The sequence below is a fragment of the Scomber japonicus genome, chromosome 16, assembly GCF_027409825.1.
Source record: "Scomber japonicus isolate fScoJap1 chromosome 16, fScoJap1.pri, whole genome shotgun sequence".
In the NCBI taxonomy this organism is placed as follows: domain Eukaryota; kingdom Metazoa; phylum Chordata; class Actinopteri; order Scombriformes; family Scombridae; genus Scomber; species Scomber japonicus.
This window is the reverse complement of record NC_070593.1, coordinates 10362087-10506265: the sequence shown is the minus strand read 5'-3', so window position 1 is coordinate 10506265 and position 144179 is coordinate 10362087. Positions and strand designations below refer to the sequence as shown.

Below are 144179 nucleotides of genomic sequence, written 5' to 3'. Positions count from 1 at the left end.
ACTAGCCTGGTTCCATCCAAAGGTAACAAAATCCATCTACCAGCACCTCTAAAGCTCACTTATATTTTGGCCAGGTGCAGTGACTTCCTGAAGTGAATTATTGCCATGAGGTCACTGCTCCCTGCCAAGAAATAGTCCAGCACATAAGCACAAATTGTCATTTTAACACATTTTTTGTACAGATTGATTTTGTGCAAGTTGAAATGTAACATTTCAGAAAGTAAGCTTTAGAGGTTCTTTTAGGTGGATTTTATTAACCTTTGGACATAACCAGGCTATGTGTATCTCTCTGCTTATAGTCTTTATGCTAAGTTTAGTTAAGTGAAGCCAACATGTCCTGGCTCCATGTTATTTAAGGGACAGATATGAGAAATGTACTGATCTTCTCAACTGAAGCAAGAAAATGAATAAGTGTATAGCTGGAAATTTCAAACTTTTCCTTTAATAACCAACTTTAAGATGTATAGGATGAAAATTTGAATATTTTTCCTTTACCACTCTAAACTATAAATTTACTATTGCTGTTGAGTTGAAACTTTTGCTGCAGTTTGTCATTATGCTTTTTAATTACATCCCCACCTTAGGCTCCAAATATCTCGCCGTCCATCTTTTGCTAATGTTGTGTGGCTTCTCTATTCACAGATGTATTTCAATGCCAGCATCAGCAGCACGACCAAGCTGCTGAAGCCTTTGCTGGTGTTTGCTTTTTGCATGGCGGCCGGCCTCGCTGGGCTGACACAGATAACTCAGCACCGCAGTCATCCCATAGATGTCTACGTGGGATACCTCATAGGAGCCGGCGTCGGAGTCTACCTGGTTAGTTAAACAAAGGGTACAAGAGTGTGTATGACAAGTATAGCAAGAGATTTTATCCCCCCAATCAAACGTTTCATGCTCTGTATAATCTGAAGTCTGTAGACCTAATTTATTTAGCTGGTTTCAAGATAATTACTCAATCCACGATAATGTAACAATCTTAAAGACATTTAAGCAAGCGAGATTATTCTAAAATGGATTTCCTATTTCAGGCTTCAGTGTGTGAAATGATTGCTAGCATAAGTTTGTATGCATTAAGGAATTTGTTTTGTCCCCAGGGACTACTTAACAGTCAGCATGGAAAATGTTGGTGGGAATGACAGAATACACATAAATAGATTTTTTTTTTAAATAAAGTCTTATAGTTGTTTTGGTGGGACTGAATTGTACCATTGTATTATTCTAACACTATCACAGCATTTGCTAACAAATGCTCCTTTTTTCATCACCTCTCCTCACTGTGTGGTTTCCATACTTTTCTCTCCCAGCAGTTTTTGGCAGGCTATATATAGCCTTTTCTATTAGGGAAGGGAAGGGAGAGAGAATGAATAATCCGATAAGAATTTTCTGGAACAATTTCACACTTCGTTTTTTAAGAAAACTTGTCGCTGCCATTTTCCACGCTCCCCCCCCCCCCCCTCCTCTCACTCTCTTTCTCTCTTGTCTTTCACTTTTTGAGAGGGAGAGCATTTCCTCCTGTCATTAAAGGATGAATTCAGAGAGAGGGGTGGAGGGGGTGTGATTCATGCTGACCTCAGATTTAACAGGGAGAAGAAGGAGAGATGCCTATTCATGCACTTGCTCCCCACTAATAGGAAAATCTATTTTATCCCCTCCCAAAGATTAAAGAATTTACATTTACACGCTCCAGTCTTTATTTATAACATGCTGAGTACTTCTGTCTCCTCATTTATTTCTCCTCCCAACTCCCTCACTATGTCCCTCTGTCCTCTGTCAGGCGGTGTACGCAGTGGGAAACTTCAAAGCATCAGACGAAGATGCTCCATCTCTACCTAGACTTGCCCCAGCCCACCATAAGGACGGCTTGAGGGTGCTGAGCCAGCGGAGTCATGATTCCCTGTACAGGAAGACTCCCAGGGTGTCAGAGAGCAGGGAGGAGCTGGGGGCAGCATTGGGGTCTGGAGCCCGCAGTAAGGTGAGGAGGGAGAAGGCATCCCTGGCCTCCCTGAAACGTGCGAGTGCAGATGTGGAGCTTCTAGCAACACGGGGTCCCATGGGCAAGGAAACCATGGTGACTTTCAGCAACACCTTGCCTCGAGTCGCAAATGGCAACAGCCCCATCTCTCCCTCAGAAGAGCCGGCTGTCACACAGCGACACATGACCTTCCACGTACCTTTTGACCCCCAAAGATCTAGGCAGCTGGTGACAGAGTGGAAGCAGCGCTCGCTGGAGATTCGCAGCCAGAGCTCACGAGATGAGGACGAGGATATGGACGGAACAGATGGGAGAGATGGAAATGATGAAGGAGGAGCAGCGGGTGAAGGAGGTGACATGGGGATGCCTTCCTCTCTCTATCCCACGGTGCAAGCCAACAAGGGCACCGCCACGCCAACTGGAGCCAGGATGGTTGTGGCACCCCCACTAGTGCACATCCCTGAGGAGGCCACTCGCCCACCTCCTGTCTCTCCCAAGAGTGCCAAGACCAGAGCCAAGTGGCTGTCACTCACCGAGGGAGGGGGGCCGAAAGAGCCGGGACCAGGGCCAATTGCAGTGTCAACTCCCCGTGTGCCCAACACACAGCCCTCTATGCCACCCAGCCAGCAAAGAGTCACTCAGGTGTGGTAAAAATAAGAAAGTGAATTCCTGCAAATCATTATAACTACATTACTTGGAGTAGTAAAATTGTCATACTTTAATATCAAGTGGCAAGCTGCCAATCCTGAAAATATATGGTTTAGACAGAAGAGATTTAAAAGCTGCCAAACAGCATGCGCTACACACCTATGATTTATTGTGTTTGTAAAAGCACAACAGAACAACACTGAAGGAGGCAATTTCCCTGATTAGTTTCCAATATAAAATGTTCTCACGAGTTCAAACACTAATTATAGTTGGAATTAAATCTTAATAAAACCTCAGTGTGGAATAATGTTTACTACCATATAAGTCCCTCGACTCTGGGCTCATATTGCCACACAGAAATTTTGCAACAACGATTTACTGATTTCTGCAGTAGCCATTTCTTGGGATTGAAAACTTGCTCTACCAAAGCTATATCAGCACAGTTGCATGGTGGCATGGGTAATGCTTTTGAAGATACATTCTGAGATTTTCTTTCATCCCGCAGGTCATAGCCATGTCGAAGCAGCAGGGTCATGGCATCATCTCATCCACTAAAACATCAGAGGGTGGCTCCTCTTCTGGTGGTGGGTCCAACTGCTCTGAGTCACCCTATTACCGGATCCCTTCTGATCGAGACAGCTGTACCGGCAGCAACCCAGGGAGCATCGCCGGCAGTGGGAGCATCGTTACCATCGACGCTCACGCCCCTCACCACCCAGTGGTACGTGTGTCGGCCAGTAATGGGAAGCCATGGGAGTGGAGGAACACCATCAGCGGTAACATGATGGGTGGCGACCCAACAGGGGACAAACACCGTGAAAGGCTGCAGCGACAGGAAAATGTTTCTCACTACCGGGACTACCGAACACTCCCAATGAAAACAGACTCGGCCTGCTCCTCTTCAGCCAGCGGTAGTGGCGAAGGTGGACCGGAGCCTCCGCCCCCACCTCTACCCCCCTCCTCCTCCCCTCTCCCTCCCCCACCTCAGCTGTTATCATCCCCTCTTCCGCCACCACCTCCTCACTCATCTTCTTCTCCATTGCCACCCCCTCCACACCCAAGCTCCTCACCGGTGCCTCCTTTTCCTAACTCCTCTCACATGCCTCCTCCTCCTCACCCATCCTCTCAGATGTCCCCACCACCTCTCCCACAGCCCTCGCAAAATTTCCCACCTCCTCACCCATCTTCTTCCCAAATGCCCCTGCCTCCTCACCCATCCTCCTCCCATATGCCCCCACCTCCTCACCCATCTTCCTGTCAAATGCCCCCACCTCCACAGCCATCGTCTTCCCCTTTGCCTCCTCCACCACACCCCTCCTCCATGCTGCCGCCTCCTCACCCATCCTGCTCCAGCATGCTCCCCCCTCCTCCCCATCCAGACTTACTGATGGACAGCCACAACCAGATGCTGTCCCGCTCCTCCACCTTGCCTCGTCGGCCCTCTGTCTCCGCCCGCAGCCATGCTGAGCAGGAGAACTACTACAAGGCCATGCAGAATGAGAGGATGTTATAGTAAAAGGGGCAAGATGACAGACATCATTGTCATATCAATGATTGTACTTCAGAAGACACAACTGAAAGAGACAGTGAGAGGAAGTAGGTTATGGCAGGTGAATAGAGACTTATTACTTTTCAAAAATGACAAAAAAGGTTTAAAGACTCTGAATCCAGAACATCAGCTTCAGTCAAAACGCTGGAGATGAAGAGGCAGCAGGGGTGGAGAACTATGGTGAGGTCTGGCAGCTCACACACACTCAGCAGGGGATCTGTTTTTTTCTCCTGCTCACACATACTGCCCACAGCGCCAGCTCAATGTCCCTGACTGGGAAAAGAACAGACAAGGGAAGAAAGGAGAGTCAAAGAAATAAGGGTGAGGAATTCAAAACCCTTCTGCACCTTTAGTGTCAGCATGCACATCATCTGTGTTTCTCCGGGACACATTAAAAGAAGGGAAGGGAAAAGGCTGCAGCTGAAAGAGAGCTATCACAATGGAAAACCCAGGGATTTGCTCAAACGACTTTCCCTTGAGAGAGGGAACAAGACTGAGAAAACAAAACAACTACAGGCAATACTAGCAATTCTTTAACTAGTGCAGTTGTTTGAGGTTGCCTATCATTACACACAGAGAATTTGTTCCTATAACAAGATGAATAAATCATGTTTCAAAGCACCCAAACGCTAGGAATAAAAGAAAAATGCAGTAATGTTGAGTTCAAGCACAGGTTCAAGCGTATTAGCAACAACTCACAAATGCATGAGAGTCTGTCCCTCTCTGAATAAACAAACCAAATAGGGACTTTTATGTTTGACGGCAAGCAAATCTGTCAGTATCCACCAGAGAGAGACGGCTTAGGAAGCGCTTCTTCTTGTTAGGGTGTGAGAAGGAGGAAGAAGAAGACGGGGGGATGTATAAGGAGGATCACGCACAGTTGGGCACCCCAACATAGACGTCATTGAATGGATTACTGCTGTAAACATGAGAGATGGTGAAAAGGAAAGAGAATTGTTCCTAAAGTGAAGAGGGTGGCTGGGCCGCACAGCACAACGAGTCAGGCAGCCAGCTCGTATTTACTGTGTGCAAAACCTGCCACGGAGCCTGAAGCAGCACTAAAGAGATTAACGTTTGTTTATCAAACCATGCTAGCACACTCTTCCTTCCGTAGCCCGTTGCATTTGGCCCTCTGGCAAATCACAATGGTGATGGGAATGTTAATGGAAAGCTGCTTAGCCAGTAGTGCAGCTCCAACAAGCACATTGGCTCGAGCAGATGCTGTTTTGATGCAGGTAATTGGCTTGTGTTGCCACTGTTAGCATTTCAAAGATATTGGTACCACTCTCTAATAACGCATTTTTAACTTTGTTGGGTTTAACAAATTGCTTCTTTATTACTCATCATTTATATATGCTTTAGAGTTTTTAAAAAAACTTTCATTGGTGTATCTAGCTATTTGATTTATCAAGAAAAACCCTCCGATTTAGCTGTACCTTAGTAATATTTAAAATTCCAGATTTAGACATTTATTTATCTCTCCATCCATTATCTGCACCCAAGGATTACCCTGTGCCTTATTAGAAAGTGGTTCTAAGATTTCTGTTCTTCTTGTTTTCACATGAAAAACTAAATAACCAAATATAAATAACCTGAGATAAGAAAGTTCCAGCTTCTCAAACAGGTTTACTGCTTTTCTCCGTTTTACATGATTGTCAATTGGATATCTTGGATAGTTTGGAGTACTGGTTAGACAAAACGAAATAATTCACAAATTAATTGTAAAAAATTAAGTACTCAAGGGATGAAGTGTCTCAGCTGCTTCTGTTCTTCCTGCTCAGCCCTGCCTCTTTGTGTATTTATACTTTGTTGTATAAAGTTCTTATCCGGTACCTATCATTTCATACATCCATGGTTTTTTTTTTTAACTATCAGAACATATTTCAACTATTAACAAGTGCTTTATTTTATATCATATATTATAACCAAACGGAGACACACAGATGGAAAAGCTGGTTTTCACCAATGCACCACAACATCTGGAGGATACGTTAACTGATTTTGTAAAGTTGTGCTAGGAATGAGGTGGCATTAAATGGAACAAGTTGTGTTTTGTAGTGGAGCTCGTCTAATGAGGAGCTGGTAGATAATGTTGCTCGTCAGTTTTTTGCTGCATGTGTGTACGGGCGTGTGTTTTTAACTTCAGTGCTTCAAGTCTGTGTCAGTACCTTTGACAGACAGACATGCTGCATTTTTTTAGTGCTGGTGATTATCGTACTACTTTCCTCCATTTTAACTGTAAAAATACTTCATAATGCCTAATATTATTAATACTATTATTATTCTGCAGTCCTTTTTAATGGGCTAATGTTTTATATCTGTGGTGATGTGTAACAATAATAACCATATTGAATAAAAAATGACTTCTTAACTGAGGTGTCATCATGTGTTACTTGAAAGCAGTAGGTGTACTATATGGTACGGTCCAAAATAGAGTGGTGGTCCATGCTGGAGCAGCTTTTACTGACACTCTAATGAAAAGGATCCTCTCCATTGATTCTTGGGTTATGAGTACTTTTGTGCTCATTCATACACTCACACAATGACATGCACACTCCTGAACAGAAATACACACAGCCAGATGGATACAGCACATGTACATTTGCAGTGCAACATTTGCTCTTTCCTGTGGGCTAGTGTCGGGTTTCCATAATGAATTCTACTAGAATGTTGGTCAATCCCAAATGACCTGCAGGAAGACAGTATTGGGTGAGGCCTGAATGTGTGTGTGCGTGTGTGTGCATGCGTGTACTTGTGGACACAACAAAGACTACATTACTTCTGTGCACTCCCTATTGGCACCTACATTCTATCAGACTTGAACTTATATATAACATCCTATACCTGTGTTGAGGTGGATGATAGTGGTGCAGATATGAATTGTCATTTGTGTGTATAAAAGTGGTGTGTCATCCAGATGTGGAGTGATACAGTATGTGTCAGTTTTTGGCATATGAGGTCAGATATGTATGCATGTTTGAGTGGTTGTTTCTGCATGTATGCATATGTATGTGTCTATGCGAGTGTGTGTCCAGCGCTGCAGAGCATTGAGCTGTGTGATGAGGCCATAGAGGCGGTGGGGGTGCAGATGGTGTACTGAGGCCTAAGGACAGTCAGCCTGTCCATGACTCACACTTGGCAAGCCAGCAACGCACACTCTCTTTCTCGCTCTCTGTTTCTCTCTCTCTCTCTCTCTTTCTGTCATGTCTCCCCTTGGTGGCCCAGAAAGCACAACACAACAATTGTGTATGTGTGTGTGGAAGAGCAAGAGCCAACAGAATATGCAGACTGAGCTGTATGCATGAGTTTATTTTGTGACAGTGAGCCTATGTATTGTATTTGCTTATATGTCTGTGTGTGTGTGTCAATGAGAGAGAGCGAGAGACAGTGAGAGTGACTGTCCAGGGGAAGCTGGTGACATTCAGGTTTGATTTGCCACCGCAAAACCGCACAAAAGCCTTTTGTCCATAGCTCTGCTTTTATCTTACTCACTTTGTCACTATCATTCTACCTACTGCCATGACACCCGGCTCTTCACAAGCATCTTTACCCAAGAGGATTTGGAGTATATATCCTGATTTTCTCCAGGCTCTCAGTTTCTTGAATGAAGGATTAAGATTCTAAAGGGTTATAGGCATCATTTTACTTTCTCTCTAATATAGGGAGTTTTTTTTCTTCTTACAAATGAAATATTGATCCCTCTTTAGCATGAAAGGGTTCTAATATCAAAAATATTGCTTTCTGGTGAGGATCTACAGAGATCAGCTAAATGCACCCAAGCCCCTAAAGACTTTATTCTTTATCAGGGTTTACTGCTGAAATAGTTGAAGAACCCCTTTTTAACAGCCCTCTTGAAAAACTTCAGCAATTATGAAAAGAGAGGGAAAGTGATGGTTTCATATTCCCATGGCGTAACGGTTGTTAAAATTTTCAGCTTGGGATCCACAGTAAATTAAATTTAGTCTCGAGGGCTTATTAAAGCACGTTAGCATTCCTGTCATTTGTCGACCCACCAGACAGAGACCTTGTAGAGAGCTCTTTTGGATCCTACTACTATAACCAGGCTTAATGTGCCAGTCAGCCGTCTACCACCACAGATGGGGGCTAAGACTGACATTTCTAGAAGGTTTGCTTCACTGAGTCACTAGCTATATTTTCAAAGCTTGTTTCTTACTTGGGGTCCAGAATAGGAAAGTACTCTTTTAAATCTAGATTTCATATACAAAAGGCAACCCTCAAATTAGTAGCATATAAAGAAATATGCCATTCACAACTAGTATTTTTTTGCATTTAGATGGCAGGAATAGTTCATTTCTCTCTAATGGATTTACACTTGGAGTTTAAGATTTATGCTAGTTTGCTGTCTCTTTAACCCACAGGCGGAGAGTGATAAATGTCTCACCAGGCAACCAGACTACCAGTTACACTGTTACGACTGAGCTGGGAGCCTGACATTTTTATTTGGTTGTCTTCACCTTGCAAGGCAACTGCTGCTTTTATAACTATACAGTCATACCAAGTGCACTGTGAAGTTGTACTTTGAGTGAATGCTAATGTTAGCATGTTGATATTCTCACAATGCAGGTATTTATTAGCGTTGGATATGTTTTGGGACCTGCAGTGTGGAGTCTTTTCTCCTGTTTTTCATTTGTTGTTTGGTCTAGCACCTGCTTTATTTGTCTTCTGGATGTGCGCGTCTACCACAAAATTTAATGCATAGGCCTACCATGTTCACCGTCTTTGTTCTGCATGTTAGAATGCATTTGAAAGAGAGAACATTTGCCTATTATTAGCACTAAACACAATGTATAGCTAAAGCTGATGTGAATGTCTTTAGGTTTACTGATATAAACCAAAGTATTGGACAGCCTGAAACATTGACATGATGATGACCTTACATGAAAGGTCAAGGGACCACCAAAAAGATTACAGTTAATTCTGAGAGGAGTAATGTCTGTATCAAATATCACAGAAATTGTTGCAGAGATATTTCACTCCAAACCAAAATTGTGAACCTCATGGTAAAAGTCAGAAGATTACTTAGTCATTATACATCATCTAGGGAGGAATATCTGTAAGATATAAAATTTCTCGAGCCTAGTAAGGTGGTAATATTTCCAGTACAAGTGAAAACTTGGCCCTGCTGATGGTACTAGATGAAACAAAAGGGGTTCAAAGTCCAAAAAACCAACATCAGGAGGATTCATCCTGTGAAGAACATGAATGTCTGTACAAAATTTCAATCTCCATCTGATTGCTGAGAGACCAAAGTGGTGGACTAAATGCCTGCAGCCCATGAATCGGACATGGCCATCCTTAGAGAAAACTTATGAAACTCAACTGTGGTATAGTAATGAAACTAAAAGACGGTATACTTGACAACTGATCTGAAAATAAGACTGTTTCTAAAAATTCCTGGAAAGTTGACTTTGCAAAGATGCAAGGCTTTCATGTGGCAGCTTAAAGATACCCACAGCACACTTTCGTTCCCCCTGTCTCTGCTTCTGCAATTATACTTAATGCCTCTGCTTGGCTGCTTCCTCATACTTTCCTTGGAGAACTGAGGAGATAAAGATGGAGATGGGAATGACTTTGCCCCTTACCTCACATGCATGGAAACACGCAGAAACACATAAATACTCTTGTGCATTCCCATGAACATACATAGCAACACACTCATTAAAACACAGATGTAGAGATTTATGCGCTATGACAAACATCCGTCTATGCATAAACATAGATTCACAAACACAAATACATACTCTCACCTACTTTTGCCCTGCTATTTGTCTACATGGGGAGACAGGAAGGGGGTTGACAGTGCAGTGTATTTGAGCATGAGTGGGCTGATGTGGTTGTGGCCTTACATGCATGAGTAAGGCTGTACAGTACATGGTTTGAAACCCTACAGGCCTAGCAATGGGTGGTAATACACTGACACAGTTATCAGACCAGACTAATTGGGTCTGGGACTTTGTGTGTATATGTGTGCAGGAGGACCTTTCTTAAAAGTGTGTGTGATCCTTTTATATCTGTTTTCCTTCAGTGCCCTATCACCTCTTTATGCATCATATGTGGATGCGCATGTATAAATAATCCATCTGCCTGTATGTGTTTATATCACCCCATGCATAGAGATCGCATGTCACATGAGCACCCATGTCCCTCTCTGCATGTTTCTTACCTCTAATCCCGTACGTCCTCTGAAATTCATAAATATCTGTTCTGCCAGGAAAAAAACTGTCTGATGAGTTTCCTATAGAAGCTCCTGGCACAGGATCACGCTCTCTTACAGTCGTCTGACCCAGTTTTTTCACAACCACACAGTTAAAATACTGGAGGATATTATGCATGTCGGCACACACACAAAAAAATACACACAAACACTTAGCTCTCTCTGCAACTTTGCACATTACAACATCATCGCCTGTGTCACAATCAAATAGCATACTTCACCCAAATCTGCAAATGCACACATTCACTGTAGCCTGCATAAATGTTTCCCCAAATCTACAAATAATCCAGTATGAAATTAAAAAAAAAAAAAAAGACAGCCCCATTGTTAATCCAGTCTAAATCAGTCCGTTTGGGAGCATCATTTTAATGAGTAAATTAGAGCACTGCGGCACCACACTCATCTGTAGACTCATGCCTGTGATCCATCTTATTTCATATCAGCTACAAGCAGGGGACCAGAAACAAAGACTCTGTCTCACTTAGTCTAAATGTAACTGACTATTTTGGCATGTTTTCTAACCTGGTAGTCATCTGCTGTTTTTGTCACTGTGTCATAACAGCGATGATCAGAGGTTAAGGTAATATAAATGGATGAAGCATGCAAGAAGGGAAGGAAAGAAGGAACAAAAATAAACAGGATGAGAGAGGAAGGGAATGATTAAAAAAGGAATAAAGGAAGGGATGGAGAGACAGGGAGGCAGGACAGGAAGAAGGTAGAAGGGCTAGAATACACAGAAGAAACAAATGAAGTGTGATGCAAGGAAAGATAAAATAATGAAGCGGGGAAACTTAAAGGTACGCGAAGGTAAAGGAATTAAATACGTGTTGAAATAGGGTGAAAGGGAGACAATGGAGGAAGGAAGGAAGTAGAAGCAGGATGGAGCAAATGAAGGAATGAACAAACAAGACACAAGGAGAGAGGAAATGAATGACGGGAAGAGTTGAGCTCATGGATGGAGCTCAACTCTTCAATCAAGGATCAATCAAGTTCACGTTTCTTCTGTCAGTGTCATTCAGTCCCTTAATGTGGACTGTAAATCAATTAAAGAATTAAAGAGGGATCAATGAGTGGATGGAAGGAAGAAAGGAACAAATAAATGAAGGAACCTATTAGACAAAGAGGGATATAACACAGATGAGAAACTTGGAAAGGAAGATGAATGACAGAATTCATGAAAAGGAGAAATTGGGAGACAAAAAGAAGGGAATATTACATTAGACACAAAGAAAGAAAGTAAAAGTAAACATGAATGGGAGAGAGTGACTTTATGGGTGAAAGAACGAAATAAAAGAGCTGTCACTCCACTGTGGCTCCCAGTTGAGACCGTGAATGGATCACTGGCTTCACCATGATACTCGCTGACCTGCATAACAGCCTCCGATTAACACATTGTCACATCTGATGCCAACTTGATCCAGCACTTGGTGGGGGAGGGGGGAGGGGGGGTGGACAGACAGAACGACAGACAGATATTGAAATAGAAAATATGAGCTCCAGCGCCGTGAGCCAAACATGAGAGTGTGTGTGTGGGTGGATGCAGTGACGGGACAGTGACAGTAGGTGTGTAACTAATGATACTCCCTTATAATGAGGCCAACACATCTGTTCATATTCACACATGCACATTTCCATTGCATGACCCTCATTATCCCCCTGTGAACACAGATGTGGTGAAAGGCTGATGTGCATGCTTTTGCATGCATATTCAAAGGGACAGCCAAGATTAAGTGAAGAGTATTAAAAAGGATTCAGATGCTCGTTCTGTATTATTCATGTCTGGTTATAGTGTTGGTATTCTGGCACCATGGGGAGAAGTACATAGAGAAGTAGTGGGAAGAATGACAAATCGAAACATGAGAAGAAGAAGCAAATTAGACAGATACGAGGTAAACAGGGTTAGAGAGAAACATTATCTTTTGATGTACTCGCTCATTACAAACCAGCAACAACAAAAAAAAAGTACAAACTCAAGCTCCCACACACACCCACCCACAGTCAGGCACAACTGCATATAACTGAGGGGAATACAAAACAATCCACAGTGCCATTGGCACCACAGAGGCACTGTTGACATTTAAAAACATACAGTAAGAGACAGAGATAGAAGCAGGTAGACAGAGAAAGCAAAAAGAGAAAGATTAAAGAGAAGTGAAGCATTTTGGTGTTTTTCTGGCCCAGTACACTGAGGTTATTCCAAGGAGGAGCAAACTCCTGCAATACTCCAGCCTCTCTCACTCTTTCTCCTTATCCATTCACTTTCTCATCACCCCACCCCTGCTGTGGATTTACACCCGCCTCCTCCAAATTTCTCTCAGTTATTTTCATTTTGGGTAATTTCTATTCCGGCGATGTTTATTCATGACAGAGGTTCTGAGGGAGAGATAAGAAGCCAAGTGCTGAGCTGGCCCTGAGGGCTGTGAGGACTCCAAGATACTAACAAACACATAACTCACACAAACACATAAACAACACTGTGTCTACCCACAGGAACACACAAGAGCACAAGTTTGTGTACGCTTTCATTTACAGGCAAACACACAACCTGACTTGCTCACCCTGCCGAAAACACACACAGATTTCGGTTTCTTGTCACGTAGGCCTACAACAGTTTTATTGTTATCAGACGAGACTGTGTCGGCTGCCTCCCTTTGCTGTTTCTGTTTGTCAGAGAGAAAATCATTTTTTAGGAAATGTCAGTCCCAAAACATGCCTGACCCTCATCTGTCAGCAGTGTTTAGCATGATGTCATGACAGACACACACACACAAGGCAAGGGAGGCTGCGTTTAATTTTGAAAGACCCCCACCCTCCTACGCAGAGTTGTACTTGTATGTTAGCTGCTTGGTATGTGTGTGTATGTGTGTGGAAATGCAGACAGATTTGCAGTTAAAATGGCTAGATGGAGAGAGAGAGAGAGAGAGAGAGAGAGAGAGAGAGAGAGAGAGAGAGAGAGAGAGAGATGATGTGCAGAAAGTGAGCAAGACACACAGAGAAAATTATTCGTTTGCCTCTCAGAGTGGGTTAAAATCCTGCTTACTCTCCCTCACCATTTCCCAAATCTGCTCAGCCACCATCCTGTACCACACCTTTATCTCTGCCCTCACCCCTCCAAGAAAATACACATTAACCTGATCCCCTGCTGTGGCTGTCACCTCCACCTATTCCACCTTTTCAAACTCTGACAAGCCAATGGCAGTCTGAGCTTGTGTCTGGCGTCAATGCTGCCTGCTCCCCAAAATAGCTAGCCACAGATGGTTGGCAATTTATTTAACCTTTTCATTCTTTGTTTGCAGAGGCAAATAGACTGCAGAGTGAATACCTGTTAAATTTCTTTTTTAAAAGATAGTCAGTGTGTGTTTTATCGCATTTTTTATGACTATTACCATTTTAAAAGCTTAGGATACACCATTGAGTTATAATAAGCCAGTGAGCATTTATTTAGTGCTTTTTCAGATCATAAAACATCTGAATTGGATTAAATATGTTTGAAAAGTTAAGTCTTTTAAATCAAGGTTACGTAAAACAATTGTTTTAGTGACTATACTACAAAGAAAATCGGTACTTAACTATAGCTGAATTGAAATATAGTCACTGAAATGTTAAAACATTTATTTTTCTATCAAACAGTCACAACCTTTTTGATCTGTAAATCACCAAATCAATACTCGCCCAACAGCACTTTACAAAATTCCCTGAAAACAGGTCAATTCTACAATGGGATCGACTGTTGAGGTTAACATCCATTATATATGTCAGCTCACACACGTTATAATCATGCTGAATGTTAAAAATTAAAATTAAAACATTTATAGGTCCAATAATCATCACTAAAAGATGACTTCAGAGGGAAACCTGGACTGACAAGGGAACATGTTTGCAACACGATCACCACCTGCTGGTTGTTGTATGCAGGTGCAACATATTTTGGTTGATCTGCAGATGGTAATGTGAAAGAATAATTTAGGTCAGACAATAAAACTGTAATAGCTAATGGGCACCTCCAAAATAGTTTAAATGTTTGTATCCATCACTGTGACTGGTTCTCTGTATTTTTGCTAAATTAAAAACATGTTCCTATGTGGAAAATCACTGCGTCAGCCTGGAACGCCATTCAGCCTCGGAGCCTGAGGTTATTTATGTAACAAAATGAAAAAACATTTTTTAAGACTCTTGACATTGAACCTCAGTGCCACTAGATGGAGAAGTGGCACAGCAGAACTGAAATAAATGCTTCATCCTCCTCACTGTGCAAAACTGGATTTGGTCCCAATTTTAGGTTGCACGTACACAGTTCTTCTACAGCCTTGAAGCAAACAGGCTGGTTCCTCGAACGTCATATGATTAGGCTGGAGGAGATCCAGCAGGGCCCCCGTTAGAAGAGGAGGACCCATATCTCAGTCAACGCGCACAACCAGCTAGGGCCCCCTTTATCTCCACAAGGCAGGGAGGGAGGCGTATCCTTTTCCCCTCTCCTACTCCCCTTCACATATCTCTCTCTCTCTCTCTCTCTCTCTCTCTCTCTCTCTCTCTCTCTCAATCTCTCACCCGTACACTAACTAGACTACAACCTGCTTTTAGACGACGCCCCACAGCCCATGAGATTTCCACCGTGCGGACGCACAGCAGAGCCAAGTCCATCGAGCGTCGTTGCCACCCGAGAGGAAATCATTGGGGTCTTATTATTACCGGGCTGTGCGTGCAGGCTGCCCGCGGCATCACCTCAGCAATAACAAGAGGGGTGCCAGCCAGGAGAAGGAGAACAGGAGGAGGAGGAGAAAGAGGAGGAGGAGAGGAAGGGGTGTTAGAGTATCCCGAAATTGACGCTCAGAAATAAACAAGAAGACACCGTGTTTGGAAGACGTCTGCGGCGGGAAAGGCAATTGAGTAAGTCCTGATTTTACAGTGTGCGCTGGTTGTGTCCGTGTTTTCCTCTGGCTGACCTGCTTTCGGTGATTTGTCCAGAGCTGGCTGTGCAGCGGCGCAATATTTAAGCTTCCAGCCCGGCAGCATCCTTTCCCTCGTTACAGGATGGATGACAGAGCGGGACAGAGGGATGGAGACAAGGAAGAGAGAAAAAAAAGAGAAATATTTGCGGTACCTTTCTGTGCTATTGTCAAATCCCTTACTGTAAACACTGACTGTCGTTGCTTTAGTATGAGGGTACAACTATAATCACGAGAGGCGCAACATCCAACAGGGACACACATTAAAATTAAAAGCCCCAAATCAAGTCAAGCGCAGGTTTGATGGGGAATAATAGGGAGAAAATTAGCTACGTTATTATGTCATGTCAACATCCTTTATGACATGCCTTGGAGGCCCGTTTTACTGTGCTGCACTTTCAAGCCGTGATAGAGCCAGGCCGACAGGTGTAACAGGACGACATGTTTACGCGAATGCTTTTGATGATCCATCATGTAATATCGATCTGCTTTGCGAGGAGAGTGTTTCAGGATGAGGGTCAGGATGTCTTTTTTTTTTGTGAGTGTGTGTGCGCCTCGACGATGAATTTCCAGTGGCGCCAGTAGTGCATGGCCGTCACTGCACTGGGTGAGAGATGCTGACTGGCTACAGGCTGTGGAGGAGAGGAGAGGAGAGGAGAGTAACAGGGTAATCTGTGGTGTGTTGTGATGTGAGCGGTCTGCTCCAACATGGCGCATGAGCTGATAAACCTTGGCCATTACATACTCCTGTCTGGAATTTACACTGTGCAATGGACCAAGCAGTTGGGTTTTATAGCAGAGAATGAGACAGTGCATCCCTAACAGACTGAGTATAGCTCAAATTCATCTCAGCTCGGGTTGCCATTGGTGATACAGTCTGACTCCTCCATCCTCTTTGAATATCACGTAGGCTTGTGTGCCTATGTGTGCCTGTGTGTGTATTCTGGATCTGTTTCTCTTCCTGTCTCTGAATAGAACAATATCAATTGGACCAACTCCATTAATTTTACTCTGTTTTTGTAATTATGTTTGATCACAGCAGGTATAGGCACAGACAGACAAAGAGTGTAGGGACAGTGTGTTTTTGTTTGTTTTTGTGTCCATTGTTTCTTTTGTGGGTTTCTGCCCTGTGAACCAACGTCAACTGTTGCGGACAACATCTTTGTTGACAACACCAGCAAGTGCATGATGATAGCTCAGCCTGTAAACAGAACACACCCATTACATTTCAGAGGGAAATCAGTGAGTCCTCGAAACAGGGAAAGGACATCCACTCTTTGTTTTATTCAGCAAAAATGACACCTGTTTGATTCTTTGACATACATGGAAAAATAAATGCAGTAAAGTGTTGATTCACTCCTCATCATTTTTGTTACCTCAGAGGTCAGTTTAATCATCCTTTTGGCATTTCATCCAAGGCATGAATGTGCTCATGTGAGTGCCAAGAGATGATGCAGAAAAGGGGACATAGAGTCATGACTTGATTCCATTTCTTGAGGGCATGGTTGTAGGGTCAAGACAAGTTCAACAAATGATGTGTTTTAGTGTAACAACTAGATGGCAAAATGTTTAGCAGTGGCAGCATTTTTTGACTTTTCTCTTGTTATATTCTGCCCTGTGTCAAAGTTACACTTGTAGCAGAATAGTACAAGATAGGACCATGTTTTCCATTATGAATTATTAAATGAAACATTTTATGACCCCAGGTTTTTCAGGCAACATAAATGAACAACCACATTCATTTGGTTCCCCGTAGATCACAACTTTTACATTCATAGATTACTTTAGATTAGTTTCATTTTCCTACAGAGTGGAAATTTGTTGTCAGCCCTACAAATACAAACAACAGCACTAAAACTGATCTACTATCAAATGTACAAACAACATGCGCAGAAATGAAATGACTCTAATGGCCTTTTACGTTGTCACCAAAGATGACTGATATGTTCATGCTATGATTAAATCAATTAATGGACAAAAGAAAGTGCCACATTTCCATCTGCTGTTTGTTGTCTCTCCTGTCATTTCATTGTATGAGTGAGACCTGTTAAATCAACCATAGGCCTCAGCCAGGCCCCATGTGAGCTGAGGGTCTATGTCCGGTTGGCTGCTCTGTGTTGTGTCAGCGACTCGCAGTAGAGCTGACAGCACTTGTCTTGTCCAACCAGTCATCATCTGGCATTATGACTCTGGACAGCTACATTTCTGGGTGTGTATGTGTGTGTGTTTTTTATTGTTTTATAACAGTGTGTCTTTGTATGCTAGCTTTGTGTGTGCATTTTTGTCTGTATGTGCATGTATGAGAGAAACAAAAACATGTGTTTGTGCTGGTAAACTGTGTGTGTGTGTGTGTGTGTGTGTGTTGATGAGTCTCTCCTGGCCTGGCAGGCTGGGCACTATGAGGGATCTGCTTTAACCAATTTAGATAGAGGGAATGGGCTGGTAATCGGAAGGTCATTCACTCCTAATCTTAGGCTGTCAGTGAAAAATGAGGTGAAATGTGAACGAGTAACACTCTTTACTTTACAGCCAAAGTGCCATTCAGTAATGTCTGAACCTCTGATTGCTCGAAAAGAGATCCGCAGGGAGCAAGACTGTGAGAAAACTGGTCACATCATCAGCTTAAACAGGCAAAGGATGTCCAAGACGTCCAACAATGCAGTGTTGTCTTGGACAAACACTGCATTGTTGTTGCTGATAAATGCAAAAAAAAGTCACACCAACTTGCAGCCTACACATTATTGATGAAAAGGCTAGTGGGTTAAAGGTAACTTCTACATTTAAAATGACAGCCATAGTCATTTCATTTTTGCATTACTCTACCCTTCCTGTTTGCATGATTGTAGTTTTCTAGCTTTCAGTAGCAGAACTGGTTGGTAAAGCATCATTAGTAGAGGACAGCAGGCATTTCATGGGTTCATATCCTGCCCTGAGCGACTAGCCCCAGAGTGATGGATATTTCTAATTACCTTCATTGACCTTGCCATCATTAAGAAACCATTTATGCAGTGGTTATAAAATCAGATCACTAAGCTAGTCATGGTAAATGAATGACATGCATTATAGAGGCTGTTACTGTTTTGTGGTGAAAGATGGTATTGTGAGGTGAAAGAGGAAGTGGAAGTGAAAGCTTGCTCAGCAAACATATGGGCTGATAAGGAGCAACATCTGGGCAGATAGTAGAGATGTAAGATATTATTAGATAATACAATACACTCCACCTTTCCCTTTTTGTGTCTGTTTTTTCTCTTTCTATTCATCTATGCCCCCTCTTTTACTCTTGGATAGTCACTTTTTCTTTCCTTTTTTTCTGACTTTCTCTCATTACAAACTCCCTCCTTGCTGCTTTGTCATGACAGATAAGGCGAGAGAGGATTTGTTTTTTTCAACCTCTTACCAGAAGATAGTCTGTCTTCTGATAAACTGTCATTTTTAGCCACTAAGTCGTTTTAATCCCAGAAGGAAATGTGCTCACCACTGAATGTTTGTTCATTTGTGTGTGTATGTGTGTGTGTGTGTGTGTGTGTGTGTGTGTGTGTGTCTTATGCACCCCTCCCAAAACATGTGCACACCCACACTCATATGATGATCATCAGTGCTGTTGCAGAGATTGTATCAAAAGCACTATTGATAAGCAGCAGAGAGGGATATTTAATTGTAGATAACCTGAATTTAACACACACAGAGAGACACACACAGAGACAGACACACACACACACACTCACATCTGGTTTAAGGGCAAGGAGAAAAACGAATATATGGTCTTGTAAATGAAACATAGTTTTTATGATTCCAGAAGAGATTGCACTGACTGATATTGGAAATACATCCTTACATAAACAGCGTCTGAGCCTCTTGAGAGCCTTAAGTGGGGATTGGGATCTTGCCATAAGGGAAGGTTCCTATTTGGCCTAATGGTTCCTGTGTTAAGGTTGAGAGGCTGGTCCAATAATCCTTGTCTGTAGACTTCATATTTCCGGATATATACAGTTTGCTGATTGACCAAAGAGGCAGAGAAAGCACACCAGCATACAGGAGACAGTATATGCAATGGAAATGGACTGTCTGTAAACATAAAATCAATGCTGTTTGCAGGTAATGCTGATGAAAACGCTCTAAAATTGTTTTGAGGCAACTGAGGTAACAATTAAGGATTAGAACTACGATCCTCTCATTTACTTATTATTGTTAAACTTGCTTAATTTCTAATTCTTGAAATACCTCGACACAAGAGACACAAGCAGGCATTAGTGTAACATTTTTATCATATTTAATGGACTATCCACAGGTTGTCAATTTGGATATTCACCCAAAATATCTGATTGCAACACCTGATCTAATGTTGGCATTGTATTGCAATTTCTATATGATCAATACATTCAAATTATGGCAAAAATCAGACATCCAGTTTCTTCAGTGCAGCTTTTTGATGTCATGAAAAAAGAGGTTTGTTGAAGTTGAAGACCATGAGCTCCCCGATGAGAATGTGTGCAAGTATTTGAAACAAGCAAAGCAAAACTGTGAAAGCAAGTGAAACAAAAACATGTCGCGGGGAGATTAATCCTTTATCAGGACTATGCAAATTGAGGCACTTGTGCTGTAGAGCAGGACCAGAAGTTGCAGGGTTGCTGTGTTGTTGCTAGTGCAAAGTGTCTTAACATGAAGTTCCTGTAAGGCCCAATAGAAACTGGCTCCAAAATAACTTTTGACTCATTGCATGCTTTGAATAGTAGCCAGTACCACATGCATCCCACTCTCCTGTAGTCTTTATTGTGGTTGTTGACCTTTATATTGTTTTTGTTTTTTTCAGGGCTTGACTGTTTGTTCTCTACTTGTTTGTGGGTGTGGCTGTAGCCTTGTTCAGCTTTGTGATATTGCTACACATAACAAAATCCTCACACATGCTGGGTTAGTTGCCATTTTATCTCCTCTTCTCCTCTAATGGCAAGAAGATTCCAAACCTCTGCATTGGATCATTTCTCAATGTTGTCTTTGTTGTACTTTACTCCTTCTCTTCTACAAAAAACCCAAAAGAAAATAAGGACAGCAGTTTATCAGGGGATTTGTAGTAAGCAGTGGTTATATGATACTTACGCGCCCTGCATTACAAGCAACCACATTCCTGAATGACAATGCACATCCAGGAACCCATTCATGTCACAGCCAACTACACACACACACGTATCCACCTAGGTATCAGAAACTCTTTGTATTACTTTTAGCTGTGGTTGTTGCGGCTCCAGTTTGATTTTCCCACCCTCTAGCAGTGAACCAAAGTCCAGGCTTCAAAACATCCCACCAGAGATCAGTGACATTAAATACACTGTGTATGTGTTTTTTACAGTCTACAAACTGAACCTGTGCTCTGACCTTCATGTAGCAGCAGTAATCTAAACACAGGGATCGATGAATTGGCACAAAAGCTGTAGACTCAGCATGCATTCCCTGGTATATAAAAATTCAACAGATTACGGTGTAAAGGTTTACTGTTACAAAAATAATGAAGGTTGAGGATGGTTGATTAAGAAATTTGGTGGGCATGAGGCGAGTCAATGAGTAGGAATCCTGAAAATAGAGTAAATGATAGGGACATTGTCTCAGCACGGAGTATTCCAGAGACAGGCTTGTGACAACTCTTAGGCAAATTAGTAAAAGTTGCACTTGAAGAGTTGGTTTATGCTCAATCAAAACTAGTTCACACCAACATATTTTCCAACCCCAATGTAAAGGTAGGAGGGAAGGAGGTTTCCAAAGCTATTCGATGGATGAAGTCATTATTTTTTATTTATTCATTAATTGGTCAAACATGATCTAATATACCTAACTCCTTTCCAACCTTTGTACCTTTCCAAAACCTACTTCAACAATTATGCCTACCTCATGTAGTAATTAGCCGAATGTGCAGAGATGAGAAAGTAAGGCTAGATTTGAACTTATCTCACAAGTTCTTCTACCCCCATTACATTTCTTGTGTACGACCAGGTGCAACACTATGAATGTCTTCAAAGAAAGATAATTTAAAAGTGTGCGTTCCATATTTGAGCAAATCAAATCACATCTCACCCTGTCCATTCAGAACAGGCATAATAAACACTTTCACCTTCAGATGTAGTTGAACCATTGGCTGTATATAAATACGAACGTCATGACAGCAATGATAAGTTAATTTTAATGAGTTATTTAACATTATAAAAAGGGGTTGTGAGGTCATGATTGACAGCTGTGACAGCCGTCCTCAATCGTCTGTCAGACAGCGGGATGAGTAAGGGGTCATGTCCCATGGGTCAGTATTCTACTGCACAGACTCTGGCTCTGGCTCTACATCACACAAATAAGATGTCAGCTCCTGGAAAGGAGATATTTTGCATAGCAGTGGGGACTGGAGATGCGTCCATATTTATATACAGTCAGTGGGTTGGACATGTCAAGTAAAGTCATTCTCTTCAAACATAATCTTTAGAGTAACTACCCTTGAAGTGGTAAAAAGCATATAGTAGGGTCTGGCACAAGAGATCAATAAATATAGAAAATAGTGCTCTTACATTGCTACAAAGGTAGCCGCATCTCCAGCCGTGCCGCTGCAACCACATGCCTCTCCTTTGATATACCAAACAATACTTGGTCTTTGTTAACCTGGGTTAAGTTATCTTAAAAATATTTTTTTACCACACCGTGTAATTGCAGTTTAATAGCTTATTGTGTCATACTGACACCGGGTCATGTCAGAGCTAACTCCCTCTCCTTTCTGACCTGATTATCCCATCCCACGTGTCTTGGTCTGTGTGTGGTTTTTTATTTGTCCTCTTGACATGGATGTTACACAGTATTTCACGCTCTTCTGTACTGACAGAGCTGTTATTTATGGCCGACCTCTGAGGGAAAGAAGTGTTACCCTTTGACCCCTAAAATACTAACATAAGTCCTCAGTGGACTTCCTCCAGCTTTTATTGGCACCATACTGTTTATCTTTGGCACAATTTGTGTTGTGCCTCAGATAGACGGATGCAGAGTGCATGTGTGACGACGTAGAGAAGTTGTGTGTGTGTGGCCAGACAGAAAGGCAGGGAGGAGTATTGTTGTTCCTGTGCTCTTCTGGCTTGAAGGAAGGAAGGAAGACATGGAAGTGGGGAGTGGAGAAAAGGAGAAAGAAGTGCCACTCCAACACAGTGAGTGTCAAGGGGATTTGAGATTAGTTTCCTCTTCCAGAGTCTCTCGGTTTTAATGCAGGGCCTGGGTCATTAAGCTCAAGAGTCATTTTCACAATCATCATTCTCTCTGAAGAGGAGACTTTTTGTCCCAGATAGTGTTTTTGTGTGTGTGTGTGTGTGTGTGTGTGTGTGTGTGTGTGTGTGTGTGTGTCTTTACAAGAAGAAGAATATACATTCAGGAATTACTAGAAATTGCTGTCTTGTCTTGAATTTTAGGGTAGTTTCGTAACTAATGAGTAAATTCTATTTCTATTATCTATTTTCTCGTGTTTTTTGTCAGTATGTGTGTGCATGTTGGGGAGTTTCATTGTGTCTACCAGTTGAAAGGTTTTCGCTGTTATGAATTAACACATGAGTGAACACATTTCCCCTTAACAAGGCAAGAAAGTCGAAAAAAAGTTGAAATAGGCTTTTAGAATGTGCACTGGGAAATTCATTTGTTTTAATCACACTTTCAATTTGCAGCAGTGTAAAATTAGTGTGAGCCTTTTTGTTGTTTCTTTGACATGTTTAGCTTTACAACCAACCTGTGAAACATTGTCTTTATGGTTTCTGAGGGTTTAATTGGCCAACGAGCTAATACCAGCCTTTCAAATTGTACAGTATTAAATTAGTTGAAAATTAAAATGGTTCTCATAACTTCCCTTGTAAAAATCATTATTTTCTTCCTTCTTGCATTTTTTGCTAATGGAGAAGAAAAAGTTCATGTGGTTGTTATGTAATACCAGCTCAAGCATTGTGAATTGATGTGTTTACTATCTAATGATTCAAAGATGCTATAAAAACAAGCTTTAAACAAATCAGTGCATCTGAATATGTGTGAGCGTGGGAGGCGAAATCACAATTTGTCAGTATGTTGCGGTGTCCAATTCCAGGTTGCTGTGGTGTTTGTTTAAGATAATCCCAGATTAGTGGTGATGAGACCTGGTGTAATCTGCCACTGCTGCTGACAGATAGACTCATATTGTAGATGGATGTCCCTTGAATATCCCGGAGTCGCACACTGTGACTGGTCTCATGTAAAGATCAGTACAGCATGTACTTGCTGACCTTTTTACTCCAACTGTGCAACGTTAATAATTAATATGATGTTTCTTAATCGACTTTTCAGACCCCATTAGTGCAATTAGCCAAAACAAACTTGGTTCTTTTAGCTAAAAAGTGGTGAAAAGAAAAATTGCAAGTACCAGATGCTAGGATGAACCAAAACTAAAAGGTTTGGTGCAACACACCTTTGAAACAAGACCTTTAATTCCATTTACAGTAGTTGGTCTTTAACACAGCATGATATCCCTGAACAAAGATGCTCAGCAGGCTTAATATTCATTAGGCTCTAGGCATTAAGGTAATCTGTATTTGGGCATTTTAGTGAAGATACTGAGTGTGTAAACTGGCTGCTAGTGCCAGAGGACCATGATCACAATGCTATTAGAAAAGGATGCTGGTGCTCTATGCAGGCAGTTAATGTGTTCCTGGAAATGCTACAGCAGCAGTGCACTCAACGAGGGAATAGGGATAGTCATTAGTCCGTTTCCCTGACTTCTTCTGCCATGCACCTGCCTCGACATATTGACAAAATAACTCTAGCCGTGGTGAATTGCTTGTCTGCAAGTCAGCCTGTTAAGACTACTTTATCTCTCCGTCCTGTCTGACTGATACTGTTGTTCTATTTATTAATTTGTGTCGATTCGTCTCTGCCTGAGCAATGGCCTGCCTCCTTGGATGTCCTTCTTTCTCTGCCGCAAATGTAATTACTGTTCTAACTATGCTGTGAAGACGTCTGTCTGTCTACAGTATGTGTCTGCTTTCCTTTCTCCTTATTTGTCCATAATTTATGAGAGAGGCAGCAGTACAAATACTCCTGATGTTCTGACAAGGTGGCTTGATATTTTTTTCTGGTACGTCTTAAAAATTCATCACAGCAGTAGCCTAGAGGTTAAAAACACGACTATCATTAAAACTGAAGTGTGAATGGTTGGACAAGCTCAAAAAATCAGTCTGTTCATTTAACCCTCTGCTGGATCTGTAGACTGCAGCTGTTATTTTTGGCATGAATTGGCATTGAATGATTGGTCATGTTATTAATTGTTTATTAGACTTTTTTTTTGCGGAAAAGCTCTTGTACAGTTATTGTTAATAACACATACAAGAAGAAGAATAAAATATATATATAGTTAAAACTTGCAAGATTTTTATGTTAAACTGACTTTAACCTCTTAACGTACGCTGTTCCGTCTACGGGACGGGACGGATGTTAGGAGGTAGCCACAAGTTCTTCTGAATGTTTTAAACACCAACCCTTAAACATATATATTCATGCCGTACATCGTTGGAAAGCTTAGATTGTTCTGATTCATTCAAGACCACTCACGACTTATATGGTTGCTCACAGCCGTAATAGTATTAGCGGTTAGCTCGGCTAGCCACTCAGCTAAAGTAAAAACAGCTATAATCTCTACATACCTTCAAAGTCTTCCCTTTATCCACAACGTTCATCTTATGACTCAGGACTTTCTGTACAGTTCGCCAAGTATCCATTCTTGTGAAATATGAAATCCGTTTCCATAAAACCGAAATACTTTCCTCAATATGTCCATGTATTTAGTCCAACACGTAACGTAATAACACAAATAACAAACCGCATACAGTCCGTTTACGTCATTTCCTGACCTGCACGTCCATCTCAGAGTACACGTGACTAGATGTTTACGACCGTGAGCCTCTTCTGCTTCTGACGACACCACACACAAACCAATCGGTGCTTTGGATTAGGCAGTACATGTCTCCAAAGCCAATGAGGACATGTGACCGACGACAATGACGACATGGCTTTGATTGACAGCTGTTCCAACCTCTGGAAATATTCGCTGAAATGAAGTAGATAACCTTTTAGCCAATAGTCTGAGGTTTCCAACGGTGTATGACACTAAGCTATTACGTTTGGCTGTCCATAAACAAACTCCAAGCGTAACCGGCGTGCGCCCTGTGCGTAAAAGAGTTGAACCATATATCATTACGCACTCGGCATTTTGGTACACAGTTGGTTCTTCTTCGACTTGACATATGATTTATACCAAAATAAACAGATAGATAGATAGATAGATAGATAGATAGATAGATAGATAGATAGATAGATAGATAGATAGTCAGTCAGTCAGTCAGTTAGAAAATAAATAAAAGTATAATAAAAGTAAATATGGTTATATATAATAATATAATATTTAATAATAATAATAATAATAATAATATGGTCAGCTTTCATTAGAGACCAAGATTTTGATTGTAGGCAAAGGGGATGTGAAATTATAGGTGCTTGATTGTGGTTATACAGCTTTGGTAACCAAGTGTCCATTTGGAGTCTCCAAAAAGGACCTGAGGAAAACGCATGGACATACCTGTTGAAAAATAACTCTGAAAAATTCATCTTTTGGTCTTTTGACTCCAAATTTGGACTGCATGAAGCCAAGACATGTGGCTGTGGCCTCATTGTGTCTATAACCTGCTGAGAGGTCCCTCAATGTCTGTACACATGTCATTGTAAAGGCAAACCTATGGGTGAGTAAACAACCCCATCATTGTAACCTCTGCCACTCTTTGTCAGTAAGTCACAGAATCACACAGACACTTTTACAAGAATCCTGAGAGTGTTTCCTTTCCAATGATACCAGACACATCTCTGAGTCTCAAACTATGTGGGATCTGTGCTGCTCACAACTTGGGCATGTCGTTTAGGCTAACAACATAAAAAAACAGGGGCGTGTGTTAAGTGGTTAAACATAACCTGATGATTTTATGTCACATAAACCATATATTGATAAATATTTATTAAATGTTAATATGACATAGAATGCTATGTTTAAAAGGAACACTATTTTATTACATGATTTAAAAAAAGGATTTTGACATTCCAGTTAGATGATCATATGATACATTACTCATAACTTTCTTGTTGCTCTGGGAAATTTTGTGTTTAAGACATGAGTCAGACAAAAGATCCACACACTGTACTAATGACTTCAGGTTTAGTTTCATTTTCTTTGGATGTGCAGGGTCTACACCCTTTAAGCTTTGTGTTAAAGCCGTTTCCAAAACAGCTTTGGGTAGAGTAAGAAAATTGACAGTCTATGTTAGTTCATTCATGGCTAAAAGTGTCCATTTTTCACAATCACTATATCCAACAGAAGAAATTGACAAAAGAAAAACATACACTATTACTCGTTCTGTCCGTGCTCTCAATCTCAAAGCAGATCCAGCGTGTCAGAGCCAAGCTGTGGGTGTGTCCTGCTTTGTCTCTGCTGATGCTCGCAGTGACCTCACTTATGGCAGGACGGTCAGTCATCTAATAAAGACAGAGCTCTGCCGGTGCTTCTAGGCCTCCTTCATACCACTGATGAACTGATCCAGATGACTTCCCAGATGCACAGTCAGCTAGCTGCCATGCTTCCACTATAACCTGAGGGCTGGGAAGGGAAGGAGATTTAGGGGGGAAAATAGATCATGAAACACTGTCAATATACAACATACAGTAAACAGAAACAGTTCCTGAATTAAGATCTTGATGACTTTTTTGAAGTTGGTGTAATTAGTTGAGGCGTATATTATTTTTGACAGTCTCTGCTTTTCATATCTATCTCCAGATGTCTTTTCATCCTGTTTGTGCTGGATCAGTGGGAAAAATTAGAAAGAATGCATTTAGACTGTATGTTTGTACTTGGGGAGTTGATCAGATGATTGTGGTTTTACTTGTTGTCCAGAGGATCTTCATGTGATGGTGATGTGGTTTGTTGGCACATCAGCAGAGAACAGTGGGGTATGCATTGGTGGACACGTGCTGTAAAGCCAATACTGAGTGCTTGAACCCTGCCTGTTACAGATTGTCCTTCCATAATAAGTCCCTGTGGTTTTTGTGGGTCCCAGAGCTACAGTCATTGGATAATAAACTAACAAGCATGGGAAAAAAATGCTTCTTTATGTTTTTGAGAATGTTGTTGCACTGCATGCCTTTGAATAGGGAATAAGAAATGTAGCAATCAGATCATCCCTACACCAAGGGGAAGATATCTGACGTATTGATATGCAGCATTTTTTTTTTCTCACAATCCAAGCTTTGTGAACGTTCATTTGGGAGATGATGCAAGTAAATTCAATCTGTGACAGTGGGTGTCTTGTTCACTTCTCAGGAGAAGTGACGCGATCAAATGGTTTTAACACATTTTACTGGCGCTGGCGAGGGGTGGGTTGGGAATGACGTAGAGACATTTTGACACAGCTGTTTTATAAGAGTATGGTTTGGATCGGCATTAACATGAAATGAGGATCACATTTCTTGGGAAAAGGCACACTGCTGCTAAGATGTTATTCATTCATGTTGTTTCTTACTCCACTTCTAATATGCAGAAAACACAGTGGGGTTTTTTACACACCCACAAAATAGCATTAGTTGCTGAGTATGTAGTCAGAGTCAAACAGGTCTATTTCCTTTCTGGGAACTCCACAACTACGACCATTTAACACCTACTTACTGTCACATTCCAGTCACACTGTAAGGATTCCTGAGGTTCTTGCTTACCACCGCAAACTAATTATATCTTTGTTACGGTGTAATTTTCTGTGGAGACAGGAACTCATCACCTAATAATTGTTAATGAATCTTTTGTCTCAAGAGGCTGAGGCAATCTCAGGCATCTTTGAAAGTATCAGCATAATTCATTGGACATAAATTCAAATTTACAAACCTCTGTGAATACATAATATATTGATTTCGACACACACAAAATAAAGAGAATAATCAATAAAGAGAAAATTAAGTGAAGGCATAGAAAATAATCATCAGTGATATAATGTGTTTTTAAGCATCAGATAGTCAAAACACAATTTATCTTCAACTTTGGCTTATCTAAACTATGGCTAAACAGATTCTTTGTTTAGTGGGAATGGGTTAAATAGAGTGCATGCCGTGTACAGTAATTGATAACATTCCTAATAGATGTCCCCTTCCAAATTGAAATGAAATATTTTATTACTAAAAAATAAACTATGTTCCCACACCACCTAAGGCAATATTGGTGGACATTCCTCTAGAATGAAGTAATGTTAATTCAGAAAATAAGCTGATCCCTATAGTACATAGCTTCACTTTCTATAACTTATGTCTGACTTGCTACATGGGTCAAGGACGATTTGTTTGCTAAAATGAAACTTTAAGATTTTTGAGGGAGATACGGAACGTTGATAGCTTTCTCCCAACAGTCACAGTCCTTCCCCTCTGGTTTTAGCGCTGCTGCCGTCCATCCTGGAGCCCTTGTCTGGAATCTATTAAAGCAGGAATCTCCAGCAGCGACCTGCTAGCACATTAGCATGCCTTCACTGGCTCTCCCTGACAGGAAAGACACACTGATTTAGTGCAAGCAGACAGATATTTAACCTCAGTCAGAGGGAAGTCGTTGGAAGGTAAATGGTTGGTGAGCGAATGCTACGGTCAAGGAATGTTGTTTGTCACTGTGTGTAATGTCAGATGTTGGTGGTCATATCTGATTATAACTCTGTCTTTCCCTCTCAATCTTTCTCCCCATCAGGATGGATGAGGTGTCACAAGAGGAGAGACTCCAGGCCATCGCTGTAAGTTAGACACATACACTCAACACACTATCTTCCTTTGCTCTTATACATGCACTTATGTACACTAATTGAATGCCTAACCCCAATCCTAACCTTAACCTTAAGTCTTTTGAAGTAGTGAGCACAGGACCAAATGTCCTCACAAGGCAGAAATGTCCTCATTACAATGGTTTCAATGGTCCTCACAAAGATACCAATACCATCATACACATACACACACAGTGCACATCATGACACACGGTTGTAGTAAGAGAAAATCATTCCTGCTTGTCAAAATCCATCCACCTGTCTTAATGACTCAACCTTTTAGATCCCATCTCCTTCACCCATTAGAGGACATTGAAAGCTAATGCAGTAGCTACAGCTCTGTCTGTCTCTGTCTGTCCTGCCTCTCAGTGTCTCTCTTCCCTTTGCTCTCTCCATGTATTTCATCCTTTCTGTCTGTTTTAACCGCTGCTTCCTCCCTCTGTCCTTATACAATATCTAGACACACAATATCTAGGTTTCATATGTATATTTTTAAAAACATGCAAATTTTGGTGGACGCAGTGGCTGAAACATATTTAAATTTGGTTTGTTGTGGCTAGCTAACAACCCAATAAATCTGTTATTAAAAAACCTGTCAACATGACCTTTGCAGGAGGTACTTAATGTAGTTGAGTGATTGTTTGTTGATTTAATCAGAATGTTAGTTCAATTTACAAAAGCTGTCATTGAATCAACAGCACTATTAGTCAAGACTGGGGCTGAATATTATTAATATAATCGCCTTATTAATGACATGGTGTAGTGTTCATTCGTGGCATATTATTCATAATATTTATGTGTGGTAACAGGAGAAAAGGAAGAAGCAGACAGAGATTGAAAACAAGAGGAGGCAGCTGGATGATGACCGACGGCAACTCCAGCATCTCAAGGTATACACAAACACACACCCACACACACACACATTTTACACATGTCCTATTTGTAGTACTGTTCCTTTGAAAATATTCAAGATGTAATTAGGCTATCTTGAAATAATGTGATATTTTTTGCTGCTGCTTTAGGACACTGAGTTAGTTGTGAGACATGTAGTGGACTGTGATGCAGCCTTATATGATGATATATGATTTAAGCAGGCAATATACAACAGACAAAATCAGTCATGGGTGTTTTCTCACAGGCAATATTACAGGTTTCAAGTAGCCCCATATTTAACTTTGATCACCACAATGTCCAGACGACACGGCCCCAGAGCTTTTACAAATCTTTGCACTGTCTCGTTCCCTGTTGTCCAATGCGCCGACACCTTCACCTACTAAAACCCCTTTATGAGCTTAGTAGTGGGCTTTGGAAACATGTTTCCAGTTTACCAGTTGCCTGTTATTTCTACCTTAGGTAAGCAGATGCTGACACCGAGATGAATCAGTTCCAGGAAAGTTATGTCCAAGGTCCAAGTTATTTCCTTCATTGTGCATATTCAGTCACTTTCACAACACTGCAAGTACTTAGGTGCTGAAAGATAATCATACTATATGTACTGTATTGATCTCATTCATTATGACTGTACTTATAAACAAGCTGAGTCAGTAAAGAATGATAGGAGACAGCTGGAAAGTAGATGTACTTAGCAGCTTTCACGTAATTGAGGAAGGAAGACTGAAGGGTGTGATGGATTGCTATTTGAACATGATAGAAAGTACAAATAACATCTGCCCGTCCCATTTATGCAAAAAATGTACTATGCTGTCTCTTTTTCCCCTATGTTTCTGTAAAAACAGTGCCAGGGTTCTAATCGTTTTGGCTCTAATTTTGCAGCAACTCTAGCTTGTGCATACATTGTTTTTGATTCGCTTTTCTTTTCATCCTTAGCCTCACCTTGACTCACAAATTCCACCATCTGGCGTCAACAGACAGAGACTGAAATGTCAGATTTGCCTGTATTTGACACCTTTTGAGAACAGGCCAATTCCACTTTATTTGAAAGGGACTTGAGCCCTTAGGCCGATAAGATAAATGTATTTATGGATCAAATGATTGCGAAGTGTAACCTGAACTATTTCTTCTACTTCTCCCTAACTCTTACAAGAACTTGAAACACGATAACAGAAATACTGCTGTTCAGTCTTGTGGGTATTCGGCAATCATTCTCTACGCATGAGCATCGTGAAACACCCACCTAACAATACTGAACCTTTTAAATCTATCAGTCCCACATAGTGAGATACTCCCTTACTGCTGCTGTCACGGAATGTTCAGAATGGACAGCAGATAACACCGGCAGCTCCTCCACATGCTGTTTATACACACACACACTCCCTAAAACACACACACGTTTAAATCTGTATGCATGCGGACACACACACTCATTATATCAGAGCCAAGGCTTTTGTCAGCGTATGTGTCAGCACTATCAAAGCTATTTCAGCCACGGACAATTCAGCAGGTCACAGATAAGAGCAAAGGTTGTGGTGTGTATGCGCCTACGAGCCAAGCGCATACACACCGTGCCCTTGCATGCTCCCACTTTTTCTATTTTCAGAGCAAACCTTTGTATGTTTTGTATCTGTATTGTGCGTGTACGTGTGTTCGTTTTTTGTGCGTGTTGCTGTATAAAAGAACACAGAAGCCTCAGACAATGCAGAGGGCTTTGGCAGAGGAAACAGATTTTTGTCCCACTCCCACCAACAGGAAACAGCTCTTACACCCATAGCACCCTGCTTTGGTCTCACAAGCATACACACACACACACACACACAGAGTAAGTGTAATCATGCAGTACAGGAGCAAGAGAAGGCCCTTTGTGCAAACCACAGTAAGTGTTCTTTTTCCAGAGGCGGTGTTCATGTGGAAAACCCAATAAATGTCTCCATTTACACACCACATTTTTATAAGGGTGTACCTGCCCCGCCATTAAATCACATTGATACATGATCGCACACACACATACTCACACTGTCACAGCACTGAGGAAAATGGTGAGGGGAGGTAATATGACGCTGTTAACACAGAAAATGTTAATAGGAGTTCTGTTTTTAATTAGCAAACCATGACGGATATGATTATGCAAGCAGCAGCCTAGCTATCTCTTTAATTAAAACATCTTAATGACAACATCTTATGTTATCTCAATATGGGAAACACCCATTCTATGTGAAGCATATGAAGAGTAATGCTCTCAAATTAACTTAGCATTGTCATACTTTATCAAAGTTATCAAAATGTTTTGAATTATTACCAGGAGGTAAGAAGCTACAGCTGGTCAGCTTGGCGTAAAAGACTGTGACAGTGGGAAACAGCTGGCCTCAGTGTGTCCAAAGATAACAAAATTTGACTACCAGCACTTCTAAAGCTCACTAATTAACATGTTATATATTGTTTGTTCTATATGTACAAAAAAACAGTTGTGGTGGGGGGTTAAGTAGCCAAACTAGTTCTTAGTCAAGTGCAGTAACGTCCTGGGGGCGAGTTATGTTACCTCCGGAAAGCTTGCCGCTAAAAAGTTCTGAGTGTCACATTGTAGAAGAATGCAAAATATACATTAAAGTAAAGCTCTTCTCCCTACAGCTGCTCAATGCATTTGGATGTGTGCGTAAATGTGTGTGTGTATGTGTGTGTCTGTATCACAGTTCCGCCCTTTGTCTGCTACGTTAGCAGCTTTTACTCCAAAGAACAATGGAGAGAGACATAACTGCAGCTCCAGCTTTACGACTGTTCGTGCCAGACTGGTGTGTGTGCGCGTGTTTGCGTACGCATGAGTGAGTACATTAAATGATGTCAGGCGTTGGGGTAGTAGGGTGTGGCGAGAGAGCGAGCAAGATTGAGACAGTAGAGAGAGAGGGAGAGAGGGAGGGAGAGAGAGAGAGAGAGAGAGAGAGAGAGAGAGAGAGAGAGAGAGAGAGAGAGAGAGAGGGAGAGAGAGAGAGGGAAGCAGGGGTTTTAGATTCAATGCCCAGGAGACCAGGCAGGTCTGGGGTATGAAGAGTGTTGAATTACACTGTGTGTGTATGTGTATGCACTGTAAAGGTCTGTGCAGCTGTCTAGAGCTGAACTACTCAATGGTGAAAGTTAGAAAAAACATCACTATTACTGATTTAAAAAAATAAACACTAATAGGAAATGATGGAGATACACCCTGGGAGATATAACTTTATTCATAATACCATGCACCAAATGAAAAAGTTCATGAACTTTTATGATGGATAGAGATGCATACAAGAGAGAGGAAGGGGCGGGGGTCGAGTAAAAGAAGAAAAAAAAAAGGGGGGTTTTGCTGTAGAAATTCTTGTTGCATCACTGGAGAGGAATTCACATCAAGCACAGGTCCAGATTTTCAGTCCAACTCGTGAAAACAAGAGCTTTTTTTCTTCCACATTTCCATATGGCCACTCAGAGTTGCCTTTTGCTGCATGGTCTAACAGCTGCGAGTCAGAGAGGTACTGTTATATTTACCTCAAAGCATGCCAAGTATTTTCTTTGATATTAGCTTATCTAAAGAACAGGAGAGATTTAGGATCGGGAGTCAAGATAAGAATACAGGATCATTTTCACCTTGATAAGAGAAATAAACACTGATTGAAAAAGAGAAAAGGAAGTGGAAGGTAATCGAACAAGTGAAAATTCCCCCTTAGAATAACCATTTTATTCCCATGTTGTTTATTTCAGTTAATATTTTGAATTATTCAATGATTTGTCCTAGAATTAAAGTCTATGCGCTGAAAGTCATTTGATGTTTCATGTGGTTTAAGATTAGAACTATCTTGTTTTTCTTTTCAGTGACTTGTCTAGATTTCAGTCCCATCCTCAGCTGAGTATAATAGGAGAATTATGTCTTAGTTTGGATTTTTCTGTTGAATGCCAAAAGCCCTGATACTTTGGCTTGGTGCCATAGTCCACTTGGCAAACGAGTTGGCAGCAGCTAAAGTGTGTGACTGAATCAGTGAGTGGCAGCAGACAGAGGAAAAGTGCTGGACGCAGTCACTGGTAGATTTTTGTTTTAGATTAGCCAAAGGGCTTGTCATTCTGCCTCAGTGAAAGTGTCACTAATCTCTCCTGAATTCAATTACATTGTTGTCCAAGTGTGAAAGGGTGATAACAATCTTTATTTTGGTAGATTGAAGTTCTGTTAATGAATTAATTACCTGATCCTGATGAAAGACAATCAAACGTCCCCCACCTGCTTAAGCTCCTTTATTCAGCATGTGTACACACACATCCACTGAACAAACTGAGGTGTCAGGGGCAGTTAGAGTGAAATATAATCGGTTTTACTAGATTTAATAGAATATGGAAATAAATAATCTGCTTTATCTCGTCACTTGTCCCTGTATTTATTCTCAACATGCAAAACACATTCATTGTTTGCTTTGTCTCCTTGCAGTCGAAGGCACTGAGGGAGCGCTGGTTGTTAGATGGAGCTCCAGCAGAAGAGGAGACTCAGAAACGTCTGCATGAGGAGGAAGTGAAGACCAAACTCCTGGAGCAGGTCATCCTCAGGTCAGCATCTTAAAACCCCTATATGCCTATGACTATGGAGAATAGTGTTTTATTTGCAAGTAAACAAGTCAGAGTCTGGCATAGACTCAATCTCGGGTGGTGCTTATTTTTCCCAGTGCTTTAAACTGCAGGAAGGATGACACCATATCCTCTCATTCTTCTAGCCACTGCAGTATGATTGTGGAGCAGAACTTCTCCGTTGCATTAGATTACTTGAGCAACAAAGGTTTGGCGCAGCTATGTTTTGAACTGCAACCACAGCCAACTAACAGCACTGGTGATGCGTTTACTGTCATATGACAGTTGTGTGTTGCATTACAAGTGACATAATCCAATTTGAGTAGCCAGACCGAGACAAATCTGAAGAAATACGATTCCAAACTGACAATAAAACAGTAATCATAATCATAAATCATAATATTGCATTATGGCTTATGAAGACAGCTTGAAAAAATATAATAATATTGGTAGAACTAGTCATATATACTATGACATGACTTTGCTGATAAATATACAATATGTTATATTCTTTGTGGTATGAAAGTTACACATTAACATTCTGTGTGTGTGTGTGTGTGTGTGTGTGTGTGTATGTGTGTGTGTGTGTGTGTGTGTGTGTGTGTGTGTGTGTGTGTGTGTGTGTGTGTGTGTGTGTGTGTGTGTGTGTGTGTGTGTGAACCAGGCTGGAGCAAGAGATTGAAGAACTGGAGACAGGGGAGCCAGCCAATAAGGGTGTGGCCAAAGAAAATGGGGGTAAGTTCAGTACCCATGGCAACATATGATCACACAGGAAACCATAGCAACTTGGCCTAGACACCTGTGTCAGAAAGAGAAAGCGAGCTATTAACAGCCTCTTCATTTGCTCTATTAAATTGTTCCCCTCTGCCGGAGGTTATTAAAACAATATTTCCTTTCTTTCTTTGTCTCCTTGACTTACCCTGACCACCCTCTACCTTCTGCACTTCCTAACCTCTCCATGGTACTCTGCTGCTCCCTATAGGTGAGAATGGAGTAGTGCAGACCTCTGGCCAGACCCCCAAGAGAGAGGTGACAGGCATTGAGGCCAAGCTGCTGGGTCCCAGTCCTGACCAAGCTAGTGCAGACAACCCCGTCACCCTGGTGTTCATGGGCTACAAGACCGTTGAGGAGGAGCAGGAGACCCACACAGCTCTGGGAATGGAAGGGGTGGACGGCAATGTTAAGGCTGAGTTTGTTGTGATCGAGGATGGGGAGGGTAAAGCGGCAGGAGAGGCAGCCACAGAAGAGCAGGCTCCGCCCAATGGGAGCATGGCAGAGAAAGAAAAGGCTAATGGTGGCGGGGAGGAAGGAGAAAAGGAAAAGGAGAAGAAACAGACCTGCAAATGCTGCACGGTCATGTGAGCTGCATGTGTGTATGTGTGGTTGTTTGTGTGTGTGGCTGAGTATGCACATGCACCTCTGCAGGCATGTGTGCCATTGCATGTGTCTGTATTTGCAGATGTGTGTACATTTCCGTCTGTGTCGGAGAGTGTGGTGGTGTGTGTGTGTGTGTCTGTGTGTGTGAATGTCAGGACTGGAGAAAACAAAAACCGAAGTACAGCCGATATACCAACAATGAGAGCCAATACAAGCTCCAGCTACAACAACAAGAACCACAAAGACTCATAAGTACACTTTACTCTGTATACTTTCTCTGATATGTATTTGACTTTTGATTTCTATTGATATTTTTCTATTTTTCTGTCTTGACATTTATATTGTATTCAGTATGTATATCTTTATTATGGGACTGTGTACTGTAAGTTCATTGTTATTATTGTTGGAAAAAAAGAAGAAAATGTATTAGCTCTCTGGATTGTACTGCTACCCACTGGGGAAAATCTGGAAACTTAAAATCATTGTACTTAAGTCAAAACGGCATACTATGAAGGACACAGATACTTAAATATATATATTTCTCTGTGTAGGCCTATCAACTATTTATCAGTCAATTTCATATTGCAATATTGTCTAAGATATTATTTTAAATAGTATTTTAATATATTGATATGGAATTATGTTTTATACAATGTATTTATTGTTTTTGGTTCTCTATATCATCTCCAACCATTAACTGCATGTAAGCTTGTAAGCACTACCAGATTTGCGTTACAATCATAACAAGTGTCTGTGCTTTCTTAGACTCATATGTGCTCACATCTTAAGTCACGCAGGTCTTTCTATCAGTAACAGTAAATATAATTGGCAGTGTTAGAGGTATGCATTCAATTTAAAAAAAGAAACAGCACGGATACAAAAAACCAAATTAGAACACTGACCTTACTGCAAATCACATTGGTTTCTCATAAATATGGTATGCAACACATGTAACACGAAGATCACAGCTTTTGTATTTTTTAAATAGGACAAACACATTTACTTTATGGTCGATAGTGTCATGACAAATCATTGTGCAATGATAAGAATTGCTTTTGTTCTCTCAACAGTAGAATCAATGTAAATCTTATGAGGTAGCACTGCATGAAGCCTTGCAACTTTTTTGACTGTCTTGTCACTGTTAGATCTTTATATAGGCTATCACGTTCACATGAATGTAAATCCAGGGGTTAAATTGGGATCCGTTCTACCCTTATGACGAGAGGCGGGTTTGCTCAACTCGCCGTTAAAAAAAAAGAAGAAAAAAAAAGCTTTTCTGTCTCTTTATGAACCAAATAAAAATCTGTTGATACTGTAATTTCACTGTGTGTTGGTCGGCTGCTGGTTTCTGTCCTGCTCGCTCCCAGTTTAACCCCTGACACTTTATTTGTAGACCTGGGCCCAAAAGTACTTGAATAGATTAACAGAATAAGAAAATGATTTGGGACATTTGAAAAAGCTTGTCTTACAAATTCCATCTGAGGATCTTGAATCTTTTCAGCCTAATGAAACAATATAAAGAATCTGGTTGTGCTTTTTAGTGATAATTGCATTGGTAGGGTTAGGAACTATTTGGACCATAAGAAAAGCCAGTGTAACCATTCAAAATGGATCAGGTTGCTAGCAAGACAAACCATGCATGTATCCTATGGCAATTCAAAGCCCTGAAAGCCTATTGAAATACATTTTAGCCCATGTCTCCGTATTTGTTTGGCAAACGGGAGGCTATAGATGGTCTGGGTCAGTGATTCAAAGCCACAAATGTGTTTGTTCCCTCCCAGGTTCATCCATGTCTTTCATTCACGTACACATCATCACCATTATCTCATTATCACACTGTTTCATCATCATTGTCAAAACCACATGTCCACCTTCTATGCTCGGAGACACACAATTTAAAAACCTCTGAAGTTTGGTGCTAATCCTGAGTCTCATCTAACTCTCCATCCACCAACTATTGTTTAACTTGTTCTTTGTCAAATCGCTGGTGAGGGGGGGGGGGATGTGAGAACCTACTGCCTCTTGCGTACACTTGTTGAATAAGAGAGTCTTTTGCAACCTTCAGTGCCAGATGCATTTTCTCTCAAGTCCTGCCTACATTTACCACCAGAGAAATGATCCCTTCTTACATTCCAAGGGAGGCCAACAAGAGGTGTGGACGGATGAAATATAGTCTATGCTTTCCATATGTACAGTACAGTTCCACTCTAATTGTACAACTTTGTTTCTTATATTGACTCTCATGTTTTTTCTTTCCTATGGCCTCTTTGCAAGGCAGTATATTGTATTTGATGTGTGTATTTTTAAAAGAAAAAAGTTGACTACATCTGTGTATTGTTGGTGCCTTTGTCAGGTTCAGTTGGTTGGACTTGTCTGTCTGCCGCCATTTTAGATGGGGTTTTTTCTTGCTCTGCTCCTGGTCAGGACGACCCACTGGAAACACTGCCTTCTTCTCTGGAGGGTCACCTCACATAATTGGTAGAATATTATTATCATTTTTCACACAAACCATAAATAAATACAGCTCGGACAATAGGTAATATACAGACCACTGTTGGTGTCTTGAAAAAACTTTGTATCCTCTACCCTATTTTTCACTTTTTTAAACTGATTGATTTTACTTTGACTGGCAGAACGCCTTTTTTTATTCATCACATACATCAAAGTCTTTTTATTTTCCTTACCTCCTGTAAAGTTTTAACATTTTGTTGATACAAAGTTTATGCAAGAGACTGACAGTCTATTTATGTATAGTATATGCACAAGTACCTATGTGCATATCTATACATATAGTATGTACGTAGAAATACATGTACAACTGGTGAGATAAAACTTTGCTGAATAGTGCATCTCGGGACAGCAGCAGAAAAAGCAACCTTGTGTTAGACCAATGCCTGTTCATCTATTCTGTGGTCGTCTAAATGTTTAATCTTGAATAAAACTACTGTTTGTTTACAGCAAGTCAAATAAGTGTGTATGTATTTAACCAAATTGTACACATCCTATAGATACACACATAAGCATGCACATAATCCATGATTAATTATGCTTGTGGTTTTGGCATCTTAGCTTATTCGAGTCGCAGATGGGCACAGAATAACTGTCTGGAAGAAGTACACACAATTATACGCAGATAAACCATCCATTTCTCATAGAACTAACACAATGGGATTTTTTAAAATGAGAAAAATTATAAACCCATTTATGGGGAATGAATAAAGTAGTGAGGTCAGTGGTGTGATTTGAGAGAGGATATTAAAGACAGGATGGAAAGATTAAACTGGGTAGAATATTGAACATGAATGGGGTTTCAGCCTCATTAGAACTGTGGATGAAAGATGGCCTCAGTATTTTGTAAATTGCATTACCTAAAACATACCACTAGAGAGCATACGTCTACTGGTTTGGAAGTTGATCCCTTACAATATTGTCAAATATAGCAACAGCAAGGCTGTGTGTGTGTCTGTGCCAGGCAGACTGTACGGAGGCAAAGAGGAAGAGACATTTAAACAGGGCATTCATAACAGGGGGATCAGGTATGAACTATTCAACAGTGCAGCTATAATTATATGGCTATATGCTGCAACAGCACCACCTCTGATAAATAGCAATTTAGCCCAGTATGAATGTGGCATATTCAGTTTACATATTCTATGATTGAACAGATTCTTCCATTTAACAGAAGGAGCATAACTCTTCCACATCAGGGGACAGGGAATACATTGTGCTGTTTTTAGGTCACACCACTGACAATGCTTTTCCACACACAGGCACATGACACGCACACACATAAACACAGATGAATGTCCTGGATTTGAACAGTGGAATATCAAAAGTAATGGAATATGAAAAGGACATGGAAGATTTCATTTAAAATTAATTTGAAAGGTAAAAAAAATCCCATTTAGGGGATAAGGAGTCCCAACACAGAAATTGGTTGAAGTATGACACACATAAATCTTCCAAATCAGCCCTGTGAGGAAAAGGCAAAATCTAATTGCTGCTACGGTAACAGCAGCAATTGCCGCTCTGTGATTAGTTTGTTAAATGTAAGTCCAGATACAAATAAGTAGAAGCACGTGAGCATAATGTAATGTAATGAAACACTAAAACAAATTTCCCTTTAAAATCCACCACATTTACTCCAAAATACCTGTGGGAAACAGTGACATCAACATGTAATCATTGGTGGCGTGTCAGCTGTGGTTGTAATATTTTCCAGGAAGAAAATACTGTACACACACTTCCTCATCTGTGACAATTTAAAACGTTGTACAGCTGTCGTCTGCAACTTTATCTGTGTTACTGCTACCTCTGCTCTACTTCTTATTTTCATGAAAACTTGTCACTCAGTTATTTCATCCGATTTCCCAAAATAATTATCCAAACTGTTTAACAAGTATGAAGTAAACATTAAAGAAATGTAGGTTTCTTTCTAGTGTAGTACCTCCCGCTTCTTCATCATTTTAATTAGCAGATGGCAAGCCAGCATATTGGTACATCAATGCCACATACTGTACTGGGCTGGATTGTAAATCTCTAGATAATGAGCAAAATAAAATCTTTGAGAAAAACTGGGATCAAATAAATAAATACAATTTCTACGCCATATAATCTTTCATGATGCTTTCCGTATGAACATTTTAAATTAACAATATGTTTTGCTTTCTACAATGATAACACCAGTTTACTTTTCAATATCACATGTTCAGCTGATTTTTGGTTATGTAAGGTAAGTGCAATTGTTGACCTCCTTAGTTCTTCTTCCTTAATACATTTGGATTATAGATGTCTCCTTGTTTCATTTTCATTTTGTTATGCTCTTGATTTTGCAATTTGAAACTGCATTTGTTGTCTTCAGGATCTTTTCCTACTTTGATCCTTTTGTTGTCATTTCCATTTACGATGCTGATTTATCTAGATTGGCATTGTGGATAAATACAAATTCTGGGACTGTACTGTACAAGTGCTTTCTGCCTTTCCATCTGCTACGAGGGGATTTGTCAAGCTCCCAACATTTGGGCCACCAGTGCTGGATGATAGTTAACTATAGCCTATGGTAAACTGTTTTAATCCTTAGTGACTTTCCTCTCATTTACAGAAACTAAGTATATTTAAGCTACTCAAAATGATTACAGAAGTTTACCATTTGGATGTAGCCTACTTATCCCTGACTTGAGTATTTTCATTTCATGCAATTTTATTCTTGAATCACATTCAGAGGCAAGTAATTTTGTACAAGGTTATATTACTGTACTGTTCTGCAGCCCATTAAATACTTATATGTAACACTCGTGGGAATCATTCTGCATTAGTAGCACTCTGTTGCTTGTGATAGGCTATTTCAGGTGCATTTTGATCAAAGTTTATACTATAATTAAGTGAGATTTTGTATGTAGGACTTGCAATGCAGTTACTAGAGTATTTATACTTTTACTCAAGTAAACAAGCTCAGTAAATCTTCCAGCTGTAGGCTATTCTTTTCAACCTGCATTGAGAACATACTTAACCCTTACATAGTGTTCATTTGAGAGCTGCAAAACTGCCTATACACATTTCTAATGAGACCCTGAAATAAAATAGGCTACATATTTGTACATCTGGTAGCTACACATTAAAAGGCCATCGCCATTCATACATGTTGCCGTATTCTTCATATTGTATAAAAATGTTCTCCTGAATCATAAAATAGGCCTAGTGATGTGTGTATGTCTTTTCCCCCCGAAAATATAACTCTTCGTTAAGGACTAATCAACCATTTACCGACTGATGGAATATTATGAATATGAATTGGTGCGGAGACTAATTTTAAGTCAGAATATGAACAGTATGTGAGGGTTAAACAATACACGTAGTATTCACCTTTTTACGTTTATTAATGCTTCTAAGATATATTAAGATCCTGAGTAACCCGTATATGCACTGCAGGCTGACCTAATCTTTTTTTTTTTATCTTATCAATGTGCTTGATGACTCAAAGTAAGCTTTTGATCAGCCCCCAACAAAACAAACTCCTACAAACCTTTCCCCCCACTTTGATATGATTTAACTGTTACTGGAAATTTGCCGCGGCCTCCTTTTTTTCACAAAATGATAGCCGTCTTGCCCAATCGCGACCCGAGCAGAGGCTTGTCCCCGCCTGTTTTTGGCTCTTGGAAGCGCCTGGACTAATCAGCGCTCGCCTCCGTCCGTTCAGCCATTTTGTAAGAAAATCAAGCAAGTCTGCCGCCCTACCTTCGCTTCAGACCTGCAGTTTTTTTCTTGTGCAATGGACGGGTAAGTGAAAAAGAACCACACTTAAGACTTATTTTTTTAAAGACAAAAACCACCGCGGTGCCACTTCTTTACACGAATCTGTCGTTAATTAACACGTTGTGATTATGGTGGGTGTTTCACTTCACCGCTAGACCGGGAAAGTTTACTTGAAACTGTTTTTTTCATTCTTCTTCATCAAAACATGCAACAGTTAGCTGGGAGCGAAAAAGCTAACCAGCGTTAGCAAGCAGCTAGCCACCGCTAACCTGCTAGCAAAATGTTACTTACGTTCACCACTCGGGCGAACATACTTTATCGTGTTATGTTTAATTAAACTAACAATTAGCAGACAACAACTTTATTAGAGTTAAGTTATAGAAGAATTGAGTCATTTTGAGTAACATACGGGTTATCCCCACCGTGTGCTATCGCAGACGGTGGTTAACGAGAACATTGGCTAACGCTACCTTGGTAACTTGGTTTGACGGTAACTCGAGAGCTAGCTAAAGCAACGTGTCTCATTTCCGCATTCATTTGTCTGCGGAGTGCCAGGGCCATGTTGAAGATGTCTGGCCTGAACATTTTCATGTTGATTTGAATCAGAGACTTCTTTTTTTAAAACCGGGGATACCTTAAAAACAAAGGGGTATGATATATAATACGAGTATATCGCTTTAATCAAGCTTATCCCTACTCTTTTTTGATCATCTTTTAAATATTTAGATTACTTCAAATGTATCGTTAGCTTTTAATGTGAATGCTGCTTTTTGAAACTCGACTAGCAAAACGCTCACAAAGCAATTTTCTTTGTAAATTAACGATTTGGGTGATTTAGTTTTTTGTATATATTTTTTGCCAAGTACCTACATTGAAGTTTGCTCTTGTGTTTTTCTTTTTTTTTTCTCCAACCCACCACAGCCGCCTAGACGCTGACTTGTACCCTCTGGGATCCGGCTACGTCCCTGAAATTGAGTAAGTATCTTGAAAAAATATGTTTTTTTTTTGCACGGCTGACTAATTTTCCTGTGGCCTTTTGGAGTACCCATTTCAGAATGAGGAAGTCCGTTTTAGCTTTGTTGAACAATGCTATGTCAATACGTTTTTTCATGTATAGTATGTTTCCTCAGTGTGTAATGCACACATGTTGTGTTAAATAGTTAAACAGGATCTCATGACAGATAAAGCTTAATTTTCTTTGGTTGCCTGCCTAATTGAACTTGGTTTCTCTTTCACAGCAGTGTCCATGACATATCAGTTGGCACAAAGGTAGGCAATGTTTGAGTTATCTTCTCTTTGCAGCACTGCTTCTGCTCACATCCCCTCATTTCATTAACGAGATTACAGAAGGATGCTAATTTTTTATATATATATGTGTATATGTGTGTAGTTCTTTAAAACCCTAACCCTTGTATTACATAGTTGTATGTTTGTAAGTTGTGTGGTTTTTTGATACTCATTGAACATTTTCTAGTGTCAAGTTACAGTATGTTTTGTATGTTCAAATTGGCTTCTTTTTTTGGCATTTATTACATTATTATGTACAGACTTGGTTAATAAGAATTCCCTTTTTCTAATGGGCTTTCTTGCTATTTGCATAATGTAGGCAGCTAAAACTATTTGCAGGAAACAGGTTTGACAAACCTTTTCACTAGTTGGAGTGGAAATAAAGATGATGTGTGCCGGCAGTGGGGGACGAGAGACACATAGTCTTGTCAGTTTACAAGAGCTTCCTCTATAATTACAGAACTGCTGTCCAAAGCCATTTCTCATGTGTAATGAATTTGCAGTTGCAGGCAGGGCTCTGCTTTTTAAAGATTTATGAAAAACAACTGTGAATGGTTAGCACATACTTTGCAGCAACTCTTAAAAGACTGGACATGCAATAGTCGATAAATCGATGTAGAAAAGATTATCTTAGGTGGGGCCTGGTGATTTTCCTGTTCTGTTCTACTGTTTGGTTGTGTGGCTGTTTAGAAAAGAAACTTCCTGTTGTTTATTTGCTGTGTTCCTTAATAGCCTCTTGGCCTCGTTGGAATGTTAAGAAAGCACTGAATCCTACCCCGTACCGCCGCTTGATATTTATCCACTCTCGCTTCTATCACAAGACCTACAGTAAAACGTTTTAAAAATGTTAAAACATCTTTTCTGCATGAATGGCCTTATGAGGGGCAGTGTTATAAGCTTATGTAACTTCTTCTCTACATGTTTGTGTGTGCAGACTTGTCGAAGAAGAAACACATTTTGGTGGGGGTTTTTTTTTTTTTTTGGGTGCACGGCTGGTTGTTAAACTTGCGTACCCAATAAAAATGCCTGCTTAAGTAGTAATCCATGGTAACAGGGCCTGGGGGCAGTTATGTGTAGGTGGAGTAATTGAACTCAGCAATAGGGCTGTAACCATCCTCCGCACACCAGTCCTTGTCCTCCTGGCCAAAGGTCTTCACACTGTTTAAACAAGCACTTTGATATACACACACACACATACGCCCTTAACTGGGACACACCCCACCCCCTCTATTCTTTTCAATTCAGCCTGTTGTTTTTTAAACCATGATTAACAATGGATCGTTTTAATGGCTGCAGATCGATACTCAAGATTCGACCTCTTCATAGATCTTTGTCTCTCTCTCTCTCTTTGTCCTATTTTGTTAACCCTTATTGTCTTCCTGGTTTGATGTACTGTGGTAATGATGGTGATACCGAGGTATGGAGCGCTGCCTTGCTGGAATCTGTAATTATTCCGTCTGGGCAGAGCGTCTGGCATTCCGCGGTCACATTCCAATCTCCCCCCTCTCTCCAGCCCCCCGGTGAGGCACAGCTCCCTGTATACCCTCCCTCCACCTCCACCACCCCCCCCCTCCATTGGCAAAGGCTGATCACAGTGAACAAACATGTCTGTACCTGTAGCTGTGCTGGGCTGTTCCCCCTTTATGCTTTTTTTGTTTCCTTTAGGGCCAATACTGGGTTTTTGGGGGTGATACCGATAATAGGGACTTAGAAAAAATTCTGATATTGATATATTAGCTGATAATCTCATATATACATGAACACACTTGAATGTGGGAAAGAAAGGGCAGTCACGGAGAGATTGATATCCCAATATGAAACCTGTACAGATTTTGTTTCATTGTAAAGGGTTTTTTTCTGTAAAAGGCTGCAAAAGAGTTGAGGAGCATATGTTACTTTTCCCTTTCTTTGATGCAATGCGAACCAGTTTCCTTTTAACTTTTACCTCCCAACAACCCCCCCTCCGAGTCCAAACTGCAGTTCCTTGCAGAAGCCGACATAGGTACACCCTTACAGATTTTGTTTCCTTGTCTTTTATTTCCTCCCCCAAAAAGTGCTGCAAAAGAGTTGGTGAACATATGTTACTTTTCCCTCTCTTTGATGCAATGCAAACCAGGTGTGATGTGGAGAATATGGAGCACAGAAATCGCCTCCAGTCACTGTTCCCTTTTATAAAAAAAAAATTTAAAAAAAAGAAGTTCAATGTAGGCCACTTCCATTGTCAGCGAAAGGAACTCTTCCCAAGAGATTCAGTATGTAGGGCCAGCGATGTGTCATCATTTACTGAAGGTTGCTATTATACTGTCAGCGTCTTGAGCAAACAAAGGATGTGGACATGTCGATACCCGTTTAGTGAGTTTGTGTTGGAAAAATGGGTTTGGCACCGCTTCGGAGTCGGCTAACAAACTCTTTACAAGCTCTGTTTTTCTTCCACACTTCCAGCAATTTAACTTTTGCCTTTTGTGCCGCTCAGCACTCCAACCACATTCCCTTTCAAAAAGCCAATCAGTGTATTTTTCCAGCCAGTTGTAGCACAATCCTCCTATTTTTTTTATCTGAATTGATGCATTTGCGCTGCACTGTAGGGCTGTCCTAGGTCTGAGACTATTATTAGATTGAGGAAGTAGGGGAGGAGAGAAAAGGTCCGGCCATGGAACAGTAACCATCAGTCCCTAGGAGGAAGTTTAGCAAAACTCTGGAAGCAGGCCTGCTCTCGCTGCTCTTCCTGTTTGGAGTTGGTCTGCTGACTGATAATGTGACACCGCCCACCCACCCACGACCATTGAGTCAGGCTGGAGCCACTTCCTTCAGTTCTCATGGCTTGCTTCTGCCCTCAGCCCATTTATCAAATAATAAAATTATTTTTACTTTTTTTTTTTCTTTACCACTAACTAGAACACGCAACTCCTTCATGCATTGTAATCTGTGTTGCGAGTGTCAGTGGTTGCTGTTTTAGACCGTTTTTTAATGTTAGCTGTGAGGTCTAGACACTATCATGGGAACTTCTTTTCACATGCTTTTCTAATTACATCTGAAGATTATTAAACTATTCATCCTGTCATTTCTAGTCCATCTAGAGACTGACTTGCCCTCTATTCTGCATCCTTACCTGTGGTGAAACCAGTGCTTTTGTAATCTTAGCTCAGTGATTGCATAAAATATATGCACATGTAAAGACTTGAACATTGGCCAAAGGAGGAGGCCCCAGATCCCAGAGCCACAGTGAAAAGGCGCAGGAATGTTCATTAATTGAGATAGCACATGCTGGAAGTCAAAGGGACTACTGCTTATGGTGTTGTGCTCTCATAGCAACTGTACTATGTCCCACACCATTCCTGTTACAAAGTTCAGAGGCACCACCAGATGCTCTCTCACAGATCACTTTTATTCCTGCCTTTTGTGAACAGGCTCTGCAGCTCGACTGGAAATCCCCCCACCTTGCGTATTTGAAGTCCAGGACTCAATAGGTTGGAGTAGAATGCCAGCAAACCTGCATGACTGGTTGTTGTTAAAACGCTCCGGGGCTCTTCAACTCCCAGAGAGTCCTTGGGGCTCCATATGTGTGTGCTGTGTGCGCTGCCGTGTAACAATGCCCCTAGTCTCATCCTGAACAGTACCTTCATTGTAGAGTGTTGTAGAGCTTAGGCTGCTGAGCCACTTCTTGTGACTGCTATACTTCATCTCACACAACCAGCGACGCACACACAGCTATGAGAACAGCCCTGAAACAGCACTTTATATCTACTGAAGAGAGTGAGGCCAGACAAGACAGTAAACCAGTGTGGGCAGGGAGTATCCTCTACTTGTCTTCCGTTCCAGAGAGCTACAGTGTGTTATTCTTCCTGTTAATAGCACGCGGATGAGAAGATGGTTTGTAACGACTTACAGCTGCTGTTAAATGTAGACTTCTGTGTTTCAAGCTTGAATAGTAGCTGTTCCTCCTTGAGTGTGATTGGTGTAAAAAACGTGACAGTTTGGCACATTTCCCAGAGTCAGATACAGCAGCCCATGACAACTGACTTTTATACTAGGCTGTACTGTAGGAGAAGAGTGTGATTATTATGATTGAATATCCTTTCTGACAAGCTTTGTAACTATTGTAGCTCTTCTTCCTGGTAAAGGAAGGTGCAGTTCCTTCTCAAGCGTGTTTGCTCGATCCTCTTTTGGCTATCAGATTACTTCCTGCTTTATCAAACAATGGCTCAGTAATATGAGAGCCGTGCTCTCCACCTGCCATGCTGTGCCTTCATTGGTGAATGCACTGAAGTGAGCCTTTGTTTTCTCTCTGTCTGCAGAGGGGATCCGACGAACTCTTTTCTTCCTGCATATCCAACGGGCCCTATATCATGAACTCAGGTAGGGGGGTTGCCATGGAGGGGTGAATCCTTTTTATTGAAGTGCTTTTTGTGTCTGTGTTTGTGTTACCATGACGATCAATCCATTATTCAAGAAGAACCGGAGCCTTCTGTTCACTCGCTGGTTGTATCTGCTTCTGTTTTCTCTTGCAGCCAATGGCAACGACAGCAAAAAATTCAAAGGTGACGTCCGCAGCCCTGGTGTTCCGTCACGCGTGGTCCATGTACGCAAGCTGCCCAACGACATAAATGAGGCTGAGGTTATTGGCCTGGGGCTGCCCTTTGGAAAGGTCACTAATTTGCTGATGCTGAAAGGGAAAAACCAGGTAAGGACTGATACATGCAGGTCTGCTCACCAAACCTGTAAGGCTTGTACTCCTGGGTGAAATTTCTCCTGAGGCCTGTGGCAAGGGATCAGCTTTCCTGGCCCTCTATCCTGACCTGAAAATGATGACAATGACCCTTTTGTCACATCCTTGTGATTTAGTGGGTAGAGAGACTATTCTATGTGCTGACATTTAATCCTCCTTTGGACACCTTGATCTTTTTTTCTTTTATATCCAGCATTTGTAAAATACTTTTTTATTAGAAAACTTTACAGAAGATGTGAAAATGAAAAATGAATAAAACGCTTCATAAACATTGCCTCAGAATGGCACTTTTATTACATGTGATGGGAGGAAGAAATGTAATGCTCTGGTCCTCCTCCACAGGCATTCTTGGAGCTGAACAGTGAGGAGTGTGCTCAGACGATGGTGAGCTACTACTCCTCTGTCACCCCTGTCATCAGAAACCATCCCATTTACATGCAATACTCAACCCACAAAGAGCTCAAGACGGACAACTCCCCGAACCAAGTGGTAAGGGCCTCTCTTGCTTTTCATATTGACTGTTTGATTTGAGGCTTATATTAATATTGTAGTTAAAGTGTTTGCTAAATGCTGAAAATTTACAATACATCCATGCTTCTTCCCCACACTATTTCAGAAGTTATTGGTGTGAGCTTCCTCTTAAAGACTAAACAGTAGTCAAATAATCAAATGTGTCAAGGTTGTAGGCTAGATAGAATATCAAAGTTATTCCACCCAGTTTGGTGTCAATGTTGTATGGAAGTTTGCAGGATTATGGAAAACGGCATGTTAAAAAAAACAAAAATACAGTAGCTGTCTTGTTCAAAATTATGTCATACACGCCCTCATTAATTTGTTACTGCACACTTTCCTCTACCGATACTAAGTTTTTCTGTCTTTTCCTCTCAGCGTGCCCAGGCAGCTCTGCAGGCAGTCAATGCGCTGCATGGAGGTGGCATGGGAAGCATGGCCATTTCTGCAGAAGCAGGTAGCATGGGAGGAGCCACAAGCCAAAGCCCTGTACTCCGAGTCATTGTGGAAAATCTCTTCTACCCTGTCACCCTGGATGTACTACACCAGGTACACACAGCTTTTTAGTATTGAGTAAAGCTACATTTGCCAGCTTCTTTTAAATCTTTAAACAGACCACCTCTAGATTTTTTCCCCCTTAAGTGTGTTGTCATGTTGACAAAGCTTATCATGTCGTCTCCACTCCCCAGATTTTCTCAAAGTTCGGCACCGTGCTGAAGATCATCACCTTCACTAAGAACAACCAGTTCCAGGCTCTGATCCAGTATGCTGATGGCATGACGGCTCAGCATGCCAAACTGGTAAGACTTGTACAACTAAGGCTGTGTCAGTTTGTTATCACTGGCTCACAAACCATTGGGTACTTTGCCACTTTCACTGTTAGGTTGAGGTTGGCATGACAAATGAACACATTTAAAATCAAGCTAGGGTCCAATCTGGGAAACATGAAACTGTTGTTTAAGTTTCCAGTTTAAGAGAAACCAGATGTTATCTTAAGCCTAATGCGCCCACATCTGTCTCAGTCTCTGGATGGACAGAACATCTACAATGCCTGCTGTACCCTGAGAATCAGCTTCTCCAAGCTCACCAGCCTGAATGTCAAGTACAACAATGACAAGAGTAGGGACTACACCCGACCAGACCTCCCTACTGCAGATTCACAGCCCTCTCTTGACCACCAGACCATGGCAGCTGCTGCATTTGGTAAGAACTTTTTTTGTTCTATACATCCTTTTTTGTTTTACCCTGATCAGTATTGCAAGTACACATTTGATTGATTTGTTGTCTTTCATTGTAGCTGCGCCAGGCATAATTTCTGCCTCTCCCTATGGTGGAGCTCATGCTTTCCCCCCAACCTTTGCCATCCAACAGGCAGGTCAGTACAAAGTTTTTCTCCTTGGTGTTCAATTTTATAATGACACATATGTCCCTCCTCCAAACATCTGCATGTACAGTATCTAATTGGTCTTGACACCAGCACACATAATGTATTCCCCAGGTATTCTGTTCACCTTGCCAGACCTCTTCAGTAATAAAGAGACAAAGTTCAATAAGTTGAGAGTAATTCATATTTTGTTCCTCGTAGGTCTGTCGGTGCCTGGTATTCCCAGTGCCCTGGCGTCCCTGGGCATGGGGCATGGAGGCATGGCGGCTGCAGCAGCGGCTGCCAGCCGGCTTGGCCTATCAGGCCTAACTGCCTCTGGGGGACACAATGTCTTGTTGGTCAGCAATCTGAACCCTGAGGTCAGTACTCTCACTAGGATTTAGTAACAGTTCTACATCCTGCCTCTGTCAGTGCAGTGCTGAGCAGCTTTAAAATATTACAGTATTTGTTTACACTGTGGTTCATGGACTTGGATCCATCTGTTCAAGAGGTCCAGTGTTCACCCCCCCCGTCCACCTCCCACCACCTCCATGCGATCAAACTAGTCACCACTGTGTTAAAATGAAAGGTGGTCATCTAGTCAAGCCTCTTCTCTTTCAGGACCTCTCTGTGTTTGACCAAACCTGCTGCATTTCTGACCTGCCACTTTGCTCACTGTGAATTTTAAGTTTATTCAAAACACTAACTTCTTTTTTTTAAAACTTACCATTTCATATCTTCATTTTTTGTCCATTAGTTGAAATCATTCTTGAGTTGTTGGAGAGACAATATTACTTTTTCTTTGTATATTTAGAAAAATACATGTTCATTATGTAGGTCTCTTTTTTAAATAGTATGTAGAATGTGTAAGTAGCTTGCCACACTCATTAATTTTATTGTAGTTGTGTAGTCATTACATGAAGCATATTAATTTTAAGATCAGCTCTTGAGTTGGGACAGGATTCATGAAATTCAGATGGGTGACTATTTGTAATGTAACTTTTAAATAATCAAAAACGTAGCATGTAATTTAAAAGTACATATTGTCTCTGCCTTTTTCTGTATTTCATTGTTAATCTTTTTTTTCTCTTCTTTTTCTCCTAGTGTTCCCATAGTGACAGTGCATTTTAATTTAGCCAGTTCTACTGTCTGAAGCACTACATTTCTTTGTGTATACTGACCTTGTTTTTTACTTCCTTTTTTCTCTCTCTCTTTCTCTGTCTCCCTCTCCTTTTTCGTTTTAAAACCCCCTCACCTGTACTCTTGCCAACTGACTGCACGCCCCATGACCAATTGTTCCCTCTGTCCTCCTCTCCCTTTTTGTTACTACTACAACTACTTCCTCCATCCCTCCCTCCCACCCACCCCCTTTCTACCCCATCCATTGTCCCCAATTTGGTCACCACCCCTAAAAAATGAAAACACAACAACAACAAAAAACACAACATTGGCACCTCTTTTGTCCCCCTGATTTGCCATCATCTCTCCTTCCACCATCTTTCTCTCTGTCCTTCCACCTCATCTTCGTCTTTCTCTTCTCTCTCCTCTCACGCTGTTTGAATCCTCTCCTCCTCTTGTCCTCTCCTCATTCTCTTCGTCCCTCATGCCTCTCCTTCCTCCATGGTACTGTGGCCTTCCTGTGGACCTCGCTGCCTGTGGCCTGCGGACATGTCCCGACTCCACTCCACTGTCCTCCACTCCGCTCCGTCTCTTTTCCCCTGTCCCCTGTTCCCTCTCCCCTTTTGGCCCCCTGCCCCGCTGCTCCCCCTGCTGTCTCTAAAGAGCGTTACGCCACACTGCCTCTTTATTCTTTTCGGTACGTTATCATCCTTTCATCTCCTTTTTTATTACTACTGTTACCTGGCAAGGTGGGCATGTCTTGTCTCATGTTGTTGGCTTTGTTTTTTTAACCACTGATGGCTTGTCATCAGGCTACAGGGCTATGAAGGGTCGGGGTTGTCTGTTTGTTTTTGGGGTTTGTATGACCTGTTTTGGTTGTTGTGGGTTTGTGTGAGAAAAGTAAGGTGAGAACACCACACAAAGCAGCAGCATTTCATTTAATTTTGAGCAGCTGTGGATTGTTGTCCACGGGCAAAAACATTTGCAGTTTTTCATCTTCAAAGAGAACAGCCCCTCAATGGAAATATTGCCCCACTAAATAGAAATATGTGTGCAGCATTTTGTTTTGGAAATGAGGCGGGAAGCCGATCTAAATTCTAAAGCATCACCCTCAGGAAGAGGATAAACGTCAACACTTTATTTGGTTCCGCACAGCCCAATTTTATGCCATGAAAGTCATCAATATTCATTTTTGTCGAGTTGATTTTTTATTTAATTTTTTTTTGTAGTTGCCTTGAGTCACTCAGCAACAGTACATAGGAAGATGAAATGCTGCTGCTTTCTTAGTGATTGTGAGTTGACATATCCTTTGGATTATGTCACCATATTCTTTTGCAGTTTCTCTAATGTAGGTATGTGCATGTTTAGTTTATTCCTGCATGACTCTATTAGGTCCTCAAGTTGTTCAAGAAATCAACTTTTTCTTCACTAGATCAATCAAACTGATTTAAAACCCACTCATTTTTTATTTCTCTGATTTTTGCCTTCAAATCACTATATCCCCCTCGTCAAACATAACCATTTTAGCTGTCGACTTCTGTGTAATTTTTTAACTAAGAGGACGTATGTAGGATTAGTGTTAGAGATTTCATGCTGAAATGAACTGAAAATGAGTAGAATAGCCTGATAATGACTTATTAATTAGCCCGTGTTTATTTGTTAGCAGAATTAACATTAATGTCTCTGATGTGACGGTTTAAATTGTTTTTTTGTTGCTGTGTTTGGCTGTGTGGATCCTGTTCAGGCTGTGTTGCACTTGTATTGTGACACCTTCTTCTTCCTCCCTAGGCGTGTATGGCGATGTGATGAGAGTGAAGATCCTGTTCAATAAAAAGGAGAATGCTCTGATCCAGATGTCTGATGGCACACAGGCTCAGCTAGGTACTTACACACAGCGCAGCCAAACTCTTATTTGCTTTCTTTGATCTAGGTTTTTCTTTGATCTTGCTTTTTTTTTCTTCTTCCTCACATCATTATAGCATACATTGTTTTGAGCTTTTACTTACTGAGTCTCAGCTAAGCAAACAGGACAGGTCTTCCTTTGCTAAAAAGCTGACTACCCTTCTGTTAAATGTACTTGTTTCATTCTTTTGACCATATGTAATTACTCTAAAAGCATTTATCTAAAGAATTTGAAATATATATTAATGACAGCATACAGTCAGTTTAGGGGAAAAAGCCCCTTGTTAAGCTTATGATACATAATAGAAATTAAACACTGAACAATATGAATGAACTCCATGTCTAGTGGTTTAAGTCCTGAACTAGTTATGTGTATGTGTGGTGTTTTTAAAAAAATGAGTGTTGACTGTCTTAATCAATGTTGTTCCTCAGCTATGAGCCACCTGAACGGCCAGCGGCTTCACGGCAGGGCCATGCGTGTGACATTGTCAAAACACACCACTGTGCAACTGCCCAGAGAAGGCCACGAGGACCAGGGTCTCACAAAGGACTACGGCAATTCACCCCTGCACCGCTTCAAGAAGCCTGGCTCCAAAAATTACTCCAACATCTTCCCACCCTCTGCAACACTCCATCTCTCCAACATACCGTGAGTTCAGCTGCAAGAGCCTCATTTTCATTCTCATGCTCTCGCCTTGGTGCTCTAAGCTTTTTCCTTTGTAGTCATGACTCGTTTTTTTCTATATTTGGTGCTCGGGATTAAGGAGTTATGACAGTATTTTCTAAACATGCTACTCTAGTTTAATTCTTAGATTTTTAGATGCCTCTTGGGTCTTATTTCACTAACATAAACAAAGTAAAACTTAGCACAAAAATGCAAATAAGTGAAGGGAATGTAAACCCACAAATGTTTGTTTGTTCTGTGTTTTTCTCTCTACATTCAGGCCTTCTGTGGTGGAGGATGACCTCAGGAGGCTTTTTGCCAGCTCAGGAGCCACAGTCAAGGCCTTCAAATTCTTTCAGTAAGTCTGTCCAGTCACAACCAGTTTTCTTGACCTTTTTTTATCAGCTGTGGTTTAGTCAGAGTTAAGGAAGAGTTACTATGAAACTGTTATTTATGGGTTATAGTGTGAATAAGGTTTAATGTAGAGCACAGAGAGAATTCAGTCTTCATAGTAAAACATAACAAATAGAATACACATTGAGAACACATTTCTCTCTTTTTATTTAACAGAAAAGACCGTAAGATGGCTCTGATCCAGATGGGCTCAGTCGAGGAGGCAATTGAGTCCCTCATCGAGTTCCACAACCACGATTTGGGAGAGAACCACCACCTTCGAGTGTCCTTCTCAAAGTCCACAATCTGAGTGCCTTTGCTCCCTCTAAGTTTATTACCATCTGAAAGCGACCTTCCTCTAGGTTGCCTTCAGTGGAAATTACATATTTATGGCTGTGTTTCTTTGTAGAACGTTGCTCCCTTCAACACCTCCCAAGTTTTTCCCCATCATTAACAGGTTTGGGTATCAGATTTGATTGATTCTGCTTATTGATTCCAGATCTTGAGAAGTCCTGGTTCCAGTTCTTATGTTTATAACAAAAAACACAATAACCATTTAATTTAGAGTGTTTAGAAAAGATTGTATTTTAAATTTAAAAAAATAAAACTAAGCAAATATGAATATTCCCTCTTGCCATTCACAAATTGAATGGTTGCTGTTGAGTTATACATGCCAGCATTAGTTTGAGGCGCTATGACTTCAACTAAGGACATGACATACCATGCAGCAGTAAGCATGAAAGACTTCCTTCCCTGTATGAAATTATTTTTTAGCGCAATTATTAAGTTTCTTTTTAGAGTACGGTCTGATTTGTGAAGCTTTGCTACACTTGTAAATGCCTATGTCCATCATATTGGAAATGTACATGTGCTTTTGATGCTAGCGTAACTAGCCAAGTAAATGAAGGCAAAGTAACTTCAAAACTCGTCTCTGGAATCAGTAAGTCTAATCAAAGCTTGTCTGATCAAGTCTTTCGTTCTCAGAACTCATCTGAAGTACCCAAACCTGAGCATGTATTGTTCCATTAGTTAAGTTTTATGTGGGTTCGTGGGAAACGGGCAACATTCTGCAATGAAACGTGTTATGTTGGAGGTAACGTAGGGGCAGCTGATGGACTGTCACTTTAGACCAAATTGCTTAAAAAAAAAAAGAAAAAAAAGAGACACCTCCACCACAGATGTATGTTTATGTGGATGAATCGTATCCACACCAGACACACTTCAGCATTCCTTTTACCATGATAGTTGTGTGGGTTATATCTATGTGTGTGTGTGCCTTTTTTGAAATGCCACTTTGAACCTGTTTGGCCAGTCAGAAACGGTTAGAGACAAATGATTTTGTTTTGGCTCACAGATCACCAAACCATTTATTTCCCAGTATCCAGTTTTATTTTACCTTTTTCTAAGTAGCCACCTGTTTGCTTCGGGGGATCCATACCACTATCTGTACTAATTCAATAAGGAAATATTTTTCTGTCAGTACCTTATCTACAGTCTTGTGCCTTACTTTGCCCCAACCAGATTGCCTTAAGCATTTGCTCTGGCTTCATTTTGGAAAAGACGTGGCTCTCAGAATACCTTCTTTTTTTTTTTTTTTTTCTTTTTTTTTTAAATGCCTTTTGGTATGTACCAGCATCGTTAAAATGGGGGAAAGTGGCTAATTCAATTTCCTGTTTTCTTCTTTAAAAACGTTTATCTAAGGATTTGTATGCATATATCCCCATTATATGTATGTAGAAACTTTGAATGTAAGTCAGATAGATGCTTAATATTCTTGCTAGATGTAGCTCTGTTAGGTGTTTTGTTGCAGGAGTAGAGCTGTATCCAGCCATCCTGTCTTACAGTCCCCATTCACCTCCATTTAGTCCTTTCTCATTAGGGGCAATGGTGTATGGGGCCTCATTTAACCATATTATGTTCATCTATATGTGGACATCTATATATTCATTTATCTTTTTATTTTTAGCATTTACATGTGTATCACTTCTAAGCTTATCTGATACTATATGTAGTGGCTGGGTTTAATCATTATCACAGTGCCTTGACTCATTGAATTTTTAGTCTGAGGCCGAAACCATTTCTCGCCGGGTCAGTTGACTTTGTTTACCTCTCGTTCAGGTGTTTTATCTTACCTGTCTGCTAAGATGCCTTTATCACATTTTTTCAAGTAATCTTACCTGTGAGAGGGCAGTTAGGAGGCATTTGTCAATTGACAGTAACGACAGTCTTGGACTGTGTCTAAAAACCCAGTAAATTTTTTTCCTTAAATTCAGGATAACAGAAATACAGGGTGGGATAGCCCTCACCCATTCCCTTTCTGTGTCCACTTACGCCACAGTCGGGTTCTTTAGTGCACTTTTCCTCAATGATAGGTCCAAGTTGGCACCATCACGCTAAAGTCTTAAACGTCGTCACATTCCTGAGTGCCTCAAGCACCAGTTTTCACAGCCTCGACCACTGTAGTCTTGGACCAGATACAGATGCGCTCTGTCTCTATTTTTGTAAAAGAATATTATGCATGGTTTAACGAAGCTTCATGTAGCTACAGACGGTTATTGCTGTTAAGGACCAAAGTATCTTCTACCCCTGCTGTTTTGTAGTGTTGTGATTTCTTAAAGGTTCTTTTTTTTCACATTCCTGCTATTCCACAAAAACACAAGGCTCCAATTACCCTATTTTCCATTTCTCCGATGCCTTGGACAAAAGTCACATGAAGAAAAATCTGTTTTTGGGTAACAACTTTTACTGTATATTGTACCCCTTTTGTTTGATGTTTCAATGAGCCTACTTTGGTAGAGATGGCTTTAGAATGGATACGTAATTGATCCGCAGTCCTAGCTGTGATGTTGAGTGTAGATTATATGCCTTTCAGTTTTTGTTCAAAGCTTTTATTTTTCTCTCCTTTTTTATATGGGGGCGGGTGGGGTTATTGTATGAAGCAGGGTTGATGGTTGTATATATTCATGTTTTTGTACCACAAAATCATTTGGATTATATCAACTTTACGTTCAAAACATGTATATTTTGATAAAACAATACAGACCTATTAAGCTCTCCGGAGCTATACAAACAAAACTTTTGTAACACAAAGACATTAAACCTATCTGAACACAGAAGTGTCTCTGTATATGCCCCACTCACCCCTTGCCATTCTGTTCTTGTCTCTTGCATCTTCTGCTGCCTTCAATAAATCTTTAGTTTGTTCCTTCTTTCATCTGGCCTCATTTGGTTCCTGTCTCTTCCCTTCTGTCCTGTGGAGCTGCTGCTCTGTTATTGGTTAACATCTCGTAACATTTTCCACGTTTCCCATCCTGTTTACTACTGGTGGGGTTTTTAAAATCTTTTACTGTACTTCCAACTTTGTACTCATCCCATCTGAAACTTGACTGACTGCTCATCTGGGCTCAGCCCAATCCTGTTGCAATCCCTTGATGAAACAGCTGTGATGGTGGTGGCAGAGTGGAGAGTTAATTTGCTATGCAACACTGGATACTTGCTGTTCTCTATGATTCTTAATAATCCTCCTGTGCTTAGCTTTGACCTTTGGGTTTAACAGGTCTGCCTGACTCTTAGATGTACCAGGTTGCTGTGGTAACCAAGTTGCTCTATCTTCATAAAATGAATAATTAAGATAACGCACCAGGATTGGGCATATCTGGCATCCATGTTCATCACAAAGTTCCTTGGCATTGCGAGGGCGATAAAGGTGCACAGACAAAATATGTGACACATTGGTTATGTACTTTCTGCACCACTAGGGGGAGATCTTGCTCTCTGCTGGTAATAAAGTCTACTGCACAGAGGTGACTTTACCTGCCACTCACACAATGTCAAAATGTGCCTCCTTGGGTTTTCTGGCATTATACCTTTTTTCTTTTTTCCCCCCCTGACTTCCTTACAGAGCGGTAGAGAGGATTAACCTCAGATCTTTGCTGCCTTTTGAGAAGGGGACAAATGAGAGAAAGGGAGAATTGAGTCCAGTGGTGTCTGTATTTGTGGCTGAGAGCAGCTGGATTTGTCATATAATCCCAGCATCATGTGGAGTGTGGTCTTAAGTACAGTGAGCTCCAACTTACTGTGAATTTCACAGCAATGGGTTTTTTTTGTTGCAGTTATTACTTTGCATAAGAAAGCATGCTTGAAGGTCAAAGTAAAGACTGATCCCAGTCTGAAGATACTTTGCTTGGCGTCACAAACATGACATGAAATATTAGCAGCATGATTAAGGATGCAAAAAGAAGGTGGTACCCTTGCTTCATCTGCCAAGACTTGCAACCAGTCTCATGGCAACTTATGTTCAGGTACCTTTTTTTTAAAAAACATCTTTGCAATTCAGTGCATCCCTGCCACTCAGGAAACTCCATGGTAACTTAACTTATTGCTTTGATGATGCTTTGATACCACAGACCCTTGTTTACTTGCAGCATCTTTAGTATATTCACTCTGCACGAAGAGTAATTTGGAGCAAAGAGCAGTCTACACAGAATCCTCTTTGGAATATATTGAAATGCAAAGAGATTGCATAATTGGGTGGAAGGGTAACTCAAAGTAAGATGATCCAAACATAGATTTGTGATGTTTTTTAGGTTATCAAATTCCAGAAGTGGCTCACAAAATATGGTACTTAATGTAATTTTAATCTGTCAAAACAGATTTGAAAAACTGAAACTGGCAAGTACTACAGTATGTGTACAGAGGGCAAACATTTATTTTTCCAAAATCTCTCTGATCCAAAAGTTATTTGATACTAAAGAAAGAAGCCATACTGTATGTATTATAAGATCTGTTACATCAAAAATGTCGCTGCACTTGTACTTTTAACTAGTTCAGTGTGTGATCCATGTAACCGTACTCCATCCTCATCTCGATTTGTTTGCTGAATTGAGACCCTTGGGATGTTCCTGGCGCTGTGTGGACGGGACTAAGTGAAACCATGTGGGGCAGTGATCCCACCACATCTGGCAACATTTATTTACATTAGAACTGCGGTCTCTAATCAAGCCACCACCAAGGCCACACACAAATGCAAGCCCGCTGGTGAGTGAATTTGGGGAAGGGGGGGGGCAGGATTGGCCAAATGGTTGGACAGACTGTCCTGTTTATAATTTGTGACATTTTCAATCCCAGGAACAGCCCATTGGTCTTCCAGAAAGATGTTCAACGTCTGATGTTGGCTCAGTGTGAATGGGTGCTTTGTTAGTCAACAGCTTTAAAATACACGTGTTCTCTATTTAACTTTTGTAGATGCAGATAATGTCTATAATTTATGTCTCTTAAGCGTTCACAGACTTAACCAACTATATATTCCAGGATTAAACTGCCCCTTTTTAAGGAGGCATGTATCCACACAATGACTCTGTGGTCCACATTCATGTAGATTTAGGATCACTTAAGATGCCTCCATATCTGAATCCACCAAATACTGTTTAGTCTGCTCAGCTTATGCTCACTTTCTGTGTGACACAGCAGAGGAGGAAAGGCCTAATGTTGAGGTGAAGGATGTCTTTAGTCTATAGTGGCTTCCCTTAAAAAAAAAAAAAGCCATCAGGAGACTATCCACCTGTTTACATATGCACGCCTCAGACAGATGTTGAATAATTCATCCACAGAGGCGGACAACACGCAGCTGTATTTGGGTTATGGGGGTGCAACGGTTCCTCTCCCTGTCTGAATTCATGCAGCCCAAATTATAGGCATTACTTTGCAGGCAGAGCAGGGCAAAGCAAAACTAGGACACTTTGCATAGAGGATCCAACCGAGAGGCACAATAAGATGTGAAAGATGGAGCTGCAGAAAGGTTCAGTTATAATTATAACACGGGCCTGTTAGGATCGGGGGGGGGGGGGGGGGGGGGGGAGAACGGTGGGACAAGTCAGTCGGATTGATTTAGGAAAACTGTCTTTTGTAGCAGAGTGGGGGGAGTTTGTACACTGCAGAAAATCCTCTACTTTGGTCTTCTGTCGCGTCTGTAAACTCTCTTTCTCTCAACACAAGCGTCACAGTTTGTAGACGCACGCGCTGATGCCATTTGAAAGAATGCAAATAATATTTTTTCCCCCCCTGAATTTTCGTCTTGCTCGTAGATGATCCTCACTGGATTCTGCACAAGACATCGACACGTTAGAATAATCATGGAGCACCTTTTGAGGAAACAATTTAGTTACCATATTTCAACCCTATGGGAGTGAGACTAAAAAGCCTAAGATTGATATGTTTTTGCATTGTAGTCTACGCACACACTAGCAGGGCAGAGGCAAGGGTGGCATCGCTCTGTCAGACAGCTATCTGGAGGTTTATGGCTCACAGGTTTCAGACTGGGTGCCCTTTGGGCCTAATGGACACTGATGGAAAATGACTCCACTGTTCCAGCGATCCATCAGACGCCCTCTTTCTCTCTCTCTCAGAGCCCATCCATCAGGCCAATGCTTTCAAACATAGTGAACTTTATGGGTGCTTTACATGCGCAGCTGCGATGAAAATAAACCGCCTTAAGTTAAACAGATGGTTGTAGCAGTGATTAATAATACCCATAACCAGTAAACTATCGGAAATTGAAACAACTTGAGTAACAATTCAAGTTCTCCCTGGGAAAATGACATAAAAATGTTCTCTTCATCTGTTTACGTTTACATTTATAGACTTATGCTATGTTAAAATGCTGTTAACTTTCTTTTTTTTTTTATAAATCAAATAAATCCTAACAGTTTACTCTGAACATCCCCAACTGGGCAGCATATAGCCAGGACGCAGTGAGTCAGCCAGCCCCAAATCCCTAGGGAGAGCGCGGCTCGGCACGGCTACAGACCCCGCCCGCGCAGAAAGAGAAAGACCGAGAGCAGGAGGAGGAGTGGTGGTGGGGGTTACTTACACCGAATCAGGGTGCCGGTGAGTGTTGTTGCCGCCATAGGTGGAGGTTGTATATGGGAGCATGTTCGGATTACAGCTGTGATCATCAACGGCTCCCTGGCTGCGCCGGTCAGCGTGACGCACAGAAGTGAAGGCACACCAAGACCGGAGTCACATTGGATTAGAGCCAGTGACAGCGGAGGGATCACCAAGTTGAGATGCTGCGAGAGCCCGTTGCTGTGTGAGGAAGGATGCTCTCGTCTGGCAGTTCTTACAGTGTGATAAGTTTGGACAGAAAATAACGGGAGAGGAGCGCATGTTTGGTCCTTTTTTTTTGGATGTATTTCCTTGAACTGCTTCAAGAGAAAAAAAGTCAATTGCGTGCAGTTTTAGGCTCTTGGTTAGCCTGTGAATAGATTTGCGTTGTGAGAGCAGCGGAACAAAGCACACGCCAGGCTGAATGCCCAACACAGATAAACAAATATGACGGCCGGTGTTATGTCTGCTTTTGTGCAACGATATCACTGATCATATTACAAACCTCGGATGAATTCTGGAGTCTAAATAATCGTTTTGTTTTTTGGAGACAGAGAGGATCTAATCCCGTTGGCGCATCCATCTCCCCCCGGCTGCGCGTAATGGGAGAAAAGTTTCGGACCTTGCAGACGAGACGCACTCGCAGCATCCCGCCGACGACGCGCTTGTAAATAACATGTGAATTCCGTTGTTCTGTCTGCGGCCGACCAAGTTTGAAAGTGAATTTCAGCCATTCAGTATGACTTGAAACACCCTTTGGGTTATCTGAACTCGCGCCAAGCCAGTTAACGATCCATGAGCCGCCGATCCGATTTGTCCAAAGACGCGCGCACGGACATTAATGATCTAGAGGGGATTTCTGCAGCAGCAGCGCAGTGAAAGCCTGATCCCACTTAGAAAGAGAGAGGTAGAGAAAGAGAGAGAGAGAGAGATTCCCCCTGGATGTCTATGATGTTGTACCAGCTCGGGCAAAGGTGTGTGATGGAGGTGGTGGTGCTGACCATACTGTCCTGGGTGTCCGTGTGGGCAGAAGAGAAGATCATATTTGACAGACATGCTGTCTACTGGAACAGCTCCAACCCCAAGTGAGTTTTAGTAGGAGTTATTCTTAAAGGTGTGTGTGTGTGTGTGTGTGTGTGTGTGTGTGTGTGTGTGTGTGTGTGTGTGTGTGTGTGTGTGTGTGTGTGTGTGTGTGTGTGTGTGTCTTTTTGAAACACTGTTTGCTGTCTACGTCCCTGACGTGTATGGCTCTTAAAATAATTATAAACATTCCCAGCATGCAGCGGAACCTTGATATCTTAAAGGAACACTTGTTTTTTTGTTTTTTTAACACATGCTGTCTGACCACATCAGTGTTTTTTTTTACATTTTAACCAATTTCTCACAGTTTCAGCAAAGTGTTGGTCAAATATTTTACTATTGATGTTTTTTACAATGAGAAAGCGCACACCAACAGACACATATAGGGGGCAAGTGGAAGTGTGTGTGCATGTGCAAGCGCACTGGATATTTTGTTCTGTGGCACAAGAAGCTCCTTTTGTCTTAGACAATGAGGGCATCCTGCCTCCTCTTCTCATCAGTGTCTGTAGATTTACTCCCTCTCTCGTTGTTCCCCTCTCACACACATTCACACATTGACACACAAAGACTTTACCTTTCTTTCTGCCACTTTCAGCGACTTGTGCCAGTAAACACAAGCACACATTATTTCTCTCTCAATTGCAAGCACTTGTGCAAAAACCACATCAATAAATAAACAAACACATAAACACACGAGCACTTTAGATGCGCACATTAAAACACACACAGACACACACACACACACACACACACACACACACACACACACTTGTCTTTAGCCTGGCCTTTCTCATTGATATGGGGCAGAGCACACTGGGTCCGTCTGTCTAATAGTTTGTGACAACTTGGCCAGCCTTCTCCTCTCTCTCTCTTTCTCACCACTTCCTCTTCTTCTTGCTCTCTCTCTCTCTCTCTCTCTTCCTTTTGGCCTCCCTATCTCTCTCCCAGGTAGATAAATAAACAGTGAAAGTGCTCCCTCTTGCTCTCTCACAGCTGAATTAGTACAAACTAACGGCACTGTCTCTCTCTCTGCATCAACCAAACACACACACACACACACACACACTGAGCTAACAGGCCTGTCCCTGACTGCATCACTTTTCCACAGAAGGCTTCTCAAATATTTAACAGGCAAAGGGGAACATTTTCTCCCTTTCTCGCTGTCTCCCTCTCTCTCTTTCTGTCTTACTTTTCTCGTCTCTGTGCTCCTTTTTCAACACACACACACACACACACGAACACCTACACATTGCAAACGTCACAGGGTAAATTTAAGTTGTATGGACGGTTGCTGGGGGCGCTGTTATTCCGCCAGGGTCGTACGGGGAAGCTGAAGCAGAAAAGGGGGCACATCAAAAATGCATTGCTACTAAAGCAATGAATCTAGACTCTGGAGCCCTGGCGAGGTTGGTTCCCCCTGTTAGACCCTGGCACTGTCATTGCTCATGCTGCGCCCTTTTTCCGCACACACACAAAATCCTGTCCCGCTGTACTTGTGAGGACCTTCCACTGACAATATTGATTCCTCAACTTTAATATGAAGATAATTCTATTTCTAAACTTTGACGATTACTACACGTTTTTGAGAGACTAGGCCACTGGCGAAGAGACGAGGGCTCAAACACCAAAATCTAGCCAGTTTGTGGGATAGTTCCAGTTTATTACAAGCTGGGTCTATTTTCCTAGCTTTGGCTGTATTTCTTTTTGGGTATAATAGGACTATACTCACCATGCCAGTGGTGGCTGAGATTTGAAAATTCAACTGCATCTCTGAAAAGAACTCCAGTGGGGTAAGAAACACAAGCAATCAGACATTTGGACAGGTATTATTACCCAAACTGTGCGTTATAAACATCCATCACCATATATAGGCTACCATACTTAGGTGTAGTCGTGCACATAGTTTTCCACAGTTTGCAATGAGGGATTATTTCTGACATTTTGTGCACTCATTTGTGGTTTAACCTCCCAATTAAGTGGTTTCGATAATGTGTCTGAACACTTTAGATTGTTTATAACCTGTCTGATCGTCTGACTGCTCATTTCCTGCCCAGTCTGACTCGTAGAAATGCTGCAAGGTTTCGAGATATCAGCAACAACTTTAGTGAAAACAGCTTTATCTTAACTGATACACATGACGGCCAAAACTACCAAATGAAGGAAAGTTAATTAATGCAGTAGGTTGGCATATGAAAGGTATATTTATGGTGTTAACAACATTACAGTTTGTCCAGGTTTACTGCTAGATTATTCAGCGATCACATTAATTTCAGTGTAACTGTAGATTTTCCTTAAAAATACCTACATATTACTTTCCTAACTTGTGAATAGATTGAGAGAAAGGGATGTGATGAAGGTTGGGGATCAGTAAATGCTGTTGAAATGATATGTGTCTCCATCCAGCTTGTTTTTCCAAGATAAGAGTGGTCCAAACACCATAATTAAGCCATAATTAGCTAAACATGAAGTTGAACTGCGGTATGTTGAGTGATTTAGTATTCCCGAGGTGAAATTTAATGAAGGAGAAAAAAAAGAAACTAGAATGTAAAATTAACTTTCTCAATGCAGTCTCATGTCTTCCATGACATGTTTAATGTAGGATAATATCTGACAGATGAAGTATAATTCCTGCACAAATATTTCTAAAACATCTTACTTGTCACCTGGTTAATACACTGGATAAGAGATTTATTCAATGAGAACTGATGAGTGGCTCACAGACTAAATGCAGGAATAATGCATCACGTCCAAACAGAAGCTACTGTCTGAGGCACGGAAATGACACAAACAGCTGGTAAAATGAACAGCTGTGCATCTTAATTGATCACACAACACCAAGCACACAGCTTGTATTGAGTTATCACGATGTGTTGTTTCTTGTGTTCATCAAAAGTTTGCTCTCACAAAAAACAACATGAGTAGAGCGGTTCTCTAAAAAGGTCACAAGTACTGACATGGAATTTGTTGGATTGATAATCACATTATGACTTTTTTGTTTAGCATCAGCATACATTTTCTGTTTCCAAAGAAGAAAGATGCATGAAAGGACATGTCATAACACAGTGGATAACTTATTTGAAGTACTGCCAAAAATAGTGCTGGCTACTTCAGCTACACTATGTCCCTAAGCTTAATGAGGCACCTGTTGGTGTATTATATTGAACATTTACAGGATCTATTATTGGATCCGTTTACTAATTGTAACTACACTGTAGCATGTGACGAATGACCTATGTGACATTAATTTGCTTTGCAATCTGCTTAGTAGCTGTACAAATGTGTTATACTTGCTGCCAGGTATCATCACTAAAGTTCTTTTAAAAGATCATTTCATCTCAATTACAATAGTTTATTTTTATTTTGACATGGCTCTAGACATATAGATAGTAGTTACATGCTGAGATGTTGAGTTAGGTTTCTGCTACCACCCAAATACAACAGTGGTGCAGTGCTCAGTGCATTGAAAACACTACATTTAAAAGTTGCAGTATCAACTTGTCTTTGCAACGATGATGCCCCAGATACTTCAAACAAGTTGTCCCCATGTAAACTTCTTTCCAAATTTAATTTCCAATGTTTTGAGCAGCAGAAATGAAATTCTATTCGGCCCCATTTTATTGGCGGGGTGGTAGAAGTTTCAAAAGCACATATTTCAAAATCGCAAAAAACCTGAGACTATCTTTGTGTTTTTCCTCTGTTGCTATGGACACTGCTGCCCCATATTTCTCAATACTGATGATATTTTTCAATTGCTTCCATTAATGTTTGTCTACTTCCTCTCTGTCTACCACAGTCTTGCTTGCTCTACTTTTCTCTCGTGTGCTTCTCTGGGATTCATCACCCTCCACACTGACACGTTTTAATTGTTTTTTTAACTTGTTAATGAATTGTACTGGCAATTTGTTGGCCAGGTCTGTTTAGGAGTGCCTTTATCTCAAAGAGACTCACCCAGGCAAGTAAATAAAACGAGTTAACCAAATGCTCCTAGTTACGAGAGGAGGCATAGCACAAATTGGCTCAACCCTTTATATCGAGGGCTCTGGCTCTCAGCAGGCCTATATCTTTCAAGGTCTTGCTGGATAATAGAAAATGTATCAGATAATCCAATTCAAACAGCTCCAGCCACTTTTGGTCACGGTGGGGAGCAGCACTCGCACACTCTCAGTGTTGAGTGTTGTCCATCCTCCTGTTGTGATGAGATATGTGATGCTGCACAGTAACAAAGTACCATAACACACATTATCACAACAATACTGCAACACTAGAACAGGATCTGGAAATCTCCCAGACCCACATAAAGGGATTTATGCCACATGCAGGAAGGAACATGCAAGGAACACACACATTCATACATGTATGCACGGCCACACCAATGGCAGCTATATGTAGGTCACAAACTCACACGCACGCACACACACACACACAAACGCGCACACACACAACTATAACCAGAATTGCTGTCCCTTGAATACAATGGTTAGGCAGCTTCTATTTTTTCTATTTACTCGTCCATCGTGCATACACACACACACACACACACACACACACACACACACAAACACACACACACACACACACACTGAGTCCCCTTCTGGCTCCTAGGCCCATATTATAAAGCTTGCAGGTGAGGGGGCTTTGTTCACCCCGAGCAGCTAATGTGCTCAGAGCAATGGGCTCTCGTCCACACACATACACACCCTCACGCACACACACACATACACTGGCTCAATGGTCCAGAAGGAGCACCTTATCTAATCCCATGGTTTATCCTTCAAAAGACTTTCTTTTCCTTTTCTTCTTTGTTCCTCCTCTCTCCTCTCTCTTCATCTCTGCGTCTTTGAGGAACTCCGTGTCAGTGAGAAGCACTGATGGTTGACGACACACTCATACTATGGGACAGAATCTATCTCCTTGGAGACACACACACACACATGAACTCATACAGCCTTTGACGAAGAAGTGTTTTATGCACAGAGAACCCCCCGCACCCACACACACACACATATACATACATATGCCAGTGCACATAGAAAGTTTTAAACGCACGCACACATGCATCCACACACACACACATGTAACAAACACACTGTCCATACACACATAAACCCACACACGCTGTCTTTTTGTCGTGTCCCCTGTGGCGCCCAGTGATATGTGTAGTCACTCTCACTTCCTCAGCTCTACCACACACATACAGACACACACACTCACATAGATTTGCATCCAATTTACATGTAGACTTGTAGTCACCCCCACTCGGTTACTGACAGTTTGTCGGAGTGAAAACCTGCCCCTGGGTTAAATCCATCTTCAACTACCGCCACCACCACTACTAACACCACCCACTCCATCACCATCAATCTCTCTTTCTCTCCATCTTTCTTCCTCTCTGTCTTACTGTCTTTGTGTCTTTCTATCAAGCTCTCATCTTTCACTCTTTCTTATCTCCTCTCTCTTGTATCACGACTACTCTCACTACCACCACCCCCCCTCCCCTCCCCCCCTTTCCTCTCTTGTCCCATTGGGATGCGGTTACAGTGTTTTTCTTGCACAAGACCTTGCACTGTCCACACCGCCTCAGGCAACGTTTCTTTCTATACATACACACAGAAAGCTGCACTAACATCAGGTTACATGTTCTTACTATGACCTACATGATTGGACCATGTATGTGTTTGATTCAGATGTCAGCACTACTGTGTTTCATATAGGGAGCCTCAAGAGTTATCAGTGGAATCCAGCAGAGCCTCTCACATCGAGCTAAAAATGATACTTCAAGTAATTAAAGTCAGGGCTCCTACCTCGCAAATTATTTCTCCCTTGTCAGCAGGAGACACAGTTACATAACAAGATCCAGTGAGGCTGATCTTAGTCATCAGCAGATTTAATACGGTGATTGGCAGGAGGAGGTCATCTAAATATTCAGGGGAATTAAAATGAAAGAGTTTGGCAGTTGATGTAAAATAAACTACCATATCAGGTAATTATGGTATGAAACTCAAAGACTTGATTGTCGAAACCTGTCTGTGATTTTTGGCCATATGGATTTTTTATTATATTTGTTATTTGAACTATCTCAGCTGAAAGAAAGGAAACATACAGTGTAATTGTATGGATCTTCTAAACAAACAAAAGCTAAGACTTATCACAACAGTGCCATGTATGATTAAACACTTACTACCTCCTGACTTTTAGATTGAAGGAGTCACCCAAACAAGAATTAATATTAGTATGTTCTTTCAAGTCTCACAATCAACAATTACCATTTTGATAAAAAAAAACGTATTGGTTATGTTGCCAAAAAAGGATTATGCCTCAATATATTCCCACCAAACAGGACCTGAGGACATATTAAAGTCCAACTGAAATTGCATTTAATGGTCCCTCTTTGTAGTCAAAAATAATGACTTTTTAATTTTATTTTATCCAATTAAGAAAAAAATGTCTTTGGAAAAATATAAGAAATGCTCCTTTTTATCTTAGCAAATTGGTGGGCATGTTGGAAATGTGTTTGATTGACATTAGCTGGCAGGCTACTGGTGTTACTCCCAAGTAGATAGCTGCGGGTCTGAAAAGTGAAGCCAATGCAGAAGTGCCTTAAATCCACATTCTCTCTAACTAGCTCCAAAAAGAAGTCAGTTTCTATAGAAGTCTAAGGGAAAATGACCCTACTTTAAATTTGATTTATTACCTCGGTAAATACTTTAATTATGAGTTTATATCCTCATTCATTGTTCCAAGTCTTCAATACAGCATGATGTTCATTTTGTAAACTATGGCCCAATTTGGAGTAAAATAGGCGGTAAAGCAGGGTATGCTTTAAGGCATAGCTACCTTGTGATTGACAAGTCACTACCACAGCAGTACCTGAGGTGCTTTAGTTGGACCCTGGGGAGCTCCTGCACAGCTCCATGCTCTCATCCAAATATGGTCACCTCTCATCACTTCTGGCCAAAAAACCTAGATGAGTCGGTCCAAACTTGGCCAAACTCAAGGCTTCAAAATGGTAGTCCACAAAGCAATGGGTGACGTCACGGTGGCTACGTCCATTACTTTCTTATACAGCCTACGCTTAGTCTGTATATAGAACTGAGACAAAGAAAACAAACTTAAAGATATAGACAGACAGTCACTAACAGGGATTTTGAAGAGAATTCATCAAACCAGCATGTAACAGGTCTGAAGTGACATTTTAAGGTATGCGAACATGCTGTTTAAAGGTAGAATATGTAGAATGAGCAGAACAACGCCATCTAATGTCTCGAGATCGTAGTCGCAACAACCAAAAAGTAATTCCAGCAGTCGGGTTGCCAGGTCCGGTGCCGTATTTTATTTTAGCTCTAACTCTGTAAATATACCACTTTATCCACATGTCTAACCTTTTTAGGTGAGAAAGTAGCCCTTTAGATCCACAATGTGACGCTAATTTGTCCAAATAACATCTGCTTAAAGTTTTGTTCCTGCGAATTCGGAGCCACTCAAGTTAGCCGTAGCGAGTAACGCACTTCCGGTCATTTTCACAAAATAAAACACCCGTTGCCTTTTATTATTAAGAAAACCATAACGATAGAGTTGGTGCTTTTATTTTGAAAACAGGAAGCGAACATACCCTCGCTGTAACTGACTTGAAACCACCGAGGTACATTACATTGTAAACGCCAGTGGGAGTAGCAGCAATGTCTCTGCATGTACTGCCTAATCCTAAACACCGATTGGCTTGTGTGTGGTGTCGTCAGAAGCAGGAGAGGCTCACGGTCGTAAACATCTAGTCACGTGTACTCTGAGATGGACGTGCAGGTCAGGAAATGACGTAAACGGACCGTTTGTGGTTTGTTATTTGTGTTATTACATTACGTGTTGGACTAAATACATGGACATGTTGAGGAAAGTATTCCGGTTTTATGAAAACGGATTTCATATTTCACAAGAATGGATACTTGGCGAGCTGTACAGAAAGTCCTGTGTCATAAGATGATCGTTGTGGATAAAGGGAAGACTTTGAAGGTATGTAGGCATTATAGCTTTTCTCACTTAGCTGAGTGGCTAGCCGAGCTAATCGCTAATACCATTACGGCTGTGAGCAACCATATAAGTCGTGAGTGGTCTTGAATGAATCAGAACAATCTAAGCTTTCCAACAATGTACGGCATGAGTATATATGTTTAAGGGTTGGTGTTTAAAACATTCAGAAGAACGTGTGGCTACCTCCTAACATCCGTCCCGTCCCGTGAGCGGAACAGCGTGCGTTAAGAGGTTAATGATCAAATATCAAAATCCGCATAGCGTCAGAAAGTCAACCCACTCTCCACATTTCCATTGCTACCGTTTTGATACTTCATGGTACACAAACAAATAGCATCTCATATGAAAGCTAAGACCCTGGTGAGTTCAACAGTACCACTATTATTGCGCTAAAAACTCAGTGAACCAGCAGCATACAAAGGTAAACAACCACTTATTTACAGCTACTAACAGATATTCTGTCTTACCTTCGAAGTTTTGTGATGAAAAGTTGTACTTGAGAGCAAAAAACGCTGGTTTTAGTAAGTCCAACAGGGCTCTGCTTGTTTACAACTCCATTTCACCCAGTGCCAGCCTACAGTAGCTGCACCGGAACAACAGGCAACCCTGGCAACCCGCAATTCCGGCCGCTAATTGGCTGGTACAATGTACACAGAACGTCATTGTCGAACCCGTCAAAAAATTTTAAAAATATTAATTCAGACTAATTTTTTTTTTTTTTTTTTTTATAGAAAAGCAATACTTTCATTCTGTACCCCTCAAAACGCCCCGTGGCTGTATTATTATTTTTTTAAATATAGCTTTTAATAAATATTCTACATATTCAACCTTTAATGTTTAATGTGCTAATTAGCTACCGAGCCTGCTAACTGACATTAGTGGCAAACTTTTGTGAATGCTTTTTCTTTTTTTTGGTGGCTCACTCAACAAGCCAAGGAGCAGGACAGGATGTATTTTCATGTTTTTAAATGTAGATAAAAAAGAAGACTTTTGAAAGCTAATGTGGGTTGTTGTTCAGCATTTGTGTCTATTGGGTTGTGTAGCTGGATGCTATCAGGCTCAGTGTGATCATCTGCTCTGCTTCATATGATATGAAAAAAGGAGACCAGCTCAGTAAGTGGATGACAGAATGGTATTTTATCAATCCAATGTAAGACTAGGAGACACATCATAAATAAATATGTCCCTTTGATTTTTGAGGTTTTCTTACGGTGAACACATGACAGAGCAGATATGTATGCTGTAGTAGACAGAAAAAGACAATTTAAATTCAGTTGGATAATAGTATATCTATAGTATCAAGGGCTATCAAGGATAATCCCTTTATGTTAGAGTAATTTATCAAGATAAAATGTCAAATATTGATCAGATTCAGCCTCTCAAAAATATTTGATGTGTTTCTTTATATTACATCATTCTAATTTGATTATAGCTATACTGTTCTTAAAGCAGACAATTTGACTTATAGCTACTAATATTAATGATGCCTTAATTCCATTTATGTGTTGTGGAACCATGCTCACTGTGCATGCTGACTCGCAGGCACAGTATTGTTAATGTGATTAATTACACCTGTGCCTCTCCTGCTGTGAGAAAGCCAAAATCTTTGCAAAATGTTTGCTTTGAAAAGATGTATTTGAAGTCATCAGCTTGGGTTCTAGGTAAGAGTCATGTGCATTTGTATTACTATTTTCTGTCATTTTTTTATACCAAACAATTACTTAAGTAATGGAAAATGTAAACAACTGATTGCTAATGAAAATAATCACTAGCTCTAGACTTTGTCACCCTTGACAAACTAGCTGAGATGAAAATATTGCTTTGTCAGCCACCATGAAATAAACTAAAGTTTGCTAATGAAATCACAGCAAACATTCTCATTCAATCCTTATTCAGGGTATGCTGTTGGTTGTTTTTTGTATTTTAATAACAAAATTTGGTGCATGGAGGAAAATCACGCCTAGTAAACTGGTAATATATTCTGCAACTTTTGGGGGAAAATATTTTTGGGTTGTTTTTTTCCTCTTCTATTTCTACCATGTATGACACTTGATCTGCCATTGAACACCTCTCCATGACAAGCCGGTGGCAACCCGGCTCCATGTGCTAATTTGCACTGCCAGTCATGTGTCATGTGTCTTCTGTCAGTGCATGTAACAATTAGAACAGGAAATCAATGCGAGATGGAGAAAAATCTCGAGCCGCATGATTTCATTTCACTGTTGCAACAATATCTTCCTTTCACTTTAGGATTAAGAATTTTATTCTTTCTGTTATGAAGGTATGAAGGTAGTGGCTTAGAATCATAATCCTTGTCTTAGAAATGGTTTCTTTTTCAAAGTAGGCCCCCCACCTCCCAAAAAAATCTTCCCCCAGAGCACATGAAACCAGACCTCTGCCATGCATTTTTTAGAGAAAGGTGCCCTTTTTCTGATTTTCAATCCTGCCCCAAAGTGTCTGCGCATGCTGAAAATATCACTGTCACTTGATCTGCCCATAGGAGTGTAATGATTTGTTTAGTATGTCAGCAGCATGGCTCCGTATCTCTAATGCAATATGAACTGTTTACTTATCTTCCCACCACGTTTGATTGTTCATGCAGAGGAGCAGGTTGAAAGAATAAGTAAAGATATTACGCTGCAGTGCTTGCCGCTTCTGTTGCTACCTTCCGCTAATGAGGTTTGTTGATGATAATGACTATGGCAGTGATGGTGATGATGATGATGATGTAAGCACTCCGAAACAACCTGGGGAGATCCCAGGAGTTGTTGTTTTTAATGAAGACAGAGAGAGAAACAGTTCGAGCCAGGAGATAGAGAGCTGGGGGTTTTAAGAAGAGACGGAGAGGCCAACAGACAGGATGAAAGAATGAAAGCATGAATAAGAGAGGACAAAATAGGGAGATACAAGCTCAGAATATGAAACACGCCAGACTGCACTCAATACATAGTGAACAATGCGCATTGTCATTCGTGCTCCATCCTTGTTTCCACTCCCCTCTAATACTTTTCCTCAGGTCCCGGCTGGTTGTGCTGATTGTGTTAGCCGAGTGAAAGAATAGGACCGTTTCAGTTCTGTCTGACTGATACTCTGATGGGACCCTGGCCGCTCACTCTTCATATAGACCAGCTGGAGACTGATAATAACACATAGACTGTGTCTGGCTACGCCTCAGACTAGCCCTGAGAGACAAAAAAGACAAAAACGTGAAAGGGAAATAGAGAGATCTACTTGAAGGATTAGGGACACTCAGAGCATGAATATGAAGAAGGACAAAAAGTTGAATATATAACAAAGAGAAAACCACTTGAATTTCTTAAAATCTTCTTTTCAAAGAAGAAGCACCATGAATTTAGGGATAGTTTGTGGTGTAAGAATAAGAATCAAAGCATAGGTGGAGAGATGCAGAGGAAAGGGAAATTAGGTGGAAAAAGAGAGGGAAAGTGGCGGAAATCGAGGGTGATGAAAAATATGGAAGAAGAGGAAGATTACTTCTAGAAGTATGATTCAGGCAGACATACAGCAGCATAGTTGGAGAGAAAGCAACTATAAACGCACGGTTGGATGATCCCAGCAGGTGAATGTCGAGGGGCTGGTTTTACATGGGGATACACTGGCCTTTAGCATGGAGCCTCGCCCAGTGTTAAAGATGCCCTCCGGTGCGCACAGCTTTTAGAATGATAAAGTTGGCATTTAAAATGGAGGAAAAGAAGATGTGCTTTGGAAATGGAAGGATAAGGTAAAAGCTGGATTTTAGTCATGTGAATACTGCCCCTCCCCGTTTTCCACTTGGCATCATCACAGGTAAAACTAAACTCAGTGACCCCAGTAACTTTCACACTGATAATCACCTTTTTTCTCTTTCTTTTTTTTATACAAAACAATTTGGCAATCGAGTTCGTCCTAAAAAATGTTTTGGATCATGTATTTATGAACAGCAGGGTTATTTTCTTCTTGTCAGACTGCACAATGGCATCACACGTGCACTCATACACCATGTGCGTGTTCTGGAGCAATAATGAAAACCAGTTTTTCATCTTCATCCAAAAAATGAAAAAAAAATCCCCAGTAGATTTTCAAACAGTAGGAGTGGAGAGTCAAACAAAAGAAAGAGCAAGTGAATCATTTGCATTGTAATCCATCAGACAAGGCAGGGAAAAATCGTCTATCTGCAAGCCAGCTATGGACACCCCACTACCTTTGGTTTGATTCAGAATGGGGGCACTATAAACAAACCCCTCATTTTACACTATGCTAATGGGACATAATAAGGCAGAACCAACAGATGTTACAGTGCTCTCCTGATTTTGTCGCTACATAATTTTGCTTCGTTCCGAGGCTGCTAATAAACTCAGCCCTCTGATTCCTCTACGACTCTCCAAGGTGTCCATTTGTATGCGACCTTCTGGTTCAGTGGATGTGTAATTTTGTCTGAACTGCAATTTTCCCTCTGACCTACAGAATAATCCTCACCTCCAGTCTAATCCTGGGCTAATTCTACGCAAGACTCTGAGGGCCTTATATAGGAAAACTGCCCACTAATCTTATATGCCTCCAGACAGAGAGGGTGAGAGGAGGTGATGATGACGACGGTGATGATATTGATCATTCTGATAGGATGACAGTGATACTGATAGGACGAGTGATGATGAACACATGGATGAGGGTGACAGCAGAGGTGTGATGATAACGATGATGATATAATCTATCATCATTGTCCAATCCTGGCTGGATATTTGTCCTCGGCCTCAGCGTAGTAAACACAATAAACACACGGATTAAAACTGTGCACATAATAAAGCATTACACATTCAGGACAGGTAGGGATCCATTCAATACAATGCAGTTGCAATAGTTCATCTGGTGTTGTTGAGGATGCTGACAGCCTCAGGGACAAAAGACCTTTTTTACAACGGCTGTTTTGGGCTATTTGCATTTTAACCAGACCAGACTGAGGAGATGATCTGGACCTCATGTGCGGTCAACATAGTCTCTCTGCACCTAAACTGTACTCTTGTTTGTCTGTCTGTTCATTTTTTCCCCCTCAAGATTAATTAAAAGTACTTCTTGATGAGTTTCTGCTTTTAGAAGTTCAGTTTACCAACCAGCTCTCTCCATCAGGCTGATAAACTGTCCTCAAACTGAAATTCTCAGCAAGCCAACTGACAAAAAACAACAACTATTTGCCTTTTATTTAAAATCAGCATTGATCATCACGATAATGCTAATGATGTCTGTGAAGATTCCCAGTCACCCAGGTCATGGTTATCCAGAATGGGGACTTGGTTGTAGATCTACAACCAAGTCCAGCTGATTCACCCCTCCTTGGATAATGCTAATGATGTTTACGAAGATGATGAAAGGAGAATGAAAACAGCAGGGAACGTAACGATAGTGATTAAAATTTTGATGAGGAAAACGAGGGTGGTGACTGTGATGGTGATAGGGACAATCACAGCCATGTTTTCATTTGATGTTGATTATGATAATGGAAATGATGATGATGATGATGATGTAATGATGACAGTCGCAGTAGTGATCAGGAGGATGAGGGAATAGATTAGAACATAGATAATAAACACAGATAAAAGTAAATACAGCACAATACAAATAACATGCATCACAAATCAGCAATACAAAACTACACTGTATGTGCTTTTTGTTCATTACATTGATTGTACATATATTTTTATTTCCAGAGGTGTCTGTTGCATCTGCAGCAGCAGAAAGTATGTTGTACTTGTAATATTTAAAATGGTAAAGAATTGTAAATTTGACTCTCATGGCATGATGGCGATGATGGTGATGAGAAGGAAACTTGAAAATGACAAATGACTATGAATTGGAGCAAATAGAAATTACATTGATGATCATAGTGATCACACTGGTGTGATGAGGAAAAGGAAGTGGTAGAAAGGTCAGGTGAGAAAGGTAGTGATAAAAATAAGTAGAAATTATGAAGGTGATGTCTGTGTTGTTGACAGCAGCAATGATGGGGATGACACTGATGCTTATAGGGATAAATTGATTATCATTATAATCACCACCGGTGTGATGAAGATAACGATGATGACAGAGGTGGTGGCAGTAATGATAAGGTGGACAGAGGTTAAATTATTTTCAGAAAATGTATAAAAATTATGAAAGTGATCATCGTGTTGAAGTTGATAGAAAATGAATCACCAAACGTTTTGATCTTTCTTGTTCCAGCTCCTTAAATGTGAGTATTTCTCTGATAGAGGACGACCTCTATCAGAGGAAAGTGAGTGTCTTTGGGTTGTGGACTGTTGGTCAGGACAAAACGAGACATTTGGGTTATCTTGGGCTTTGGGAAATAGTGATTGACATTTTTCACCATCTTCTGACATTTTACAGACCAAAACCCCTAATCAGTTAGTCAAGAATAAAAATAACAAATTAATTGGTAATGCAAATAATTGTTAGTTGTAGCTCTAATGGCATGATGACAATGACTGTGTTGTTGATAATAACAGTAATGATGATGGTATAATTGGTGTAAATACACTGGAATGATGAAGATGATGAAGAAGAAGAAGGTGGTGGTGGTGGTGGTGGTTATTGTGTTAGTGGTAGCAGTAGTGACATGTGTAAAAGTGAAAATGATACTAATTATGAAAATAAGTATTGTGGTCTAATGATGATGATGATGATGATGATGATAATTGCAGTGGTATTTTTCAAATAATAACGAAGAAAATTATTTTTTTAAATCCTGAAACTGATTTTCATGGTAGGATGGTGGTCAAGAAAAGTCGCTGATAAATGATTACAATGATGATGATGATGATGATGAAGACATATGTTGTTGACTAGTATAGTAATGATGATACTGATACTTATAGAGATTATTTTAATGATGATGATGATGATGATTTTAAAGACAGTATGATTAGACAATGATAACCATGAAAAGCCCATGATGAGTCACCCACTCTATTCCAAATTTTTACACCCCCTCCCTTCCTACATACACACCCACCAACTCCCCCACCTCACTCTCCATCAAGAAGGTTTTTGAGAATCAGAGCACTCCATTAAGATTCTTATTTTCTCCCTTCTGTTGCCTCTCTGTAGAAAATAAAGAAGGACAGAAGACATCTGAGAACATTATTAATTTTTTTTTTTTTTGGCAGCTCTGTCCTTTCTTCCATTAGAAATAGAAAGAGAGGAGATTCTGAGGAGATTCTCCACTGATTGCTCCATTCTTTGAGGTGTCACCCCTAACTCACTCACACAGTTGCAGTGAGATGTTGTGTCAAAAAAGAGTGGATTTGTCCATTCATTCTTTTTTGTCCATCTCTTCTTTTTTATATATATATTTTTTTGGCGTCTGTATGTGTGACTGCAAGCACCTGCATGCCATCATGTTCGTATGTGAGCGTGTGGATACATGTGCACCTCTTTATTTCTTTGCCTATTTTATGTGGGTGTTTAGGGAGTGTGTAAAAGTGTTGGCTTCAGTGGTAAAAAAAAAAAAAAAGATCTTTACACCGGTTTGAAGAGCCCAATCAAAGCCTGGCAAATTTTCCTCGCCTCTTGTGTAGTTCTGAGGCGACTGCTGGGCTCCTCTTTTCTCGGCTTCCCCCTTTTTGCTCCCTCCTCTCCCACCTCCTCTCATCCCTGATTACTGAAGGGGCTGCAGGAGGGCTCTGTTCTTTACCAGGCTTTGTGTTGACATCCTCCATAGCTGTTGCACTAGAAGAGCGTGCTTCCTTACAGGAGGTATCAGCTTCTGAACAAACAGAGCCGCTGCAGAAACTTCGACTGTCTGCATTTTTTCATTTCCCACTGTGGATGTATGTACACATGTGGGTGAAGAGAGGCTCACAGTGGCACCAATCATCCAAAGCCTGAGGTGAAGCCAGGGAAAGGAGGGAAGGAAGGAAGAGATAGTAATGGATATATTTTTAGTTTATGCACAGTGGTGAATTGTATTTGACTAACAAGGAATATGGCTCTGAGGAGCTTCCTCATATTTTTTTTTCTTTTTTCTTTTTTTTGAGATAAGGATGTGATATGAAATAGGAGGAGAAAAGAACTGGTCCAAATGATATCACGTTTTTAATGAGATTAGAGTCTGAAGCAATTACTATGTGCTTTGTTAAGGAAATGAGCACAAAAATGTTTTTGAACCGATTGAAAATTTAAATAGGATGGAAGAAAAAAAAGGGATTAGATGGACATAGGACTTTTGGGAGAGATGGAGGGGGAAAAAAAGAGAGGAAAAGATGAGATGAGGATGGAGGGAAGAGTGTGAGAGATGGAGAGAAGGAGAGAAAATTGACAGGAGGCGTGTATTGCTGTCTCTGGGTGCAGTGAGGAGTATAGGCTGTGGCATCCGCTAGTGGTGCTGCATACTCTCTGTTTGATCAAACACACTTCAAACACCCTCGCTGACTTCCGCTTGCAGAGAGTTGGGAGACGCACGACTTCGTGTGTGTGTGTGTGTGTGTGTGTGTGTATGTGCACGCACAACTGTGTGTTTGCTGAGAAAAGCGTTATTGATGTTTTGTTTATCTAAAATGGGTCAACCCCAAACAACACAAGCACAGTGTCTACAATGGCTGCGATGTCGACTGCTGTAAACTGCAGCTTCTTTACGGCTCCTAAATCGGTGAATAATGTTGATGAATGACTATGACTGTGTGTGTGTGTGTGTGTGTGTGTGTGTATTAGTCGTGCAACTGTGTGTGTGGTTGAGCCGGTGTGAGCCTTATGCATGTGCGTTACTTTCGCTATTATCACTCCCCTGCCACTCTTTTCACCTCTATTAATTTACTCGCCATTAATCGCTCTCTACATCTACTTCATTTCATGTCTTCATTCTCTCCGTTTGCCCTCATTGTGGATCTCCTCCGGATTTCTGCGTCTTAAAGAGCCGCGACTCCAGAGAGCTCATTAAAGCCATTAGCAGAGAGGAGTCACAGAATAGTTAGACTCTCTGTCTTCGTTGTCTGCTTGCATATCGCTAACAGCTCCATACAAGAAAACCAACCTTTGACTCTTCCGGTTCTATCTGCTTGCCCTTCAACCTCCTATAGGTCCCCTCTTCATGCATGTTACATTATGTGCATACTGCGGCTCTCTCTGTAAGACAACTTAAATTTTTCTCCATTAAAATCATTCCAACACAGTCATCCTGTCACATGAATCTTTGATTAAGAACATTATTGAAGATTAGATTGATGAATTATTGATCAATAAGGTGGGAAGTCTATGGGGAGCAGATTAGACACGGGTGCAGAAGTGTGTGGGCATGTGGTCCGTATATGCATGTGCGGTTGAGCATGTGTGTGTCAGATCATGTGATTGTGTGTATGTGCTTTTGATTTTGTGATCAAGGGTATGTATGGATATGTGGTCACGTGTTTTATTGAGAGCGAACTGTATATGTGTGTGTATGTGTGTGTGTGTGTGTGATGAGAAACAGACACACTGAGCACGTTCATGAACATGACAGTATGCGATAAGTCAGCCCGGAGCTGATGGTTAGTCAGTAATGATTCTGTTTAAAAAGATAATTTAAAATGCTCTCTGATGTTACAAAAGACACTTCAACCTCACGTCAACACGTCAACAGCTCTGCGTAGGCAAAAATAAAAACTGCTGACCCTTTTATTCATCCACTGAACTAAACAATAGCGAGGTGAGAGAGGTCCTGGGTTCAAATTTCAGATGAGTCTCTCAACTTTTGACAAGAACACACATTTGTAAAGGATGACAGACAAATGCTAATAGAACACACTCAATGTAGCTGTGTAGTGGTCAGTCAATTTAGTCAACTGTGGGTGGAGGTGTGAATAATGCTGTTTTGGATGGGTGTTAAATGATGTGGAAATAAAATGACGCACAGGCAGAGAGAGAGAGAGAGAGAGAGAGTGAATTTTTTATATATATTTTTTTTGCCTTGGGCACTCAGTTGCATGATGACCTGCAAAGGCAAAGCATCTGTCCTGGTAGAGCTAAATGGCCTTCAAGACTGTAGAGAAACATGGATGTTGTGCCTATGAGGTTGCAAACACTGTATAGGTCTCTGGTGGGACTTTTCAAAGCCAGGTTTATGCTCACTTATGCTCACATCTCACAAGTTGTCACGGCACTTGGTCTTGCACCTTTTGAATTTCTGTAACTAGGCAGGATGCAGATATGCCGAAGTAGCTCAAGTGCATTTCCTCGTACATAGGATCCACACATCACCAGCCTCACAATACAGCTATATTCTCCAACGAGATGTCTGTCTGCATGTAAGGCATGGACAGACCATCTCCTCTTGTGTTGCATTTGTAGTTTTAATACCCATAAACAGATCAATTTTTCAGCAACAATGAAAGCCAGGATAATGTGTGTAGCCATGTTGAGTAATAATATTATTTTGGTAACACTTGTTGACTTATTGCTTATTTACAGAATATCTTGTTTGTACGCCCCCTGGTGTTTTAGAGAATAATGCAATGAACATGATTTAGTGTAAATGTCTGTGCAGGCTTGTAGCTCACACCACAGTGTCTCGCACAAGTACTAGTAAGACTTGTATTGGCCCATCATCACTATTTTAGTAAAGGGTAAAAAAGGGCAGAACATTGGTGGAGCAATTGAGCAGTATAGCCTGCAACACCAGTGAGTTATCATAGGCATCATATTTCTAACCACACGGTACGTCTTTGATGTAGAAGTTCAGATCTCACTGCACACACCAGATTTCCAGAGGTTATTCTTTATTTTTGCATGAGTTCAATTTTAGAGCAAACAATGAATTTTGTACCAAACATCTTCAGCTACCAACGAAGACACCATTCATTTAAAGTCACAATTAGATTATATTACATCATATTACGCAAGGTTTGTGACAATATGTGTACAATATTAGCTGAAAAAGACTCACTATAACAAACAGCCTTCTCAATTGTGCAGGAATAAATGACATTTTTATAATGGCTACACATACAATAACCATGTATGAATCATTTGCTTTCCCAGATGTAATAGCTTTGGAGATCTCACCTCTTTGAAAGACTTCGAACATCAGTGGTGTTACATATGAAACTCCTCAGTTTTACTGTCTGTTCTGTGTTTAACTGCCTCACCCTTTTTTTTTTTTATCAAATTTTTCATTCATTTTCATTCAAACACAAAACAAATAATAATGTACAGCCACTGAACATACTATTACATCAATCTCACTGCAACTGTTCATTTCATCACGGTTTACTCCACATGCACACTGTGTCAAACTTGCTTGAGAGGTCACTCAATTGTAGTCAGCTGTGGGTGGTGTGAGAGGCTCTAATCGTGTGTTGGTTGGCTTGCCAGGTAGCAATCAATTTGCATTTGCCCTCATGAAAAATCCATGTGTAAATTAATTTAATGTGTCAGCAGTGAAAAGGCTAATTATGCTTTTCGTTTTCAAAGTGTTTTCCTGCTGCACTGCACTATTGTACAGTTTTTGGACTGCTATCAAGGAAAGTTAATATAACCCATAAAAAAAAACATTTTATTTCAACGCAAAATAAAATAAATTTCAGTTAGCAAGAGGAAGTGGAAGGTTTTTATTTAGCTGTGACAGGATAATAAATACAAAGACACTGCTGTTCACCTCATCCTTTTGTAAGGAGGAAACAAATAGGCCATGAGTGTCAGTTTCCGGTCTTTTATTTAGAAGCGCCCTTTGTCGCCTTGCCCTAACAGACTCTTACTAAAGCATCTTTTGGAGCTACTTAGCAAACAACTCTGAGTCAGTAATGAGGAAGGTGGTTTCACTCTCAGCAGATCATCTCTTTTTTTTCTCTTGTTTGTTGATGGCCTTGTTGTGGCTTGCCGTGGCTCTGGGCTGTGACACCAACTGCCGCCGTCTGCATCCCAATTATTTGCCCAGAGAGAAGTCTGAAATCTCGCATTCTGAGCAGAATATGAACTTGTACGCCTACCAGGAAAGTTCTAGCATATAATCCAATTTAAATAGCTCTGGGCAACAACTGCAGATCAAATTCTTCCCAGGTAGGTCTTGCTTGCCGGGCGTGCGCCCTTAGGCCACGCTTGTGGGTGCGGTTTAAGTTCCCTCCAGAAGACAGATACGATGAAAGGGAAGAACATGCACATGGAAACCGGCTGTGCTTTCGTCACTTTGTATTGACATGAGCCAGGTGTGCAGGAGGCAATGTTTATGCACCCATGCTTAGGTGCAAATTGGCTCCATGATATGTGTATGCTTTGATGATGATGATGATGTCTGTTTTGATGACGCAAGCTATCACGGGTTTTTGTTCAGAGCTCATTCTTATCTGCAATACTCAACTTCCGTTTTTTAAATTCTCTAATGAGGACTGCTTCCCACTGCCATTGATCAGTGTTTTCTGTGATTCCCTCTTCACTTCAGAGCACATTCAGTCTCTCAAAACACTTCCATCTGCAATAAAAGCGCTCTCATTCCATGTGAAAATAAAGAAATTACTCAAATGTGAACATTTGTTTTTATGTATACATGGATAAATGAGTTGGCAGACTGAGCATGAGATCTGCTGGCATACGATAAACGCATGACAATTATATTATAGCTGCTGATTTATAAATAAAACTCTATTTACTGCAGAATCCAAACCTCCGTACCAACCCTCACCTTGACACTTCACCATGCAGATGCAGGAAGCAGTTATATAGCAGCAGGGTCGATGTCCTAAAGCCCAAGCTAGAAGATTTACAAAGGCTGTCAAAAAAACAAAACAAAGACACCAAAGCCTCCACAGCATAGTGAGAATCTGTTTTGGTCATCTTCCCCTCTGTGTCACTGATTTATTCAGCTCCTTGCCCAATTCCCATGAAACACATTTAAGCTTTATCTTTTCGCTTTTAAAGGTCGCTGATTTTTGTCCCTGAGGTGATATGTGGGGGTGATGGCAGCATTAAAATAAAAAAAAAGAGAAAGGAAAATCATCTTTTAAAATGCAATAACAGAAAACAAGTAAAGACATGACTAAATTTGATATCAGAAGCTGAAACCAAACAAATCACCTCATGGATAAAAATGTTAGATGAAATACAGCAGATCGAAATAAAACCACCGTGAAGGGAATTAGTCACTGGGAAATTTGAATATGCTAAATTTGAAGTAGTATTTAATAAAAACCTACTTTAAAATGCATGGTGCCTTCGTGGAAGCATAGTCGCCTGTCTTCCATATTCTACTTTATGTAGGAAGTGAATTTCGAGGCCCTGATGAAACATTGATGTAAGAAAAGAGAATAACCAATTTGGTCAGTTGAAACAAAAGAAGCTGATAAAAGACATCCTCCTCACAGAACAAGCCAATGAGACAAACATTAACCGAACAAAAAATGACATCAAAATGCAACTAAATCAGAAAACGCAGATCTAAACCTTAAAAGAAAAAAACTCACAGTAACTGCCAGCAAAAACTGGACAGCTCTCAATCTGAAAATACGTGCATGTATTTTTATTCCCAAGAAGCTGACTCTTCAGAGATGTGAGGAATTTCTCTTGACAGCAGTGACAGGCAGGAAGTCCTTCCTGCATTTTCACTGCTGTTGATTTGGTTGGCATCTTCAGAAAGAGACACAGGTTTCTCTCTTATATCCCTGCAGCACTTGAGCTTTGAACTGTTTATTTTTTTTCTCCAGCAAATGGACAAATCTGTACCGAGGTTCGTGCATTGGAGAAAAAAAATCTGCCCAAATAAATTGTGTGTGTGTGTGTGTGTGTGTGTGTGTGTGTGTGTGTGTGTGTGTGTGTGTGTGTGTGTGTGTGTGTGTGTGTGTGTGTGTCTGTGTGTCTGTGTGCATGCATGCATGTGTGCATTTCCCTCTGCCGCATCCCTCCATCTGCAGAGTAAAGAACTCTTTGAACTGTGAACCAATGAGCATCACAGCAGCAGAAAGATGTAGCTAGGAGCAATTCCTACATCCAGCTGTGGACCTGTGCATAACACACATGAAACACACACTTAGTACACACCCAAAACAAACGCAACTGTCTGTCTTAAGGCCATACTGTTGAGATGACAGACGGTTTGTAGATGCAACCTCCTTCTCGTCCACCTCCACCCCCTCTGTTCTCCTCCTCATCACAAGATAACATGTTATGTATCAGGAACACGTTACCTCCTACTTACAGTGCTGCCACTTCTTTTCCTCTCTCCCTCCATCTCTCTTTCTCTCCCTCCATCGCTCCTTTTTTCTATCTAATGCATAGAGACAAGGTGGATGTATAATTCATACCCCCTCTGCCAGTCGTGCTTCTCTTGGTGTGTGTGTGTGCTGCCACCATTACTCGTCAGGCCAAAGAGACAGACCTCACCCAAAGAAGCAAAGCGGAAAGAACAGGTCATCTGAGTACGTGTGTGTTCATGTGCACATGTGTGTTTACCTCTGTGCCTTTTAGATGTGTATAAATCATGTATAGGCGTGGGAACGCTCGCTCGCTGACTTCTATATACGTTTCATTACGTAGTTAGGGGTTAAAGGAAGTGACCGTGGGCAAAGTGTTTGACATCTGTTTTCCTTCAATGTATTTATTGGTTTTTGGACTCGTATTTATCTCCACATGGCGTGCGCTCCCGAGCTGCTTATGAAACTGTAAAAGCAGGCCAGCGTTTGCTCTCTGAAGGCAGACATGCTTCTCTGAGCTCGAGTTTTTCTGAAATAGAATTTGGGAGGGCAAGACCCACCTCTCTTCTCCACTCAACCATAAACTTACTCATTCCCTCTGGGGAGGAGAGAGGGAGAGAGAACGAGGTACTGGAGTGGGAGGAGAGAGAGAGAGAGAGAGAGAGAGAGAGAGAGAGAGAGAGAGAGAGAGAGAGAGAGAGAGAGAGAGAGAGAGAGAGAGAGAGAGAGAGAGAGAGAGAGAGAGAGAGAGAGAGAGAGAGAGAGAGAGAGAGAGAGAGAGAGAGAGAGAGAGAGAGAGAGAGAGAGAGATGGCGGAAGAGAGAGAGAGAGAGATGGCGGAAGAGAGAGAGAGAAGGGCTGGAGTAAAGTGCAAAGGAGGGATGAAGGGGGGGGGGAAGGGAAATGGCCAGAGAAAGAAGGCAAAATGGAAGGCGAGAAAAAAAGAGAGGGTGGGTGGGGAAGGGTCACTGCTGTACAATTGTGGCAAGCCTTCATTTACTTAAGTATTTATGTTTTTAAGGCCATATAAAACATCAACCACATTTCAGAAGGAAATATTCTACTTTTAATTGCAATAATCTGACTGTTAGAGTAACCAGTTACTTAACAGATTAAAGGATAAGTCTTTCAACATTTATTTTTCTGTCAACAAATCCCATGAAGAGACCAAAACCAAACATGGATTTATCCTAACAAGTGTCTGTGTAGCCAAAGCTTGATTTAGCTTATTCCTCTGCACCATAGACCTCCCCACACAAGTGACATGTTTCCTTCATAGCAAGAAAAAGATGGAAGTTGTAGTTTATTTTGAGTCAACCCAACATACACCGTCCTGCTGCTGTACTGTAAATACTCATCAGAGCGCTTAATGTCTCTCAGTCCATGGCAGATGGCAGAAAATAGTGCACTCTGCTCCTCTTTGAGTAACATTTGCTGAAACATGACTGTACCCCGCTGTTTGGGGAAGTTATTAGCCATTAGCCTTTTTCTTTTTTTTTTTGAATGAAACTATACATTTGTGACTGGGTTTTAAAGATCTATAGCGAACAGACTTGAGTCCACAGGCAATTTAGGCAACCTGGACAGTATTAAACACATGTTTATGGTGTTTGGATGGCATTAGTTGGGAAATGGAAGAATATCATCTCAAACATCCTTTCAAAACATGTTGAGAGCCAATGATGCTTATATATGATTATATCAATTTGTCAGGTTTATTATAAATTTACTTCACCCTGACCTGCCACAATATCAATATGTTGCTTATGTTAACACATATTGCAGGTTTTACATGTTACTGATCAAAAATGATAATCCAATAATAGATACTGTATAAGAGTTTAAAAGTGGCCATGCTGATAATCAGTAAAAAGCAGCAGAGTTGTGTTACATTATAGTATTTTTACCAAAGTTAAGGGTCTTGAGTATATCTTCCACCCCAGCTCATGCAGAAAGAGGAGAGAGAGAGAGGGGAGGGAGGGTGGGGGAGGGAGAGAACACAGGGGAGCTATAGGTGCAGAGAGCAAAGTAATGGAGAGGACATGTAGAGCAACAAAAAAAGATGGAGATGGAAAAGAGAAGAGCTATAAGCCACCGAAAGCGTGTCATGAAAACAAGATAAGAGCAGGAGAGAGTGAGGCTGAAAGCGTAAGAATACATGTACCAGTGAGGTTAAAAAAAAGGGCAAAAGGGAAACAGTATAGGCACAAGCCAAGAACAGAACATGTAGAGACAAAAAGAGAATGAGAGAGGGAGAGTGAGGGTGAGGAATGGATGGAGAGAGGGAGAATCAACTCCTCTCCCTCTAATGGGTGAGTGAGCATTGGGAACAGTCAGCTGAGTCCGTGTCAAGAGGAAAAGAACCTAAACGAGATCTGAGCTTTACATGCACAGTTTAGCCTGCCGCCACACCGCTGTAGACATCCGTGCACTAATGGACAGCAAGCAGAGCAACGATGAAAGAGGAGGTAGAAAAGAGACTTGGGGGAGATGTTTCAATTGAACAGGAGAAAAAAAAGTGCCTTCATGCTCTTTACTGTATGTCTTAGTGTAGCTGGATTTAGCGATGAAGTTGGCTGCCTCGCTATCTGATAAATTGCAAACAGAGGAGGAAGGAGAAATGCACATGGGAGATGCTTTGATTAAAAAAAAAAAGTCTCAAAACTCATTTAGGGTAACTTACTGCTGCTGCTGTAGCTTTGTTTAATAGATGGCAGGCACGGAGGAGAGGAGAGGGAAAGTTACATCAAAGTAATGCTGGTGATAGAAATGCATTAGATATAAGCTCTGCCCTGATGTTCTGAATTTCAAAGCTCCAACATGTTTGCTTCCTATCCTGGGATCTTCGTGTTTTTATTACTTTGAGGGAGTTTTTTTTTTTTTTTTTCCTTGCCAAAGACAGCGAGTGACCGTGGGTGATACTATTCAATAAGGCTTATAACATGTGCTGTACAAGTGCCTAGTTTTTCTATTTAATGGGCAGAAAAGTGAGGAGAGTCTCAGAGCTAATTTAGGGTTTCCACTGGATGTGGCTTGTTAGTACTCACTTCAATGGACAGGAGGCAGAGGAGGACAGAGGGACAGGGTTGAAGCAACGATTTAAAAAGTGTGGGGGCTCTAGGGGTGGAGCATGTGTACCGCAACCTCCTGCCTTCAGCTCTCATTAAAGTCTCCACAACATGCCAAATCAAAAAAAGTGTCTACATTTTCTTCACCATATGCAAATAGCACCACAGCTTTCACCCCTAGATACTATTTTCACCAGCGTTGATATACCATAGTATTAAGCCATGACTTTAGACTTTTTAGTATCTGGTCAAAAACACTCTTTAATTCTCTTTTTTCTTCATTCAACAAGATTGTTAAAGGTGACTCTACACACAAAACCAGTCAGTGGGTGAACTTGGCAAGAACACAGCAGCTTTCCCATTATAAAAACATTCTATTCAAAATCTATGTTAAAAATAACAAAGGACAACACTATCCTTCTTGACCACCATTGTTGGCCCTGAAAAACACAATTACAGGGGAAAATGTCTGAGTATGAACATGCCCGTGATTTTTTTGTAAGCAAAGGCAAAGGCAAAAAAAAAAAGACCAAATTGCCTGCATCTGCTCAAAACATCTAAAGGTGCTCCTTCTGTTGTCTTTACAAGAAACAAATTCTTTGGCAACTGCCTTCCTGTCTATCATGTCAAGCTGTTCCTTGTAAATATGGCACACAGCCACAGTGTTCAGACATGCTTGTGTCATAGTGCTCTGTCTTCAGCCTCCAGAGCCCACTGAATCCTCTCTCTGCTTCAGCTGATGACACTGGGACAACAGTAAGTAATTTCACAAGTGTTTCAACTTGATCAAAGAGGCCACAGACCTCTGGCTACATACCCTGGAGAACACCAACAATGTCAGTGCTGTACTGGAAATCATGCTCGTATTTGAACATTGCTAGTTGTGTCTTCAGGCAATCTGGATTGAGCACTTGGTACTTTTGCATAACATCTTGTAGATACCTCTCCAGTTGAGAGGACTTGCTCCAGATTTCTGATCATTCTTATTCCTTCCAGCTCACATTGTTGTCTAATCTGCATATCCATGACATCAAGGACTTTGTGGAACTCCGCTTTGCAGTACTCAGAGGGGAATGCATGTATATGTGCGGGAGTGCAGCCGGTAAAACACTGAGGTGGCTTATGTACACATGGAGAAGCAGTTGGAGTTAGAGTAAGCGTTTCACACAGCTGTGATGCTTTGGTGTGAACAGTTTGGAATCGACTTAGATTTCTTTTCTAAGTGTCTTTCACACAGGCAACAACATAAAGCATACCATATATAGTCTGTGTTCTGCGCTGGAGGGAAACATAGAGAGTATCTAACTCCTCTGTAGTCTCCAACACAAGCAAATGACTAAGAACAACATTTCCCTGCAGAAATGTGTCATACCAGCCCTGTGTCCTGCCCGCTGCATCTGCATAACCTGTTGTCATCTCACTCAAAGCATGCACTATATGCTCATTGGTTCAGCACAGCACATATGGCACTTGTGCGAACTGTCCACCTTGTGGGACAAAAAGGTCTAATAGCCTGCTGTGGCCCCTTCACAGCTTTCATGATTCCCTTAAAGATATACTTCAGCTTTACTGACTGGCCAAATAAAATTCCCAACTCATGAACCCATTTCATGGAGCTGCAAATAGCAGCTGAGGTAGTACAGGCTTGCTGGGTGATAAGGTTCATACAGTGTGCACCATGGCCTATGCCCCTGAATACTTGCCAGCCATGTTTGCTGCTCCATCATACACCCAGCCACGTAAGCCTGTGATGGGCAATTTGAGGCGTAGCAATACATCCTTCACCATCCTCAACAGATTTTCTCCAATGGCCAATGAAACCTAATAGAGGCTAGTAAACTCCTCATGCACAACCAAATCATGGTTAACAAACCTTACACAATGCTTCCTGCTCTTTTCCTGAGTGATCTCTAGTGGAATCCATCATTATGGAGAACTGCATGCATTGAATCTTGTCAGCAATGTCCCTAACAATGCAGGTGCTGACCAAGTTAAGGAACTCAAATTGAGCCTCCTGGAACTCCACAGATGAATTTGTTCATTGTGAAACCTTTGACTGCTCCCCTGTGCAGTGTTAACTTCATCCTGTCTCATTGAGGTTGATACCTGATGTGATTACCATCCTAAACAAGCAGAACACAGCAGTATGAGTTGATGAGCTGGAAAAAACAAATAGTCCATGTCACTATAACTTGCTATATTGCTGTGAAAATGCTATCTAGTTAAATAATGTCAGCCACCATTAGCTTGTATTAAGTTTGCTTGGATTTATATTTAGAATGACTGAGGTGGCTGGTTAACACAATAACCAGGATATCCTATTTCATTTTATGTTCAGTGACTAATGTTTGCAAACACATAACATAAAACAAAGTCACAAAAGAGAATTCTAACTAACTAGTTAAATAGCCATTTTCTACCTCTGATCAGTTATTCTCTTATCACAGCCAGCACACATGTAACCTTACTGTACTTCAACTGTTGGCTCTTATCCAGTTCAAATGGCCAGTTGGCTGTTCAATCAATCAAACAATGACACCTGAAACCCGTAAAGTGGAATGAACTTACCCAAATGCTGGAACATTCCTAAATGCCAGGTTTTAAAGCAAAGCTGTAAGGTATTATAATTTAAAATGGAGTAATTAATCCCAGTAACGCTCCATTACTTCGACAGTTTGGGTTCGTTGATCTTTGTCTTAATGTGAGTTTGGTGAAGGGTTGATATGATAAGACACCTGTCTGGAAAACATTAGTGCAAGAAGCTGGAAGTGTGGAGAGGTAGCCAGCTGCTACCAAAACAGAAGAAATACAACATCTGGTAATGAGAACTGCCTATAGGCTATGTTGTGTGTTCTTAACTGGCTTGCTAATGTTAGCCACCTGTACACCTATATTCTGTAAGGTAATAACAAGTATGAAACTAATTACCTTTGTTGTTAAATTACTTGCACAGTAATGTAATAATGTTTCAGTGAGTGATATGCCATGTATGACTGACTGCATTTTTCGAGTTATCTGCCTTACGCTAGTGGACTTGGAAATGTTTGTCTCCAAGTCTTCAATTAGTTCATTCCATAGTAATTCTTGGGGTTTGAAGTCACCAGCTAGATGAGAGGGTAGACAATAGCTGTGTCCCAATTCAGGCGCTGCATCCTTCGTAGGACGCATTTGAAGGCCGATTACGTCACAATGCTGCTTGAAGGCTGTCCCAATTCAAAGGCTTCTTCGAATGCAGCCTTCAAATGTGGCCTTCTTTTCCCTCTTTTTGGAGGATACATCGCTACTATCCTTCGCGGCCTCCAATATCCCAAGATCATTTGCGCGCCACTGCTCAGTCCTGGAAAAAAAAATCGTCGCACTGCATTGGGACACAGCTTATGTGTCTACTAGGTCAACATGCTAGGACACTAGGATGTGCCAAGTCTCATATAATTCAAATCTCAAAGCAGCAGACACATTTAAAGGATCAGACTGGTGATATTGTATATTTTTCTTATTGTCAACAAATATGTGACAATATGTGCAGAGCCAAACCAACAATGAACTTGTTAAAATGTACTAGTATTGTGTGTTTTGAAAGCCTGTAATATCGTATTCCTCTGTGCTGTTCTTGTTTAAGAACACGTCACAGAACTCACTATTACACTGGGGGACATGTTTGCCTCGAAGATTATGGTCATGGTAGTTTGTTTAGGAACAGCTCTAAAAAAGTAGCAACAACTATCATGTTCAGTCTCAGGAGAGTAGTTCTGTGTTAGGCTGACACCGCTGTGCATACACGGGAACATGGTTCTGTTTACAAAGCCTTGATAGCTTGTGCAGCATATCACAACCTTTTGACTTTGTTCTACATTGTAAATTCCTTTTAAAAAAAACCTAAAAAAAAAACCTTAAGCCTTAAAAAAAAACCTTAACCTGCCATGTTTTAACCCTTACATACTGTTCAGGGTCACATTTCACCCATTTTTACATTTGAGAGCTGTAAAAACACCATACACACATTTCTTTTAATCAGACCTTTCCTAATGTAACTCATCGTACACAAAAATGAAAATAAAATCATAGTCATTTTTAAATTTTTGTGCAGCTGATACACATTTTTATGTATGCAAATATTCAAATTGAACCTGTTTAGTAAAAAAAAAAATCAAAAATCATCATTCAAATTTATGCCCGGTCTATGCCACAGATGATTTAAGCAATATTCAACCAAGTTTCATGACCATTCGTGAAATAGCTAGGAAATTTAATCTGTAGATTCATGTACATTGACACGAATTTTGCAATTTTTTTTGTAGTTGGGTAGATGGCTAGGACTGAAATACATTGGTGTGAAAGTTGAAACACAAAAAAATATTTATATATCAGGCTATACAAACAATACGTGTTAGTAGGGCAGTTCATTGTTGGTTTGGCTCTGCACATAAGATTTGTTGACAGAAAGAGAAATAAAAGAGTTTTAAGTCTATCCCTCAGGTAGTATATCAGAAAATAAACTTGTAGACTATTAATTAACTTACCAGCCATTCTTGGTAGAGTCCAAGGTGTAAATTAAAGCTTGAGCATCTTTACAAACACTTCCTCCTGGGAGCAAGAATGCAGCCAAAAAACGTGATGTCAGCAACAACAAACATCTGTACTCATATCTTAGCTCTCTGTCTACCTAGCAGGAAGTAGAGGGGAGAAAAGAGAGAAATATCTATGGGGAAATGTATCAAAGGGAGGGAAAAAAAGTGTCCCCCTGCCAGTTTAGAGTTTCCTTGTCAATGTAACTAAATAGCTCTCTATTTAATGGACAGCAAAACAGAGGGGAGAGGGAAGAAAAAGATACATCGAAATAGGGCTGGATATTGAAAAATGATATCTTCTACTGAGCTGCTCGCTCTACAGCAGCTCTTTAAATCACGGAAAGTAAGCAGACAATGTGTGAGAGAGAGACAGAGAGGGATACAGACAGCAGATGCTTAAAAAGTGTCTCCAAGTCAATTTAGTGTTCCCATGCCACTGTAACTAAATAGCTCTCTATTTTATTGACAAAAAGTATAGAAGAGAAGAAAGACAGAGAAAAAGATGCAAGAGTGATGAGTTGAATGAAAAATGAGTCGCTGGAGACGTAGGAATCCTCTCAACCTCATTTGTGAGCTCTTGTATTTACTGCTGCTATCAGATGTGGATTAGAGGAAGATCACAGAGGGAAGTCGTTTTATCTCATTCATTCACTGTGTATTATTAAATCATCACTGTCCTGGAGAAAGCTTTTACAGTATGTCTCCAGTTTGACATTCTTCCATCGACTAATTAGGTTGTTTAAGAGCGTGTCATGTCCAATATATCTTCTTGTCTTGTTTGCAAGAAGAGCACATTTTTTTTAACGTATGCATTAGCGATATATTTCAATTAAATGTCGGTTATGTGGGCAGCTCGTTGATGTCTCAGTGATGACAGTGTTGGAAGTGTGATGTTTTATGAGTGTGGATGTTCAATTAGTAATCTGAGAAGAAATATGTGGGAGTTGCAACAAGGTTTTTAACACTTGTCTCCCATTAACAACTGAAATGTGTCATTCTGTTTGTCTTTTCTACTGCGATTAACACACATTGATTATGATTTTTCCAAGTCTGTAATTTACTAGGAAGGTCTCATTTCAAAGGCAGTTTAAAGATCTATGCAATATTCTTCTAGTTATAGAGAAAATATTAATTTATTTGCATTTATTATTAATGTATAACTGGAAACATCATTATTCTTATGTTGAATTATTTGTTTGCCTGGCAGGAGATTTAAAATGTTCAGCTGCCCTTACTGTATGTGCACTGACTCTAGGTTGTGCTGGCATTTCAAGGACTAGTGTGTAAGATTTAGTGGTATCAAGCAGCAGACTTAGCATAATATTCATAAATATGCTCTGATTAGTGTATAATCCCATGAAAATAATCATTGTTGTATTTTCATTAGCTTAGAATGATCTCTTTATATCTACATTGGGAGTGGTGATTCATTTGGTTACATTCTGCAACCTCACCGCTAGATGCCACTAAATCTTACACACTCGCCCTTTAATTGGAATGTATCAATTGAAAGTCCATCAATTTATTTCCTCTCTACTATTACAAGTTCTTTCCTAGGATATATATTTTGTTAAAATGAAATGTTATGGACATATTTACTATATGATTGCAGAGGTGGCTGTTTGGGTGTGGTTTTGACTGGTACTGTACATCCATAAAATTAACATTTAATTACCTTGAAATTGAATGAGGTGTACTTTTGAGTACTTCTTGAGTGGAAATGTGTAAAACACAGGACTGTGACACTGAGACCAGGGGTCCCACCCACATGTGGTTACATTGTTTAGGCAACAAAAATGCACTTTGGATATCATTGAAGAAAGATTGTGTTTAATAAAGTAAACACATCCTTTCTCGTGCTTAAAACATTTTATTAAATCAAGACCACTATCTTTACCTTATTCTTTTAACCAAGTGATGTTCTGCATAAACACAACTATTAAAAAGTTGTATCCTGTTTTAATTGTTGTAATGTACTGCAAGAATAGAAATTGTAGGAGAAAACGCAAATTACATAGTCAGTGAGTACTGTGCAGATGCATTCAGTACACAAGTTTTGTGACTTGCAGATACTATAAGTCAATATAAAACCTCCTTATTGTGCTGATAGAAAACATCATTTCTTGTATTTTTTTTCTGTGCCAAATTTTGTAGTGCATGATTCATTGGCGACAGTGTGAACTCTGTAATATAAAGCAACATATATATAGGCGGTTTCAGGGTTGTAATTAAGACTTCAACATTGGACAAGTTCCAAGTTGGAAAGTGGCCATTACAGTAACTCCCACATGATATGAACTTGACATTAGTAGTCATAATGAGGTGGATACACTGGTGTAGGAGTTAATGTGGGATTGGTCTGTTTCCCTCAAAAGAGTTAGTTTTTTTAGGAAGAATTTGGGCTCTGCGGGATTGTATGATGTATTTACTTGAGTATGGAATCAATACAGCAAAACAAACATTCACTGTATATCTGTGACTGTATTAGAAACTACTAGAGCACATCTGCAGTGCAGCAAGGTTACCAAGTTCAAACCAGCCTGATCTGTCAGTCTTTGTTCCTCTCTAACACACACACATACACACAAAGAGAAGGGTATAGGGAAAATTAGTCAATGAAAACGCTCACAGGAGAGCAGAACATGTTCGTTTGGGAGTGATATGGTGAGAGATAAATGGAAGAGGTGTTAGTATGGCGTGGGGGTGGAGGGTACAAGGTAGCAGAGTGAAGGGAAGACAACAGAAAGAAGGAAGAAGGAAATGAATCCATGCATCACTCCGCTGGGAGACACAGCTCCAGCGTTCCTCAAGACCTTCAAGTCAGAGCCGTCTACCACTTCAGAGAAAACACTGCCACACACACAACACACACACACTACCCCCACCTCTCAACACCCAGAACAGCTGTCAGCTACCTCTGGACCCCTCTGGAGGGAGTGTGTGTGTGTGTGTATGTATGTGTGTGTGTGTGTGTGTGTGTGTGTGTGTGTGTGTGTGTGCGTGTGTGTATGTACTGTAACTACATGTCATGCATTTGCAGTGTGTGTATGTTTGCATGCTTGAGCATTTGTGAGTCTGTGTGCGTTTATGTGTATGTTAAATAAGATGACTAAAGGATTTTTTTTTTTATTAAAAAAACAAAACATGTATTTATAATATTAAAAACTTGACTAAAGAAATTGATTTTTAAAAAAGCAATCCAGGTGAAAATAGGTTTCTAAAAATACGTCTTTTTTCAGTGCAAACATTCTCTAGTTTAACCATTTCTAATCTTTTTTACTCACTTGGAGAGATGCTGGTGCATAATCAGCAGCAGCTTATTTGCATTTTCTTCCCATCTTCCTCTTCACTTTTGAAAAGTAAATGTTTCCTGAGCTGTATTTGTCAAAGAAGGACCTTTCTTCTGAGAACAACGTCTTCTTGCAGCAGGAAAAGCACAACAACTGCAGATGCCTGAAGACATCTGGGTGAAAAGAAAATCTAAAAAAATCAGGTTTTCATTTTTTGGTGAAAATTGAGAAATTGAAAGGAGGGGAAAATGAGCTTTTGATAATGCAAGTGTGAATTTGCCTGCTTCTAGCATGTATTGCTGTAAATCTGTTTGCATGTGCCTGTCTGTATTATATGGTTACATTACATTTCCACAGCAGAGCACAAGCCTCTCTACTGCAGAACGTGTGTGTGCGTGTGTATACGCATCATATAAGTAAGACGGCTGGTTAACAAGGCATTAGCGGTCTTACTGTGCTTTCTGTCACTTTGAGTCTTGTTAGACGCTGTTTTAGCTCTGCTAAACTCAATCAATACACAACCGCTATTGCTTTACAACAAATGCATGAGACACACACACACACACACACACACACACACACACACACACACACACACACACACACACTGATGCTGCGAGAGAAATCGCCCGGTCAGCAACAACGTCAAATCAAGAGCTGTTTAGGAAGATAGAGAGAGCTGTTCAGAAGATGTGCGTGTGTGTGTACGTGCTGCTTAAGAGAACGAGAAAGGCATTTAAAGAGGTGTTACTCCTATTAGAGAATGGTGCTGCTTGAATTAACAAGCTGCTAATTCATCAATAACCTTTTAGTTTAGCTGCCAATATGTGTGCGTGTGTGTGTGTGGATGTTTTAGATGTTCAATAGCTACAAATGGCAGTCAAAGTATTTTCTCATTCCAAATATACATATACTGCTTATATGCTATATATATATGGTATATACAGGTATAAAGCTTTTGGTCAAAAATCATTACTTCAAAAATACACTGTGTGGTTTCACCTTGTCAAAGCTTTTAGACAAACATAGACAACCTGCAACACAAGATTTCATATTATTTCTCCAATCATTATGAAATAGGTTGTGTGTAAAAAGCTAAGACCAGGCTTACATATTGTTGTCATGTAGTGTTCATGGGGCGGCCCTGCAGAGGGCAATTAAAAATGCATACTTTGCTATTTATGGAGCTGAAATTTTACTGTTATGCGAGGGCGGACCACATGGTTCTTTATGACCTGTCCCATAATACCCTAGTGTGTTTGTGTGTTTGTGTGTGTAGGAAGGGAAGGTTGAATATGTGTGCAGCAGTACAGCAGAATGTGTGTGTGCATTTTTGTGTGTGTGTCACGAGCATTTGACTGCTAAAGACCTGAAAAGCCGTGAATCAATACTTCTAATGAGAGTCTTAGAGCTGGGAGAGGAGGGATAGAAAACCTCTCACCCTGTTCTTTCAATTTGTCTTTCCCTCCTCCTTTCCCACCTTTTTACCTCCCCTTTTCCCCTCCTCTTCTCCCTCATTCTGTCTCTCCTCTCCCTGTCTCCACTTCCCTCTCAGTCTGTATGTTTCCTTGCTCTCATTCCACCTCCTATTTGTGGTTCTCATCATTTTGTTGCACTCTCCCCTCCTCCCTTACTTTCCCCTCCATTTCTTAGACCCACAAGTAGGCGTCAGGTGAAGGTAAACTGTACCATCATCTCCTCCTCTCAAATGCACTTTGCTCCACTCCTCCACTCTGACAAATTGAATATTCCCTCTAAACACTTTTTTCCAGGAGCAGAGGCATCTCATGTTCGGATTCCACGGCTCCGCAAACTTAACATGAGGACCTCTAGAATCACAAACAGCATGTTATTCAAAGAGATGTCTCCTGCGACGTCAAAATCTTAATGTCTTAAGGGACTTTTTCAACAGTGTGTTTTGAAGTTACCTCCCCAAATAGAAATCATGTAGACTTTACACTTTTGCTGTACATTTTAAATGCAGACTATATAGTTTAAACTGGTTACCATTCAAATCTGCACTATATGGAAATGAAGTAACTCTTGAATCTTACTTATATTGTGTTATCCATCACAGTGAACATCAGGTCTGCATACATTTTTGTCAGTGTCACATTAGCAGTGTGTAGCAGTGTGTTTTTTAGGCACAGATTGAGTTAAATAGTCTGCATTGCACCACAACAGTAATGAAACAAGTATTTAGGGGCTGATTACCAAATTTGCAACTCAAGATAATTTCTTCCCTCTAATTTTGACATTTTGTCACTAATGAAAACAAACAGCACACTTCTGCAACACATGCATGAACATTTGAGAGCCCTCTAAGACTTGCAAATGTATCTGCAATTTGCGAGTGACAGTCATTTATGAAGCGGGACGTTGCCAACATTTGCAATCTGCATTGAAGTAGATGGTTTATGTGAAATGGGTCTGTATGGTCATAATTGGCTCAGCAAATGCCAAAACATCCTAAGTGTTATACCCTAATGTGGGTCAAGTTACAAAAACACTGGAATCCTATACTTCCCAAAATGCAGCTAGACAGCATCTTTCATTACAACCTCCCTGCCTGGTGTTGCCCTGTGTATGAAAGGTGCTACATAAATAAAGTTTGACTTCTTTAGAACTCCACACACACCCTCAGAGTTGTTAAGATTACATTAATTATGTTATTTGTAACTCTTTTAACAAGTATGTAGTCCCTCTCATTAATTAAATCCATTAGTTGTATTCCAATATCAATTTAGTACATTGACAGGCCAGTTGATGCAATATCGGAGGAGTGCCCCTTAACTACTTTGTATTCTGTTTAGTGGTTAAATATTTATTGTGGCCTTATATTTTATGGATGTGTTATATGTTTTGCATTCAGATCTATACAGAAACCAGTCACTATGGTATTCAAATAATAAGTAATTAAATATAGTTCAGTATAAGTACATAAAGTAGTGGCAATACAAAATAAAAGGCAGAAGGTGTTATTTATAAGCGGGTCGACAGGCAGGAATATGTGCAATACAAAGGTGATGTTTATTAACTTAAATATTAATGAAACAGAGGCAAAAATGGACCTTGGAAAATTCAACAACAATAATTCAAGCCAAATCAAAGAACAAACAAATAAAAATCAGCAGCCTCGTTGCACGCTGCCATGTTCACTCTTCCATACTCAATCTCACTATCACTGATTCAGCTCTACCATCTGCCCTAGTACCGTCACAAAACTGTCACAAACATCACATCAGGACTGAAGCCCTTCAACAAAATATAATACTGTGAAACACAACCAAACTGAAATCCTGATAAATAAAACATGAACATTGGACTCAAATTGGTGACTTAATACACAAAAACACTAATAATATTGGTAACCAGGGACAAGTGAAAAAGGGAGAGGAGCAAGACAAATGGAAATTATCATGTAAAATACCCCATAATTGTACACAGGTATGTGAGCAAATCTACTTCATTTATTCCCACCACTGCATGATAGTAATGTAACTTTAATGTAGACCTAATGTTTACTCTAATAGTCAACATGCAACCATGAAAGTCTAATCGTAGAATGGAAATAATTGTAAACCAATGGAAACCAAATGTCTAATCACATCAGCATGTGTGTGCGACTGTTCCTTTAAGAAAGAACACCACTTGACTAATAAAGAAGTTGAAGAGTTGCTTATTAACACAGTCAGAGGAAAACGGGGGTGGAGAAATGATAGTTTAGAGACTGGGTTGCACAGAGGTGAGGTGCGTTTGATAAATGGCTGACTGGGCACAGCATCGTTTAGAGTTATTAATAAAACACAGACGCTGTATCGATCCATGACACAGGCGGGGCTCAGCGCCGGCAGATATGCTCTCTCTGATATAGATTTACATATGGCCCCTGTTCTCCCATATGGATTAAGTGGCAAAGCTCAGAGTGTTTCCAAGGGTTTGAGTGATTAGGGCTGTCCAACCTGCTAAAGGTGCGAGAAGAGATTGAAATGAAAAAGTGGATGAGAGAAAGATATTTACTTTACATGAAGAAGGGGAGGGCAGAAGGGAGATGCCCCCCATTCCCAAATCAACTGTGTACATGTGGAGTGCTAAGCGGAGCGGACAGGTGTCAGCGGTACGATGAAGTCTCCCTCCCAGAGAAGCTATCAAGGGGTAGAGCTGTCTGCATTCAGTTAAAACTCCTAATCATTTCCTGCAACTTACAGCCCATCGTCGCCATTCATCAACTTCCACAAGACATCTCAGAAAGAAGTTCTTAATTTACTGTGATTATGACACTGTTTGCATATAAATTGCAGGTAACGATCAGAGCCTTAATTTGGAGGGAGAAGAAAATGAGGAGGGAGGGTTTTCTTGTTTTTTCCATCTTTGTCTTGGCAAAGAAGAAAAAGAAGCAGATCCCACGGCTTAAGTTCCATGCTGCTTCCACACACACCAACACACATGCACGGCCCATCTTCTTTTCCCCCATGAAGGCACGTGCAGGGGTCCAGGGATCACCCAGAATGCTTTGCCCTGCATTGTTGAGCTGTTCCTTTCAGTGCATTAGAGGGGGGTGAGAGGCTCCGCTTTGCCAAAAGATGGGTCAGGCCCTTTCACTGCCAGCATCCTTCTTTCACCCAGGCCTCTGTCTCCCAGGGCAACTCTCTTTCTTGTCCCCTGCATGTGTGTATCTCTGAATGTGTGTGTGTACATATGTATGTGTGTGTGTGTGAGGAAGGGTGCAAGTGAAAGAGGAACATGAAAGGGAAAAGCAAGCTCGATGGACTCGCTGCCAAACCTTCTCCAATTTCCTCTCCACGACTAATCTGATTGGCTCCTCTGATGCTCCGACGGTGAAAGGAGAGCAGGATTGGATGATGCCGGCAGGAATTGAGCAGGCAGTGGGCCGGACTTGGCTGGGAATGTTTGGGATGAGGCAGGAATTTGGGCAAATTTCCCCCTATAGAACTCTTTCGGGGGAATCATTATGTGTATGTTGATGCTTCTGTGTAGTGTGTATGTTTAGAGCATCCCTTCAAGTGCCTAATTTGTGTTAGTGTGTACGTGCATGCGTTTGCAGTTTCACATTAGCGTTCTGTCGGATTGAAGGGCAGAGGAAGCTTTAGATTTGAGGGGGAATAAAAGACAGAGAGGCCAAGGGAGAGAATGAGAAAACTCTATCTCCGTTCACCCGATTTAGGATTACCAAGAAAAGCAGGGGGCTGTCTGAAAGAGGGGGATGTGGAGGATGAAAGAGAGAGGGAAAGAAAGAGAGAAATACGGGGAATTAGAGATGTACAGAGAAACAATGAGACCTAAATGAATCAGGCTGAGCAAACCAAACCTAGGGGGCTGCTGGGAATTTGAATCAGGTTAATCGGCAGGTACAAATTTGCAAATGTGTGATCAGACAGAAATGCTGAAGCACCCACTTTATTCCCACCTTGGTCATCCATGCTGACACCCATGTAAGCCCTTTTTAGACATTTTTGGCTTCGTCCCACCTTTAAAGTGATGGCTTTTTGCCATTCATGCATAGGTAAATGATCATTACAGCTTTATTCCGACTTGACTTTTTCTGAAAAGCTGCATGATATTTGGCAGCTGGCATCACTCACTGCTGGAGACAAGTTTTGATTTGAAGGAAGGAGAATGTTCTCAGATCTCAGGCTCCATCACTGATGGATATTATATACTCAGACCTCTGTGCTCTGAGTATGAACTGCTACCATCAGGGAGAAGATACAGAGCTCAGAGGTGTAAGCTGAATCATTTTTAAAAACTCGTTTGTTCCTTTATCAGTTGGAATATGGCATTATAGCCTAAAATAAATAGAGGTTACAGCAAGGGTAGATGACAGTTCAATGTTGTTTGTAGCCTTTCAGGCGGAATCGTGCCATGATGTTTTTGTTTTGTGACACGCATTTCTGTAGTCTTTTGTGTAAACTGATGATGACAGACAGGTTTTATCTGATAACCCTCGTTCTTTTGGCATTTCCGTTTTGACTGTACTGTAGGCCTAGTACAAATCTATCTGACTGATGCCTTGGTAGATATTTTTTCTGTACTGTAGCCTGCACTATTTTTACTATACTGTTTTGTTTTGTACCTTTGTATATTTATTGTCTTATGTGTGCTGTTGTTGTGCCCATATTTGTTGGCGGGTCTAACTTTTTAAGAGTTAAATTTCCCCATGGGGACAATATTATATTATATATTATTATTATTTTGCTCTTGAAGCCTCAATTAATGACGTTGTGAGTGTGAGGGGCACTTGCTCTGTCTCTCAGTCACTTAACATTGTTAGTTTGACTGTACACAAGCATAATCCCTGTTTCTCACATGCTGTATGTAAACAGTTTTATTGGATATTCATTTATTCGTCCATGTAGTTGGCGAAAGTAAACAGTCATTAACTGTGGCGCTCTGCACTACACAGAATAAGCAACAAGACATTTTACAACACAAACAGTCCAAATCCAAACAGTGATACAATACAAGACACAGATTAACTGACAGAGTGAGTGGGAGAAAGAGGGAGAGGGGTGGGGAATAAAGCGACAGAAAGGTGAGAAAAAAAAGAGAGAGGATAAAGGAAAAAGGAGGTGAGAAGCAAATGAATAAATAAAAGAGACACACTCGCCAATTCGGCGGAAGAAAGGAGTAAGGATTAGGAGGTGTACAGATGCGGAAAAAGAGAGTGGGAGAGAAGGAGAGATGGAGAGAGAAGTGGGGGGAAGGAAATGAGAGAAACAAAGACCTCACAGTGTTAGGAGTGCTGCTGGGCATCCTCAGAGGAAAACAGAGCAGACTCCTTTGTAGTTGGAGAGGAAGCTCCAGGTCTTCATGGATGTGTGCATTAGCTGGTCGTTGAATTAGTGGCTCCCAAAGGTCCCTCTTCCTCTCTCTCTGTCTATCACTTTCTCCATCTTTCCAGCTCTCTAAACCCTCCCATCTACCATCAGTTTATCTCTCTGGCTTTTCACCTTTCTCTATCTTCATCTCTTTCTTTCAATTTCTCTTTCACAATCTCCCAAACAAACTTTATCTCTGTGTCTCTCTCTCTCTCTCTCTCTCTCTCTCTCTCTCTCTCTCTCTCTCTCTCTCTCTCTCTCTCTTACACACACACAGCAGACATACCAAAATAGAAACATTTCAGTGCACACAGTAATGCACAAGTTACACAAGTATATGTGCGCACACACATAAAAAAATAACAGTGTTTTTCTCTCACAGGCTTTCTCTCACACTCAAACAGGCTTTCCAAACCTGGCTTCTTTAGCGGGTCCCCAGGTGCAGAACTCGGCATCAAGACAGATTCCTTCTTCTTTTCTTTTACTTCTCTCCTTGTCTTTGTCTGGAAGAAGCTAAAACAAAAAAGTATCCACAAACTTGAACTTGACAAATTACCCACACCTTGCTCTACTCGTGCTCTTTCTCTTCTCTTTTTCAATTCTTAATGGTCTTACTCTTCACTCATTTCTCCTGTATTTAACTCTCTCATGTTGTGTTAATTTTTCAGTTCTTCCTCTTTCTGTTTCCCCTTTTCATTCGGTAAAGGTGAAACATCAATGGTATGTGCAACCAAAATTGCTTTATTAGGAAATTGTCACTTGTGGGTATTGTGTGTTTTCAGGTAAAAGCTTCAGAGAAAGTTCTTGAGTCCTTTTAACACAGTTTGTCAAAGGAGACCTACTTTTTTGGTGTTCATATTTTGTTTTGCTTAAATATGAATCTTAAATATAAGCTAATTTGTTTTTTTGGCTTCATTATGGTAGCTTTTTCAGCTAAGCCCCAAGATTCCAGACATTAGAAGTAAAAACTTGCAGATTGATTCAACTTTTTCTTCTTTATTTTAAGCCAAGCAGGTCACATTGCCATTCAAAGTGCCAACGATGAACACCATTTAGAACACCTTGACCTTAAAGGAATAGTTTGACATTTTGCTTCTCACTGAGAGTTAAATGAGGAAATCAATACCACTCTCATGTCTATGCATTACGAATGGAGCCGGAGCCAGGGGGCGGTTAGCCTAGCTTAGCGTGAAGACGGGAAGGATGGGGAAACTCCCTCTAAAACTACAAATTGTCATTTTTACATTTCTGTTAGTGTACAGATTAAACAATCAGTGAGCGATTAGTGAGCCTAATCTGTACTTGTAGACCATTTTAAACTTTGGACACAACCATGCTAACTGTACCTACCCCTTCTTGAAATTTTGATGCAAAGTTAAGGTAATGGCCTCCTGACTGTAGCTCCATACTTGATGCAGAGACATGAGATGTATCTCTGTCCTTTCATCTAAGAAAGAGAATAAGCAAATTTCCTCAAATGTCAAAGTATTTCTTTAATGTGCTGCTTCTGGTATTTCTATCCTTATTTAGGTACTTTTTGATCAGCCTCATAGCATAGCAGCCACCTAACAACAGTAACACAGTTATTGCACCATGATTGCTTCTGTGGTTTGCAGGGTCTTTCAGTAAGCTTTTAACTAGGGAGTGACTTACTGTACATGGTTGCTTAGCTGACAGTGGAAATTTTAGTCACTAGTGAGGGGAGCTCTGAGGCTGAGAGAAAGGGATTTAATTAGTGACAGTGATGCAGTCAATTCAGTTCAGCTTGAGGATTTGGTTTGAAAAAAATTGTGACACCTCAACCACACACGAGCATATCAGACGAGTTACAGTCAGACACTGTAAATTAATTAGGCAATCTCTTGTAATGTTGAGATCAGTGGTCTCCAGCTTGTTTTTAGTGCTCATGCATAATACCAACCTTTTTCATCTTTCCCTGTTATGTCGCTTACAACTGCCCAGCCTATATTAATTTTCAATAAATGTAGGTCAACTGTTAACTCGTAAATTTCTGATCGCCCACAGACAGGTAACACCAAGATGGTGGATATAAAAGACACTCTTTCAGGGAGGAAAATGTTCCACCAGTCAGCGCTGTGTGTATTTTTCTCAGGACAGCTGGCATATTGAACGGAGCCCTCTTCACAAACCTCCAGCCCCCTCTCAACCCTCACATGCCTCCTGCTCCCTTTCGTTCCTTTGGCTGCATCCTTCACCCCCTACCATTCAGCAGGGTTGGCACGGAGACAAGAAGTGGGAAGAGATGGGGGAGAAGAGTGGGAAGGCGAGGGGGGTAGAGGGGGCGCTGGTGGAGGAATTTAGAGAAAGAAAGCGTATTGGTTGCACCTACAGAGAGTGCCGAGGGGCAGCAGGCAGAAATAGGGATGTTAGTGAGGGGTTACAGTTGGAAAGTGTGCAGGGGCCACTGAGCTGGAACAGTAGACGATAAGGGCAAACTCGTTCTGATGAAGAGCTCCCCGTTGAGTTGTCAGTCCATGAGGATTTTGTGGTTGGTTTATTTGTTTGTGTGCACATCGGATTTTTATGTGCACATGTCATGTGAGTGTTGCCTCTTTTGGTTTTGTGAGTGTGTTGGGTACCATTGTGGAACTTGTGTACTTTTATGCACATGTGAATTGACTGTGCCTAAGCCTCTCCAAAGTCTGTGCGCGCGCCTCTCAAAAGTCCCTGCGCGTGTGTGATTGTCAAACGTCTCAGTGCGTGTCTGTCAAATGTCTGTATGTGTGTGTGTGTGTGGCCTCCCCCACATCTGTTTATCTCATTGTATCAGTCCCAGCAGTAAGGGCATGTCTTCAGTGAGTCCCAGTCTGCCCATATGTCTGCCGTGATCCGTGAATAACTCTGCCTACCAGTCTCAGGCAGGGTCGGCCCTCTGCTCCACACTGCACTGCTCTCTGATGCACAAACACATACTCACAAACACACTCACACACAGATGCTAATGGTTCCCCACGCTTAGTTATGCACACAGGTATTCACGCATCTTCTGATGCATGCACTCATACACCCACATAAGTATAGACACAGACATGTGCAGGCACAAATTCTGCTCAGGTAGATAATTGCAGCTGGAACACAAGTGCACACTCACAAAGATACACACCTACTACACACACCTGTCCACACACACTAAAAAACCCTCCAATCACTCACAGATGGGTAATTGATGCAGGGAACACAGGCAAATGTACACATAAAAGCTCTCTCTCTCTCACATGCACACACACACACACACACACACACACACACACACACACACACTTTATGCATGGTGACCCCCTTCAGCATCACACTAATTTCCTCCAGGTTAGAGGACATTGAGGTTTTTGACATTGAACGCAGAAGAGGGAAGTAGTTTATATGCTTTAATAAAGTCAGATAATAAGGGGTAAGGTAAATAAGGGTAAGGTTAATAAGCTCTGGGCCAGAAGTTGTGTTAGAACATAGAGCTGAAAAAGCGGAGGGACCCAGGTTCAGACAGATCAAAGTCTTACATCAAGATTACTCCTCTTGGAAAATAAACCACAACAAATTGGCGGCAGCCGAAAAAGTCTCTCTGATTCTAACTATGATAGCATCAATTAGCACTTCAAAGCAGCATAAGGGTTTTCTCCAGCTATCTTTAGATGCCAGTAGGCGTCTTTTTGCCTTTCTGTCAATAACATTCAAAGTTACTGTAGAGAGAGAAGGAGAGGGCGAGTTTGTTGGAGAATCAGATGTTGTAAAATGTTTCCAGCAGAATCTGTTGAGGCCGGTATCACCTTCATAATTGGCATCATTATATAAATGAACAGTCATGCTTTTAAGCTATCAAGACAGACATATGGAAGAAAGAAAGACGGACTAAAAGTTGGCAGAATGAATTGATGCAAAGATGAAATTGTGTGCGTGGGACTGTTTTTTATCTGTTGTATATTCAGCCTCCTCCCAGCACTGTTGTCAGGAGGAAGTTATAATGATGTGCATGAATTCATCAAGGATTTACACTATTCAGATTCACAGCACCACACTCAGCATTTTGGAGTCTTAGAGACAAAAAAAAATCATCATCAAACAGCACCGTAAATTATCTCAGTCATCAGCGTTGTTACATTTAACTCCAGACTGGAGCTGTGCACTCTGGATTGCTGTGTGTCTCGTACAGTAGGAGGGCAGCGTGACCCTAATATTTCGGCCTAGACGGTCTGATTGCTGCTGATTGAGTTGAGATTGCAATAAAGCGGGGCGCGCTATGGAAGCCTTATGATTTCCTCCTGCGCTTTGTCAGCTGTACAGATTGAGCTGCTGTTCATTATCATGGAGAGGCTGTCGACTGTTTGGGGAATCCAGGGGGAGGCTGGAGGGAGGAGACAAGGAGAGGGAGGAAGAGGAAGGAAGGGGAACAGAGGGGGTAAATCAAAGCAAAGTTTGGTAAACTTTCCTGAAGGTCGTCCGAGAGCGTGGCAGGGACGGGCCCGGGGGAGGGCCAATCAAAAGACAGCTTTGTCAACCAATCAAACGGCAGGCACCGTATCATCTTCAATCGACAAAATGCGCCTGCGGAATAAAAGAAAGGAAATGCGAGCAACCGTGCTTCGCTCTCTCAGAAGGTGGGTACAGAGAGATCCTAACCTTTATCTGTGTACTTTATTAGCAACTTGAGCGACTTTGACCTCCACAACAGGCATTTCTGTCACACGCACCCAATGCAACACACATACAAATGCACTCTGTCCCCGTCTTCTTCACAAGCACACATAGTAGGAAATGTAACACTTTTTCTCACACACACATGCACGCACACAGACACACACACACACACACACACACTGCTCGGTGCTATGGGGCTGTTTACATAAGGCCTTGCCCTGGGAAAGCACTGTCATGCTGCCAATGCTGCCAGCAGCGAGAGAGCGAGTGAAAGAGATGGAGAGTAGAGAGGGGAGGGAGATGGCGGGTGATGGAAGATAGAGCTTTGCCAGTCTGATGTGCTCACAGCCTGGGGGACCAGCGGTCACTCAGAATGAGGGATGAGGATGGACGGAAGGAGGGATGCAGAAAAGGAATGGGAGATGAAAAGAGAAGTGTAGTCGAAGAAAATCTAAGCAAGAGAAGGACGGATTTGGATGGATAAGGAGATACATGGGGCAAGGGCGGGGTGGGGGGTGTGGGGATAAATTTAAGCAGAGCAAAGCAGGCCAAACTAAGCAGGGCAGAAGAATGGACCGACAACCACAGAACAAAGGAGGTTAGGGAGAGATTGGCAGGAGGGGAGGATGGAGAGACAAAAGAAAGTAGCAAAAGAGAGGAAAAAAGAGGAGGAAAAGATGGAGAGGGAGAGGGAGGGGAGGGAGAATCCCATAGTCCCCTTGGTTTGATGCTGTTTCTCTTTGAGGCTCTTAATCTATATGAACAAACGCATCAGCTCCATGTTCATACACGCACACACAAGTCAAACCCTCATGTCCACATCCAGGCTTGAAATAAAGTTTATTTATTTAGGCTGTAGAAGGGGGGGTGAACTGGTGTGGGATGGGGGGGCAGCAGGAGGGATGTACCCAAGGTCAAAACCACTTAAGTGTGTCCCTCTTTATTCTTATGTAACCTCTCTCTCTCTCTCTCTCTCTCTCTCTCTCTCTCTCTCTCTCTCTCTCTCTCTCTCTCTCTCTCTCTCTCTCTCTCTCTCTCTCTGTATCTGAGCTGCATACTAAGACACACACACAGGCACACACACACACACACACACACACACACACACACACACACAGAGGCATACTAAAGCAGGCGGGAGTGTATCGATTTAGCATGGTGTGCAGATTCCCACCACTGCCCCTATACGCAGATTAAAGGGAGAGGGGAAGAACACACACACAGTCTTGCATCCTCACACACACACACATACACATTCACCTGCACACACTCACACACACTCGGCATGGCAGCTTTTGCTCTCCAAGCTTTTTCCTTTATCAGTGCAAGTGGGGTTCAGTCATTATGCATATTCATTTTACGCATATTTATAATTAGTTCTCAGCCGTTAAGTGGTTGTGACAGTATTTTCTAAACATGCAAGTTTAGAGTTGCAGCTTTTTAAATTTAATTTAACAGGGATGTGTGTGTGTGTGTGTGTGTGTGTGTGTGTGTGTGTGTGTGTGTGTGTGTGTGTGTGCAGGTGAGCATGTGTGTTTGTATAATGATCATTCCCCCACACTGTGGCTTCTCGGGGCTCTCAGCTTGCCAGCTGTTATCTCCTGCTGAGGGGCCGCACACACAAAATGCTACACCTACACACTCACATGTCACACCCTCTCTGATTCAACATTATCAGGCAGCAGTGCACTTCTGTGTCTTCCTCCAGGATCGCCTCAGTGTGATTGGTGTGGGCCTCGAGAAATGTGTGTGTGTGTGTGTGTGGTGTGAGCCCTGTGTGATCTCTGTGTTCTCTGTGTTCGCTCTCCTCTGATACACTCTGTTCCCAAGCCACACCATTAGTGGCCCACTGGACCCTCAGAGATACTCCGACAGCAAACCCAAAAGGAGCTTTTACTGGCATGCACCAAAGGGATATGGCACGCTCTGCTCCATTAAAAGCATTTAAACGTATTTTTGTGAGCCTGACAGCTTTTTTTTTTTTTTTCCTTGGCTTCTGCACGCATGCTTCCACATACAGTTTGGGTTATTTCCCACTCTTGCTGTGCGTTTAAAAGCATTAAAGTCATGGTTTCCTGCAAATTGTGGGTTAGGACCCAAACATGGCTCACTGGCCCATTTCTTGTTGAACTACAAGAATAGCAGTAACATTTCATGACCTTTTCAGGGCAGGAGGTATCCATTATCAAGAGCAATTTGAGACTTTCTAAGCAAATAATCATGTTGTGGAGTTGTGGTCTAACCAAAATATTGAGTTTGGAAATAGTTACTTGATTCAGTTGAATTTTTTTATTTTATTTTATTTTTTTATACATATAACTTTGCATTTCTTTTCATTCTAATGTTGAATATTTAAGAGACCTAAAAACGTTTTAGGTGAGTGACGGTAAGAGCAGCACAACACAATACAACGCTGACAGACACAATGGTGTAACAAGAGTAAAACAAAAAAAACCCTGACAAAACTAATTTAGGGATTTACTGTGGTGGATTATCCGGCTCAGGCAAGTTTCAAGTCTGTAAATGTCGTTTTTAATACTGTACAAGAATGACTGCCGGCAAACAGCTTTTTTTTTGTGAGGTAAGAATACAAGTTCTGACATCTGCAACATCATTGACTGACTATGTGCTTAAAACACAGTATAGTATTTCTTTAACATAGTTGAACTAATCATTTATATAAGGGATAACACTCCATATATTGAATGGTCCATAGTTAGAATGGATTATGGGGGACTAAGACCCACCTGGTGCAAAACAGCCACTACTAGCTACTCAATTTCAATACAATTAGAATGCATAAATACTCAATAGGTGAACTCCAGTCTGGATCAGGACAAAGTAATACTATCATGTCACCTCAGCTGCCCACTAGTTGCCTCATTTACCAATATTTTTGGTTGCCAGCAGCGGTGTCAGAATTAGTTTTGATGTTGCAGCTTTAGATGACGTAATGAGCTAGTGACCTTTTTCACACCCACTTCCTTTCAATCTCAGCCTAGCCTTCCATTTTTGTGCTACTAAAAGAAATGCATTCCCTCTTCTCATCAGAGTATCCCCAGATCAAAACAGTAGCAGCTTTTTTTTTAAAGAATCGACTTAAAAGGAGCATCCTGGCTCCTGTTTTTCACTCTTACACTGTACACTGTAACCAATCAACCAGTTAATTTTTTTTTACTAAGGTTTGAAAGAGAATCAAAAGTAATGCCTTATTAAAACAGAGGCTTTACATCCAATATACCTACTATCAATACATACATACAATGGATTGCACCACAGCAGAGCAAGGTTTAGTCCCCTAGGCTTATTTTCCAAAGTACTGAGTGCGCCCATTACTCCCAAAGCAAAAGCTATTCAACACTTTGTTCATGTTCAAGTCATCAGTCAGGTCTTTGTGGAAGTGCAGGAAAAGCAGGTTGTTAAGCCGTTTCTCTGTCACTGTAGATTGGATGCAGGTCTTCAAATGACAGAGACTTGAGAAACTCCAGTCAGCTGTGGAATTGGACATCGGCACAGTGAGGTAGAGATGCAGTAGTTTCTCCACTTGAATAAAAAACACCCGCTGCATCTCCCGCTGCTGCTAGAACATCAACAAGGGTGGTGATTTCAGTAACTTTTGAGATGTGTGTAGAGTTGACCACAGAGTTGTGGAATGTCAAAAGGCTTAGGAGCATCTCCAGAGATGTTACTATTTTATTGCAGTAACACCTGAAAGTGGAGAAACAAAAAGTCTTACTGTCCCCCCTATTCTTGCACTAGTAGTTGACAGAAACGGTGCATTTAGGGATGACTAGGCTGAGAAATACGCATTAATTTTGCCTGAGGGAGGTGTGAGACCATTGTGCTTGATTTGCAATGAAACAGTGGCCATAACGAAGAGTGGAAACATGAAACACCACTACGACACAGAACTATCCAGTTGAAGTCATGCATAATTGTAAAATCAAGCCTTTTCCACAACAAATACAATACATACAAGTACATAATGGTTAACATCTAAAAAGTATTAGAAATAAGTTTGAATCCAAATTAAAAAATATTGTCATTTAAGTTTTTGGCTTCCTTTTCTCCCTCTCCCTCTCCTGCTCTCTCTTGCTTGGTGTGTCTTATATTTAGCTATTCCCCTGCCTCCTCTAATGATAATGATACATGTAATAAATGGAGTATATTTACAATGCTGGAAGTGAGGTTCAGTAAGTTAGAAATGCAGCTCTGCCTCATGGAAACCCAGTTGTTAGCTACTGTAGTTAGTCAGATCCCAATAGTCCATGCCAATCCAAATGGGTGTCAGTCCAAATGTGATCTGGCATGTCTGGATAAATGTTGTCTCCTCTCCTCCTCTTGTAGCTAAAACTGCATTGATGTGCCAACAAAAAGTTGCTAACCTTGGTAGCTAGATCCTTGACCACTTATAGCTGCTTCACAATAACAGCAAAAGTGGTTTGGCATTGGAAGGCAGTGAATGTGAAACAGTATTTGATAATAGCACAGTACAATGCATGTACAATGCACTAGGACACAAAAGCTATAGTATACCTTTTATTGTTTTAATGTGACATTTTAATATTGAATTGTGTCAATACAGGTCTGCGGAGAAAATGCGTATTGTTAACAATGCTGTCATATCTTCCATGAGGGTTACAGAGGTGAGGCAAACCACATTGCAAATTGAAGTTAAGGTATTCTGAACACAAGCCACAAACAAGCCATTTGCACTGAACAGCAATGCAGACATGGATTTAAATAAACACTGTACATCCACAAGAGATGCTCAGAAGACATTTTCAGGCCAAATACGTGATCTCGTGAGGTTTGGGCTTTAGAAACCTAATCTCAGATTCAAAATAAACAAGTGTAAGTATAAACAATAGCAGTCATCTGACAAAGCCTCCACTCTGGCAAAAAAAAAAAAAGAAAAGGAAAAAAAATAGCTGGTTGTCATTTTTGTCAGGTTGACAAATGGTTGCAATTGTAGCTCTTTCACACATATAGCGTGAGGCTGGATGGACCGTTTGGATTGCTTTAACTGATACAAATGATGAGAGCTGAGCTTACTTGATGCATTTGCAGTCCCTTGTTGGATTAACTACAGTTAATGGTTGCGGTGATGCAGCTCTACTTTAGGCTTGGAATAGGTGCTGTTTAGTATTCTGTCCTACTTTGTGTCTTGCCTTTATACTTTCTTTTATGTCGTGTGCTCATGCCTTGGAAAAAATATATATGATTTAACCTTCTGCAACTGGTTTTCTGCCTATTTGATGAATTTGTATCTGTTGTCATGAGTATGTTCCTTAATGTTTCTTTTAAAACACCTTAATGCTTCCAAACACCACATTAGGCATGAGTGCTCACTAGAAAGAAGATGAGTGGATATACTGTACCTTAGGCAGCCTGATCTAGATAAGACTAATGCTGAATTCGTCTCCAACAAAATGAATTGTTTCCCTCATGATGTATTTACTACCAGTGCACTTGTTAGAGAAGCTTCAGTTTGGACTGTGCCAAGATTTCTTTCTTTTTTCCCCCCTTCTTCCCTACCTGCTTTCTTCCTTTCTCCACCTGCACTCAGGAGATAATTATTGGCGAAGATAAATGAGACCTTCGCTGTGAGACCTTTACTTTTTGGCAAATGCAAAAACCAGGGGTAAAAGATAGCTCATACAGTAGTCTTCTCTATGTCTTTCTTTCTTCTTTCACTCTTTCATTCTTCCCTTTGCTTTTTTCTTTCTCTGTCTCCATCCCTTATTAAAGCACTGAGGGGTGTGTAACAGGGATACTGATGGAATCAGGAAGGCTCATACCATCATGCTAAGATCAATGTAACATGACAGGGAGCTTTTTGGCCAGGTATTTATAGACTCCACCATTATGGCCTCTCGCTCTCTCTCTCTTTCACACACACAGAGAGACACTTCATTATCAGGAGCAAATCAAATCGCTCTTGCTGGTGTGTGTGTTCAGTGATGTAGAGGGGCCAGTCAAGAAAAGTGCAAAAGAATGTCAGTGTCTTTCACTTGCTTTTCCAGCTGGTCCTTAATCACACTGGTCGGATGCATTAAGGTGTGTGTGTGTGTGCGTGCATGCGAGACATGTGGTCTCCCATTGACATCTTCCTATAATGCTGTGAATACTTCTACTTGTAAATTTTTCACCAGTACTAAGCCATCTCTGCACAAAAAGAACCTCCCTCCCACATTCCTCTTAAATTTGCACTTTGATTTAGCGAGAACTTGTCATCGCTATTAAGTGTCATTTGAGAACAAGATTGCTGGAAGAACAAGTAAGAATCCAGTCAGCTAAACTCTATTTATAAACCTCAGGCTGCTGATTGGACGGTGCTTAGTTGCTCCTGTCTTCATTGGCTAAAAACACATGAAAGAGTCAGAGAGCATGCACACTTCGCTCGTGCGTGCACTCACAGTCGAACACGCACAAACACATGCACACGCGTACCCGAACATGCACAGATACCACCACCAGCTTAGGCATGCATGTCTTCTAATTAACATCCAACCCCCAAGCTGTAACGTACAGTACAGACTGTAACAATAAATTCATCCTCCTCTCTCTCTCTCTCGTGCTCTCGCTCTCCCTCTCTCGCACTCACACACACACGCGCACACACACACACACACACACACACACACATACACCTCTGCTAATCCGCTATGTGTTTGCTTAGAGGCATTCCCCTTTCCTTTACTTCCCCCCTTCCTCTCTTGCTCACATCTCTTCTTCCCTTCATCACTCCCCCTCCACACACACACACACACACACACACACACACACACATCCTCCTCCCCAAACTGCCTTAAAAGAAAAGACTTTTAAGACTTACGGATCTTAACACTTTTTTTGGGTTGGCTTAGGGGTGTTAAAGGTTGTGTGTGTGTGTGTGTGTGTGTGTGTGTGTGTGTGTGTGTGCATGTGAAACACTGTAAATGTGTGTGGTAGTTTGTGTGCATACGCCTGTGTTTGTGGGGCTGGGATGCTTGTGTGCACTACAGTGTATATGTATGAGAGTGTGTGAATATGTGTGAGAGTGGAGATTGGGGGGAAGGGAGGGAGGGAGTGTTAAGGCTTTAGGGTTTAGAGGGATAGAGGCGAGGGAGAAGAGGAAAAGAAGGAGAAGCAGCCATGTGTTTGTGTGTACGTGCGCAGCGTGCATGTGAGAGGCAGCGACGGCGGAGAAACAGCAGCGCAAGCACTGCTTAATTAATCAACATCAAAAGACAGCATTAAAAATGAATGGAACCCGAAGCAACAGTTTGGCTAAAGTGAATTATTCAGGCGTGGAGCTTACCCCGCTGCCCAACATTCTATTAAGAACTAAAATCTTGATTTTTTTTTTTCTCCTCGTGCCCCCATTTAGTCTCTGTTTGTAACAGGGCTGCAAAGTTTGCTGCTGAAGATCAATGCCTGCTATGCCAAGGGAATTTTTAGGCAAACAACTCTCAGTCCAGTTTTCAGGCGCCTCTGTTTGAGCAGAATGCCATTAGTCTCACTGCTGACCACAGTTACGGGCCCTTAGTTCCAAATTAAGGCTCTATTCCTTTTTCAATTAATTGTATTCAAGGAAGTGGTTTTCAATTAAATGAAAAAGTCACTGAACTCTGAGATGAGGAGATCTTTAACCTACAGTAAGTGAAAATCCATTCTCCTGTCCATTATTTAACTGTAATTTGAATATCTGCCCCGATCACAATGAATTAAAACTGAGATAATACACATATTAATCATTTAAAAAGCAATGTGTATGTGTCCATCATGAGTCAGGATTGTTAAGGCTGGTCTGGCTGCTATCGAGGAAGATTGCCATCAGGCATCTATCCAGCCTCTCTATTAATTTATATCAGCGCTTTAAATTAATGCAGATACTTCATTCATTATTTAACAGTGTTATAAAATAGAACCGAACAGACATGCTGCAACTGAGAATCTCTATTTACTTGTTGCCAAATCATACTTAAAGTATACTTTCAGACAGCTAAAAACAGCTAAATTCTAATTTTACTTCCGTTGTTGTATTTCACTGTGGCATGAAATAAGGGCAGCAGAAAGTTGGAACCTCTGTGCAGGCTACATCTTTTAAGTAGCTAGTAAAAAACGGATGTCACAAGCATCCCAGTGTGCAGCTGTTCATGCAGCTACAGCCACCGAGCCACACAGGAGCCACAAACTCCGTCGACCAGCCACAGGCAGTCTGTCGCATTGTGGACTCACTTCCTGCTACGCCAGCCTGAAGCAGTGGGTGCGTGTGTGATGGCGTCAAGGGGATAGCTAAGGAGAAGGCAAGATGGAGAAGTGGGGGTTGAAAAGGAGATTTGGGGAGATGGAAGCTGAAGGGGAGGGAAATGAAGAAAGAATTGGGAGCTAAAGCAGCAGGACTTTGTTTGCATACATTTAGAAGTCTGGGTGCCATTGTCATCAAAACCAGACTGTTGCATGAATTATGTTTCATGGAACTGGCTCACTGCCTGTATTTGAGGCAGTATTTGTGAAGTTTGATTTCATTTTCAAGTTGAGGACACACTGAAACATCTCTGCTATGCAGCATTTTTACTTTTTAATGTTTTATTAACCCAAACTTCAGCGTGGAGTTGCTGCAGGAAAGAAGCCACATCAATGGGTGACATTTCAACCAAAGTGAGAGGGTTTGAAAAGCTCCTTACAGATTCCTCATATCAATTTATGTTGTTGTTGTATCTATTGTGATGGGTTTTTAACACAAAGACACTAAACAAAGGTACCAGCTTACACATTTTATCTTATTTTTTAGCTTCTGATCTGGATCTGAAAATAGAATTCATACTGCTCTATAAACCACAGCACTATATTAGAACAGACATATAGCAAAATGGTGAGTAAAAGAAAGTGAAGTACACACACACACACACACACACACACACACACACACACATGCAATTTCTTTTGGAAATCCGTGCCCCCTTGGAACCAATCTTCTGGGACACTCTTTGGGTTAAAAAAAGGAAAAGGAGACATCTGGAACAACAGTCTGGGTCTGTGTCTACGGGGTCTGTCTATGTGTGCACGTACATGCATGTGTGTGTGAGTATTTTGCTGTGTTTTACTCAGCAGTCGACAATATGAGTTCACCTTCTCCCCAGAGTGAAAAAGTGGAAAACCATGCCTATTTGTGTGTGTGTGTGTGTGTGTGTGTGTGTGTGTGTGTGTCCGTGCACATCCACGGTACACACAGGCAGTGGGAAATGTATGTGTGTGTGGTGAAAGGAAAAGCTGGAGGCTTTATGTGTGTGAGTGTGTTTCTTTCTTTTTCTCCCTTAGCGAATGCCTATTTCTAGATCAGTTTGAGGGTCAAGGTTTGGCCACCGGTGGAGAAAAGCTGTGTTCCCATTTAAAAGGGAAAAAAAAGCTCTCACTCTCTCTTCACAATGAAAAGAAGACTGAACACACATCATCCTCTTAAAGCCTTAACCCTTGCTCTGCCATATAGCTCCTTGCAGCAAAGATCCTCCCAAGACGGACAGATGATAACGCTAAAGGATTCAGGATAAAATAAAGATAAAAAACATCAAATCAACATCAAATTCTGACATTTTGCTAACCATGAAGTCAAATTGTTAAAATTCAATTCAAATGCTTCTTGTTTGCCAGAGGCAACTGAGCAAATGTAATTGGTGTCACTGTGATTTCATCAAAGGCTTTTACCCCTGCCTCATAGCTCGTTATACAGCAAAAGGCTTCTCAGTGCCACATTATGCTTTCTACAACGCCATTAAAACTGCTTTATTGGTGGAATTTTATAATATTTCTGCTTCATTAGTGGAATACCATTAAACACTAAATTATTTCAGAGGCATTTCAATGTGAGTAATTTTAATGAAATACACAACTTAAAGAGAGATGAGAATTTTTCTCTAAGATCAGCATGCTTTATTCAACCTCATATATATGTTGCTGGGATTAGGAGTTCCTTTGAGGTCTTGTGAACTTAGAGTCGTGATGACAGTGACTCAGACTCTGACTCACAGGTTAACAAAGTCTTTAAATCCATTAGGCTGTAGAAATACATGGATATAGCAACCGTGACGTCACTTCTGGGTTTCTTCGGGGAATTCTGGAAGTCTGGAGTCTAATTAACTGCTGCTGGTGAACTTGTTATCTGTTTTAGTACCAGATAAAACTAATTTGGCAACATGGTGGAGTCTGATTAGAGCCTGTAGGTGAGGTAAGCAAGCTATGAATAGGTTGAGATGCCTCTTAACCAAGCTAACACATCTCAAAAATTACACTTCTATATACCCAAATATGTTAAAAAATTTACAAATAGAGGTGTAATCTGCATCTTTAGGCACTTTGTATTGGGTTTGACTTTCAGCTATGATGTTTGTCTCTTAGTTTGTTTTGAGAATATAATGTTTAATTCTGCAGAGCAAAAGAACCTTTGACCAGAGACAGGTGTGTTGAATTTCACCTTTATTTCAGGTGGAAAACAGGGTTTAGTTGAACAAAAAACTGCTTCTGACTGTCTGTCAGATGGACTTCAACATTTTTCAATATATAACAAGTGGGAAAGGACCTCAAATTATAGCTGTTAAAATGCTAAACAAATCACAAACCAAGTAGAATTTAGATGACGGATAGTGTCAGCTTGCCAACCCTGTTTACAGCACTGTGCAGAGTTTGCAAAGTAAGTGCATCCAGCCTTCCCCAGCATCACCTGGCAGATATTTTCCACACAAATAATTATAGGTGGCATGTCGAAAAGTGCTTAAAATCCTAAAAATGGAAATCTCAAATTATGTGCATCTTAATGTATCCTAATAATAAACAGAGCTGGTTTGTACTGGTTTTACTGGGATGTTTTTCCTGCATCAGCCCAGATAGAGTAAGGAATGTATTTCAGCTACAACCTCTAAGCCCTCGCTTTTTTACTTACCAGTGTATTTTAGTGATCTGTTAATTATTTGTATTTGATTTTCTTTTATTATAAAACTTGATACTAACAATATTGATAATAGTTTAATCTTAAATAGACCAGTAACAAAAATAAAAATGTGGGACAATACAACTCTGACTGCAGACATAATACATCACTTTCTCACTCACAATACATCAGTCCACCAACCTGTCTATGATTAAAACTACAGGCAATTGGCGAAGTAACATAAAAATTATGATAAATTTTAAATATCTAACACTAATAAATATTTTTTTAATCCTGTTATTGAAAAGCAATTCTAATAATCTCTTGACAAGCTTGATTGTAATAAACATTTATTACAAACATATCCTGTTGCATACTTCCCTACCGTAATGCAATGCCCTTTTGATCACAGCCGTGCCATAAAATGGCAACATCCTCATCAACAAGCCCGTAACTGTTGCTGAAAGAGCACAACCATGTTTGCAGAATGTCAGGGGAATCACAACATCCAGATGTGATCCCAGCTGTGAATTTTAATGGCGTAGCTGAAGCCGAAGCTCCCATAGCGGCCGTGTGCCTGCTGCAAGCAAGAAAAGACTGAGAGCCCATTTGATAATGTAAATCATCAACTCAGCTAGTGATTTGCATTGACTCAGCGGTGATGGATGGACTCGAAAACAAGTGTATGAAAAACATCACTGCAGGACATCTTTGCACAATTTTTCCATCCATTTTTTTTGAGTGTACACTGTGAAAATCAGCTCTCTGCACACAACACTAAGTTTTCAGATGGATGAAAGAGTTCTACCATCAACCAAAGTAGCTTCAGGCCAGGTTGAAATCATAACCATGATTGACTAATGTTTATGGATTTCTTGTGTGTGTGTGTGTGTGTGTGTGTGTGTGTGTGTGTGTGTGTGTGTGTGTGTGTGTGTGTGTGTGTGTGTGTGTAGTTGGGTGGGGGCTATCTGTGACTGTTTTTCTTAAAAAAAAGGAACGAGACTGGGGAACAGAGACTCAGAGAGAGAAGCAGCGAGTCTCTGTGGAGTTGTTTTGGTCATGGTGCTTGAGCACTCTGATTAATGCTCATAGAGAGACACCAGATGGAGAGAGAGAGAAAGAGAGAGAGAATGAAAGGGTAGAGGAGGAAATTTGGGGAGAAGAGTACCGTGGAAGAAGATGATCACAGGGAGGGAGAGAGAAAAGGGCGGACAGAGGCAGGAGGTGGAGAGAAAAAAAAAAGATTAGACTTAACACATGGAGATGATGAAAAGAAAGAATGAGAAACTGAAATTACACACTGAAAAAAGAGGATTCTTCTCTGGGTTTTGGTCATGACATTGTCTCTTAACAGTAATAACTCAGGTTTGTTGAAGTCCAAATAAAATCACAAATAGAGGCAAAGAATCATATATTTGAATGTATTTTTATTATTATTTTATTTTTATGATTGAAAGACACAAAAACAGAGATATCAGAAATGCTCCTTTAGCCTCCAAGCCTGAGAGTGGGTGGACATAAAGCGTTTCATTATCACTGGTATTTAGGAATAAGGATCACAACATTTAGATAAGGTTTCTTTAAGATGTTTAATGTGTTGACAATCTAATTAGCTATTTAGCCTGCAAGTTTGATTAATCACTCATGCAACAATCCAAAGTGCAGGAAAAGGCATCTGTCTTTTGGTGGCACAGATATTGGTTAGAAAGCTAACATGGATTGCAGTTCAAAGTCATGTCCTCAAAATATAAATCTGCATCAACTTCTTTCAAGAATGTAATGCTACGTCATCGGTCGTCAAGACCATGTCAATTGCACATTTCTGGTAGACTTCTTTATGGCATCAATTCTGTATTTCTGCTAATTACCCGCCAATTGTAAAATGAGAGTTAGTAATAGAACTCCTTCAATAAATCATATTCTTATCATGAAAACTGACCTTCCTGCATTATATTTTGTCATCTCACCCATGCCTGAAGCAACATTTTGTATTTAATTTTTTTTAGAAAGGGCTGGTTTCAGTCTTTCATTTTTTTAAATGCATTTTTTTAAATCAGCTATATGCAAAGAAGTTATCAATTTTTTTTTAAGAGGAAGTATGTTTGCTGTATCAGAACCAAAACATCAGTTCAATCTTAGTTGGACTTTAAAATAACAAAACAGCAAAGGGAAAATAGAAGTGCTTTAACAGTGTTGGCTTTGAAGCTTTTCATTTTTAAAAAAAGACTTTTGTAAAGGGTGTATGCAAACTATTTGAGCATGATTCAACAAAGAGCATCTGCAAAAAGGTTCATTATTGCACCAAGATAGGGTACAAACCCAAAGAATTGTTTTTTTCAGTCAAGAGTCTACTGTAGTTGAAGATGTAACGTTTTCAGATGAGAGAATTTTGAAGGAGAGAGAAAAGAGCAGAGAGGTGTCAGGGGGTGGAATTTTGGTAGATGTGGCAGGGAAGAAGATGAGAAAAGAGGGTCTGGGCACAGGGGGATTACTCCAAGTGAGTGGGAGACAGGAATATAGAAAGACAGCGAGACAGCAGTGCTCCTTTTGATTTGTAGTAAAAAATTAAGAAGACAGACAGTTTCTGATGTTTGTAATGTACCAATTTAGGAGACATTTTTCCCAAATTATGGATATAAGAAATGGAAAACATGTTGGAAATATAGATTGTTTGCTCTAAAATGTTCATTTAACCGATAGATTCTTTCACAACCAACATGAGTAAATTGTCAATGCTGTCCAAACTGTTTGAAATGATGAAATGCAAAAAAATATTTGTGTACCAGTAAGCCTCTGCAATCCAGATTTACCTTACCTTCACTATTTGGTAAAGCTATAAAGACTTTTGCCCTTAGATGTGATCAGACCAAGTGGCAACCAACAACGCTTGAGGCTGAAGCCAATGTTGAAGTACCTTAAAGTGCAATGCCATCAACAGCCACTAGATGCTGGCTCCAAAAAATCCCTGGCTCCAGTTGACTCCCATTCAAAAAGGTGTTGACTTCTCTCTAGAAATACTAAGCTAATAATTGTTCAACCAGTCATTATGGTCTCAATTGCTAGATTTGGGCCCTTGAGTGTGCTAGTGGTCATTTTAGAAATTGTTGCTCTGTTGATGTCAGCCTTGTGGATGCTAATTGACAGCTAAAATTAGTCTGGCCTGTTGTCACAATATTTCAGAAAGTTAAATTTTACTCAATTGCAATACCTGGCATGTTACAGTAGCACAATTTAGAAAAAGCAGGTAACATTAGCAGAAGATGTTCCTAGTAAGCTTCTGTAAGCTAACGTGAAAGGCAACACCCCACACTCCTCATTTGGAAGATCTTGGCTCCAAACATAAAATATGGCACAGACCATAAACTGCAACTCTGGGTTTCAAACCGGCTCCAATGCAAACCAAGGTGTGTTGTCATTCCTCAATGCATCCATTTGCATTTACAGTCAATGGGTCATATGATACGGTGTACAACCAAGTTCATTTCAAGCAAGCCCCATGTCCAATGTCACGCCACTTTCGCCCTTTGCTCCCAACTGTCATAACTGACCTGGCCACTAGAGGTCCTCGTCTGCAAAGCGTAAACACAGGTCACGCCGCTGTTGTTTCGAGAACACTCTTGGTTTAGAATATGTTTTGTTACAACTTGGAATTAGCACTGAGATAGTGAAAGTGAGTGACAGAAACATTGACACTAAGAGAGGTGGACAGAACGTGAACGAGAGAGAGAGTGAGAGAAAAAGCCAAGGGGGAGAAGAGAGGGAGATGAAGATGGAGAGACAGAAACAGAGCAGAGAAACAGGGAAAGGGGGGGAGGGAAAGGAGAGCAGGAGATGCCAGCTATTAGTGTCAGACAGCATTGACCTTCATTTCAGCCAGAACCCTGTACAACATTCAGCACATATGGCTCCACTTAATGTGGCGAGACTTGAATTTGTGTGTGTGCGCGTATGCATCTGTGTGTATTTCTGTTTTTTGATTTACTCGTAGGAGTGTGACTATTAGTATGAGCGTGCATGCTTCCCTGTGTGTGTCTTTGATTTTGTTTACATGCTGATGTTTACTTGAGCGTCGATACGTGGATGTGTGTGCGGCTGTGTGTGTGTGTGTGTGCGTGCCTGTGAACACAGTGTGTATCTTAATTGGACTCCATTCAAGTGTTTAATTACTCATTAGAGATGCTGCAAAGCAATCTATACACCAGCTTTCCCCATTCACTCCCTCTGCCCTCTGTGACTTCCAACCCACAGAGGCTCAAACGCTTTGACCCAAACTACATGGATTAGTTCACCTCGTCAATCTGGATCAACCCATCCATATTAGATGAAGATCCTTAAGCCAGAGTGTGATGCTGGAGCGAGACAGACAGTTAATAAGTCAGTCAGCCAGTCAGTCAGTCAGTCAGTCAGTCAGTTTGACATTCAGGCCGTTTGTTGATGAGTAAGGTTAGTAGTAAGACAGTCCGTCAGATTGCTGGACACTCAGGCAGTCAGTTAATGAGCCAGTCAGTGGGCCACGCCTGATAGCCTTATGGCTGGCTGAATCAGTCAGTTACATGATCGTGTTGACACCCTGTCATTCACTCTGCCTGTTAATCTGTCAATCAGAAAGTGAAAAAACCCACAAGTGCCCTTGTAAGTAGTGCTTCACAAGTATAGATACAACAGATAATATTCATTAAATGTGACATATCATGTTTTTTATGGTTTTCTGTTATTTTCATATTGTTGCGATGTCGCACTTCTATGTTAAAATGGTCAAAGTTCCAAAACTTGAGGTGGAAGTATGTAAAAATGCTTCAGCGTGCTCTGAATGCTCCGTTTATCATGTTACATCCACTTCCTCCTCATGATGATGTCAGATTGTTTGTGAATGCTGTCCGTTCCAGCCTTTGTTTATGTAGCCTTTGTTATTAAAGTTGTTGTGAGTTGAGGATGCTGTTCACTCACAGGTTTCGAAACTGAATTTGGGCTCGAACATGTATAGATGTATTTGAGAAGTTTTCCATTTTAAATCAATTACTCAAATTGTTATTAATAATACTGTTTGTTTACATGGACTCTGGAAACTTCCAGAAGCTAACCCATCAGAACAGAGTGGGTTCGTCAGGAAGGGCCTTTATGAAAGCCGCAGCAATTCTAATCCAATAAACTTTTTGTCAAATTAAGTAAATATCTCCTCATGGTCCACTAGCTGTCTGCTCTGTGTGTGCACTGAAAACATATCCGATGTTCATACACAGCAGTGGCTCGGTAAATGGGCCTGTAAACACAGTGGCTAGGAGCGAGCCACGCAACACTACTCCAGCCAGTCAGCAGGGGGTGTTTGTGTTCGTGTGCAGGACAGGGGGAGGTCATCAGAGCAGCTGGCTGTGTGAGGACCATAGACTGTAAAAAGAAGGTGAGGACATGACAGTCTCCCATCTCCAACACCTGTTGAATGGTGAGAAAGGGCTGGTGAACTGGAGAGAGAAAGAGGCAGTTGCCTATTCACATAGAAAGTGATTTCTCATGGAACAAATATGCTTTCCATTTCATTATATGTATTAATCCACACTGAGTCCGAGCCAGTTTGATGGAGATCGCCCCACATTTTTAATGCTCCAAATCTGTTTGTGTTGAGTTTAGTAAAATGTAATCTGAGCAGTCTGCTGTGTCTGTGTTTTGGATTTTTTTTTTTATCGTATCAATGAACCAATACAAACACTGCTGATTCCTTCCCATGGAGCTGACTTGCAAACTTTTTTTTGGTTCAGTAAATTTCTGGTGTCAGTCAGCCTGGTGAAGGCAGTTTGTCCAGCCGTGTCCTCCCTGCTTCCCAGGAGTTGCTGCTGACAGACGGTTGCTTCTGTGGGCAGAGATGCTGAACGCAGGTCGAGTGAAAACTGGAGAGGCTGCAGAGAGGCAGAGAGTGTAGATGGACTGTTATGCTCAGGTGACACAAAATTCATTTTATGATAATGTAGGAGGAACAAAGGTGACTATACAGTTGACGCACTGCTCTGGATTCTGCCATATTTCTATTTGGTCATTGCTTTGGCAATGTACGTCCATAAATTTGGGGGATCAAAGCTTCTGAGGCTTTAAAGAACCAGGAGCTAGAACAGTCTGTTTCAGACAGAGGCTAAACTGAGAGGCAGCATAAACATTCAGGATAAGATAAAGAAGGGTTTATAACTGTAAATCATGCAAAGATATTCCAGTAGAGCCCCAGAATAAAAATATAGATCTGGAAATGTGCGGGACACGTCTACTTTAAAATTCACCAAAACAGTGATGGGAAATGGTCAAATGTGGATCAGAACAAATACAAATGAAAATACAAACATAAATAAATGATTGAATAAACAAACATAATCAGAGTACAGTGATACATTATGGAGTAGAGTTTTTCCAATAGTTGGGGTAACAGTTGAAGCATGATCCCCCCTTGTCTTGAGACTGAACTGTGTAACCTCTAACAACATTTGATGTGTTGTGTTGTGGTAGAGATGTGGGGTTAAAAGATCACAAATAACAGTGCCAGACCATGGAGGGCTTGGTTTTTTACAATTCTGCCCTTTGAGTGTTAAGATTCAAAATACGGGGTGCTCATGTTGACTGAGCACCAAGAGGGTCTCCCAGTCTGTAAAAAATATATAGTCATTAAAACTGCATCAGAAATTCTAGAGAATGCATAAGTATTCATGGAATGAAAAATAAATCACCCAGTTCGTCTCCCTTCTTTAAACATTGACTCTGTGGATACATGACATTTCTGCAGGGCACTGACACAAATCCTTTTCTGTCTTCGCCCCCCCACTCCCCCTTCCAACACCCTGTCTGCAATGAGATGAGAGATTCCTATTGGTGTGCTTGGACACCAGCCATCAGCTCCTTCTCACTTCGCTTTGGGCCAACCTTGTCGATACCAATACAGCCCCACTGCTGTTTACGCTGTTGACGGTGCCAAAGCCGGTACTGCGTGATGGTGAATGTCCCACAGAAAAGAAGGAGACTGATATAGGCATATCATGCACTCTGTCTGTCAGCTTGTCAGATGCGCCGTATGTGCCCGAGCTCTCATCTCATCTGTCTGACTAACTCGTCCTGCTTGTCCATCCATCAGTGGCTTTGTCACTCTATCTGTCTGGCTTTGGTTGTATCCTGTCCCTAGTTTTTTTTGTGTATATTTTAGCTACCACATCACCAAGGTGACAATGATCTTTCCAGGGGGTCTAGAGATTTTTTTTTCCCGACAAGGTTTGTTATGTTAATTCTGTCGGTGGGTGTCGGGTTGTATGTGTCTGTATGTATGATGTGGAGCATGTTTGTGTCTGGCAGTGTGTGAATTTGCCTGGGATTGGCAAAGGCGGCGTTTAATCCACAGGGGGTCTGAGTTGCCCGTCTTGAAGAAATACATAATAACCTTTCAGATGTGCTGAATGTCACCGTGGTGATCTATGGGCAACATTATTCAGAGTGACAGATGTGGAACTTGTCAAAACAACACAACTCGAGTTTGGCAATGTGTGCGTGGGTTTCGGTTGTTTTATCTTTCATGCTTGCTGCAGTGCACATACAGTACATTAACTAATGCATGTGTGTCATTTGCCTATTTCTTGTATTTATGAGCATGTGTTTATGGAGAATCAAGAGATAATTACATAATTAATAAACCTGTGTGTGTATTCATCTGTACACGTGTCTCATTGTATTATACTGTATGTGTTCATGTATCCTGTCAGTGTGTGTTATATGTGTTTGGTGTGTTTCAGTGTACAGTATATGTGCCCTAGTATTCTACAGTATATTTTTGTTTGTAGATGTGTGTTTCACCATATGTTTGTGTGGAGGGAGGTAACGTGTTTACTTTGCCCCACATACCTGAGCCTCAGCAGCAATACAGCGGGAGTCACAGGCAGAGATGACAGCATGAGAAAGGAGCACATCTCCTGCTGAGAGAGAAGCAGTTACAGAGTCTTAGGGAGCGGGTGATGGGTCTTTGTGTGTGTTAGCGGTGCGTGTGTGTGTGTGTGTGTGGAGTCATTTTTTAAGATGTGTAGGATTTAGTGGCATCTAGCGCAACGGCTTGGCAGATATGGAATGTAATATTCATACTGTAGGTATGTTTTAATTAGTGTATAATTGCTAGAAAATAAGAATTGTTGTGTTTTTGTTACCTTAGAATGAGCTCTTTATATCTACATAGGGAGCGGGTTCCCTTCCACTGGAGTCCACCATGTTGCACTGTCATGTTTCTACTGTAGCCCAAAACAAACAAACCAAACACTGGCTCTATAGCCTTCTTTTGCAAGTTTCATGGCCACCGTAGATTCGTCTACACAATTGGAAAGGGGGGTGGAGGGGAAGAGGAAATTGCAGGCAATGAGTATCATAACGACTCTAAAGAGGAGACAGCAATAACGTCAAAAGATGCTGATGTGCTCCTGGAGGGAAAGTGAGAGAAGATGCAGAAGAGGAAGAAAGGAGGGAGTCAGAGTGAGTAAATGAAGCTGAAGTGAGGGGAGATGAAGATTGAAGGAATAGGGAGAAAATGAGAAGAAAAGAGAGCAAAAGACAGGAGTAGATGAAGACGGAAGGATAGAAATGGGGAGTAAATGTGGAGTTAATTGGAGAGACATTGAAAGTGAGTGAAGCTGCAGCGCAGCAGACTGAGACAGCGATGTAACTGTGCTACTTATAGACACACACATCGTGAAAGCGCCTGCCAAAAAGGCAAATGAGGTGAAATTGTGCACTTCTCAAATGCTGAGCAAGAAATCTTGCATTTAAAAGACTGCACATTTTAATTTGGCTACCAGTGCCTTGAGTTGGCCGTGGTTTGGCAATGATTATGTGCACTCTCTTTGTGATGGTGGTATGTGGTGGAAAGCAAACTGGATGTTCATTACTGTCAACAGGAGAATAATAATAAAGTCAGTGCTGGCAGAAAATATCACCCGCTGTGCCTGCTGATAAAACTTGGCAAAAAAAGTTGAATTTTCTCGACTTTTTGCTTTCAGCTGGTGAAGCGAGGATAAATCAGATGTTTAAAAATTGAAAATCAATCCACACCTGATTCGTCAACCTGTTCTCTTTGAATCCTTTTCCAACTAGACAGGCGAGAGTGATGTGGTGAATGAGCAACTTTTTTTCTTCTTTTGACTGTCGAGGAGAATTAGAACTGATTTTACTGAGCTACTCCAACGCTTGACCTCCTCTTCATATACTGTAGAAAATGAGTTAAAGGTGCCCTGTGGAGTTTTCTTATAAACAAACTAAAGTTAAGTTTACATTCAATGTGTCTGACCAAGATCCAATAAACATCAATGTCAAAGTGGCAAAGTGCCTTTATTATCATTATATTGTGAACAATACAACACACAGCATACAGTATTTCCCTCCTCATAACATTTTTACAATTGCAGTTTTTTAAATTGTGATTTGTTTACATCCATGCCCAATCCAATCCATGTCTACTAACAAGGACTATATTCTTCACTGTCTATGACAGTATACTGCTGTCAATCAGCAGTATAGTTTCCAGGCAATGGCAGGATTTTAATCATACTGCAAACAACACTTTATAAATATTGTCCCATCATGCTACAAGTGGTGACAAATTCCACAGATTATAACTGGATATAATTTGATTTTTTTTTTTTGGTGAACCATTGAGTAACAAGTCTTGATTTGTTTTTATATTTTATCAACTGTGTGTATAAATGCTTTTGGTGGGTGGAACACATTTTTAAGGTCAGGGTCAGGCAAGCATCTGTGTGGGAAAAAAGCAAGCATAAATTGACAGCTGCACTCACAGTTACTAGATCATTTAAAACAACTGTTTCTTCTGCATATAAAAAACATATAATATAACCCATACTGGACTACTGCATGGGCTTTAGTTTGTTGTTTACTGTAAAGAGCAGTTTTTCACTGTTTGCATAGATGCGAGGATGCCTTTGTAAGTCAAATCATTGCACCATTACATTTTTTGAGAGCTTGCATATTTAAGTTTGTGGACAACCTCTCATTTTCTTTTGAACCTCTCTTTAACCAAAATCTCACTGGCGAATTTGAAGCAGTTTGGTTGATTGACACACCGCACCAAGAGCAGAGTTTTTTCAGTCCACAGCGTGAATGCCACATTAGCAAGAGTGACAGAGAGAGAGATCAAGTGAAGCTGGGGAAAAAGAAAAAGCTATGGATGAAGAGAGGGGTGACATTAGTGGGAGCGAGAGAAAGAGAGAGAGAATGGGAGAGAGAGAGAGCGAAGAATCCTTTGATGTTTGTTGGTTGATCCGGCCTGCTGTTTAGGACGCAGGCAGGTATGGTAAACATCTGAGGCTTCTTCAACCAGGAAGCTTTGATCACAGCCATGCTGAGGGATGATGTTGATGACTCAGTGGTGCCAGAATACTAAGGAGTGGCCATTACACAAATACACACACACACACACACACACATACACACACATACACACACATATTACTGTACGACGCAGAGATTCTTGCATCATAGGACACACAGACATGCTTTCATTTTTCTCCTCTCTTTCTTAATCTTTCATTTCAACTTTTAAACTTCTTCACTTTCTTTTTTTATTCTGACTTGTGTGCCCAACACCATAAAACCCTTTTACACACATTCTTTTCCACTCATTGTGGTCCAAGCCTCAGAATGAGCCGTTTACATCCAGATGAGAGGCAACAGCCAAAAGTCAAGTCCTTCAGCTGCATCTGACTAACCCCACCAGACAATTCAATTGCTTTGAGAAACTGAGGAGAATCTGTGAGACATCAGGGGATTAGTAATGAAGCAAACCATCATATCATATTGCTCAGGTTTACACACAGTCAATATTAAAAAGAAATGGCTTGAAGGGGCAGAACAAAAAAGCTGAAAAGACCATGAACTGAACAACATGAACCTAAACAACAGCCTGCTTTGCCGGCACATTTTAAGAGTCTTGAAAGCAGAAAGAAAATAGGATAACATTTTGAAGATCTATTGTCTCTTTCTAGGCATCCCTGAACCTAATTATCAAGTTTTCCTCCCTTTTTTTCTTTTTGATAGTGGAAATTATATTGACAGTCAATACCCCAGAAATAAAAAAAAAAAAGTTATCTTTCTCTGGAAATGAAAGATAATCAAGTTTTATCACCCGGAAAATAAGAAGTGCATTCACTATTTCGTGTCCCAGTGATAAGAGTGTACACAGAATGAGTAAAAGGATTAGTGGAACTTTTGTAATTTTGCTTGTACTTTATTGGAAGCTACCTTAAAGCCCCTATGTCTAGACTGTTTATATCATTGTATTAGAGCAACTGTGGAATAATTATGATGGGGTAAGTTTTGAGAACTTTTTTTTTTTTGGGGGGGGGGGGGGTCGTTGTCAAGAATCATCAGATGTCAGAAACATCTTACATGTCTTTGACTGTTAAATTATGGTTCAAGAGATTTCAGTCACTCTGTCATGATATTAGAGGAGTACATTATCTTACTGAGATGATGAGATAAGATGAAGTTATTACTCTATTACACTGTTAATTGTTGAAGCTACTATAGTCAGTGTTGCTATATTTAATGGATGTGAATGGGTTTATTTGTACCAACCAACTGCAGATCCCCTCAGCTTTAAATCAGTTTAACATATTTTGGCTCATTATTTTGCTTTTCTGGCCTGTAATTATACTGTCACTGCTCTCATCAGCCTTTTTTGCAGAAAAAAAAAAATACAGGTATATATATCAAGAAACAAAAAAGCAGTCAAATTACAAGTTTCCAAAATCTACATCCTAACTTAAGAGCAAGCCAATTATTCAGGAATTTAGCCATATAGGAATTTCAAGCTAATCACATTTAAAGGTGCAGTGTGTAATATTTAGTGATATCTGAAAGGGAATATTATATATGATGTTCATAAGTATGTTTTAATTGGTGTGTAATCACCTGAAAATGAGAATTGATGTGTTTTTTTGTTAGCTTAGAATGAACCCTTTATATCTACATAGGGAGTGGGTCCTCTTCCATGGAGGCCACCATGTTGCACCACCATGTTTCTACAGTAGCCTAGAACAGACTAAACGAACACTGGCTCAAGAGAGAGGATCTTTTGTGTTTTTCTCAAGTTTCCTACACTTTTGAAAAATGTAACTAGATGCCACTTAGTCCTAGACACTGGTCCTTTAAGGAGTAATTTTACACCTGGCTAAAAAGCATCATTCTGCTGTCCTCTCTGGTTGAAAGTTTTAAGTCTGGGTTGGGTGTTGTCAAAAGTGTGCTCTGCTGTAGCTCTTACTGCACCCAAGGGTGACGCTATGGTGTACTGATGCACCCCAGAGTACACTTCTACATCACTGCAGCAAGGTGAGAAGTTCAAGTTGCTTAAAATAATATTTTCAGGGGGTGTTGATTTATTCTTCAATAACACCATAATCATAAGAATTCATAATTTTTAATATATGTCAATTTTTTGCCCTCGCCAATTGTATTATGACAGTTTCATGCAAATTTTTAGAATAAAGTATTAGACAATATTGTAATGTCTGTAATAGTTTTAATGGGACTAAGCAATGCAGGTACCAACACATATGTATGCACATTGACAAAACGGCCCAGCAACAACACACACACACACACACACACACAGTTCTGGGGGAAAGAGACTTGCCGTCAGTGTGAGTGCATTCCCATGTCTTTTTGTGCGGTGCAGTGTGTGTGTTTAATTCCAAATGACACACAGCTTAAGACGTAACACACACACACACACACACATACAGTACACACACACACACACACACACACACACACACACACACACACACACACACACACACACACACACACACACACACACTCGTCCACACATAACTGCACACAAACATGTACTGCTTAGCAAATCGGAGTGCAGTGGCACACACCTGCACACACACACACACATACACACCTGCTGCACACATAGTTTCCTCTTGCCTGGGCATATTAGAAATGCAGACAGTGTCACAGGAGTAGGGCAGGGCGCTGAGTAGCTTAATACAACCTAATGTATCCTGGCACATTAGCCCTTTCTTGGATTTAGCATCCTCACCCATCGAGAGCCACTTTACCAAGCTACCATTTAACTAACCATACATGCACACGCGCACACACACACACACACACACACACACACACACACACACACACACACACACACACACTATACCCAGGCATGCAACCAGACACACAAATGCAAACGCACCTCATCGTATGCCTAAACACTCAAATGGTAGTCATCCATAAATGTATCAGCGCCCAATCAATAGGCAAAGCACATTTGTCTCAGTTGGAAAACCACAGTGGTACAAATTGAAATGAAAGACAGAAAAACTCCTCCTCCATCTGCTCCTCCTCCAGCTGGCCTATTCCTCTTCTTCTGCTCTCCGTCGACTTCTCTTCTGTCTTCTGTTTAACTCTCATTTCATGCAATCTCATTATTCCCCTCTCAGTCTCCTTCGTCCTCTTCTTTTTGTCCTCATTTGACATGTATCTCCATTCCTCCCCTACCTTTTCTCTCTTTGTCTCACTCCCTCTTTTCCTCCATTTTCACTCCTTTTTTTATTGTCATTCTGTGCATCTCTCCCTCTGTTTCTCTCTCTGTCTTTTCCCCTTTAGTTGTTAATCAGAGTTGATTGGGAGCAGAGAGAGCTGAGAGGAGCTCCCCAGTGGATCAATGCCTCTAAATGATCTGTTCAAGGATCCCTTTAGAACCTGCAAAACTCGCTCTGATAGGGCACTGAAGCATGAAGGCACTCATTTCACATCTAACTCACTTCCTGATTTGCCCTCTGGGAGAGAGATAGGACTGCCGTTATAGGGATAATTTGTCCCAAAGCTAAATATCTCACTAACCAAAAGTACTTAGACCAAAATGTCTTCATTCCAGGCAATCAATTACTGCCAAGGTGAGGGGGAAAATGATGAATTTGTTTAAAATGCTCAATCTGTGTGTGAGCCATCTGAGACGTCGAGATTCCCCGACAACTGGTTCTGTTTATGCTTATTTGATTGAAGATATTTTCCTGTGTCTCAAATTTACAGAGCGTCAAGATGCCATATTTTATCATGTGCAGCAGCTGAATTGTAAATGTATTTGGCGTGGTACATTTGAAATTAAATCTATCGTAGTCATGGTGAGTGATGATATTAATGACGAGCACCAGAAGAAGAACGCAGACACACATATGAACATGCACACAAAGAGATTTGATATTACTCTAAGATATGGCATCAATTTTAAAAAGGTTTTGAAATGTTAGATGCTTTACCAGAGACTGTCTCAAAGTGAACTTGAATTTTGAATTACTGCGGGCTGTTAAAGATGCAAAAACAAAGTCATACCCTTGGGAGATATTATTTATGGAGTGCTAATTAATAAAATATCTAAAATATCAAATATTCAAAAAATACTGCTGTATTGTATTCTCTTACAGACGGTTGCAGATACAAAAGAACAATTGTTCATAAAACGTAGTTGTTGTGTATTTTAAGACCAGTGGTTAAACAAATACTACAGTTGTGTTTGGGTGTTAGACGTAAATATTGATTGAACTATATTAGAGTTGCAGCGATTGGTTGATTAATTATTTGCCAACTCTTAAATGAAAAGCCATGAATTTTGATAACTTATTAATCATTTGGAGTCATTCTTTAAGAAAAAAAATGTCCAAATTCTTTGGTTGCAGCTTCTCAAATGTGAATATTTCCTGGTTTCTGTTACATTCAACAGAATGTCTTTGAGTTGTGGACTGTAGGTCAGGCAAAAATATAACATCTTGGGCTTTGGGAGACAGTATTTGTCTGGTATGGTCTCATACTGGGGCTTAGGTATGCATTTATGTTATATAGGTATGCATTTATGTTATATAGGTATGCATTTATGTTATATTGTAATTGTAATGTAATTGGTTGTATTTATTTTAACATGGACCCCAGGAAGAGTAGCTGTTGCCTGGGTAACAGCTAATGGGGATCCAAATAAACTAAACTAAACTATATATGTTTAGCATATTGAACTAAGATTATTTTAAAGGATGGGTCTGGTGATATTCTAATATATAACCTACTATAGTGCTACTATTAAGTATTATCTGTGTCTCTCCTGTACCATAAACCTCCACTGTTTTTCAAAAACTGTTAAAAACACATAAATGAGCCACACTATTGCACTATTGAGTGACATGTTTCTTCATTACAGTAAACATGGGTGATGTAGTGTAACTTGATCTGACACACTGTTCTGCCTCCATAAACACCAGCTTAGAGTGCCAAATATGTATTAATCCACAACTGAAAATCCCCAACAAAGTTTGTTACAACCTGGAGAATTATTCTGCCTCTTTCAAAATGTATTTATTTAGCCTTTTTCCTTCAATAGGAACAAATGTGTTTCTGGGCTTGAGTGTGAAAGACAAGCTAGTAGGACAGTATTGAGAGAATGACTAACATATTATTGGTTTCATGGGATTTGTTGACAGTAAGAAACATATAGAACGGTGCCAGCCTCAAATGGTTTCCCTCCAATGATTTCAAGATTGTACACAACAGTTCAGCTCACATACTGTATAAGAAAAACTGCCAACAAACCAAAACATAAAGGAGCCTGTATTATGAAGGAAAAAAATGCAGCCATATGTTTTTAATGTTTTATAACCGTTTTGCGGAGGCGATTGGAAAGGGATCAAACATCAACTGAATTCAAGCACCACCTTATGTATTTCCATGTGTTACCTGAAGGTATTTCACAGGCTGTTTGTCTCAGTGCCAGATGGAGAAACACAGCAATGAAGAATGCCACAGTATATACACTCTACAACATGTAATGTTTCTTCTTCAGTAACCTCTGACCCACTTCTATTCATCATGCCAACCTCAGTGATCCGCATGTCTATAGAACTAAGTGGACATTCACCACAGCCGCCTCGATACGCTGCTTCAGGCAGTGGGATAATAATGTGTGCTCTACCATCACATGACCCACTTCTCTAGAGTATCATACCAGTACACTCATCTAAGCACTCTGACTGGAAAGAAAAGCCTATATTCCAAACATGCTAATAATCCCCATGAAGCATAACTCGCTGAGCTCTATTAAAATGGAATTGGTTACTATGCAAAATTCAGCCGTAAGCGGAGAGATAATTATTGATTTTTTTTTTCCTTCTTTTGTTTATCAAATCAGTAAAGAACACCCTCCAGGATGTTTCTATTGCAAATTGCCATCACTCAGGTGGTTTAAAGACTCTCCATCAGAAAGCCTTTGTGGGCGTGTCCTTGAGCAAACTGGAGGGTTGCTGTTTTGTTGCTGGCTGTAACCTCTGATCTCTCTTTTGGTGCAAACACAAGAAACCTGCTAACAGGGATCATTCAATCATTTCATAATTATGATACGCAGCATGGACTCTCATTGATTGCAGTATCCTTTATGCTGTGCAGTCAAACAGAAAGCGGTAAATATTCATAGTTTTGAAGAGGATGTATAGTGTTTTCTCTAAATATATGGCTCATACTATCTCATTTTACCTCAGTAAACTATTCTCCTAGCCCTGTAACCACACGTATTCTCGAGTCAATCTGTAATTATTTTTATTGATGAAGAAATTTAAATGTATTGTTTCCTCTGTGTCTTGCAGGTTCTGGCACGGAGAGTACAGGGTGGCAGTGAACATCAATGACTATCTGGACATCTACTGTCCCTACTATGAGGGCCCTCCGTCCCATGGGCGCATGGAGCGCTACATCCTCTTCATGGTCAACCAGGAGGGCTACACTTCCTGCCAGCACCGGATGCGTGGCTTCAAGCGCTGGGAGTGCAACCGTCCCAGCGGTCCTGATGGACCCCTGCGCTTCTCAGAGAAGTTCCAGCTCTTCACCCCCTTCTCCCTGGGCTTTGAGTTCAGGCCTGGACACGAGTACTACTACATCTGTAGGTTATTAGTGAGGTTGTGTGTGTTGCTGTGTGTGTGGTGGCAGATTGTGTCTGCAGTTAAAGGATGTTTGTTTATCTGTTTGTTGTGTGTGTGTGTGTGTGTGTGTGTGTGTGTGTGTGTGTGTGTGTGTGTGTTTGTGTTGTCCACGCTACTGCTCAATATGCATTTATAAATGATATGTAAATATGCAATCAACAGAAGTTGATTGAGTTCTCAAACACAGCCCACGATCATGCACCCACAGGTGTGCATAAATACACCTTTCATCTCTCAATCTCTCCCCCTACTCTCTCACTTTCTTTATTTCTCACTGCTTCTGTCTAGATCATAAATGGTGTGCTCAGCAAAGTGGTAAAAATGTCACTAGGCGTAGTTTTTAATCATTTTTATATTAGCTGTATTGATGTTTTTCCTCACTTCAACAAGTCATGTATTAGTATCACAGATGGGCTGTGCCCCCTGAGACTGTTTTTCTGAACAGAGTTAAAAAGCTATCATTCTCCCACCAGGCATGGACAAATAGTAGCTTCAAATTACTCTTAAACATTGTTTTCAGCTGCTCGCTGTGCCAGATGGGTGTGATAGATTTACTGCATCCGGGCAGTTTAGTGCAAGATCAGTTGGTAATAACAGAAAAGCACATTAAATTGACTTTCAAAAGCTTTCCTGTCAATGTCCAAACTTTCAGACACAACACAGAAAAATGCTACTTTTTCTGTTTGGAAGCTGCATGAGACAGCAGGCTTTTGACTAGATTGCCTTTTTAGATCCCCATACCAGGCAGGCAAATATGCAGAAAGCAATGAGTAGCTCTTCCCAAGTCTAAAAACTGTAACTGGAAATGTAATAAACAGAGTTGGAACTATCTGTACTTACATAGATACAGTTGAGATTTTTAAAATACACATTTGTTCATAAGATATTTCCCCAAAATGCTTTGTAACAACTAATTTGTAAGTATTACAGTTAGGTGCGATTTATTCAATAATTACTCAAATAATCCCATTAGTTATTTCTTAATTGACTTGTATGGTATCTTGTTAAGACTTTGTCCAAGATGATGATTCTACTTTAGAGCAGCATTTCTGTCACTATAGAGCTTGACATGGGTCTCTTCACTTCTCCCTGTGTTACTGCAGCACAGTCGGCTAAATAGTGATCTTAGCCTTTGGAGTTGCTACATTCTCACCATGACCCCTGATGAGATGATGGTGTCAGGTTGGCGTGCAAATGCGACAGATTAGTTTGTCAAGTTGTTTTTGCCCATGGATAGTAATTCTGACCCAACAGTGATATTCTCTCTGTTCAGACACCAGTAAGAGCAATCAGCAAAGGCAAAAAAAAATATGTTCCCTGCAGATTTTGTCACAAGTTGGAATTGAATTTGCCATAGAGTTGCTTTGTTTCGATATTGTAGCACAGTAACACAATTTTGTCATGTAATTTAATCACTGAAATTCAAAATATAATGCATTGTACCATTGCATTACAGGGAAAAGAAACAAGATTAAAGTGACACAATTTGACAGCTGATAAAGTAGCTTTTAAAAAAATGTGTTTGCAAATATTTCTTTGCCCGAGTCTGGTGTCTGCACTGTCACAAAGACACAGCAGGTGAGAGTCAGAGAGCTAAAGAGGCAAAGATAACTGCCAACCGATGTCCTACTGCACTTTTCCCAGTCGGCTAACACACACACACAAACACACTCTTTTGTTTTCAGTCTCATGTAAGGATGGACAGGGCCCCTCCAGAGTTGTATAGTTGCTGACTATAGTATTGTGTTTCTGGGACCCCTGAGGGCAGTGTGTGTTCCACAAGACTGGTGTGTGTGTATGTGTGTGTTGTTGGGGGGGTGGGTTGGTTGTGGGGTCAGTTGTCAAGTGATTGTGAGTCCGTGAAAGGCCATGTCCATCATCTTGACTGACAACCACACACACATTTTTGTCTCTCGCTGTCTCTCACATGCATAGATGAACACACACACACAGGGTCACACACACATGCACTTTAACTATCCAGCCCTTCCGATATGTGTGTGTGTATGTGTGTGTATATTTGTGTGTATGCATCTCCTCTCCACTGATAATCCTCGGAGTAAAACACCATCGATCTTAGATGGTGATTTGTGGCCGGACCGGTGTGAGCGTGCACCCGCGTGTGCACGTTTGTGTGTGTATTTGTCATGTGGTTGACATGTTGACAGGTCTGCTCCACCCCTTACTTCCCCCAGCTGCCATCTGATGAGGTTGAGTGATTTTCAATGGGTTTTCTGGAGACGATGGATTGTGGATGTGCTGGGAAACTGAAGCACTGGGAGAACCGATAAGACCTTTAAAAAAAAAAATGACAAAAGTGAAAATTGTTGGAGGGCACAGAGAAAAGGGAAGGGGATAAAGGAGAGGGGGGTATATATTTATCCACTTCTAGCCCCTTTGCCCTCGATGTTGCCATTGTTCAGTGAATCAGTAGGGAAGTCAAAACAAAGGCACACAACAGGAGAGAAGGCTCGATATCAGGTCGGCCGGGATTCATAGGAGACCACTATATACTTTCTCTGGACACTGTAAGGGGTGTAGATGGATGATTTAAAGAAGTTTGAGGCAAAGGAAGTGGGCTACAGGGAAGGGAGAAAAGGGTAGAAGAGGTGAAGGGCAGAAAGAAGGGTGGAGAGAGGAGTTATGGGCAGAAAGAGAGGGAGGAGAGGGCAGCAGAGGGGTCAGATTTATTTCCTGTGCGCCGTGGATCTTGATGATGGTCCTCTCTGGGGTCACTGTGGGCTCTAACTATACGGACTTCCTCAAGGGAGAAGGCCAATAGGTCTCCACACACGCTTCTGCAAGCATCAGTGTATGTGTACTTTCTTTTACACATCTGTGTGTGTGTGTGTGTGTGTGCATGTGTGTGTGTGTGTCTGTGTCTGCATGTGTAAGCGGTCAGAGCTGGTCACCATCTCCTTAAGGGTCTCCAGTTCTATTTCACATCAGAGTGAGGTGGGACTAAAACCCAGGTTCAATTTCATTTACTGTACTTTGAAGTTTGAATCACAGTAACTTTTTAACATTTTTCTCATTTTTTGGCATTCAGCCGGGGCAGCACAGTGGCTCAGTGGTTAGTACTGTCACCTCACGGCAAGAAGGACCCAGGTCTGTAGGGAATTTGCATGGATTTCCGTTCCCATTCCAAAGACATTCAAGTCAGGTCGATTTGAGAGTCACTATTTCCCTTAGGTATGAATGTGACTGTCACTGAATCCCACAGTGCGGGCTGATCCCTCATAGACTTGTTTACATTGCCTCAAGTCCTCAGTATGTTTACAGGAGTTCACAAGCTTGGGAGCATGGGTTTAAGAGAACTTAAAAGGACATAATATAAAAAATTCTCCAAATGCTTGAGGCAATAAATGCCATCAAGGAAGTAATAGGCTAATGATTACATTAATGTTAAATTAAAACAAATTATAGAGAGGTAACACAGAAAATACACTTCTGACTTTATAATTCCTACCCTTGCTATTTTTCAGGCAAGTCATCCTCCAGTGAACAGAGTTATTTTCACTGTGCCTGTGCGATATATAACTTACCTGGTTATATATTGCTCTCCCTACCATCCCATTAATAGGTGCTTTAAGTGATAGCACATTTCCAGGGGCCCGTAAGCCCCAGGTTCACTGAGTGTCAGTTAGTTTGAGGTATAATTGAAACTACTATAGATTTGTTTGAGACCAGGCACCACTAAATTACGCTATCAACTGAGAGGATGACAGTATGCTTTAACAGCATCCTGCATTATTACTTGGATGATTGGTTGGTGTTGTTCCTCATTATCAATAAATCCCAACCAATGATGTGCAGTCTCTCAATACTGTCTGACTTCTGCCATTACTGGGGCACTGAGTCCAAAGCCCAAACATATAGTTTCATTTTTAATAAATGTTAAACTGGGCGCTGTAGTTTTAACCATCACATAAGCAGGTGTAATCTGAGTAGTTGCTGGTGAATATTTTTGGCTGCAGATTAATACACATAGCACATCATTTATATTTTTAGCAGCAGGACAGTATATGACTCAATATAAACTACAATGCACATGTTTATGCCCATGTGGGACTATTATGACTAAGAACAATGGTGTAGTTTGTGTGTTTTCAATAGTTTTTGGAGAATGGTGGAGGTCTAGGTCACAGAGGAGTAAGGAGTAAGCTACATCACCCTTTGACTACACAGAAAATACTTGTTTGTAGGGTAAATAGTAAAAATATAAGTACCTGTATAGGGAGTCTTTTCCTTAAATGTGGAAATCTTGTCATTTTGAGGGGGCCTTGTGTCAAATCTTTGTTTTTAATTTGCTTACTTGTAGACAAAAGGATATATAAAGCAGTGAAGAGGGGATGAGAGAGTTAATACAAGCCCACATTTTGTTTTACCCCAGGGCCCGCAAGCAGGTCAAAACACTGTCTTTGTGACTCCTGGAGCCACCGACCACCTGATAATAAGCACCATGGCCCTCCCTTGGTGACAGAATAACATGGGGAAAAAAACTTTTATTAAATGTCCTCAATTACTTTACGAGTGCAATCAGCAGCACAAATCGCTTTATCTCTCCACTAATCTCTCCTTTCAATCTCTCTGCCTTTTACAGCGTCTCCTCATCCAAACCATGTGGGGCGGGCATGTCTAAAGCTGAAGGTGTATGTCAGACCTCCAGGTAAGTCACGCTCTAACTAAACACACACACTCACAAATACACACGCACACACACACACACACATTCACACACATTCACACGTACACACAAAGGTCCAGATTGGCTATCAAAGTAAAATTAGGGGGGAATAAGAGGTCTGATAGAATGCCCCGGCAACACTCTCTGCTCTGATTCACAGACCAGCCAGGCAACACTTTAACACCTTTACACACACGCTGAAAAGACACGCACACACAAACACACATACTGACACATTCACACATAAAAGAACACACAAGTGTGCATGGGTGAGCGCGCACAAGCACACAGGCACAAAGTGGCATACGCACTTCACATCAAATCACATCACATCACACTGGGTGTGAGCGAGACCTTCTGTCCTTGTAGAGAAAGAACAAAGTAGGCTGAAAGTGCTCTCTAAAAAATGTTACCAAACCTCAACATCACTCAACTCACTAGATTTGCTCATAAGAAATAAGAGAGCAATCTAATAATAAACCTATCGCATACAGTAGGAGTGTAATCTAATGGTAGACACTCCATAATTTTTAATAAAATTACCCTCATGCATCAGCCTTGTGGTAAAAGATAAAGCATGACTTTCTTGCTACACAATATGCTTTTTTCCGAGCAGCGGGCAGCCTGGTAAGATATACTCTTTTGAAAATAGCTTCTTCATAAATTGGCGTAGACAGAGTGCAGTGTTCACACAAGTGTGCCAGGCTGGCCTATGATTATGCCGTTTAAAAATAACTCAACAGAAGATTGGCATACATGGGGATCAGATTGCGGTAGGCATTACGCTACACTTGCGTTATCTTGAAAATCTACCTGTTCACCTTTTCAAAGGCAGATTCTACCTCATGAGTTTTCAGCCAAAGCCCGACTAAAGAATGAAACCTGGGTAGTAACATGTCTCCCCAGATAATGACACGGCTTTGAAGATCTTCGTAAAAGATGAGAGTCGGCCTTTGCAGCTTTCCAGGCTCAGATCGTTCCACATCTCACTAAGGAGGAAGGAAATTCTCTCCTCCTCCATAATTACTGAAAACATACATTCTATTATTCTGTCATTGCTGCTGCTCTTTTTTTTTGAGATTTTTCTTTTTTTGTGCATTTAAAGTAATCTGTCTGACATTGCAACTTCCATCTCATCTGTGAAATACTGTCACTAGAGTGAGCTCTGAGCAGTTGCACGTGTGGATGTGTGTATATGTATCTTTGCATGTGTGTGTGCATGTGTGTGTGTGTGTGTCAGCTGCTCCAGATTCCTAGTCTCTGTGATTAAACTGTAATTAGGTTGGTTAAACCCCCTGCAGAGCTCAGTTGCTGTCGCCAGTTCTCCTCCTCCCTTTCCTCATCCTTTTCTGCTGTCTTCCCTCTGCCTTTCCTCAGCTGTCGAAGGGTGCAAGATTTGTGGTTTGTCACTCTATTTCCACCACTTCCACCCCCCACCCCCCACCCCCAACAACCAATGGTTTCACTTGTCTATGCATTGTCATTCTGTAAATCCATTTCCTCGTTCATTCGCTTCGTTTTAGATTGTCTTGTCTTTGTATCTGTCTGTGTGTCCCTCCCAGTTCAGATGTTTTGTCGTTTTTCTTTTTTCTCATCTCTCTCTTTCAGATGGGTCGGGATATGATTCTCCAGAGCCCTTCCTGACTGATGGAGGTCCAAGCTGGAGGCCAGGGTCCATGGCCCTGTTATCTGTTCTGGCCTCACTGCTCCTGGGACTCTTCTCCTGGCTGTGACCCCTTTCCCCTCATCCTGGAGCTCCCACCCCATGGTCACTGGGCTGGGCTGGCTGTCCCTCTAAATCCACCACCCCTCAGGGAAGCCCTCTGTCTCCGACCCCCCTTCCTCCCTTTCCCACTTCCACCTCTATACGACCACCAACCACCCCCACTGCCAGCCCCCTCCATGGCCCAGCCACGGACACCCTTCTTAGGCCTGGCTGAGAGGGTCGGGTCTTGAGCTGTTTGAGAAGCGGCCCTTTTTCTGGTCTGGGTGAAACAGACGTGTTGCACCTCTCAGCTGATAAACACAAGGGAAATGTCTCTGCACTCATATCAGGGGGTCCTTTTGATTTGACTATTGACTCTTGGCCACTGATGGGGTAGATGTAGCCATGGCTATGATTAAACTTGTCGTTCCAATGCAATTCCTATCATCCAATCACGACGGGATGCATTAAGCGATAGGCCTGGATGCACAAAAATTGGATTTTTCTCACATTGCTATCCCATTCTCAAGGCAGGAATTGGAAGTGGCCAAGCTTGCATTGTAATTGGAATTCTATACTATCTGGATAATTTCCAACTGCAACCAGAATAAGAGCAAATGTACAGTGATGGAGAGGAGAAAAGTGGCTCGGCCCGTGCAGAAAAGAAAGGGGAAAACAATAAGGGCACAGATTTAAATACATAGGGCCGTGTGGGAAATGTAATATTATATGTGTTGATATTTTTCAGACCCGGTGTAGATTCATGGCAATGTGATATAAAAACAAAAAATACAGTTTGATTCTTTCTGAGACGCTCAGATGTCACGTCATAATGACAAGTATAACCATAGCCTGTTCCTGGGGGAGGGTGGGGTGGTGTGGGGGGTGTTCTGGGTGGGTTTGGTGAGGTGTATATTTTCAGGTGGGGTGTGTTTTGTCTTATTCATGTTTCTAAAACAAAGCATTTATCACAGCCTGGCCAGCACAGGCGTCTTCAGCACTGTCTAATGTCGATTGGGTCGGGTGACTTTTGGAACCATGACTTTCTCATGTATGAATGTACCACTGGTCACCCACCTCTTTGTCTTTCTGTATTATTATGACTGTGGTCACTTACAGTACCTTCTCTCGGACTGGCAGGACGAATGGGACAGGGATTTTGGGGGGGGGGGTGGGTGGAGGTAGGAGGGTGGGTATGGGCATGGGGTTGGGGATTTGGTGGGTGGGTGTGTGTGTAGAGGCTGAAGAAAGGATGAGCGGAGGACAGGTGAGAAAAGGAGGCGACACTCAAGTTGCATGACCACTGTGAAACCTTCAGATCAATCTTGTTTGTAATGATGATATATTTTTTCATGGGGAAAATGAGAAACACCCTGCTACCGCTCTCTTGCTCTCCCTGAGACTTTTCAGACATCAAAAGGAAAATTCAACCTCTCTCCTCACACAGTTTCTCCTGTCTGGCTTTCAGTCGTTGATGGATTAGCTTGTGCCAGGAGATAAATGGACCCACAGGGTGAAACTGACTGGAAATCAGCCCTCAGAGCCCAGGCCAGATCACTATGGACGTAAACACTGACTGAAGCTGGTCCTGGGTCTGAGGGTTAAACCAATAAGGGAAGCGCATAGACTGTGGCAAATGAGGCGAAGTGTGTGTGTGTGGTAGCATCACAAAAACACACATATGCGCATGCACACATACACACACACACACACACACACATACACATACACACACATGCAGTCTTTTGATAACGAGACTTTTCCTCTGAGACGGTGGGAGCATTCATGGACATGACTAAAAAGGGAACTGCACAAAGAGAGAGAGAGCAGAGGAGGGAGGAGGAGGAGGGAGAGAAAGTGTGTGTGTACCATGGGACTGAGACTTCTTTAATGTTGGGAAGTGAAAATAATGAGTAAGCACTGTGAACACACACACACACACACACATACATACTTACATACATGACGACCCATGTACAGATACGCACACACGTACAGACGTATGTAGAAAAGCACACGCAGATAATAGACCTTTACAAAGACATGGCATGCACATACACACATGTACACACACACACACACACATACACACACACACACACACAAACAAGGGGAAGCACTTCCTTCCCTGTTTCATCTTATTTTTGTAGCATTTAAAATCACTGTTAATTACTCCTGTGTGGGATGCAGTGATGGGGTATAGCCTGTGGAAGATTAAAAAAAAAAACATGTGTCTTCTCTTCTTCTATTCCACTGATGCTGTCCTTCTATCGTTCTTCTTCTCTGGTTTGTGATCCATGGTTGGTAGTGGTAGGATGCCTCCAGGTCTGAGCGTCATGTATGAGTTTGTCTCCTTTTCTGTTTGTGGTGTTTTTGTGGAAGCTGACCTTAGTCATTAAAGTCAGTCAGTCAAAAGTAAACACAGAAGTCAGAGCAAGGAGAGAAACACACAAATAAAGATTGTCTTTTTGTCTACTCAAAAAAATCAAGCCAAGTGAGTGGAATTTCTTCAGTGAAAATGTGAATTAATTTTCATTTGATGTTTTTCTTTTTTTTTTCCTCCCGCAAAGGGCAGATGATTGTATTCATTTATTAGACTGCACCTGGGTCTTTATTTTGCCCAGTCTATCTTCCTCTGACGTCAAAGTCTTTGGGACGGTGAGCATTGAGCTCTGCCAGTCAAAGCATGAAATTATTCAGATGAAATCACCCTCTCCGATCTTCAGCTGTATCTCCCTCAGCGATGTGACAGCTAATCTGAACTGCTGACAACATGGAGACTGAATAGTCTGATAGCCTTTCCTCTCTTGTTTCCATCAGATTTCTAGCAGGGTGGCCTACCAGTGAGGGAAAGTAACAAAGTGCATTCGAGTTCAGTACTGTAATTAACTGTAATTTTGACATACTTCTATTCCACTACATTTCAGAGGGAGGTTTATTGCATAGCTGTAGTTACATTTCTGATTATGATTCAACACAAAAACACATATGAAATACATTGTTCAAGATAGTGGTTCAAAGCCCTTTTTGTTTGTGACAATAAGCAGTATCTACAGCACATAAGGCCTATTGTTATATTTCAGATGCTTAA

At 41.0% G+C, this 144179-nt stretch overlaps 4 protein-coding genes across 5 annotated transcripts in view; all 4 read left to right on the top strand.

Annotated features, from left to right (window-relative positions):
- Positions 1–4133, top strand: part of LOC128375403 (phospholipid phosphatase-related protein type 3-like) — an 11376-nt gene extending 7243 nt beyond the window's left edge. Inside the window, exons 6-8 of the mRNA XM_053335750.1 lie at positions 643–816; positions 1775–2614; positions 3126–4133. Coding sequence (XP_053191725.1) covers positions 643–816; positions 1775–2614; positions 3126–4133 — 2022 coding nt within the window. The remainder of the gene's footprint in view (positions 1–642; positions 817–1774; positions 2615–3125) is intronic.
- A 10817-nt stretch (positions 4134–14950) lies between these two features.
- palm1b (paralemmin 1b) lies at positions 14951–39001 on the top strand. Its single transcript, XM_053336283.1, has 6 exons — positions 14951–15291; positions 29134–29176; positions 30013–30093; positions 34539–34654; positions 35337–35407; positions 35655–39001. Exons 2-6 carry the CDS (start codon positions 29135–29137, stop codon positions 36032–36034), a joined length of 690 nt encoding a protein of 229 aa, XP_053192258.1. The 5' UTR covers positions 14951–15291; position 29134; the 3' UTR covers positions 36035–39001.
- Positions 39002–42256: 3255 nt separating this feature from the next.
- On the top strand, positions 42257–57474 carry ptbp1a (polypyrimidine tract binding protein 1a). Of its 2 annotated transcripts, none has more exons than XM_053335099.1 (16): positions 42257–42325; positions 43223–43276; positions 43540–43570; positions 47884–47944; positions 48097–48269; positions 48657–48803; positions 49203–49373; positions 49514–49624; positions 49847–50027; positions 50122–50199; positions 50410–50567; positions 51970–52003; positions 53095–53187; positions 53641–53857; positions 54153–54230; positions 54443–57474. In XM_053335099.1, exons 1-16 carry the CDS (start codon positions 42318–42320, stop codon positions 54573–54575), a joined length of 1728 nt encoding a protein of 575 aa, XP_053191074.1. In that variant the 5' UTR covers positions 42257–42317; the 3' UTR covers positions 54576–57474. The 2 variants fall into 2 exon arrangements, with proteins under 2 accessions (XP_053191074.1, XP_053191075.1); XM_053335100.1 differs by lacking the exon at positions 42257–42325 and adding an exon at positions 42862–42950.
- Positions 57475–62089: 4615 nt separating this feature from the next.
- Positions 62090–141116, top strand: efna2a (ephrin-A2a). The gene is made up of 4 exons (XM_053335829.1): positions 62090–62232; positions 134364–134656; positions 139300–139365; positions 140992–141116. The coding sequence occupies exons 1-4, from the start codon at positions 62090–62092 to the stop codon at positions 141114–141116; spliced, it is 627 nt and encodes a 208-aa protein (XP_053191804.1).
- Positions 141117–144179: the final 3063 nt, after the last annotated feature.

Bases quoted from the DNA above. Each gene is read 5' to 3' on its own strand.
- palm1b (XM_053336283.1), top strand. From the start codon at position 29,135: ATGGATGAGGTGTCACAAGAGGAGAGACTCCAGGCCATCGCT. The intron at 29,177-30,012 runs GTAAGTTAGACA...GTGTGGTAACAG, and splicing joins AGAGACTCCAGGCCATCGCT to GAGAAAAGGAAGAAGCAGAC. The intron at 34,655-35,336 runs GTCAGCATCTTA...TGTGTGAACCAG, and splicing joins CTGGAGCAGGTCATCCTCAG to GCTGGAGCAAGAGATTGAAG.
- ptbp1a (XM_053335099.1), top strand. The intron at 53,858-54,152 runs GTGAGTTCAGCT...CTCTACATTCAG, and splicing joins CTCCATCTCTCCAACATACC to GCCTTCTGTGGTGGAGGATG. The intron at 54,231-54,442 runs GTAAGTCTGTCC...TTTATTTAACAG, and splicing joins AAGGCCTTCAAATTCTTTCA to AAAAGACCGTAAGATGGCTC.
- efna2a (XM_053335829.1), top strand. From the start codon at position 62,090: ATGTCTATGATGTTGTACCAGCTCGGGCAAAGGTGTGTGATGGAGGTG. The intron at 62,233-134,363 runs GTGAGTTTTAGT...TGTGTCTTGCAG, and splicing joins TGGAACAGCTCCAACCCCAA to GTTCTGGCACGGAGAGTACA. The intron at 139,366-140,991 runs GTAAGTCACGCT...TCTCTCTTTCAG, and splicing joins GGTGTATGTCAGACCTCCAG to ATGGGTCGGGATATGATTCT.